This window comes from Zeugodacus cucurbitae, chromosome 3 (genome assembly GCF_028554725.1).
Source record: "Zeugodacus cucurbitae isolate PBARC_wt_2022May chromosome 3, idZeuCucr1.2, whole genome shotgun sequence".
Classification (NCBI taxonomy): Eukaryota; Metazoa; Arthropoda; class Insecta; order Diptera; family Tephritidae; genus Zeugodacus; species Zeugodacus cucurbitae.
In genome coordinates this window covers 34,254,537-34,370,791 of record NC_071668.1, presented here as the reverse complement: position 1 = coordinate 34,370,791, position 116,255 = coordinate 34,254,537, and the positions used below count along the sequence as shown (strand labels likewise).

At 36.5% G+C, this 116,255-nt stretch overlaps 1 protein-coding gene and 1 long non-coding RNA gene across 4 annotated transcripts; one reads left to right on the top strand and one right to left on the bottom strand.

The window, feature by feature from the left end:
* Positions 1–18,481: 18,481 nt before the first annotated feature.
* Gmps_0 (GMP synthase [glutamine-hydrolyzing]) lies at positions 18,482–104,384 on the bottom strand. 2 transcript variants are annotated; one of them, XM_054227896.1, is made up of 12 exons: positions 104,234–104,384; positions 55,928–56,032; positions 55,568–55,872; positions 45,849–46,005; positions 45,642–45,785; positions 27,220–27,316; positions 26,795–27,164; positions 26,538–26,730; positions 26,315–26,486; positions 24,855–25,084; positions 24,605–24,796; positions 18,482–18,706 (listed from the first exon to the last, which is right to left on the bottom strand). In XM_054227896.1, exons 2-12 carry the CDS (start codon positions 56,015–56,017, stop codon positions 18,605–18,607), a joined length of 2,052 nt encoding a protein of 683 aa, XP_054083871.1. In that variant the 5' UTR covers positions 56,018–56,032; positions 104,234–104,384; the 3' UTR covers positions 18,482–18,604. The 2 variants fall into 2 exon arrangements, with proteins under 2 accessions (XP_054083871.1, XP_054083872.1); XM_054227897.1 differs by lacking the exon at positions 104,234–104,384 and adding an exon at positions 104,079–104,223.
* Positions 25,643–28,745, top strand: LOC128920510 (uncharacterized). 2 transcript variants are annotated; one of them, XR_008470576.1, is made up of 4 exons: positions 25,643–26,019; positions 27,628–27,958; positions 28,027–28,398; positions 28,451–28,745. It is a non-coding gene; the product is annotated as an uncharacterized LOC128920510 (long non-coding RNA). The 2 variants fall into 2 exon arrangements; XR_008470575.1 differs by having other exon boundaries at positions 27,628–28,398.
* Positions 104,385–116,255: the final 11,871 nt, after the last annotated feature.

Sequence of the window (116,255 nt, the reverse complement as noted above, 5' to 3'; positions counted from 1 at the left end):
TATTAAAAAAATAAAACATGGAGGGAAGCGTTAAGTTCGGTCACAGCTTATCGTTTTATACTCCGGCAGTTTGTTGAATAAAAAAACATTTGGAAGTATTGGCAAATCGTTATACCTAATATTGTTTGCTTAAGAATCAACGTACGGCATTTCACGAAATTGATTGAAAATATTCTTTAAGGTTAATCACTCAAGTACCGAACATTTTATACTCTTGTAATTTATTTATTGGATGGAGTCATATGTAGAAGTTCACGTAAGTGAGGAAAGTTTCTGACTGTCATTCACTTGGGAGTGGCCAGGAACGATTCTTTTACATGTGGCTCAAGCAGTTCACGACTTCCGGTCTTAGACCAAGTATCCTCTGGGTAGCCAACAGACATCGAAAGACTAAAGCCCACCGTCAACAAACTGATTGGACCTTATCAGTGTGGCTTTAGACCTGGAAAATCGACAACTGACCAGATATTCACCATGCGCCAAATCTTGGAGAAGACCCGTGAAAAGACGATCGACACACACCACCTTTTTGTCGATTTTAAAGCTGGTTTCGACAGCACGAAAAGGAGCTGCCTTTACGCCGCGATGTCTGAATTTGGTATCCCCGCAAAACTAATACGGCTGAGTAAGTTGACGTTGAGCAACACCAAAAGCTCCGTCATGATTGGGAAGGACCTCTCCGAGCCGTTCGATACCAAACGAGTTTTCAGATAAGGTGACTCACTATAGTGTGACTTCTTTAACTTGATGCTGGAAAAAATTATAAGAGCTGCAGAGCTAATTAGAGAAGGTACAATCTTCTACGAGAGTGTAGAGCTCCTGGCGTACGACGATGATATTGATGTCATCGGAAGCAACAACCGCGCCGTTAGTTCTGCTTTTTCCCGCCTGGATAAGGAAGCGAAGCGAATGGATCTGGAGGTGAATGAGGACAAGACGAAATATCTCCTGTCACCAATCAAACAGTCAGCGTACTCGCGTCTTGGCTCACACGCCACAGTTGACAGCCATAACTTTAAAGTAGTAGATAGTTTCGTATATCTGGGAACCAGCATCAACAACACGAACAATGTCAGCCTCGAAATCCAGCGCAGAATCACTCTTGCCAACAGGTGCTACTTTGGACTGAGTAGGCAATTGAACAGTAAAGTCCTCTCTCGACGAACCAAAATCAAACTCTACAAGGCGCTTATCATTCCCGTCCTGCTTTATAGTGCAGAAGCTTGGACGATGTCAACATCAGATGAGACGACACTAGGAGTTTTCGAGAGGAAAATTATGCGCAAGATTTAATGTCCTCAGAACATTGGCAACGGCGAATACCGCAGACGATGGAACGATGAGCTGTAAGAGTTATATGACGACATTGACATAGTACAGCGAATAAAAAGACAGTGGCTACGCTGGCTAGGTCATGTTGTCCGAATGGACGAAAACACTCCAGCCCTGAAAGTGTTCGATGCAGTACCCACCGGAGGAAGCCGAGGAAGGGGAAGGCCTCCACTCCGTTGGAGGGACCAGGTGGAGAGCGACCTGGTTACATTTGGGATCTCCAACGGGCGCCGGACTGCGAAGGAGAGAGAGAAATGGCGCACTATCGTCGATTCGGCTATAACCGGCTAAACGGTTGCAACGCCAATCACACACACATATATAATCAAGTACTAAAGCCAATTTGGGCCTATGGAGCTCAACTAGTCTTTCAGCCCTTCCAAAATAAAGTACTAAGAAGTATAGTTAATGCTCCTTGGTATATTAGATCTGCTGACCTTCACCGTGATCTTGGTGTGAATTCAGTTGTAAACGAAATAACCAATATTTGAAAGACTCACGAAATGAGGCTTAGACAGCATGTAAATGAAGAGGCATCCAGACTCATCGGAACTGCTGAACGAGAAAACCGACTTAAACAAAAAAATACGGATTTTGCATACTGTACATATGTAAAGAGGCTGAAAGCCAAAGTGATGCAACCGTACAAGAAATACTAAATCAAGTATTACATAACCAAAAAATTAAAAACAAATAAAGAAGGGATAAGTACGAATATGAGAGAGCGCAAACATTGCGTGGCTAATGCGCAAAAAGCGCAAATTCTGCAGCGAAGAAAATGTAGTTGAAGAGGCGAAATTCAATTAATCGCTCCATTGTCATTAAAGTTATAATTTGTATATATTTTTATGATTCTTATTTAATACAAATTGAATTTTTTTTTGTAAAATTTAATAAAATACCCGATTTTTATTTTCACTCATCTCTAAGTTCATAAAAGAAAAGTATTGATGAGCCGGTATAACAGCAGCTGTGCAAGCTGTGCAAAGTTGCCAGATAATTCTGCATTACAGAAAAAACCCTTAGATATTCATATTATCTTAAAACATCCACTAACACACTGGACAAAAAATTCAGAAGGGGGAGGGGAAGGGGAGAGGGGGAGGGGGGAACACAACTAAAACTTTAACTAAATATAATAAAGACCAGTACAAAATCGACGAAAAAAGGCAAAGAAAATCATTAATTAAGAACAAAAAAACATTGAATCCGCAGCGAATTCGATTCCAATACGATAAAGATTTTCGATATAAATGTTCATGCAGTAATTGATTCCGTCGATAAACTGCTTTACCACAAAGTGAGAATGTAAAACTGTTTATTCGACCTTTGTCGACAAATGTGACCTTTAACTATTGTGTTCCAAACAAATATTTAATTCGCCTGAGGCTCTTTGAGAAAATTCTTTCGCTATTTCGAGAGGGCAACTTTATATCGTTTTTAAGCATTTTTAATTTATTTTTGTTAGTCTGATTTTGTCTCTTGTTTTTAAAATACCCATTTAATACATAATTTAGTCCGTCATCAGTAATTATTTATTATACATAAGAACTTCCAAATGAGATTTCGATTCAATAATTTCACAATTATCGACATCTATTAGCCGCGAAATGTATTTTTTCGAGTCGGTGAGTTCAGTGTGATCGTCAATTTTATTTTTGATACGGTTTCAATGATTCCCACGTAAAATTTTTCGATCGAATGGAACCATTTTTCAATCGAAAAGGATTCAATGATTAGGCCCATTATTTAGTGATAAATTATTTGATTTTTTGCCTATGAACGCAGCCACTGTCAATCGATGCAAGAGAATAAATGCTGGAAAGAAAACGCTGAGATTGAGTAATGGAAAAATGCCTTATTCAATATGGAAATTGTATCGAAAAGATAGAAAAATATCGCCGTCAGTTCCACCTAAACTGAATATTTTATTTAAAATGATACGAACTTTACGTACTATCTTTTTTATGTACAACACCATCTCTGAACTCGATTAGATATGACTTTACAACGACAAATAATTAATCATTACTTACATATTAATTTAGGGACATAAGTCTCCCAAATAACCAACATTTAATATAAAAAACTATTCATTGTGCTGAATTTATTTAGATTTAGAATACATTTATTTAATAAAAATATAAACTTAATTCGGTAAATATATATATAATTAGCATTTCCATCTATTTTATAGGAATCGGGCGATTTAAATAAATTTACTCCCATTCGGTTGTACCTGGTGGCTTGGATGTTAAGTCGTATAGAACTCGGGATATACCATCTAATTTTGATATTTCGTGAACAATATTATTTAGAACCTTTAAGGAAAAAAAAAATATTAGTAACATATTAACATAATTGTAGGGGATACTTTTTAGATAAATAGTTTAATTATTACATCTTTAACATTAAATATATTTTACGATTGCTTTGTACAACACATAACAACATAAACTTTTTTTTCCTGGTTTTGTCTTTTTATTCAAAATATGCATTTTCCTCATGTAGAGACCAAGGTGGTAATCTGGTAACCGATGTCCAGGGCATACTAGGATTATGAAGGGAACACTTCTCCGACCTGCTGAATGGCAGTGAGAGTACAACGCCAGGAGATTGCGAACCCGATCCCCCAATCGATGACGATGGAACAGATGTTCCATTACCCGACCATGAAGAAATTCGAATAGCAATTACCCGCTTGAAGAACAACAAAGCAGCGGGGCCGATAGATTATAGGCAGAACTATTCAAATACGGCGGCGAAGAACTGATAAGGTGCATGCATCAGCTTCTTTGCAGAATATGGTCGGAAGAAAGCATGCCTGACGATTGGAATCTCAGTGTGCTCTGCCCAATCCATAAAAAGGGAGATCCCACAATCTGCGCCAATTACCGTGGGATCAGCCTCCTAAATATCGCATACAAGGTTCTATCGAGCGTACTGTGTGAAAGACTAGAGCCCACCGTCAACAAACTGAACTGGTCAGGAGGTGAATGAGGACAAGACGAAATATCTCCTGTCACCAAACAAACAATCAGCGTACTCGCGTCTTGGCTCACACGCCACAGTTGACAGCCATAACTTTGAAGTAGTAGATAGTTTCGTATATCTGGGAACCAGCATCAACAACACGAACAATGTCAGCCTCGAAATCCAGCGCAGAATCACTCTTGCCAACAGGTGCTACTTTGGACTGAGTAGGCAATTGAACAGTAAAGTCCTCTCTCGACGAACCAAAATCAAACTCTACAAGGCGCTTATCATTCCCGTCCTGCTTTATAGTGCAGAAGCTTGGACGATGTCAACATCAGATTAGACGACACTAGGAGTTTTCGAGAGGAAAATTATGCGCAAGATTTATGGTCCTCAGAACATTGGCAACGGCGAATACCGCAGACGATGGAACGATGAGCTGTAGTACAGCGAATAAAAAGACAGCGGCTACGCTGGCTAGGTCATTTTGTCCGAATGGACGAAAACACTCCAGCCCTGAAAGTGTTCGATGCAGTACCCACCGGAGGAAGCCGAGGAAGGGGAAGGCCTCCACTCCGTTGGAGGGACCAGGTGGAGAGCGACCTGGTTACATTTGGGATCTCCAACGGGCGCCGAACTGCGAAGGAGAGAGAGAAATGGCGCACTATCGTCGATTCGGCTATAACCGGCTAAACGGTTGCAACGCCAATCACATACATACATACATGCATTTTCAGGATTCAATAACAAGCGTATATGCAATACATAAATTAAGTGAAGATAAATGTCCATCTAATTAATAAGTTCTCCGTTTGTATTAAAAAAATAAAACATGGAGGGATGTGTTAAGTTTGGTCACAGCTTATCGTTTTATACTCCGGCAGTTTGTTGAATAAAAAAACATTTGGAAGTATTGGCAAATCGTTATACCTAATATTGTTTGCTTAAGAATCAACGTACGGCATTTCACGAAATTGATTGAAAATATTCTTTAAGGTTAATCACTCAAGTACCGAACATTTTATACTCTTGTAATTTATTTATTGGATGGAGTCATATGTAGAAGTTCACGTAAGTGAGGAAAGTTTCTGACCGTCATTCACTTGGGAGTGGCCAGGAACGATTCTTTTACATGTGGCTCAAGCAGTTCACGACTTCCGGTCTTAGACCAAGTATCCTCTGGGTAGCCAACAGACATCGAAAGACTAAAGCCCACCATCAACAAACTGATTGGACCTTATCAGTGTGGCTTTAGACCTGGAAAATCGACAACTGACCAGATATTCACCATGCGCCAAATCTTGGAGAAGACCCGTGAAAAGACGAAAAAAATTATAAGAGCTGCAGAGCTAATTAGAGAAGGTACAATCTTCTACGAGAGTGTAGAGCTCCTGGCGTACGCCGATGATATTGATGTCATCGGAAGCAACAACCGCGCCGTTATTTCTGCTTTTTCCCGCCTGGATAAGGAAGCGAAGCGAATGGATCTGGAGGTGAATGAGGACAAGACGAAATATCTCCTGTCACCAATCAAACAGTCAGCGTACTCGCGTCTTGGCTCACACGCCACAGTTGACAGCCATATCTTTGAAGTAGTAGATAGTTTCGTATATCTGGGAACCAGCATCAACAACACGAACAATGTCAGCCTCGAAATCCAGCGCAGAATCACTCTTGCCAACAGGTGCTACTTTGGACTGAGTAGGCAATTGAACAGTAAAGTCCTCTCTCGACGAACCAAAATCAAACTCTACAAGGCGCTTATCATTCCCGTCCTGCTTTATAGTGCAGAAGCTTGGACGATGTCAACATCAGATGAGACGACACTAGGAGTTTTCGAGAGGAAAATTATGCGCAAGATTTAATGTCCTCAGAACATTGGCAACGGCGAATACCGCAGACGATGGAACGATGAGCTGTAAGAGTTATATGACGACATTGACATAGTACAGCGAATAAAAAGACAGTGGCTACGCTGGCTAGGTCATGTTGTCCGAATGGACGAAAACACTCCAGCCCTGAAAGTGTTCGATGCAGTACCCACCGGAGGAAGCCGAGGAAGGGGAAGGCCTCCACTCCGTTGGAGGGACCAGGTGGAGAGCGACCTGGTTACATTTGGGATCTCCAACGGGCGCCGAACTGCGAAGGAGAGAGAGAAATGGCGCACTATCGTCGATTCGGCTATAACCGGCTAAACGGTTGCAACGCCAATCACACACACATATATAATCAAGTACTAAAGCCAATTTGGGCCTATGGAGCTCAACTAGTCTTTCAGCCCTTCCAAAATAAAGTACTAAGAAGTATAGTTAATGCTCCTTGGTATATTAGATCTGCTGACCTTCACCGTGATCTTGGTGTGAATTCAGTTGTAAACGAAATAACCAATATTTGAAAGACTCACGAAATGAGGCTTAGACAGCATGTAAATGAAGAGGCATCCAGACTCATCGGAACTGCTGAACGAGAAAACCGACTTAAACAAAAAAATACGGATTTTGCATACTGTACATATGTAAAGAGGCTGAAAGCCAAAGTGATGCAACCGTACAAGAAATACTAAATCAAGTATTACATAACCAAAAAATTAAAAACAAATAAAGAAGGGATAAGTACGAATATGAGAGAGCGCAAACATTGCGTGGCTAATGCGCAAAAAGCGCAAATTCTGCAGCGAAGAAAATGTAGTTGAAGAGGCGAAATTCAATTAATCGCTCCATTGTCATTAAAGTTATAATTTGTATATATTTTTATGATTCTTATTTAATACAAATTGATTTTTTTTGTAACATTTAATAAAATACCCGATTTTTATTTTCACTCATCTCTAAGTTCATAAAAGAAAAGTGTTGATGAGCCGGTATAACAGCAGCTGTGCAAGCTGTGCAAAGTTGCCAGATAATTCTGCATTACAGAAAAAACCCTTAGATATTCATATTATCTTAAAACATCCACTAACACACTGGACAAAAAATTCAGAAGGGGGAGGGGAAGGGGAGAGGGGGAGGGGGGAACACAACTAAAACTTTAACTAAATATAATAAAGACCAGTACAAAATCGACGAAAAAAGGCAAAGAAAATCATTAATTAAGAACAAAAAAACATTGAATCCGCAGCGAATTCGATTCCAATACGATAAAGATTTTCGATATAAATGTTCATGCAGTAATTGATTCCGTCGATAAACTGCTTTACCACAAAGTGAGAATGTAAAACTGTTTATTCGACCTTTGTCGACAAATGTGACCTTTAACTATTGTGTTCCAAACAAATATTTAATTCGCCTGAGGCTCTTTGAGAAAATTCTTTCGCTATTTCGAGAGGGCAACTTTATATCGTTTTTAAGCATTTTTAATTTATTTTTGTTAGTCTGATTTTGTCTCTTGTTTTTAAAATACCCATTTAATACATAATTTAGTCCGTCATCAGTAATTATTTATTATACATAAGAACTTCCAAATGAGATTTCGATTCAATAATTTCACAATTATCGACATCTATTAGCCGCGAAATGTATTTTTTCGAGTCGGTGAGTTCAGTGTGATCGTCAATTTTATTTTTGATACGGTTTCAATGATTCCCACGTAAAATTTTTCGATCGAATGGAACCATTTTTCAATCGAAAAGGATTCAATGATTAGGCCCATTATTTAGTGATAAATTATTTGATTTTTTGCCTATGAACGCAGCCACTGTCAATCGATGCAAGAGAATAAATGCTGGAAAGAAAACGCTGAGATTGAGTAATGGAAAAATGCCTTATTCAATATGGAAATTGTATCGAAAAGATAGAAAAATATCGCCGTCAGTTCCACCTAAACTGAATATTTTATTTAAAATGATACGAACTTTACGTACTATCTTTTTTATGTACAACACCATCTCTGAACTCGATTAGATATGACTTTACAACGACAAATAATTAATCATTACTTACATATTAATTTAGGGACATAAGTCTCCCAAATAACCAACATTTAATATAAAAAACTATTCATTGTGCTGAATTTATTTAGATTTAGAATACATTTATTTAATAAAAATATAAACTTAATTCGGTAAATATATATATAATTAGCATTTCCATCTATTTTATAGGAATCGGGCGATTTAAATAAATTTACTCCCATTCGGTTGTACCTGGTGGCTTGGATGTTAAGTCGTATAGAACTCGGGATATACCATCTAATTTTGATATTTCGTGAACAATATTATTTAGAACCTTTAAGGAAAAAAAAAATATTAGTAACATATTAACATAATTGTAGGGGATACTTTTTAGATAAATAGTTTAATTATTACATCTTTAACATTAAATATATTTTACGATTGCTTTGTACAACACATAACAACATAAACTTTTTTTTCCTGGTTTTGTCTTTTTATTCAAAATATGCATTTTCCTCATGTAGAGACCAAGGTGGTAATCTGGTAACCGATGTCCAGGGCATACTAGGATTATGAAGGGAACACTTCTCCGACCTGCTGAATGGCAGTGAGAGTACAACGCCAGGAGATTGCGAACCCGATCCCCCAATCGATGACGATGGAACAGATGTTCCATTACCCGACCATGAAGAAATTCGAATAGCAATTACCCGCTTGAAGAACAACAAAGCAGCGGGGCCGATAGATTATAGGCAGAACTATTCAAATACGGCGGCGAAGAACTGATAAGGTGCATGCATCAGCTTCTTTGCAGAATATGGTCGGAAGAAAGCATGCCTGACGATTGGAATCTCAGTGTGCTCTGCCCAATCCATAAAAAGGGAGATCCCACAATCTGCGCCAATTACCGTGGGATCAGCCTCCTAAATATCGCATACAAGGTTCTATCGAGCGTACTGTGTGAAAGACTAGAGCCCACCGTCAACAAACTGAACTGGTCAGGAGGTGAATGAGGACAAGACGAAATATCTCCTGTCACCAAACAAACAATCAGCGTACTCGCGTCTTGGCTCCCACGTCACTGTTGACAGTCATAACTTCGAGGTCGTAGATAATTTCGTATACCTGGGAACCAGCATCAACAACACGAACAATGTCAGCCTCGAAATCCAGCGCAGAATAGCTCTTGCCAACAGGTGCTACTTTGGACTGAGTAGGCAATTGAACAGTAAAGTCCTCTCTCGACGAACCAAAATCAAACTCTACAAGTCGCTTATCATTCCCGTCCTGCTTTACGGTGCAGAAGCTTGGACGATGTCAACATCAGATGAGACGATACTAGGAGTTTTCGAGAGGAAAATTTTGCGCAAGATTTATGGTCTACACATGATCCCATCCTCCTCAGAAGAATGGCAACGGCAAATACCGCAGACGATGGAACGATGAGCTGTACGAGTTATACGACGACATTGACATAGTTCAGCGAATAAAAAGACAGCGGCTACGCTGGCTAGGTCATGTTGTCCGAATGGACGAAAACACTCCAGCCCTGAAAGTGTTCGATGCAGTACCCACCGGAGGAAGCCGAGGAAGGGGAAGGCCTCCACTCCGTTGGAGGGACCAGGTGGAGAGCGACCTGGTTACACTTGGGATCTCCAACTGGCGCCGAACTGCGAAGGAGAGAGAGAGGTGGCACACTATCGTCGATTCGGCTATAACCGGCTAAACGGTTGCAACGCCAATCACATACATACATACATGCATTTTCAGGATTCAATAACAAGCGTATATGCAATACATAAATTAAGTGAAGATAAATGTCCATCTAATTAATAAGTTCTCCGTTTGTATTAAAAAAATAAAACATGGAGGGATGTGTTAAGTTTGGTCACAGCTTATCGTTTTATACTCCGGCAGTTTGTTGAATAAAAAAACATTTGGCAGTATTGGCAAATCGTTATACCTAATATTGTTTGCTTAAGAATCAACGTACGGCATTTCACGAAATTGATTGAAAATATTCTTTAAGGTTAATCACTCAAGTTCCGAACATTTTATACTCTTGTAATTTATTTATTGGATGGAGTCATATGTAGAAGTTCACGTAAGTGAGGAAAGTTTCTGACTGTCATTCACTTGGGAGTGGCCAGGAACGATTCTTTTACATGTGGCTCAAGCAGTTCACGACTTCCGGTCTTAGACCAAGTATCCTCTGGGTAGCCAACAGACATCGAAAGACTAAAGCCCACCGTCAACAAACTGATTGGACCTTAACAGTGTGGCTTTAGACCTGGAAAATCGACAACTGACCAGAAATTCACCATGCGCCAAATCTGGTTTCGACAGCACGAAAAGGAGCTGCCTTTTCGCCGCGATGTCTGAATTTGGTATCCCCGCAAAACTAATACGACTGTGTAAGTTAACGTTGAGCAACACCAAAAGCTCCGTCATGATTGGGAAGGACCTCTCCGAGCCGTTCGATACCAAACGAGTTTTCAGATAAGGTGACTCACTATAGTGCGACTTCTTTAACTTGATGCTGGAAAAAAATTATAAGAGCTGCAGAGCTAATTAGAGAAGGTACAGTCTTCTACAAGAGTGTTGAGCTCCTGGCGTACGCCGATGATATTGATGTCAACCGCGCCGTTAGTTCTGCTTTTTCCCGCCTGGATAAGGAAGCGAAGCGAATGGATCTGGAGGTGAATGAGGACAAGACGAAATATCTCCTGTCACCAAACAAACAATCAGCGTACTCGCGTCTTGGCTCACACGCCACAGTTGACAGCCATAACTTTGAAGTAGTAGATAGTTTCGTATATCTGGGAACCAGCATCAACAACACGAACAATGTCAGCCTCGAAATCCAGCGCAGAATCACTCTTGCCAACAGGTGCTACTTTGGACTGAGTAGGCAATTGAACAGTAAAGTCCTCTCTCGACGAACCAAAATCAAACTCTACAAGGCGCTTATCATTCCCGTCCTGCTTTATAGTGCAGAAGCTTGGACGATGTCAACATCAGATGAGACGACACTAGGAGTTTTCGAGAGGAAAATTATGCGCAAGATTTAATGTCCTCAGAACATTGGCAACGGCGAATACCGCAGACGATGGAACGATGAGTTGTACGAGCTATATTACGACATTGACATAGTACAGCGAATAAAAAGACAGCGGCTACGCTGGCTAGGTCATGTTGTCCGAATGGACGAAAACACTCCAGCCCTGAAAGTGTTCGATGCAGTACCCACCGGAGGAAGCCGAGGAAGGGGAAGGCCTCCACTCCGTTGGAGGGACCAGGTGGAGAGCGACCTGGTTACATTTGGGATCTCCAACGGGCGCCGAACTGCGAAGGAGAGAGAGAAATGGCGCACTATCGTCGATTCGGCTATAACCGGCTAAACGGTTGCAACGCCAATCACTCACACATATATAATCAAGTACTAAAGCCAATTTGGGCCTATGGAGCTCAACTAGTCTTTCAGCCCTTCCAAAATAAAGTACTAAGAAGTATAGTTAATGCTCCTTGGTATATTAGATCTGCTGACCTTCACCGTGATCTTGGTGTGAATTCAGTTGTAAACGAAATAACCAATATTTGAAAGACTCACGAAATGAGGCTTAGACAGCATGTAAATGAAGAGGCATCCAGACTCATCGGAACTGCTGAACGAGAAAACCGACTTAAACAAAAAAATACGGATTTTGCATACTGTACATATGTAAAGAGGCTGAAAGCCAAAGTGATGCAACCGTACAAGAAATACTAAATCAAGTATTACATAACCAAAAAATTAAAAACAAATAAAGAAGGGATAAGTACGAATATGAGAGAGCGCAAACATTGCGTGGCTAATGCGCAAAAAGCGCAAATTCTGCAGCGAAGAAAATGTAGTTGCAGAGGCGAAATTCAATTAATCGCTCCATTGTCATTAAAGTTATAATTTGTATATATTTTTATGATTCTTATTTAATACAAATTGAATTTTTTTTTTGTAAAATTTAATAAAATACCCGATTTTTATTTTCACTCATCTCTAAGTTCATAAAAGAAAAGTGTTGATGAGCCGGTATAACAGCAGCTGTGCAAAGTTGCCAGAAAATTCTGCATTACAGAAAAAACCCTTAGCTATTCATATTATCTTAAAACATCCACAAACACACTGGACAAAAAATTCAGAAGGGGAGAGGGGGAGGGGGGAACACAACTAAAACTTTAACTAAATATAATAAAGACCAGTACAAAATCGACGAAAAAAGGCAAAGAAAATCATTAATTAAAAACAAAAAAACATTGAATCCGCAGCGAATTCGATTCCAATACGATAAAGATTTTCGATATAAATGTTCATGCAGTAATTGATTCCGTCGATAAACTGCTTTACCACAAAGTGAGAATGTAAAACTGTTTATTCGACCTTTGTCGACAAATGTGACCTTTAACTATTGTGTTCCAAACAAATATTTAATTCGCCTGAGGCTCTTTGAGAAAATTCTTTCGCTATTTCGAGAGGGCAACTTTATATCGTTTTTAAGCATTTTTAATTTATTTTTGTTAGTCTGATTTTGTCTCTTGTTTTTAAAATACCCATTTAATACATAATTTAGTCCGTCATCAGTAATTATTTATTATACATAAGAACTTCCAAATGAGATTTCGATTCAATAATTTCATAATTATCGACATCTATTAGCCGCGAAATGTATTTTTTCGAGTCGGTGAGTTCAGTGTGATCGTCAATTTTATTTTTGATACGGTTTCAATGATTCCCACGTAAAATTTTTCGATCGAATGGAACCATTTTTCAGTCGAAAAGGATTCAATGATTAGGCCCATTATTTAGTGATAAATTATTTGATTTTTTGCCTATGAACGCAGCCACTGTCAATCGATGCAAGAGAATAAATGCTGGAAAGAAAACGCTGAGATTGAGTAATGGAAAAATGCCTTATTCAATATGGAAATTGTATCGAAAAGATAGAAAAATATCGCCGTCAGTTCCACCTAAACTGAATATTTTATTTAAAATGATACGAACTTTACGTACTATCTTTTTTATGTACAACACCATCTCTGAACTCGATTAGATATGACTTTACAACGACAAATAATTAATCATTACTTACATATTAATTTAGGGACATAAGTCTCCCAAATAACCAACATTTAATATAAAAAACTATTCATTGTGCTGAATTTATTTAGATTTAGAATACATTTATTTAATAAAAATATAAACTAAATTCGGTAAATATATATATAATTAGCATTTCCACCTATTTTATAGGAATCGGGCGATTTAAATAAATTTACTCCCATTCGGTTGTACCTGGTGGCTTGGATGTTAAGTCGTATAGAACTCGGGATATACCATCTAATTTTGATATTTCGTGAACAATATTATTTAGAACCTTTAAGGAATAAAAAATTATTAGTAACATATTAACATAATTGTAGGGGATACTTCTTAGATAAATTGTTTAATTATTACATCTTTAACATTAAATATATTTTACGATTGCTTTGTACAACATTTACGATTGCTTTGTACAACACATAACAACATAAACTTTTTTTCCTGGTTTTGTTTTTTTATTCAAAATATGCATTTTCCTCATGTAGAGACCAAGGTGGTAATCTGGTAACCGATGTCCAGGGCATACTAGGATTATGGAGGGAACACTTCTCCGACCTGCTGAATGGCAGTGAGAGTACAACACCAGGAGATTGCGAACCCGATCCCCCAATCGATGACGATGGAACAGATGTTCCATTACCCGACCATGAAGAAATTCGAATAGCAATTACCCGCTTGAAGAACAACAAAGCAGCGGGGCCGATAGATTATAGGCAGAACTATTCAAATACGGCGGCGAAGAACTGATAAGGTGCATGCATCAGCTTCTTTGCAGAATATGGTCGGAAGAAAGCATGCCTGACGATTGGAATCTCAGTGTGCTCTGCCCAATCCATAAAAAGGGAGATCCCACAATCTGCGCCAATTACCGTGGGATCAGCCTCCTAAATATCGCATACAAGGTTCTATCGAGCGTACTGTGTGAAAGACTAGAGCCCACCGTCAACAAACTGAACTGGTCAGGAGGTGAATGAGGACAAGACGAAATATCTCCTGTCATCAAACAAACAGTCGGCGCATTCGCGTCTTGGCTCCCACGTCACTGTTGACAGTCATAACTTCGAGGTCGTAGATAATTTCGTATACCTGGGAACCAGCATCAACAACACGAACAATGTCAGCCTCGAAATCCAGCGCAGAATAGCTCTTGCCAACAGGTGCTACTTTGGACTGAGTAGGCAATTGAACAGTAAAGTCCTCTCTCGACGAACCAAAATCAAACTCTACAAGTCGCTTATCATTCCCGTCCTGCTTTACGGTGCAGAAGCTTGGACGATGTCAACATCAGATGAGACGATACTAGGAGTTTTCGAGAGGAAAATTTTGCGCAAGATTTATGGTCTACACATGATCCCATCCTCCTCAGAAGAATGGCAACGGCAAATACCGCAGACGATGGAACGATGAGCTGTACGAGTTATACGACGACATTGACATAGTTCAGCGAATAAAAAGACAGCGGCTACGCTGGCTAGGTCATGTTGTCCGAATGGACGAAAACACTCCAGCCCTGAAAGTGTTCGATGCAGTACCCACCGGAGGAAGCCGAGGAAGGGGAAGGCCTCCACTCCGTTGGAGGGACCAGGTGGAGAGCGACCTGGTTACACTTGGGATCTCCAACTGGCGCCGAACTGCGAAGGAGAGAGAGAGGTGGCACACTATCGTCGATTCGGCTATAACCGGCTAAACGGTTGCAACGCCAATCACATACATACATACATGCATTTTCAGGATTCAATAACAAGCGTATATGCAATACATAAATTAAGTGAAGATAAATGTCCATCTAATTAATAAGTTCTCCGTTTGTATTAAAAAAATAAAACATGGAGGGATGTGTTAAGTTTGGTCACAGCTTATCGTTTTATACTCCGGCAGTTTGTTGAATAAAAAAACATTTGGCAGTATTGGCAAATCGTTATACCTAATATTGTTTGCTTAAGAATCAACGTACGGCATTTCACGAAATTGATTGAAAATATTCTTTAAGGTTAATCACTCAAGTTCCGAACATTTTATACTCTTGTAATTTATTTATTGGATGGAGTCATATGTAGAAGTTCACGTAAGTGAGGAAAGTTTCTGACTGTCATTCACTTGGGAGTGGCCAGGAACGATTCTTTTACATGTGGCTCAAGCAGTTCACGACTTCCGGTCTTAGACCAAGTATCCTCTGGGTAGCCAACAGACATCGAAAGACTAAAGCCCACCGTCAACAAACTGATTGGACCTTAACAGTGTGGCTTTAGACCTGGAAAATCGACAACTGACCAGATATTCACCATGCGCCAAATCTGGTTTCGACAGCACGAAAAGGAGCTGCCTTTTCGCCGCGATGTCTGAATTTGGTATCCCCGCAAAACTAATACGACTGTGTAAGTTAACGTTGAGCAACACCAAAAGCTCCGTCATGATTGGGAAGGACCTCTCCGAGCCGTTCGATACCAAACGAGTTTTCAGATAAGGTGACTCACTATAGTGCGACTTCTTTAACTTGATGCTGGAAAAAAATTATAAGAGCTGCAGAGCTAATTAGAGAAGGTACAGTCTTCTACAAGAGTGTTGAGCTCCTGGCGTACGCCGATGATATTGATGTCAACCGCGCCGTTAGTTCTGCTTTTTCCCGCCTGGATAAGGAAGCGAAGCGAATGGATCTGGAGGTGAATGAGGACAAGACGAAATATCTCCTGTCACCAAACAAACAATCAGCGTACTCGCGTCTTGGCTCACACGCCACAGTTGACAGCCATAACTTTGAAGTAGTAGATAGTTTCGTATATCTGGGAACCAGCATCAACAACACGAACAATGTCAGCCTCGAAATCCAGCGCAGAATCACTCTTGCCAACAGGTGCTACTTTGGACTGAGTAGGCAATTGAACAGTAAAGTCCTCTCTCGACGAACCAAAATCAAACTCTACAAGGCGCTTATCATTCCCGTCCTGCTTTATAGTGCAGAAGCTTGGACGATGTCAACATCAGATGAGACGACACTAGGAGTTTTCGAGAGGAAAATTATGCGCAAGATTTAATGTCCTCAGAACATTGGCAACGGCGAATACCGCAGACGATGGAACGATGAGTTGTACGAGCTATATTACGACATTGACATAGTACAGCGAATAAAAAGACAGCGGCTACGCTGGCTAGGTCATGTTGTCCGAATGGACGAAAACACTCCAGCCCTGAAAGTGTTCGATGCAGTACCCACCGGAGGAAGCCGAGGAAGGGGAAGGCCTCCACTCCGTTGGAGGGACCAGGTGGAGAGCGACCTGGTTACATTTGGGATCTCCAACGGGCGCCGAACTGCGAAGGAGAGAGAGAAATGGCGCACTATCGTCGATTCGGCTATAACCGGCTAAACGGTTGCAACGCCAATCACTCACACATATATAATCAAGTACTAAAGCCAATTTGGGCCTATGGAGCTCAACTAGTCTTTCAGCCCTTCCAAAATAAAGTACTAAGAAGTATAGTTAATGCTCCTTGGTATATTAGATCTGCTGACCTTCACCGTGATCTTGGTGTGAATTCAGTTGTAAACGAAATAACCAATATTTGAAAGACTCACGAAATGAGGCTTAGACAGCATGTAAATGAAGAGGCATCCAGACTCATCGGAACTGCTGAACGAGAAAACCGACTTAAACAAAAAAATACGGATTTTGCATACTGTACATATGTAAAGAGGCTGAAAGCCAAAGTGATGCAACCGTACAAGAAATACTAAATCAAGTATTACATAACCAAAAAATTAAAAACAAATAAAGAAGGGATAAGTACGAATATGAGAGAGCGCAAACATTGCGTGGCTAATGCGCAAAAAGCGCAAATTCTGCAGCGAAGAAAATGTAGTTGCAGAGGCGAAATTCAATTAATCGCTCCATTGTCATTAAAGTTATAATTTGTATATATTTTTATGATTCTTATTTAATACAAATTGAATTTTTTTTTTGTAAAATTTAATAAAATACCCGATTTTTATTTTCACTCATCTCTAAGTTCATAAAAGAAAAGTGTTGATGAGCCGGTATAACAGCAGCTGTGCAAAGTTGCCAGAAAATTCTGCATTACAGAAAAAACCCTTAGCTATTCATATTATCTTAAAACATCCACAAACACACTGGACAAAAAATTCAGAAGGGGAGAGGGGGAGGGGGGAACACAACTAAAACTTTAACTAAATATAATAAAGACCAGTACAAAATCGACGAAAAAAGGCAAAGAAAATCATTAATTAAAAACAAAAAAACATTGAATCCGCAGCGAATTCGATTCCAATACGATAAAGATTTTCGATATAAATGTTCATGCAGTAATTGATTCCGTCGATAAACTGCTTTACCACAAAGTGAGAATGTAAAACTGTTTATTCGACCTTTGTCGACAAATGTGACCTTTAACTATTGTGTTCCAAACAAATATTTAATTCGCCTGAGGCTCTTTGAGAAAATTCTTTCGCTATTTCGAGAGGGCAACTTTATATCGTTTTTAAGCATTTTTAATTTATTTTTGTTAGTCTGATTTTGTCTCTTGTTTTTAAAATACCCATTTAATACATAATTTAGTCCGTCATCAGTAATTATTTATTATACATAAGAACTTCCAAATGAGATTTCGATTCAATAATTTCATAATTATCGACATCTATTAGCCGCGAAATGTATTTTTTCGAGTCGGTGAGTTCAGTGTGATCGTCAATTTTATTTTTGATACGGTTTCAATGATTCCCACGTAAAATTTTTCGATCGAATGGAACCATTTTTCAGTCGAAAAGGATTCAATGATTAGGCCCATTATTTAGTGATAAATTATTTGATTTTTTGCCTATGAACGCAGCCACTGTCAATCGATGCAAGAGAATAAATGCTGGAAAGAAAACGCTGAGATTGAGTAATGGAAAAATGCCTTATTCAATATGGAAATTGTATCGAAAAGATAGAAAAATATCGCCGTCAGTTCCACCTAAACTGAATATTTTATTTAAAATGATACGAACTTTACGTACTATCTTTTTTATGTACAACACCATCTCTGAACTCGATTAGATATGACTTTACAACGACAAATAATTAATCATTACTTACATATTAATTTAGGGACATAAGTCTCCCAAATAACCAACATTTAATATAAAAAACTATTCATTGTGCTGAATTTATTTAGATTTAGAATACATTTATTTAATAAAAATATAAACTAAATTCGGTAAATATATATATAATTAGCATTTCCACCTATTTTATAGGAATCGGGCGATTTAAATAAATTTACTCCCATTCGGTTGTACCTGGTGGCTTGGATGTTAAGTCGTATAGAACTCGGGATATACCATCTAATTTTGATATTTCGTGAACAATATTATTTAGAACCTTTAAGGAATAAAAAATTATTAGTAACATATTAACATAATTGTAGGGGATACTTCTTAGATAAATTGTTTAATTATTACATCTTTAACATTAAATATATTTTACGATTGCTTTGTACAACATTTACGATTGCTTTGTACAACACATAACAACATAAACTTTTTTTCCTGGTTTTGTTTTTTTATTCAAAATATGCATTTTCCTCATGTAGAGACCAAGGTGGTAATCTGGTAACCGATGTCCAGGGCATACTAGGATTATGGAGGGAACACTTCTCCGACCTGCTGAATGGCAGTGAGAGTACAACACCAGGAGATTGCGAACCCGATCCCCCAATCGATGACGATGGAACAGATGTTCCATTACCCGACCATGAAGAAATTCGAATAGCAATTACCCGCTTGAAGAACAACAAAGCAGCGGGGCCGATAGATTATAGGCAGAACTATTCAAATACGGCGGCGAAGAACTGATAAGGTGCATGCATCAGCTTCTTTGCAGAATATGGTCGGAAGAAAGCATGCCTGACGATTGGAATCTCAGTGTGCTCTGCCCAATCCATAAAAAGGGAGATCCCACAATCTGCGCCAATTACCGTGGGATCAGCCTCCTAAATATCGCATACAAGGTTCTATCGAGCGTACTGTGTGAAAGACTAGAGCCCACCGTCAACAAACTGATTGGACCTTATCAGTGTGGCTTTAGACCTGGAAAATCGACAACTGACCAGATATTCACCATGCGCCAAATTTTGGAGAAGACCCGTGAAAAGAGGATCGACGCACACCACCTTTTTGTCGATTTTAAAGCTGCTTTCGGCAGCACGAAAAGGAGTTGCCTTTACGCCGCGATGTCTGAATTTGGTATCCCCGCAAAACTAATACGGCTGTGTAAATTGACGTTGAGCAACACCAAAAGCTCCGTCATGATTGGGAAGGACCTCTCCGAGCCGTTCGATACCAAACGAGGTTTCAGACAAGGTGACTCACTATCGTGCGACTTCTTTAACCTGATGCTGGAAAAAATTATAAGAGCTGCAGAGTTAAACCGAGAAGGTACAATCTTCTACAAGAGTGTACAGCTCCTGGCGTACGCCGATGATATTGATATCATCGGAAGCAACAACCGCGCCGTTTGTTCTGCTTTTTCCTGCATGGATAAGGAGGCGAAGCGAATGGGTCAGGAGGTGAATGAGGACAAGACGAAATATCTCCTGTCATCAAACAAACAGTCGGCGCATTCGCGTCTTGGCTCCCACGTCACTGTTGACAGTCATAACTACGAGGTCGTAGATAATTTCGTATACCTGGGAACCAGCATCAACAACACGAACAATGTCAGCCTCGAAATCCAGCGCAGAATAGCTCTTGCCAACAGGTGCTACTTTGGACTGAGTAGGCAATTGAACAGTAAAGTCCTCTCTCGACGAACCAAAATCAAACTCTACAAGTCGCTTATCATTCCCGTCCTGCTTTACTGTGCAGAAGCTTGGACGATGTCAACATCAGATGAGACGATACTAGGAGTTTTCGAGAGGAAAATTTTGCGCAAGATTTATGGTCCTCAGAAGAATGGCAACGGCAAATACCGCAGACGATGGAACGATGAGCTGTACGAGTTATACGACGACATTGACATAGTTCAGCGAATAAAAAGACAGCGGCTACGCTGGCTAGGTCATGTTGTCCGAATGGACGAAAACACTCCAGCCCTGAAAGTGTTCGATGCAGTACCCGCCGGAGGAAGCCGAGGAAGGGGAAGGCCTCCACTCCGTTGGAGAGACCAGGTGGAGAGCGACCTGGTTACACTTGGGTTACACCTGGTTACACTGGCGCCGAACTGCGAAGGAGAGAGAGAGGTGGCACACTATCGTCGATTCGGCTATAACCGGCTAAACGGTTGCAACGCCAATCACATACATACATACATGCATTTTCAGGATTCAATAACAAGCGTATATGCAATACATAAATTAAGTGAAGATAAATGTCCATCTAATTAATAAGTTCTCCGTTTGTATTAAAAAAATAAAACATGGAGGGATGCGTTAAGTTTGGTCACAGCTTATCGTTTTATACTCCGGCAGTTTGTTGAATAAAAAAACATTTGGAAGTATTGGCAAATCGTTATACCTAATATTGTTTGCTTAAGAATCAACGTACGGCATTTCACGAAATTGATTGAAAATATTGTTTAAGGTTAATCATTCAAGTGCCGAACATTTTATACTCTTGTAATTTATTTATTGGATGGAGTCATATGTAGAAGTTCACGTAAGTGAGGAAAGTTTCTGACTGTCATTCACTTGGGAGTGGCCAGGAACGATTCTTTTACATGTGGCTCAAGCAGTTCACGACTTCCGGTCTTAGACCTCGAAAGACTAAAGCCCACCGTCAACAAACTGATTGGACCTTATCAGTGTGGCTTTAGACCTGGAAAATCGACAACTGACCAGATATTCACCATGCGCCAAATCTTGGAGAAGGCCCGTGAAAAGAGGATCGACACACACCACCTTTTTGTCGATTTTAAAGCTGCTTTCGACATGACGAAAAGGAGTTGCCTTAATGCTGCGTTGTCTGAATTTGGTATCCCTGCAAATCTAATACGGCTGTGTAAACTGACGTTGAGCAACACCAAAAGCCCCATCAGGAACGGGAAAATCTCTCCGAGTCGTTCGATACAAAACGAGCCGTTTGATACAAACAGGGTGACTCAATATCGTGTGAACTCCTAAATTTTTTGCTAGAAAAAAATAACACGAGCTGCAGAGCTAAATAGGGAAGGTACATTCTTTTATAAGAGTGTGCAGCTGATGGCCGAATGGGTCTGGTGGTGAATGAGGACAAGTGGAAATATCTCCTGTCATCAAACGAACAGTCATAAGTTTGGAATTGTAGATAATTTCGTCTACTTGAAGTCCAGCATTAACAATACCAACTATGTCAGCCTCAAAACCCAACTCTTTTATAAGAGTGTGCAGCTGATGGCGTACGCTGAATGGGTCTGGTGGTGAATGAGGACAAGTGGAAATATCTCCTGTCATCAAACGAACAGTCATAAGTTTGGAATTGTAGATAATTTCGTCTACTTGAACTCCATCATTAACAATACCAACTATGTCAGCATCGAAAATCAACGCAGAATCACTCTTGCCAACAGGTGCAACTTTGGAGGAGTATACTTTTCAATTGCCTACTCACTCATTCGACGAACCAAAATCAAACTCTACAAGTCGCTCATTATTCCCGTCCTGATGTATGGCGCAGAAGCGTCCATATGAGATACGGCTTCACTTGGTATTTCCAGTTGGCGCCATAGAGCAAGAATAAGGAATGATTGACGCGCTCTGGTGACTTCTTCGGCTATAATCGTTTAAGCGGTTCCTGGTTCCAAATATTAGGTTGTCAAATATCGGCTTTTTGTCTTTTGAATTTCTATGTAGAAAACGCTACAGAGCTCGTATCTGGCACTACTATACATCTTTGAAAGGTCTTGACTTAACCTACAAAACGACGCTAAGTATGATTAGTTTGGATATTGCGTTCAACAGGTGAAAACGAGTAAATATGGAGTTCACTAACGCCGAAATTCGCGCTACTTTAAAGGTTTTCTTCGTTTAAGGCAAATCAGCTAGAGAAACGTTCCGTGAGATTAATGGTGTTTTGGGGGATAGATACTCTATCACTTCGAACTACGGAGGAATGGTTTCAATGATTCAGAGCGGGTGAAGAAGACACCATGGAGAAGCCAACCGGCGGAAGACCTATGACGACGAATACCGTTCAAATCATGGAAAACATCGAGTTAGACCGGCATATGTCATCTCGTGACATCGCCCAGGAGATAGGAGTTAGTCACCAAACCATTTTAAACGATCTGCAGAAGGCTGGATACACTGAAAAGCTTTATGTTTTGGTGTGCATGATTCGACGTAAACAAACCTTCTCGACCGAATCAACGCCTGCGATATGCTGCTGAAACGGAACGAACTCGAACCATTTTTGAAGCGGATGGTGACTGGCGTCGAACAATGGATCACATACAACAATATCAAGCGTGGTCGTGGTCGAAGGTCGGTGAATCGTCCCAAACAGTGGCCAAGCCGGGATTTACGGACAGGAAGGTTTTTCTGTGTGTTTGGTGGGATTGGAAGGGGATCATCTACTATGAGCTGCTCAGGCGATCAGAATTGGCCAACAAGAAGGGTGTAGCTTTCCACACCCTTCTTGTTGGTGTCACACTTCGTTGATGACTCGTCAGAAGCTACGGGAGCTCGGATGGGAGGTTTTATCCCATCCCCCATATGGGGGGACTTCTACGAGGTGGTATTATGAAGTTGCCGTCAAGATGGAAACAGATTATCGAACGAAACGGCGCATATTTGAATAAAGAGCAAAAAAACTGTCTACTTCGTGCTAATGGTTGGTTTTCTAATTCACGTCTAACATATAACGAACGCCATCTTATAATCATACAGGGGAAGTCTTCATTTGCCACCTTATTCATCAAAAATATACACATAACAATGCTACGCACCCAGCATCGCCTCTTACCACATATGGTTCGGACCCGGACCCCCAAATAAAGAAGTTCATTTTAATGTTCAAGATCTGCACTAAAGCTATAAATGCCAACGCAGATTATGGCAGCACTTCCATCTTATCTTTGCAACAAAAGTACGCTCCCCAAGGTATCAAAGCAAACTTAAGGAAAATAGCTGGCAACAACAAATATAATTATGAAGAATTCGCGATATTATTAACTAGAATAGAGTCCGGCCTCTCACTGTACTCTCGAAAAATCCCACCGACTTCACAGCCCTAACTCCAACGCTTTTTTTTTAAAGGAGGGCCCATTCTGGTCACACCTGACCCAGGATTGGAGTCGCTGTCCTTATTAAACAGATGAGAAAGAATCAAAATTCTCCATCATAAATTCAGTCACCGATGTAAACTATAGCATTTGAAGGATCCCCACAAGAGGTACATTTGGAAAAACCAGAAAACAAAAAAAAAAAAACATATTAGTCATTATTTTTTGGTGGGAATGTCATTCACATGAAGTGTACTATACAAATAAATCTTATAAATACAAGTCACTTTATTAACAATATTATTACAGTGTTTAGGGATAATAGCAATAATGTGCATGCGTATTAATTATATTTTGGCATTTTAAAATATAGCAATGAATATAATGTAAAGAGTGATTTTTGTAGCTTTTTTCTTTTTGACAACACCAGTGCTATAATCGTCATAAATCGTCTCATAACGCTGTTTGGTGTGAATTAAAGGCTGGCGGCATCATCGGACCGTATTTCTTCAGAGATGATGCAAATCGCAACGTTACTGTGAATGGTAGCACTCCCGGGCAATGATGCCAAAATTTTTTGTTCAAAATGGAAGAACTTGACTTGCATGACATATGCTTTCAAGAAGACAGTGCCACACAAGACACGAAATACATGGTTCTATTGAGAGGCGAGTTTCGTGAACAGTTTATTTCATGTTTGGCGACTTTCAATTGGCAATTGATCTATGATCAAGCGATTTAACGTCTCGTATGCTAAAATTTTCATATTACCGCAGCCGCGGTCAACATTTATATGAAATAATATTCACAATTTAATTAATTTACCATACTATCGATTCAAATATACATATATTGTCTTGCAATTTTGTGTTATTTTTTATTTAAAATTTCAGATAAACTTAAAAATCACTATTTATTTCATATTTATTAAAATTTTATATGTAAAAATATGCAAACCATTTGGAAAATTTTTTTAATATAAAGTTTTCTCCACATATACTTTAAAGTCGTTTAAATTGCGAGGGTCTTCGGTTACATAAATCTCATAATATTAAACCGAGACTATAAATATTTATTTCTTACCTGGGTTGGCAATTGTACCGATCCTGGTATTACTGGTACTCCGGTCATAAAATCATTTGTTAAAAAGGGTCTTAAGACTATTGACCTGCAACAAGACGGAGTTCGATTGGTTGGATCTCTATCAAAATGCACGGGAATCAGAACAATTGGCATTTGTGAAATTATACGATGAAGTCCTGCCTGGATAATTATCTAAATTTAAAAAAACATATAATCCATGCTAAAGTTACTTATATAAATTATCAAATACTTCGTTTCCTATAGCATCAGCTTCCCTTAGTTGCTCCAAAACGTATTTATTAAGAGTAGTATGAGTAATATCGGTAATTTGATATTGCACGGGACCTCCGAACACATAGCAAACACGATTGACATTATGAAGAATACGTGGAATTAATTTTGCCAAAAATATCAAATCATTCCAATTGGGTTCTGAACTACTAGAAAGTCCTACTACGTAGCTATAAGTTCTTTTATCACCTGAAAAATAATATAATTGTAAAATGCATTTAAGATAAACTTTTTAATTTCCTTTTTGATATCACTGAAGAAACATTTGAGCACCTTTTCCATTTGAACATCGAATATATGTTATACAAGGTATATAAGTTGTAGTTTGAACAACAACTCACAGACAAAGAACGTATATATAATTACAAAAACGGTCTTTGTCGCAGAGTTGCATTTCTTTTTAAAGTGATGAAAATCCAATTAAAAATCAATGATTTTTATTTTGTATGGTAAATCGATCTTAATCAGTGTTTTAATCGAGTAGAGGAAAGGCTGAAAAGGCTATAACCGTTTACATATAGGCAAATTTGTATTTGTTGATGTATTACACATGTTTCTCTCGCTGTCGGCCATTTTCGTTTACATTTTCATTTGACATTTCTCCTCTCCTTGGCAAAATTATCAATAAAACTAGGTATAGCACCGAAAATCTAGTTGTATAAAACGATAAAACGAGATAATTTTATAATCTCGGATTATCAGGAGAGGAATTTTGTATAATAAATGTCGTTTCTTAATTACAGATTATCGAGTTAAGCTCGTAAATGGTGATAATATAATCTCGTTATATGTAAACATACTGTGACGAACATGTATGCTAGAATAAACTAGAATCAACAACGAAATCGATAACCAGATTTATCCAGACATCGATATTCGTCGTTGCCAGAATGTTCGAGTGACGATAACTTGCTAACAATCGGGTATATAAGGGCTGCCGGACTGGCAGCAAGACACAGTTCTAATTAGAGAGTTGCCGAGTAAAGTGCAAGATATTAGAAGTAAGAAGTTGTAAACTTGTACAACGAGTAATAAAGTGTTAAGTTTGTTAAATTAGAAATAAAGATAAGTGTATAACCATTAAACAGTGACTTTTATTTGACAATCCAGTGATCGAACTCAAGGTAGAGTTTAGAGTAAACGATAGATTTTGGAAATCCGTTACAATACTATTAGGATACTTTATTTTATTTTGGGGGCTATAGTTGTAGTTATACATATGTAGGGATTGTCACATAAATGTTTAAGACTAAATTCCTTTAGTTTCAAAATAATAGACTTTTTTAAAACTAATGTGTAATGCCTTTTGACCGACGACTTTTGCTTCAATAATTTCCAATGATTTCGTACCATTTCGAACAATATTTTATCAGTATATGTACGTTTCTTTAAAACTTTAATCTTAATATAAATACATACCCTGAACACCGACGGACCGCAAAGGTAAAACCGTAGCCTGAATTTTATCTATGGAGGAAATATGCTTAAGTTCCTTTTGCTCTGCTTCTGTAGTTGACCCAATTACTCGATTTATTAATGCATGATTTTTCAGCAGTTTGTTATGAAAATCTACTATAACTTTTGCTATAACCTACAAATAACAATATTGAATCGAATATTACTTTGAAAAACAAAAAAATACCTGTGTTTCTGAGAAATCTTTTTCTATATAAGGTTCTTCAGCACAAAGGATCCGGATAGCTAAGCCTGGTCCTGGAAATGGTTGTCGTTCAATTAAATCAACTGGAAGACCTAGATCTCTTCCTATGTCTCTTACTTCATCCTTGTGAAAATCGCATAAAGGCTCAACGACCCGACCAACATTGCGCAGTTGTCTTGGAATATAATTTGAAATCAGTTAAGCATCAGTTTTAATAAGAAAATATTGGACTTATTTACCTTATTAGCTCGGTATCATTATGATGAGTTTTAATGGTTTCTGCATTTTGGCTAATTGAATTTGATGCAGATTCAATCAAATCTGGTCGAAGAGTACCTTGAGCTAGTAACACTTCATCAGGCTTCAACTTCATTTCAGCTATAATATCATTGGTTATCTTCACAAATATGTCACCAATTATCTTGCGTTTTTCCTCTGGGTTAATAGTCTGAAACAACATAGGCGTTTCTACAATTGAAAACTGCCCAGGTCTTTTAATCTGTGTAGTGCCTTTTAAAAATCGATAAGCTTCTTTTTTTACTATTAGGTCAATTCCGATCTCCCTCAAAGATTTTTCAACCTTTTCACTTTCTCCTTTACGCATAAACCCTAAAAATTTAATTTTTTAGTTTTTTTGTCAATTAGTTTTTAATAAGTCTGTTACCATTGTCAATATGAACTGCAATAATTTGATTTGGATGTAAAGCCCGGCGTAACAAGGCAGCACAAACAGTCGAATCAACTCCGCCGCTAACGAGCAACTACAAAAAAAAATAATTAAAATGAATTTTATACAATAAATAAGTAAGGACTAAATTCGAATGTAACCGAATCTCGTATACTCTCGTAATTTGCATTTGTTCGTATATAAGCGATCAGATCAGCGAAAATCATTATAATAGAGGGCACTGGACCAAGGTCTACACCAATTTTGTCAATATAATAACTTCTACTTAAAAATATAGACCGATTTCACTTATTAAATTTTTGCCACAAAGTAACATTATAACCAATATTATACTTTCATTTAATTTAGCAAAAATATTTTACATATTAACCGATATATACTTAGGCTGTTCACGATAAGGTGGTTATCGGGTTATGTGGTTATGTGATTAAGTAAACAACAACAAAATGCGGTATGACAAAATAACCAACTTTGACCAACCTAGGCCCTTGATTACAGATTATGCGGTTGTTTGCTCATTTCCAGTGTTAGAAAGTCGTTGGAATTTTACTAAATGGCAGCACAAAAAATAAATAAAACTAAGCGAATGTCATTTCCACTTTGATTTTCTTATTAGAAAATCTGCTATTAACAGCTGTTTTTTGTTTACAATCGGCAAATTAAAACCGAAATAAAAAGCTTCGAAAAGCATCACAAAGCATCAAAAATCATCAAAGTAAGTAAGAATCATAAAATACAAAATAAATATACATTTTTTGTCATTTATTTATACTCCAATTTTAGTGTATACAGAAAAACGAAAGCGCCGGCGAGAAAAGGAGGTGAAAAAATGGACGGAAGCCGAAATCAAAACAGTGCTGTGCTATATGCAGGAACACCGAAACATCGAGGCGAGTTTTGACACATTAGTTATTTATTTTGATTTACTTACATCTCCTTTAATTTCAGAAACCAACAGCGAAAATCTATTATAGCAAATTGCTTGCAGTAAAAAAAATTGAATTGTAGTTTATTCAAAATTGCCGAAAAAACTCTTTTGGTGATATAGGTAAATGTACCTCCATCTCCCACACCTAAAGTTGTAGCGATTTTACGTACAGAAGCACTTTCACCCGATGAACCGGAGCAATACGATTGCGATTTGCAAATCTACAGGTATTTGTAAACTTGAATTAGTAAAATTCATATCATTAGAAAATATTTCTAGGAGATGAGCGAATTGGCATTTTCTGACGCGCAGCAGTTGTAAAAATCTTCCATCGTCAAAGCAACACAGAACATTTTCTCGCCAATGAATAGATTTCGGAACATGTAGTTCATCCCCCCGTCTACTACAGTTGATTAAAGTTATATCATCTAGCAGTTCATCTAATACTTCATCCATTGCATTGTGACACTGTTCAGGGCGCAAGATGTCTGTAAATTTTATACAAAGCATTTTTTTAACCCTTAAAATTCGGATTATATAATAATATACCTTCAATAAAGACCATTTCCTGAATAGAAGAACTTATTTTAAATTCGATTATTTTGCTTTTTAAACTTTGTTTAAACATTTTATAAGTAGGAATTTCATTGAACTAAAATTTTAAACAATGAACAGCTGTTTGTGTAAAAATAAGCAAATAACCATACATAGGATGTTCACGGAGCATAGAGGTTATTTTTAATCTAATAACCACATAACCCGATAACCACCTTACCGTGAACAGCCTAACTGTATTAAGCCCATTGGAAATTTGATTATTACTATTACACATTCAGTTAACTTTTATCTATGGTAAATTGTATGAATGATTTCAATATTTATTTAGAATTGTAAAACATTATTCAACTTGTTATACAGCCACCGAGATATAATGAAAATTTAAATCTAATTAAGATAAATATAAAGTTTCCTGTAAATGGCATTTTTCGAATTAACAAGATTGTTGCATTTTGATAAGAACCACTATCAGAAGCTACTATTTATGTCTGTATGCAATGAACTGTCCTAGAGTCATAAAATGATGACTTCGTTTTTCAAAACAAAAAGTAAACAAGGGTTAAAAAAAAAGTATATGATGCTTTTCCCTAACTGAATTAAAGCACTTTTAATATTTTTCAAAATAACCTACGTATAGGATATTGCATATTGAAATACCGAAAGGAAATTACTCCAGAAAGTTTAGTTGATAACGCTTTGATAGTTTACGAGATACAGTCACACAGATAATAGAACTTACTCCTCTTGTTGTTGTTTTTACATTTAAAAGAGTATTGTTACGTTTATTTAAAATAACAACAAAAAGTTCCATTAACCCCGCCCTTATTATGTACATATAGTACATAAAAGGTGCTTTGACGTTAAAAAATACATTTCTTAAATTTTACAAAGTTCACTAAAAAGTTTTAGGTTAAGCAACTTTCAGTATCATTTGTACATAAAATTGCGATGTTTACCGCCGATTTAAGTGATTTTTTTTGGTATTTTATTAGGGACTTTTTTTCATTCAATTGTTAAAACCATTGTGTGCGGGCCAAGTTAACAGTTTATATGGTAATAAAAAATGTTTCCGTGTTACAACCAATAGCACGAAATAATTAATTGATATGTTAATAGTCCTGTAGAAAAAATCCTGAAATTACTGCCGTAGAAATTCGAAATACTTTCGAATGTGATCACAATATTAATGTGCATTCTGAAAAAGTTCGAAAAGTTATGAAAAAGCGGGGTCGACAAAAATTCATCTTGGCTATATCCTCCGCGCGGGTGTCGCAGGGCAATGGGTGGCGCTGCCTGCACTGCTGGGGTCTCAAGCTGTCTATGGCAAGCTAAGTCACGGCAGTTCAGGCAGTCGCCATCTAGCTAAGGCTGATGTACTCCACATCCATCATCATATGTTGGAATGCTTTATATGTATCCTCATAAGGCGGTGGAGGCGTGAGTACATCAGCCATTGCCAGTGAGGTACCTGGCGGTAGGTATAAAACGCTAGGGGTAGAGATCCCCGAATACAAAAACTCAATATGGAGGACAAAAAGGAAGAACAGCGGGGTGGGATATCAGCCCAAATGTCGGTGGGAGACGAGGCTGGTACCACCGGCGGGCACAGCGACTTTTCAAGCTGTGTCGCCAGCGGCCACACCTCCACTGCAACGGGAGCAGGTTGCGGTGGTTGCAATGCTACTGCCAGACCAGCTCTGCAGCGCGCGCGTTCCGCAATCCATGAAGATTCGGACCCAGAAAGCGCTGTGGGCATAAATACTGACAAAGAAGAAGAGCTTCTTCGCTCTCCGTAGGATTCGACCGAGGGTTCCAACTCTGGCAACAAGAGAGGGCCCCCGAAGAAACCCAGCAAGGAGGGGTTAAAAGCCTAATCGAGATACAATGCGGCGGTCGGCATTTGTAACCAACTCGAAGGCAAGTCCAACCTGAGTGAAGAAGAGATGAAACGGTTGGCTTGGGCCAGAGAGGAGGTGAAAAGCGGCCGAGAGCACTTTGCCTCACGTAGTTGGTGAAGTGCCTCGAACTCAGCATTTGCTAACCGTATCGAGGAGCATATCGCTGAGAAGAGGCAACGGTCGACAGAGAGCGAACCGAAAGCGCCAACAAAGAAAAGGAAGATGAAGGACGAGGCCGAGAAGCCAAAAGTCAAGCGCGCGGACGACAATATGCAAGAGGTGAGTCCCTATTAAACTTTATATTAATAAGCAATGTAGTGATAGCAAACCGAGGGGAAGAACCTACGTATATAGGACCAACCTCGAAAAACGTCCTAGACATTACACTTTACACCAGTGTGGTACAACGGTAGAGAACTGGAGGGTGCTAAGTACACCGTCATTCTCTGACCATAGGTATATACGAGGAATGTTGGAATGAATATAAGGATCTGTTAAGAGACTACAAAAAGTTAGTGCGCAGGAGCAAACGACAGTCCTGGAAAAACTGTTGTAGCAGCTTTGAAAAAACAAACGAGGTGGCAAGACTTAGGAAACTGTTATCTAAAAGCCTTCCTTCGCCAGGCCTAATTCGCAAAAACAACGGAGAGTGGACGGAGAATTGCAGGGACTCTTTAGAGGTTCTAGTTAGCGTATACTTTCCGGGATGCAAGAACCCGGTTAACTCTACACACGATGGAAATACTGCTGTTATCCTGCCGAGTGCATAATTACGGAGGATAAAATAGAATGGGCAATCCGCTCCTTCGACTCATACAAATCGCCCGCTACGGATGGCATCTTTCCAGCCATGCTACAGAACGCACTGCAGCTGGTCGTGCCGTGGTTGCGAGTAATATTCAGAGGATGTCTAAGGTTTGGTTATGTACTGCACTCATGGAGATAGGCTAGGGTGGTTTTCATACCGAAGGCAGGTATCGAATCGAACCTACTCGAAAGTATTCAGGCCCATAAGTCTAACCCCTCTCCTTCAGAAAGCGCTGGAGAAAATACTAGATTCGCATATAAGGGACACAGCGCCTCCTGGCAGCTTGTCCAAATCACAACAGGCGTACACAAAAGGCAGATCCGTGGAGACTGCACTCCATTCATTGGTATACAACATTGAAAAAGCTCTAGAATACAAGGACTATGCTCTGGAAGCATTCCTGGACATTTCGGGAGCATTCAATAATGTGTCTACGGAATCCATCCTGCGAAGTATCGAGCCAATTGGTGTTGAGCCTGTCTTACAAAGGTGGTTGAAAAACCTCTTGATTTCTAAGAAGATAAAAGCAGAATGGAATGATGCCAGTGTGACCAATGAAGTCTGTAGAGGCAAGGCGGAGTGCTATCTCCACTCTTATGGACATTAGTGGTAAACAACTTGCTAAAACATTTTGAAAACAAAGCTCCCAAGATAATAGCGAATGCGGATGACATCGCCATCTTAATAACGGGAAAGTGTCTGCACACTGTCAGCTGTATAATGACCAGCACTCTCAGCACGCATGCGGAAAAGACAGACCTTCTGGTGTTTACTAGAAGGTACAAAATACCTGCATGGAGGCCCGCTCAAGGGCTGTACCAAATACCTAGGGGTAGTCTTGGACACCAAACTTCTGTGGAAGTACAATGTGGAGGAGAGAGTGAGGAAAGCCAGTAATGCTCTGTATGCATGCAGGAAGATGCTTGGCACTACCTGGGGGCTTTCTCCCACTCTCATGCACTGGTGCTACACAGCGATAGTGAGACCAATTCTGCTCTACGGTGTTCTGGTGTGGTGGACGGGTACTAGAAAATCTACGTATCGGAAGCCGATGGAAAAGGTTCAGCGGCTTGCAGCGCTATGTATAACGGGGGCCCTAAGAACTACGCCAACGGCTGCTCTAGAACGAATATTAAACCTGCCACCTATAGATCTCTTTTCCGAAAATTGCGCGGCGAAATCGGCGGGTCGACTGATGGCAACAGGTAAATTCACATAGATCCTTCGGACACAGCTCGGTTGCTAAGGGCAGTCTGACAGGTACCGACTATCTGGTCCCATTCTCCAACTGGGAAAGAGGGTTCATGGTAAACATGGAAAAGGATGGTCGGCGCAAGGATACCGTAATTACAAGCAACACCATAAATATCTATACGGATGGCTCTAAAATTGATGAGGGAGTAGGTTCAGGAATATACTGTCCGGAATTAGACATAAGACAACCGTTCAAACTGCAGAACCACTGCAGTATATTTCAAGCAGAGGTCTTTGCTATTGGGAAGGCAGCAGAGCTAGCCTTCAGCGCACAAGCCCAATACTCTAAAATTAACATATACGTAGACAGCCAAGCGGCAATCAAGGCAATAACCTCGTGTCGAATATCGGCCAAAAGTGTCCTGAGCAGCAGGGCAGCAGTGGTGAGGGTCGCCAGAAATATGAGGCTACACTTCTACTGGGTGCCAGGCCATAAAGGCATCGAGGGCAACGAAATAGTAGACGGGATTGCCAAGAGTGGTGTACAGCTTGGTAAACCCATGCACATTCTGTACGATGACATAGACAGGTGCATGGCAAGAAAAATCATATCTCGCTGGAAGGATCTACCGGGGTGTAAAACTGCAAAGGTCATGTGCAAAACGGTAGACCAAAAATATACAAGGTCCCTATGGAGCTCGATAGAAAGGGCTGTAGGACTATGGTTGGCATTCTTACCGGTCACAGCCTTGTAGCGGCACATGCCTATAAAATAGGGCTGTCAGATCGGGAGGAATGCAGAAAATGTTAAGAACGGGGCACCAAGGAAACAGTGGAGCATCTATTGTGCGTTTGTCCTGCGTTAGCGAGACAGCATTTTAGGTACTTAGGGGCCCCACAGTACGAAAAGTTAGAGGAAATATCGTTAGTGAAGCCTCATAAACTATTAAAATACACGACAGGCGCAGACATCCTGAACGATGACTACTACTCAGGGAACACGTAAAGGCACTCCATTCTAGTATCGCAAAGGTCCATAACTGGTCTATGCGTGGCCTGCAGGCCTACCAGACCAGCCTAACCTAACCTATGAAAAAGCGGGTTTTGCAGCCATGGGAAATTAAAAAAAAAAACCGACTGGTACTCCAGACAGTATGCCGATAAATCAAGAAAGTTTCCGACAAATGTATAGTTTAATGACGAAAGAAAGTTTAACTTATTCGGTTGAGATAGCAAACAAACAATACGGCTAAAAGCCGTTTTCTACCGAAAAACCTTATTCTAACTATCAAGCAAGGCGGTGGTTCAAACATGATTCATGGAACTCGACAAAAGATTTGTGAGATAAATTACAGTACCACATGCAATAAATAAACATGCAGAAACTAACGGATAGTTTGGTAAAGGAGTGGAACCTAATAACGGCTGAAATAACAAAAAAAAAAAATCATATTTTCGATGAACAATCGGGTGATATCGGTAGCACCGTCCTAAGCATTCCCAAATAAATACTAACTAATTAATATATGTTTTTTGTTTTTGGCACAATAAAGAAATATGCGGTGCGGGTTCGGGTGCAACCGAACATTTTATACTCTCGCAATTTATTGCTATATTTTTATTAAGATGACACACAATTTGACTCATATATTCGGTATAAAGACCAATAGAAAAACGAAAATCATCATTCCTGAGCCGATTAAACTCATTTTCATCACCAACAAACATTATATTTAACATTGTATGCTCATTTAATTTGGCTAATAAATATCATACATTTCGTATTTTTGAAAATCCTATAATTAGCTATATTTGGGAAGTTATGACCCGATTCTAACCATTTCTGATACAGAGACACACTATTAGAAGAAAATAATTTCCTCTGACAACTTTTTTTTTTTAATTTTTTTCTGAAAACTACTGCATCGATCGTTTTGAAATTTTGAACAAATATTCTACATATATATAGCTCTCGAATTATGTTTTCCAAAAATTTTAATTACTAACAATTTTACAATAACAAATAGGTCGAGTTTTTCGTCCAAAATCGTCATTTTGAAAATGGTACCAAAAAGTGGAAAAGTGAAGAATTAAAAAAATTCGACGTCAATTGAAAGATAAATTAATAAACTAAAGAAAGCATTTTTATTTTTTGGTTTCGGATGATCCAGTGATGCTGTAGGCTGGTCACCGCACAAAAACTTTTTGTGGGTGGTCGAGGAGCCATATCGACGATAGATCCGTTATTCTTCGCTATTTTTCGATAAAACTTTTTTTAAGTATCCTTCACATGTTGTATGTATGTGATTGGCGTTGCAACCGTTTAGCCGGCTATAGCCGAATCGACGATAGTGCGCCACCTCTCTCTCTCCTTCGCAGTTCGGCGCCAGTTGGAGATCCCAAGTTTAACCAGGTCGCTCTCCACCTGGTCCCTCCAACGGAGTGGAGGCCTTCCCCTTCCTCGGCTTCCTCCGGTGGGTACTGCATCGAACACTTTCAGGGCTGGAGTGTTTTCGTCCATTCGGACAACATGACCTAGACAGCGTAGCCGCTGTCTTTTTATTCGCTGAACTATGTCAATGTCGTCGTATAACTCGTACAGCTCATCGTTCCATCGTCTGCGGTATTCGCCGTTGCCAATGTTCTGAGGACCATAAATCTTGCGCAAAATTTTAATCTCGAAGACTCCTAGTGTCGTCTCATCTGACGTTGACATCGTCCAAGCTTCTGCATTATAAAGCAGGACGGGAATGATAAGCGCCTTGTAGAGTTTGATTTTGGTTCGTCGAGAGAGGACTTTACTGTTCAATTGCCTACTCAGTCCAAAGTAGCACCTGTTGACAGGATATATTTCGTTTTGTCCTCATTCACCTCCAGACCCATTCGCTTCGCCTCCTTATCCATGCGGGAAAAAGCAGAACAAACGGGCGGTTGTTGCTTCCGATGATATCAATATCATCGGCGTACGCCAGGAGCTGTACACTCTTGTAGAAGATTGTACCTTCTCGGTTTAGCTCTGCAGCTCTTATAATTTTTTCCAGCACCAGGTTAAAGTCGCACGATAGTGAGTCACCTTGTCTGAAACCTCGTTTGGTATCGAACGGCTCGGAGAGGTCCTGCCCAATCATGACGGAGCTTTTGGTGTTGCTCAACGTCAACTTACACAGCCGTTGGGGACATTTGTGAGCATTCAAAGAGTACGGACGTGTTTTAATGCGCTCCGTGATTTAATTGAATTATTAAAAGCAAATAAAATTAAATAACAAAACAACTACAAGTTCTGTGGAAAATCAAAAGCTAAACATAAAAACAAAACAAAAATAATACTAAAACAAAAAAGTTTACAAACAATAAAAATAAATAATAATAAAATTCAAGTGAGCAAAACAAACAAAGAAAAACAAACATGAGCGCTGCGCAGCCTCAACAGCAAGGTCGTAGGCATTCTCTGAATGCTTACTTCAGCTTTGTTGAGCCTACACAATCTGCTCCAACAAAAAAACAATCCAATGGTGAAAAAGATGAGTCATCGAAGCGCTCTGCCGATCAGCAGAAGGGATCAACAGAAGCAGAACAAAACAGCAAGTGCACAACAACAAAACAGCAGACAATAGCAAGCAAGCAGGTACCAGCAAACGAGCGGACACCTAAGGGAAAAACAATGCAAGGTGAGCATGTACCAAAGAGAAAAACACCATCTGTACAGATTGGTATTGACCGCTACGTCAATATTAAAAGGAAATCAAGTCCTTTAAAGTCAGCGGTCAATTCCAAAAAATTCCAACCAGCCACGCTTGATACAAATAAGCCAGGAACTTTAAATGGCAACAGATTTGCCATACTAAGCAATGGATCGAACGACGATGCGAAGGGTACCACCACAGTCGTGAATGCCAAGCCGCCGCCAATATATTTGCGAGAGCGTAGCTCTAATGTACTTGTTGCGAAACTAAGTGAAATTGTAGGTACTAACAATTTTCATATAGTGCCTTTGAAAAAAGGCAATATAGATGAAACTAAAATACAGTCCTACACTGAGAAAAGTTTTATGGATATAGTGAAATTTTTGTCAAATAACAATAAAAACTATTATTCTTATCAACTGAAGAGCTCGAAAGGCCTAGTTGTTGTTGTAAAAGGCATAGAGTCTTCGGTAGAGTCTAATGATGTCAAAGAAGCCCTTGAAGAATGCGGCTTTGAAATTAAAAATGTAGTAAATATTTTCAATAGAAATAAGGTACCACAACCAATGTTTAAAGTCGAATTGCTGCCAAACTCTAACCCAATTAAAAGGAATGAAACCCATCCAATATACAACTTAAAATATTTGTTACATCGTAGAATTACCGTAGAAGAACCTCATAAAAGAAATGGTCCGGTACAATGCACCAACTCCCAAGAGTATGGGCATACCAAGTCCTATTGCACTCTACGCAGTGTTTGTGTGGTATGTGGTGATTTACACCCAACATCAAAATGTACTCTTAAAAAAGAGGATACAAATAAAAAATGCAGTAATTGTGGAGGAAATCACACTGCTAACTACAGAGGCTGCCCTGTATATAAAGACTTAAAATCAAAATTATCGCTGGGAATTCAAGCTCGTCGTAACCAAATGATGAATATCCCTCGTAACGAAAATATAGTAGTTACAGACCAGAGTTCGAAACCTGGTAATTCTAAGAATAGTCTTATCCAAGGAAGCTATGCAAATGTGCTAAAAGGCAGCGTTGTGCAAATGCAACAACCCCAAAATCCACCTAATGGAGGTATTGAAAATATGATCCTAAACCTTACTCAATGTATGACACAATTTATGTCTAGCATGCAAAACATGATCCAAGATTTAATCAAATCACAAAATCAAATGCTACAGACCTTATTATCTAAAAAATGAGTATACTAAATATTTGTTTATGGAATGCCAATGTTATAAACCAACACAAACTGGAGATAATACAATTTCTGACTGAAAAAAGCATAGATGTTATGCTGCTATCAGAAACTCATTTAACAAATAAGAACAATTTCTTTATACCGGGATATAGACTTCATGCTACAAATCATCCAGATGGAAAGGCGCACGGTGGAACAGCAGTATTGGTTAGAAATCGGTTAAGCCACCACGCTTTAGAACCGCATGCTACAGCCCAGTTACAAGCTACAACAATATCTTTGAAAAATCGGGGTGCTGACCTTAATCTAACTGCTATATATTGTCCACCTCGCTTTAAAATTACAGATTGCGAATTTAAAGACTTTTTTGGAACGCTAGGTCCAAGATTTCTAGCAGGTGGAGATTACAATGCAAAACACATGTACTGGGGCTCACGTCTTATTAATCCGAAAGGACGGCAGCTGTACTACACTATTATAAATAAGCACAATAACCTTGACATAATATCTCCTGGTAAGCCGACATACTGGCCCAGTGATAGAAACAAAATACCAGACTTAATAGATTTTGCTGTAGTCAAAAACATAGATAGATCGCTAATAACAGTAGATACATGTACTGACTTATCTTCTGATCATTCTCCTGTACTAATAAAGTTATGCGAACAGCCCATGATAGTTGAGCCGAAAGTTTCTCTAACAACTCATAAAACAAACTGGTTGAAATATAGAAAATATATCAGTAGCCACATTAACATAGATTTAAAAATAAATAGAGGAGGAGATATTGATAACAGTATAGAAGAATTTAATGATGTAGTAACTAATGCAGCTGTCTTGGCAACACCAAAAAGAAAAATTAAGGTTTTAAGAAACATGACTAATAATGAAATAGAAAAGCTTGTGAACGAAAAAAGGCGAGCTAGACGCGAATGGCAGATACATCGCTCTCCTTCTACTCAGCTTCAACTGAAATCTGCTGTACGTAAGTTAAAAAAAGCGCTTAAACGCGAGGAAGAATACAGCACTGAAAATTATATAAAGAAACTGTGTCCAAATTCTACCAAGCAAAACTCTCTTTGGAAAGCCCAAAAGTCTTTTAAGCCACCGGTAGATTCCAACATGCCTATAAGACAGTCAAATGGTAATTGGGCACGAAGTGACGAAGATAAGGCAAATTGTTTTGCAAATCACCTAGAAAAGGTATTTCAATCAAATTGCCCAAAGAACAATTTTAAGTTGCCAATCATCCACAATACCACAAACGAATCACTTGGGTCTATTAAGACTTCAACTACTAAAATTGTTAGTATCATAAAAGAGCTTAATCCAAAAAAATCGTCAGGCCACGATAATATTACTCCAAAAATGCTAATTGAGTTACCAAATATTGCTTCAACAGTGCTCTTGATTGCTCTTGCTCTTTAATGCAATTTTTAGTTTCGGATACTATCCTATTTCATGGAAAAAGTCGCAGATAATCATGATAGATAAACCGGGAAAAGACCTGACACAGCCGTCTTCATACAGACCAATCAGTCTTCTACCCTGTCTTTCTAAAATATTTGAAAAAGTGTTACTATCAAAGATGTCTCCTTTCCTTCATGAAAATAGGGTAATACCAACGCACCAATTCGGTTTTCGTGCACAACATGGCACTGTAGAGCAAGTAAATAGAATAACTAACGAAATTAGGAAGGCATTCGAACATAGAGAGTACTGTTCTGCTATATTTCTAGATGTGGCTCAGGCGTTTGATAAAGTGTGGCATGAAGGACTTTTGTATAAGATTAAAAAAATTTTACCTTTCCAATTGCATAAAACCTTGGAGTCCTATTTAAAAAATAGAAAATTTGCTGTAAAAGTAGGTGATTTTATATCTAATGAACGTTCAATAAGGGCTGGAGTACCACAGGGCAGTGTTTTAGGCCCAACTCTATACATCATATATACAGCTGATCTTCCAACTGCTAATAATGTTTTGACATCAACTTTTGCGGATGACACAGCTTTAGTGAGTCGTAACAAATGCCCCATTATAGCATCAAGAATATTGGCGAACCACTTAAGTTCTGTCGAAGAATGGCTAGCAAACTGGCGTATAAATGTGAATGAACAAAAGTGCAAGCACGTTACATTTTCTCTAAGACCAAAAATGTGTCCGGCAGTAAAAATGAATAATATTTTGGTGCCCCAAGCGAATGAAGTTACCTATCTTGGTATTCACCTAGATAGAAGGCTTACGTGGAGAAAACATATATCTAGTAAAATAACGTGCATGAAGATAAGAGCTGCAAATTTAAATTGGCTTTTAAATAAAAACTCTAAACTTAGCTTAGACAACAAAGTGCTTTTATACAATGCGGTTATAAAGCCGATTTGGATGTATGGCATTCAACTGTGGGGTACGACCTGTGCAACTAATATTGATATAATACAAAGGTTCCAATCGAAAATGCTTAGATCAATCACGTGCTCACCATGGTACATGCGCAATGAAAATATCCATAAAGATCTTGGTATCCCTATGGTAAAGAAAGAAGTAGAGGACAGCAGATTGAAATATATATCTAAACTCCGAGATCACCCAAACCCATTGGCTAATGCTTTAGTACATTCCTGCGATCAAACACGCCTAAAAAGAAGGGATATGCCTGCGTACTAAAGAGCAACGTTTCACCAATACAGCTCAATCACTTGGTTGAGCTTGTCTAGCTTTTAAATAGATTTAAGATTTTATAACTTGTTGTTAGGCTTAAAAACAAGCAGATTCAATAAATAAGGAAATATTGAAAAAAAAAAAAGCCGTATTAGTTTTGCGGGGATACCAAATTCAGACATCGCGGCGTAAAGGTAGCTCCTTTTCGTGCTGTCGAAGCAGCTTTAAAATCGACAAAAAGGTGGTGTGTGTAGATCCTCTTTTCACGGGTCTTCTCCAAAATTTGGCGCATGGTGAATATCTGGTCAGTTGTCGATTTTCCAGGTCTAAAGCCACACTGATAAGGTCCAATCAGTTTGTTGACGGTGGGCTTTAGTCTTTCACACAGTACGCTCGATAGAACCTTGTATGCGATATTTAGGAGGCTGATCCCACGGTAATTGGCGCAGATTGTGGGATCTCCCTTTTTATGGATTGGGCGGAGCACACTGAGATTCCAATCGTCAGGCATGCTTTCTTCCGACCATATTCTGCAAAGAAGCTGATGCATGCACCTTATCAGTTCTTCGCCGCCGTATTTGAATAGTTCTGCCGGTAATCTATCGGCCTCCGCTGCTTTGTTGTTCTTCAAGCGGGTAATTGCTATTCGAATTTCTTCATGGTCGGGTAATGGAACATCTGCTCCATCGTCATCGATTGGGGGATCGGGTTCGCCATCTCCTGGTGTTGTACTCTCACTGCCATTCAGCAGGTCGGAGAAGTGTTCCCTCCATAATCCCAGTATGCCCTGGACATCGGTTACCAGATTACCACCTTGGTCTCTACATGAGGATGCTCCGGTCTTGAAACCTTCGTTAAGTCGCTTCATTTTTTCATAAAATTTTCGAGCATTCCCTCTATCTGCCAGCTTCTCAAGCTCTTCGCGCTCACGCATTTCGGCCTCTTTCTTTTTTTGTCTGCAGATGCGTCTCGCTTCCCTCTTCAGCTCTCGGTATCTATCCCATCCCGCACGTGTTGTGGTCGTTTGCAACGTTGCGAGGTAGGCAGTCTGTTTTCTCTCCGCTGCGAGACGGCACTCCTCATCGTACCAGCTTGTTTTTTGTCGTTGCCGAAAACAAATTGTTTCGGCTGCAGCGGTACGCAGTGAGTTCGAGATGCCGTTCCACAGTTCCCTTATACCGAGATGCTGATGAGTGCTCTCAGAGAGCAGGAGTGCAAGTCGAGTAAAGTATTTCGTGGCTGTCTGTTGCGATTGCAGCTTTTCGACGTCGAACCTTCCTTGTGTTTGTTGACGGGCATTCTTTGCTGCACAGAGGCGGGTGCGTATCTTCGCTGCGACCAGATAATGGTCCGAGTCTATATTTGGTCCTCGGAGCGTACGCACGTCTAAAACACAGGAGACATGTCTTCCGTCTATCACAACGTGATCGATTTGGTTCCGCGTATTTCGATCAGGAGACAGCCAAGCACATTGATGTATTTTCTTATGCTGGAATCTGGTACTACAGACGACCATATTTCGGGCCCCAGCGAAGTCGATCAGCCTCAGGCCGTTTGGCGATGTTTCGTCATGGAGGCTGAATTTTCCGACTGTTGTGCCAAAGACACCTTCTTTACCCACCCTGGCGTTAAAATCGCCAAGCACGACTTTTACATCGTGGCGGGAGCAGCGCTCATAGGTGCGTTCTAGGCGCTCATAGAAAGCATCTTTGGTCACATCGTCCTTCTCTTCCGTTGGGGCGTGGGCGCAAATCAGCGATATGTTGAAGAACCTCGCTTTGATGCGGATTGGCTAGACGTTCATCCACCGGGGTTTATGCCAGGACTCTGCGACGGAGTCTCTCTCCCACCACAAATCCAACACCAAATTTGCGTTCCTTTATATGGCCGCTGTAGTAGATGTCACAAGGACCCACCTTCTTCCGTCCTTGTCCCGTCCATCGCACTTTTTGGATGGCGGTGATGTCAGCCTTGAGTCGTATGAGGACATCAACCAGCTGGGCAGAGGCACCTTCCCAATTAAGGGTACGGACATTCCAGGTGCATGCCCTTATATCATTATCCTTAAAACGTTTGCAGGGGTCGTCATCAAAAGGGGGGTGTCTCATCCGAGGCTTTCGTAGATTTTTCATTGGTACTTCGTTTTTATGTGGTGGGTCCCAAGCCCTACGCACAACCGCATAAGCGGGCTTCGCCTTCTCACTTTAGCTCGCCTTCAAACGGATGTCTGTTGGCTACCCAGAGGATACTTGGTCTAAAACCGGAAGTCGTGAGCTGCTTGAATCATGTGGAGAAGAATCGTTTCTGGCCACTCCCAAGTGAATGACAATCAAAAACTTTCCTCACTTGCGTGAACTTCTACACATGATCCCATCCACATGTTGTACTTTCATATAATAATAAGTAATAAATAATAATAATAATAATTTTTTCTAAAAAAATTCATGAAAAGAGGTATTTTTCACGACGGCGTGGGCCGATTTTGCCAATTTTCGAAAGCAACCTTCCTATGGTGCTAAGAAATAAGTGTGCCAAGTTTCGGACAGACAGACATTCGGATTTTGACTCGCCTCGTCGCCCTGATCACTTTGGTATATATTATATTACACTATATCTAACTCGTTTAGTTTTGGGTGTTACAAACAACCGTTATGTGAACAAAACTATAATACTCTCTTAGCAACTTTGTTGCGAGAGTATAAAAACTTAGAAGGGGGTCATGATATCTACATTTTTTCTCAAGCTACAGCTCGCACTGACGGAAGGACGGATAGATAGGCATCCTTATTTCAAATCTACTCGTCATCCTTATTTCTTTGTTATATACAAATTTAACTCTATATCTAACTTATTCAGTTTTATATGTTACAAAAATCGTTTTGTGAACAAAACCATTATACTCTTTGCATCATGTTGCGAGAATATAAAAAGTAATGAAAGGCTAAGTTCGGGTGCAACCGAACATTTTATACTCTCGCAATTTATTGAAGAAACTTACAAACATACAAAATTCACCCATAAATTCGGCATAAAGTTTAATAGAATAACGAAAATCGTAATACATATATACTATATGAGAGCTGATGTAATTCTTTAATTTTCCCCAGCAAGGTGCACTATATCCAAGACTATAAGCTCACTTAATTTTGCTAAGATATCTCACATATTAACCAATACATATATGCGGAATAAAGCCCACCGTATTTTTGAAAAACTATAATTAGGTATATGGTATGTAATGACCCAATTTTAATAATTTTTTAACATAACACTATTAGAAGAAAACAATTTCCTCTGAATTACATTAAATTATCTGAGAGATTTAACCAAATTTTCGGTTAAAATTTACCCTTAGGAGCTGAGTTCAACATGTTCGATATCTGATAAAGTGAAGGAATCAGATGGAATTCAAATTTGAGTTATAAGGAAAGTTGTCGTGGTTGTTAACCGATTTCATCCATTTTCCAAACGTGTCAGCAAGGTGTCAAGAAAATACTATATATACCGAATTTCATTGAAATCGGTTGAGTAGTTCCTGAGATATGATTTTTGACCCATAAGTGGATGATACTACGCCCATTTTCCATTTTGTAAAAAAATCTGAGTGCAGCTTCCTTCTGCTATTTCTTCTGTAAAATTTTGTGTTTCTGACATTTTTCGTTAGTTAGTTAACCCACTTTTAGTAATTTTCAACCTAACCTTTGTATGGGAGGTGGGCGTGGTTATTATCCGATTTCAACTATTTTCATGGTGTGTGGTGGGGTATGTAAGAGAACCGACTGCAGAAAGTTTGGTTTATATATCTTTATTAGTTTACGAGTTAAATACAAATAACGGATTTGTGGGCGGGGCCACGTCCACTTCCCCAAAAAAATTACATCCAAATAGGCCCCTTCCTAGTGCGATCCCTTATTCCAAATTTTACTTTTATAACTTTATTTATGGCTTAGTTATGACACTTTATGTGTTTTTTTCGTCATTTTGTGGGCGTGGTAATGGTCCGATTTAGCCCATTTTCGAAAGCAACCCTATCACTGCTCCAAGGAACATGTGTTCCAAGTTTCATTAATATTAATTTTTACTCAAGTTACAGCTTGCACAGACGGACAGACATCCGGATTTCAAATCTACTCGTCACCCTGATTACTTTGGTATATATGACTCTATTACTACGTTTATGCTTCTTTTCTACTCGGTTATATTATACACGGGAAAGTTCAACCGACATGCATAAACACTTTTTCACCACGAGTTAAATGATCTACTCGGATAGAATATACACATTTTCTTGACGTATGTAGACGAGTTAACTCGGATGCATAAACGGATTTAGAGTTAAGTTGAACGTCAAATCAGCTGATTGTTTGTGCCGGTGTATATTGTTTTGACAAATTGCATATATAGGGTTCCCGTATTGCCAATTTTTCGCTAAAATCCCCTACCCCACTTACTACCGAATTTTTGCGGCAAACTACTGGTACTGTATAGTACTACAGAAACCGGTTATTGGTTACTTTTTGGCACTTTGTGGTCCACCCGTGGCATTGTGGGTTGTCGGATGGTGTAGCGAAAACGGGTTTTTTGGAAAAAAATTCGACGAGTGGGTAGTCGGTTTTCGTAGAAAAAATCGTTTTTTTTGGGTCAGTTAGTGGTCGGTTTTGCTTGTGCATTTCTGCCCGAACACTTCTCAACCGATTTATGCCGCACACCCCTTATATCTGGAAAATAAGGACATATTTATAATACGTGGCAGCCCTCAATTTAAGTCAATTCAGAATTTACCTCGAGTATAGTATTTGCCGTTTACGCTTATAGGCTTTACCCATGTAGAATATAACCGAGTAGAAATGAAGCATAAACGTTGTATATATCTAACTCGTCTAGTTTTAGGTGTTACAAACAACCGTTATGTGAACAAAACTATTATACTCTCGCAGCAACTTTGTTGCTAGAATCTGGAATCATCATCTGGAACATTTTTAGTGCTCGCCAACCAAACGAGTATTTTTAGGTTTTTGTAACAAGATAGGATTAACACTTTATTAAACATTGTTAAATTTTTTTAAAAATACAGTAAACTATAAAAAGATGAAAGCAAAAAATATGCAAATGATCTTAAACGTTTACTTTTTTATATTATATATTGGACTTATTCAGATGACTGAAAACAAAATCATTAATTGTGTTACCTTTCAGAAAAATGTGTAAATATTATGTTTATGAAAATCATACTTTGGCATCTTCTTTATACAACTTTAGATGATTATACAAACTTTCCTCCATGAAATTTATTGTTTTGGTTTACAAACAGACAAATTCTTACCTCTGTGATTATGAATCTATTAAGTTGAGTGGCAGAATATGTTAAGCAAATTTGTATACTACTTAAGCAGGAATATAATTCTCGACTAAGTCGAAAAATAAACGTTTTATATTTTTTCGTTTTTTTAAACTTACCAAAACTCGATTATTTCCGACTTTCTCCTTGATATATTTTATACAGTCGTCTTTCCGGTTTCCAAGGGTAAAGTTAGGTGTTGCTCCACAAATATCAAATAAAAAATTTGAAAAAATTTGTTTCCCATTAGTTGTAAGATCCACCTTTTAATTGCATAATATATAGATCAACAGCCAAACCAAATACTTTCATAAACGACTACTTACCTCTGGATGGAATTGTACGCCATATACTCGCAAGGTGTCGTTATAAATTACGGTCACAATGCGATTCGATGACCATCCACCCACTTTTAATTTGTCTCCAACACGTTCCACACTATCACCATGTGTTAGTAACACAGATTGTGTTCGGCTAAGGCGACTAAAATGTAAAAAAATATGTAAATAAAAATAAACTTTTAATATAATAAAATTAATAAACTGTAATATAAGTTTTAAAATACCCCAATATCTAATTAACGATACATAGTCCTTATTTACAATTCAAATATAAATTATAGCGATAGATGCATACTCGTTAAATGGTCACCACGTCCTAATGGAACTGCTAAAATTTTGGATTTAAAAAAATAAAATGCATTTCTATTATGCTGGTCAAATCTCATTCACAATTTGAAATCCCGAGTACAGGGCAGAACAAATGTTACATTTTTTTTGAGAAAAGAAAACGCTATTAGCCAACATAATTATGTTAGCTTGTCATAAGCTATCATAGCTTGTATGTTGAACTAGAGGCATTGCCAGTTCGTTGCTTCTTTTCATTCAGAATAGTTAGGTTTTTTTTTCAAAAAAGAAGTAGTTGGCGATAGCGGGAAACCCAATTTTGACAGATAAAAATGTAAACGAACCAAAATTTGTAAATTCTATTAGAGGGGCAAAATGGCAAATAAATACTTTATTCAGATATATTTTGACCATCCCTGATCTAATAATGATTGTATAATAGAATATTATAGAAAAACAGTAAACAAAACGGAAAATTGATTTCTAAATTCAGCCGTTTTTTTTTACAAATTAAATCTCAGCTGAGAGTTCTCGCCCGCCTTGCCAACACATTTCATTTTTAGGCGAATAAATGAAATAAACTAAGTGCGTTTTATTTGTCCGTGATTTTGCTATTAGCTTGTAATGGTAATTTGTATTGTGCAATCGTGCGGCATAGACCTGCTTTCTATTCCACCACTTCCAATAATAATATTTGTGCTGAGGAATAAATTTGAAGTAGTATGTGATTAAAGTGTTTCAACATTTCGCCATAAAATGTTTTGTACATGCGTTATTCTCATTGTGAAAAGTACATAAGGATGTCAAAATAATATGCATTCAATTTGGATCACAGCGGTCAAAGAGTAGTGTTACGACCATTGTCTATTTTTTAGTGAAGCTTTTACCTACAATCTGAAGAAGACTCTACAACTTTCCAACTTTTACGTCAGCTTTATTATGTTGCGATAAATATACCTAAACTCTCTCTTTGCTTTTTTCTCGCCAATTTGTCAAACAATTAACCACATATGCCCTTCCGTACCTAGATCATGTGTTACGAATTTAACAGCTTAAATTGTAGCTATGTTCCCTTTTTGTTGAACTACTATTTTTTAGTCATTGCAGAAGTCCGATTTTGGCCATCAAGAATACCAACCTTCTCATAGTATCAAGGTTTAAGTGTGAGCTTAGTTATATTAAGATATCCAGATCAAATTATAGCTTGACCAAATGGCCGACCGGACAGACGGATGGGTGCCCACGTCCGCTTACCTAAATATGTGTAAATCCTATTGTCCTTCCGAGCTGTGAATATCTGTTGCAAAATACTTATTTTGTTCTTAACTTCTTCTTAAACTATCCTATCGTTTAAGTTGGACCAAACTGCAGACGTGTGCAATGTTTCATTAATCGGTCCAGTAATTTAGGCACCAATCCCAGACAAACAACGTGAAATGGAATTTTTATATATGTAAGATATAGAATATAGATAGATTAGTAAACAGCCTTCTCACTCTTTTTTGACAACGTTAACGCAACATTTTGCCAGAAAATTGTTCAAAATGTTTCAAATAGTAGAAGATATTTACTAATACAAGGGGTAGACAATATTGTTTCATTTTTTATATGTATTTTTCGAATTTATTTTGTTGACATTTTAATTTTATATTGCATAAATTCAAATAAATTGTTCGATTGAATTACATTTTTAATACATAAACCATCAAAACCGTTTCGTTTAAAAACATATTCGGTTATTTATAATAAGACGATGATTTATTAGCTATATTTATTAGATCTCAGTCTTGTGCGATTGAAAAAACCATAAAACAGTCGATGGCCAAAAAAACCCCTACCCCACATACTGCCGAATTTTTGCGGCACACGCCTAGTACTACAGTAACGGGTTACTTTCCGGCACTTTTTTGTGACCCACCCATGGCACTGCGGGTAGTCGGATGGTGTATCCAAAACCGGTTTTTTGCAAAAACTTCGACGAGTGGGTAGTCGGTTTTCGTAGCAGAACCGGTTTTTTGGGCCACTCAGTGGTCGGTTTTGCGGCACACGCCTAGTACTACAGTAACCGGTTACTTTTTGGCACCGGTTTTTTGTGGCCCACCCGTGGCACTGCGGGTAGTGGGATGGTGTATTCAAAACCGGTTTTTTGCAAAAACTTCGACGAGTGGGTAGTCGGTTTTCGTAGCAGAACCGGGTTTTTTAGGCCATCAGTGGTCGGTTTTGCCCACTACCCCACTTACTGACGAATTTTTGACAAATTTTTGCGGCACACGACTAGCCAAAATCGGAGACAGTCTATAGTAATATAATTAGTAGCGTAATATAATAGTAGCAGATAGGGAAATGCGGTTAAACCATGACAACATTATAGAACCGATCGAAAATTATAATACATGAGATCATATTACTAAAAAAATGCCGAATAAATTCTTCCCATTTTTCTTCCCGAAGTACAACCTTTTTTAACACAGTGTCAAAACCTTGCTGTCGCTACTTACCAAACCTTTTGTAATTGAATCATGGTTGTGATTTATAATTCTTTGGCTCTTCAGTTTTGTTTTCATTTCAATCGGTTCTGCAATTTTGACATAATTTACTTACGTGGAACTATTATAGCTAATGAATTATCAGTGGAAAGTACATTCCAAAATATCAATTTTGTTTGAAATTAAATAAGGAATTTTTACATATAATGTAACTAAAGAAATGTTACTTAAAATTTTCATTTAGTAAGTATATATTTTTATTTTATACAGTGGTAGACATTCGTTTAAGCGCAGCCTTATTTTTCATTTTACTTCATTCTCTCTCTTTTATCAATGACTTGCTTAAAACAAATTCTATGTTATATTGATTGCTGGGCTAACGGGAGTTTGTTTGTAGTGCAAAAACCTAAGTTCCTTGTTGTTGTTATTTTTAAGGCAATTTTTTTTTAATAATATGTAAAAAAGAGGTAGACATTCGTTTAAGCGCACCTTGGCAAAGAAGGCGAAAAAAATTTTTTGATTTGAAAAAACAATTGAATTGTTTCGTAAAATAAATAATTGGAGTCTTTAGGTTAATTAAAAAGTAAAATTGTTTTATCATCATACATGTTTAAGATCATATCACGAATCCAGGGTAATAATACCTCGGTGATACAAAATAAAAAAAAATAAAGGTGTCCTTTGACTTTTTGCTCATAGATATTGTGCGATATGTTCCTCCAAATGCTCGCCACTGAATTCCAACTTTATAAGTGCAATATTGCGCTCTTCAAACCATTTTAAAGACTCCTTAAAAACGTGAATGGCAGCGTTATCCTGTTGAAAAATGGTATCTGCATCCATTTTGTTATTTGTAACTAAATAAAGTTAGTATTTAAATGTAATAAAAGTGTTAGCAAGTAATCTAACAATCATAATTTGGGACTCTAGATTCATTGTGACACTGCTTGGAAACACTCAGAAAAATCTAAAAACCACAACATGTATCATCCTGTTATTTTATTATTTATGTATATTTATTTTTTATATATTTATCAAATAGTTTTTTCTATTAATCGAATATTTAGTTGTCCTAGACATGGCAGTGTTAATTTCGGCAATGCGTATGGAACCAATGAAATAAATCGTCAGACGCCAGTAAACAGATAAATTCTCACATACTACATAAGTATGTCTAAATATTACGGTTTCGCTTCAATTAAAGAAGAAGGAACATTAAGGAAAATTACATATAAGGAAAATAAAAAAAAAAACACTGGAAGAACTAGATTTCGGCATATATTTATAATTTCCTTGTGCTATATAAGTAAAAGAAAAAAACTGCCAAATACAATTAAAACTATTTATTTAATATCAGGTTTACACGGTAGTTACCTGATTAAAAGAACCAAAGAAAGTTCTTGCAATAAAAATATCTGCACATTCGTTCTTCAAACCGTGGCAGAAAATAAATTTTATTATAACTTCATTTCTCGCCTTGGTTCTTTTTGTTATGAGTTCTAACCTTTTGAGATGCAATATCGGACCCTAATCCTGTAAACTTTGGTATAACTTGAAATATATAACTGTTTTGACCATCGAGGATTAGTGTTTGTTCAAACACACAATAACTGAGATCCAATAAATGAAGCGATCATCGCTTCGATATAAATAACCGAATATGTATGTATATAAACTAAGCGGTTTTCGCATTAAAAATGTAATGAACATTTTACATACAGTTTTGCAACATAAAATCAAAATGTCAACAAATAAATATTCGAAAAAACATATAACAATGATACAGTATTAACAGTATTACCTACCCATTGTATTGGTAAATATCTACTACTATTTACAATTTTTTGAACAATTTGCTGGATAGATTTCCAAAAAACAACATTGTTTTGCTAACACAGAAGGGGTGTCAAAAAAGAGTGAGAAAGGTGCTTACTTACCAAACCAAATGAGTTAAAGTCCAGCTATCTTCAATTTTTTTTAAACCTATTTTTAAATAAAAAGTGTTCATTGTACTTCGCTGGTTGTTCTGTTTTGCTTGTTTATCGCATAAGGAAATCAGGAATATATTTCAATAAAATGTTGTGTAATCCATCACCCTTATACTATTTTACTGACCTCAATGTTCCTTCTCCTTGAAGCGAAACCGTAATATTCAGACATATATACATGTAAGTATGTATGTGAGGACCAAGCGATTTTCAGGTGTCTGAGGATTTATTTCATAGGTTTCATATATATTACCGAAATTAACACTGTAAAGTCTAGTAGAAATATACTAAATATTTGATCAAAGGTAAAAGTATTGGACAATTATATAACATTTACATTTTAAGATTTTTCTTATAATTCTCCAGAGCAGTCGCACAATGAATCTATAGTACTTTTTGTAACTTTCTCGATGAAAGCTTATGTAATCAATCAACGTTATTTATCCATTGCTTGAATCTTTCTATCACTTTTCTTTAAGCGAAAGCATAATGTGTAGGTCAAATTCTGCCAGACTAATCTGCTAGTAGGTGTCTGATGATTTATTATATAATTTTAATTAAAAATGTTTGTTTCATGGAGAAAAATTTTAAATATGACTATTAATATTAAATAGATATTAACTCTCTGCACTGGACGAGTCGTGAAATCATTATTAGAAGAAAACCGGACACATTTTCAAGCTAATTATTAGTTTTGGTTCGAGAATAGTAGTATATTTTATACTACTTAGAATATATTTTTAACTACGTTCACAAGAAAAGTGAATACATTTTTCCCTTTTTTCTTTCCTTCGCAAATACAACCTTTTGTAACGCAGTGTCAAAACTTTGCTGTCACTACTTACCAAACCTTTTATAATTGAATCATGGTATATCATGATAAAAATGAAAAAAGAGCAAATGACAAAAAACTTTATGTTGTCTGTGATTGTATATCATGATTCAATTATACAAGGTACAGGTACAGATTTCTCAATCTTTTTGTGTGTTAATTTTTTTCCTCAAAGTAGTATATTCAGAAAACTGTTCAAAAAGTTTTATACAGTAGAAAATATTTACCAATAACAGGGGTAGCAATACTGCTTCATATATATCTTGTTTGTTTTGTAATTTTTAATTAATAATTGCGTGTATGGAAAAATAGTTCGGTTAAATCAAATGTTTAAACCTCGCAACCGTTTCCTTAATTATCTTATTTAGTTGCATATAAGCTCCAAAAGAAATCACGAGAACGTGCTTAAAAATAATTGGTTCAAGGATATATATTTTGAACTCTGGCTTATGGATTATGTAGTCAATCTATATTATTTATCCATTGACCAAACATTCCTTGCCCTTTAATTGAAGCGAAAGTATAATGTTTAGGCCTACTTCTGCCAGATTAATCAGTTTGTTGATATCTGAATAAAAAAATGAGATAAAATGTTTCATTAATGGATTCGTTATGATTACACTTTACGGCAGAATCTACTTTTTTTCTGGGTATTGGACCAAACTATATTTCCAGAAGAGTGAGTCATAAGTAAAAAAATTATATTCTCCGATTTTCGAAGTAAGCCTCAAATCAACGAATTTATGGCATTATGTGAAGAAACTTAAGCTAACAACAAAAATGAGAGTTGTATTACTAAACATTAGAGCCGTTGAATATTTCTCTGAGCAATTACTGAGTATGGGCAATGGTCGAGTACCTGTCGACGAATCAAGAATTTGTGTAACTTTGTGTCATCGAAAAACGAACTCACCCACAAAGTATTACCAATCATAAGTAATACAAAAGTGATACATGGTTGAGTGAGCGATCAATTTTGGCGGGCAAAAATAAAGATGTAGATGACTTTAACTACTTAATTCAGAATGACATCATTGGTACACATCATTCACTAAAGCTATTGACTGTGTAAAAAACGAACATGAAGCTACCAATTGAACTTTTAAACTTCTTGGATGTCCCTGGCTTGCCACAGCACAATTTACGACTAAAGGTTGGCTCCGTAGTAATCTTGCTTCGAAACTTAAACCAAAAAAAAAACCATACAACGGAACGCGTTTGGTGGAAGGAAAATTGTTGAACAATGTGATCTACGCGATTATGTTGAGGACTACTGGCTCCGTAGTAATCTTGCTTCGAAACTTAAACTAACTATAACCATACAACGGAACGCGTTTGGTGGTAAGAAAATTGTTGAACAATGTGATCTACGCGATTATACTGAAGAGGTTCTCATTCCGATAAGCCCAACCGATATGCCGTTTTTGTTTAAACGATATCAATTCCCGATTCGTTTTGCATTCGCTATAAATATTAACAAATCACAAGGCCATCCAAATAAAAAAATTATCTTAATAACATCCAAAATCAGCTCATTTATTGCCTCTAAGGCGGAACAAAGTTCGCTGGTGGGCCAGCTAGTATTTAATATATTGAACCAGAAACTAGTTGAGCTGTTTATAACTAACACAATTACATATCATATAGTTGTCCCTGGTCGGCAAAAATCCCCCGCTGAACCCTCCGCGAGGGTGCCGACTGGTAATAGTTACCACAGTGTCGCAACTGTGGAGGGAACTGTTCACAGTCGCGAGGTATCTAGCTAAGGTGCGACTCCGTTGTTGAGTGTTTGTTGCTCTTCAATAGCACAGCATTCGGTGACGCAGTCGTATCATGGTAGGGGGTACAACAAATGGCCTGCCCTTAGGGTGGAAGAGCCATCGAAGGCGAAGTATGCAGAGATGAAACGCGCTCAATACATTCTAAGAAGAGCTCACCTGCATCCACCAACCAAGGAGGAGCTCAAAGAAACCTTAGAGTGTGCTAAAGCGGTTCTTCAAAATTTTAGCATAGAACAGCCAGCAGGAGCAACAAAAAGACAGAGGTCAGCTGAAGAGGCTAAGCCGTCGGCTAAACGACCGAAGATAAAGGAGACGCCCAATAGATCGTTTGCGGATGTGGCCCGGAACCGCATTATCATTGGTGTTCTGGATGAGGGAGATCCCGAAGGCAGAATTCCCAGAACCCAATGGAAATAACACTTTATCCCGTAATTCAAACGAACAGACAGCACTATGGTGCAACCCTGCGCTATAATGTCCTCTTAAGCATGCACAATAGTGTGGTCTCCATACAGTCAAATTTTTATATACAAATAATTTATTGAATTCAAATCGTATTATTCTTAGATTCGCCAATAAAGCGAGAAAACGATACTTTTATTTTTCAACGTAAGAATTGAAACGATCAAAAGTCTACAAGCACTATTTATATGAAGGGTTTTCTTTGTAGTAGTTCAAAATGTTATGCATATCAGTAACGAGTAGGATATCCGCGACGATTAAGAACCGCAACCAAATGGTTTTTCATTGATCCTATAAACTTGCTTGTCTCCTGAGTTGTCATTTCAGACTGCCTGTATGTAAAACAAAATTTAAAAAATAGCTTTATAACTTTTTTGCTTTCACATGTAATACATGATCGATATACTAGTTATTCCCAAAAAAGATGTACGGGTCGTCAACACTTGGAAAAGGTGTTAAATATGGCGGGTATGTGAGGATTACGCATAAATTGGGAAAAAAGTAAAATTTTGAGAACAAAAATTAGTTTTTTTGGATTCGGGATCAAGAACGATGGAATTTTATGTCAGAAGAGAAGACAAAAGCAGAGAACGCCTACTGAATAAACACGTGCACAGCTCATATCAAAACAAGTAAGGAAAGGCTAAGTTCGGGTGCAACCAAACATTTTATACTCTCGTAATTTAATGCTATATTTTTATTAAGATAGCACACAATTTGACCCAATTTGAAAATCCTATTTGTGTAAAGTTTTATTCCGCTATCTTATTGGTTCTTTATGTATACATATATTATAAAGTGAAGGAATAAGATGTAGTTCAAAATTGAGTTACATGGCAAGTTGTCGTGGATGTGAACCGATTTTATCCATTTTCCACACGTGCCATCAGGGTGTCAAGAAAATATTATATACCGAATTTCATTCAAATCGGTCGAGTAGTTTCTGAGATATGGTTTTTGACCCATAAGTGGGCGATGCCACGCCCATTTTCCATTTTGTAAAAAAATCTGAGTGCAGCTTCCTTCTATTTAAAATTTAGTGTTTCTGACGTTTTTCGTTAGTGGGTTAACTCACTTTTAGTAATTTTCAACCGAACCTTTGTATGGGAGGTGGGCGTGGATATTATCCGATTTCAACTATTTTTATGGTGTGTGGTGGGGTACGTTAGAGAACCGACTGCAGTTTTGGTTTATATGGCTTTATTGGTTTGCGAGATATATACAAATAGCCGATTTGTGGGCGGGGCCACGCACACTTCCCCAAAAAGATTACATCCAAATATGCTCCTTCCTAGTGCGATCCTTTGTTCCAAATTTTACTTTTATAACTTTATTTATGGCTTAGTTATGACACTTTATGTGTTTTCAGTATTCGCCATTTTGTGGGCGTGGCAGTGGTCCGATTTTGTCCATTTTCGACGGTCCCAAGGAACATGTGTTCCAAGTTTCATTAAGATATCTCAATTTTTACTCAAGCAACTTTTGTTGCGAGAGTATAAAAAATAACTGTAAGCATGCACAAAACATAAGTCTACATAACTGAAAAAATCGATGGTCAAAAATATTTAAATAACGAGAATTAGAAGCCGGGAAGTACAATGTTGCCTATGGGCAGCATTGGGCATGAAAGTGTTAAATTAAGGATAAAAAAATTAGATGATTAGAGTATTTTACCACAAAATAAGGTAACGCAACACTATTACAACAAGCAAGCGTACAGGTACTGCCAGTTTATTAGAATATCTGGAATACTCTGCGCGTTGGCTACTCTCATAAGTGCGAATCGAATACAACTTATATTTGTAGTAGTTTATATGTATATACTTCAACTGAAATTAATATATTACTCCATTAATAAATATTAACTTACTTAAATAAAGGACACTCTGTTTCAATTTCAATGTTTTCTTGTCCATCTTCACGTACTGTTTTCTTGTGCACAGTACCACCGAATTCTTTGTTTATAAGCTGCATTCCATAACAAATTCCAAGAATTGGTATCTTAATTTTAAATATGTCTGGATCATAATTCGGGGCATCTTCAGCATACACCGAGTTCGGTCCACCAGAGATTATAATACCCCTATAACCGTTAGCTTGTAACACAGCTGCTGATGTATCTAACGGTAAAATTTCTGATTCCACAAGTAATTCCCTTACTTTGCGATCTATCACCTATAACAAATACATATTTTTCTCAAATTCTATAGAATTAAAGCTATTAACTTACTTTTCCGTATTGTGCACCAGCATCCAATATTACTACTTTGTCATGCGGTGTTCCATTCTCTGATGATAAAAATTTGTTTGTTACATTCATACCGATCTTCTTTTGCTGAAAATATACATTAAAAGCATTAGCAAAGCATAGCACTGCGTTTAATTACCTCGATTTACGTATAATCAATATACTGAATGTAAGTACATAATTACATATTAAACTGCTGCACAAGTGCACTTGAATGTGCGCCTTATTGCATGTGATTTGTTTGATGACATTTGAAACAGTATAAGCAGTGAACCTAAATAGCAACGAACACACAAGACATAAGCAAGCAACACTTGTTCGTATTCACGAAAATGTAATGCTTAAGTGCTGAACACAAACAAAGACGACGACACGACACGACGTAGCGACGACTGATCCCAAATGTCGCTATGAAGTCAGCGTCTTGAACATTTTGAAGACGGCAGCGACATATCAAACAGCAATTTTATTGTTGCCGTACTAACATCTTTCACTTCAATAAAATTTACATATTTAGTTTAAAGTGAAATTATTTACGCAAAAAATGTAAAAATTGGCGATTTATTTGTTTTAAATAATCGATTGTTATTATAAATGATATATCAAAGCTATTTTACGTGTCTGCTGGCAAAATAACGTCATACTTGTGAGAACTTTGAATAATTTTACATTTCACATGCCACTAAGCTCTACAGCGGCCATTGTCGTCGGCAAAATTAGAAACATTTCTAATTTGGCGACAACGACAACTACAAGCCTGTTGCCGCGTAGTCGTGCTGTTGTCAAAAAATCTGTGGAAATAAGAATGCGTGTATTTTAATATTTGGCAGATGTCGCTCGTCGCTTGCCGTCTTCTATGTGTTCAGCACATTACTCGTTTTTTAGGTTTGAAAGGCAATGGAAACAAATCATTGCCTTTCTTGCTTACCGAAAAAGCAACGAGTGCAGCATGCACTTGCTGTAAAATGCTCGTTCTCTATGTAGAGAAAACATGTTTATGCATGCAATAATACATTTAAATTCAATAATACTAAAAGAAATAGTATTTTTATGTGTAAAAATATTATTAAAATTACTGTTTTAATAAAATAATTTATATTTTAGCATAAACAACAATGTGTTTCGTGCCTTCTCCGCACACAGTAATGTTTTGAAGCTACAATGCTTGGTGAGAAAAATGTCATGCAAGCATTTGCTTCTGTCTGTCTGAGTGTGTTGTTAATTTGAATTTTTCGCTGAGAGCAAAACATTGCACATATTATAAAATGATTGGCCACATCGTGTGACTATATCCTATAGCTCCTATATATTGAAGAAAGAACAATGTCAACTGAGAACCAATCATCTGATGATGAGATTAACATTCCAAAAAAGAAGAAAAGAGGGGTACGAAATTTTCACCTTTATAAAAAGAAATTAAAAAAAACACAGCGTCTATTGGGTCAATCGTACACAAGTACAAGCTCAGTACAACAACTTGATTTCAGAAGCTAAAAGTAAGGGATTTTTGGTTGAAGCCATTAATAACGAGAACATATTGAATTTTAAAACAACATGGCAGCCGTTCTACAAGAAAACTTGCAAATCAATAGATAAAAGTACAACTTTTAAATTATCAAAATATAAACATTTTGAGTACAATAGTGGTAATAAAGGCTACTTAACTTGATCCAAATTTATTGACGGATTTGTAAAGACATCTTTTTTGCTTCGAAAATCAAGAACTACTCCTAAAATACCTGATGAAAAAGCATACCGGTCAAAACTACCCATAAACGAAAAAAAGATGAATGATGGGCGAAAAATCACACCATATATTCCTGAAGAGTTTTATGATTTGATTTTGACTTGGCCCACAACCACATTGGATGGATGAGGATTAATACAATATCTTTTCTATGTTATTAATATAATAAATTCTAATATTCTTTAATATTTGTGTCTTTATTTTCATAAACTGGAAAAAGGGAATAATTCCAAAAATATCAAACTACCCTAACTTTGGTTTTTCTTTACATAAAATATTTTTTTTTACAGCATATTATCGGCAACAATGTTTACTACATTTCATTTTAAGATATCATGGGTATTTGATCTATACGTTGCAGAGAACTGCAATTATTCCCTTTTTTGAGTCATTGGTTGAGTAACACAAAAAGTAGTATTAGTGCATATAAGTCAAAAATCATCAAACACAAAGATCCACTAAAACACATTTACGCACAGCACACAAAGCGAGAGCATAAAAAATGAGTAAGTTTCTCTTCATACGTATCGTTGAAGTGCTCAATTGTCTCATGAGCCAATAATTCAGTCAAGTTAAACAAAAATGAGCCATACCACCAAAATAACACCAATAGTATAGCTAAATAAATAAAGTGATACGAATAGGATCAAAGTAAAACTGACGAAGGCTGTGCCGCCGCTAGGCAAAAGTGCCCTGCGGGAAATGACTAACGATGTGTTTTGTTCTTTGATGTCGTGAATTACATTTAATGTTTTAAGTTAATTAATGACAGTAAAGTTAATACTTTTAGGTTCTAATATATTTCTTTTAATAGTAATGTATTGAAAATAAATAAAGACGCACGAAAATGCATGTTCAATCAAATAATGAAAAATGTAATGTGACAAAGTTCCTACTGGGTATCTTTACTTTCGTGCTCAGCTACGAAGTCACAATTCCACTCATGCCGATCAGTGTAGCGAGCTCATTCAAGTTTATTTTCATCGTGACCAATGAGCAAGTGAGTAAAATGAAATTTTTAATATACGCTCGTTTGAGTCATAAATTGACGGCACATATAAGTGTAGAAATACTATGAGTTTTTTTTGATTTGGTGGAAATGAGTCTTTGTCATTTTTGATATTTGTATTAGTACTCATTTACACCAATTTGTTTGGCTCATGAGTTTGTGCACTAATTTCATTATTACTCAATGCAGATCTCTGATACGTTGAGAGTAAATCAGTTTTTTCTAATTATCTCAGTTCGAACTTTTTGTAATTATTCCCTTCTTCCAATTTTCCATGGTTCAATCAATAATTCAGATGCGTATCATCAAAACGATAGGTGTTTAAAATATGTACCTATTCAAGTGAATCGGAGTATATATGTTACACATATGTGTGGGTAAGTTGTTTTTGTGATTGGTTGTTTTCTGAATTGATGTTTTCAAAATACGACTCATTAATCTGTTACTAAATCTATTAACTACATCCACAGTTTATATACAGATATTTAATTAGTTACATAAATATACAGTACAGTTATATACGATTCAAGTTATTCCAATTTTGATTTAACTGAATATAACCAACAAAATTGACGAATTGTCAATATGCCAATAGACCAAAAGAGATACACACGACTTGTAATTCTGTAGTAATAGACAGCACACGTTTAGCCTATCAAACTCACCTGTGTGTTTTTATGTACAGTTTGTCAAGAAAGTTTACACATTGAAACTAAATACACTTTTTCACTTTCCGCAGCACAATTTATTACTTTTTAATTCAGTTCGACATTTTTTTAATGAGGTATGGTTACATACAGTTTTTAAAGAGAATTGATGTAAAAAAAGCTGCGAAAGCAATGCAAAAACAAACCAAAAACAACAAAAAACAAAAAATCATTCAATTTTGTTAGTGTCAAGAAACACTTTACACACTTCGAACTGAAGTTAAAAGTAATACATTTTGCTGCAGAAAGTGAAAAAGTGTATTTACTTTCAATGTGTAAACTGTTTCTTGACAAACTGTATGTATATTAAAATTTAATACCTCATATAAATAATTATATGTGCATGAACTTTTTGCAAAAAAAAAAACAAAAGATTAGAAAATTGCAAAATATTTCTGGGTATGCAGATTTGCTATAATTAATATATACGATATAAAAAAACAAAAAATTAATAAATTTAAATTTTTTTTTAACTTTAAAACAGGATGTAAGTTTAGGCTAATAGTATATATTTATATGTGCATTTTAGTGTTTTTACCACTAATCCTACAGATTTGAGTTTAATTGAAAGAAATGTTTATGTTAATAGTCAGTAGTCATCATCGTTATCATTTGGCTCTACAGCTCTCTCTACAGCCTGTTGAACAATACGCCTCCAAGCTACTCTGTCTTTTGCGATCTCTCTCCAGTTTTCCAATCGGAGCTTCTTCAGATCTTCGTTTAATTCGTCCTTCCATATTTTTCTTGGCCTTCCTCTTGCTCTGCCGATGTATGCTTTCGTGTTCAATATGTCCTAGCCATCTTATCGTTGCGTTTTGATAAATTGCACTACGTTTTCGCCTTGAATTAGCTGGTCAAGTTCGTTATTCCATCCTATCCTCCATTCGTCAGGTTCGATTTTAACCTCGCCGAAAATTTCTCAGAGAATTTTTCTTTCAAAGGACATCAATGTTTCAGCTCATTAAATTTTTTATTAGTGTTTGGTTGTTTTTTGCTCTGGGCATAAGCATATATAGTATTTTGTTTTCTCTTCATTGATTTTCAATCCAATTTTTGATGCTGCCGCTTCAATTTCAGAAAAAGTGGTTTATGGCTTGCAAAAGCAATGTCGTCAGCGTATGCATATATTTGAGTGGTTCTGTTCAAAATATGACCAGTACGCTTGGCGTCGCACAATTCATCTTTTGCTCAGCATAATAACAAATTGAAAATTGTTGAAGAGAGTCTATCACCCCTGCGAACACCGGATTGAATTGCAAAATCTTTCGATGTTTGGTCTTGTATCATTACTTTGAATTGAGTATTATGCAGCGTCGTTGCTGTTATTCTGATTAATTTTTCTGGAATTCCACTGCAGGAATAGTCAATCTGTCTATTGTATCGAATGCTTTTTTGAAATCACTAAACAGCAAGTGTAAATCGATGTTATGCTCGTATCATTCAGGTCGGAAGCCGCATTGTTATTCGGGGAATATTTTTTTCGGCATACGAATATTTTGTACGTTGTGTTGAGAAGCGATGTACCACGATAGTTGCTACCGAAGGTTTTTTCTCTCTTTTTATGGATTGGTATTATAATGGCTGCATTCGAATCTTTAGGCAAGACATCTTGCTCCCATATTAGAGTGAGTAGGTCAGGTAATTTAACGCATTGTGAATTTCACCTGTCGTCGGAGGTTGTCCATCTAGTGAAGATTCAGCTGGATTTACTTTTTATTGGCAAATTTTATTCCTTTTTTTTGGTCAGAATTCCGGGCATTCAGTAGTTCGAAAAATGCTCGGCCCAACACTCTACAATATTTTGTTGGTCAGTGAGTATTTCTCCGCTTTATATTTGCAAATACTTGTACGAGGTTGGAATCCTCTTTTTACTGTTTTTATTTGACTGTAGAACTACTCGATTCATGCTTCTTTCTCTGGCACATTTTTGTGGCAAATCTTCTTTTTTTCAATATAAATGTTTTCTGCTCCTCTAGTTTTATTTCCGAGCCATTTTCTTCTTGTTTGGTTATAATCTGTTATTGCGTTTCGAAAGTCTTTGTCGTACCATTCGGTGTTTTTGCTTTTTACTACTCTACCGACTGTATTTTACGCAGCCGTTGTAGTAGTGTTTTTCAAAATTGTCCATTCATGATCTACATTTTTTGTTCTTTCAGCCATTGATATTCTTTCATCGATTATGTTTTGGAAATCTCTTTTCACTTTCGGATACGTCAGTTTGTCGGTGATCCACTCCTTCCGTTTCATTCCTTAGTCAGTAGGGCACGATTTTAGTCACTGAGGCGCCAAGATTTGAGGCCATTTTTATGTTAATTAGCCCAAAATAAACACTTTTTAATAAATAAACGTTATGTAAATATTGGCCAATTCTTGCTTTATGACTAATTTAATGTGACGTACTGTCTCAAACTGCTTTCTTGGTTTTGGAAAACAGGAGCAGAGAGGATCCCCCAGAGATCCTCAATAGGATTTAGGTTCGAACTCAATTCTGCACATTGTAATACGGGAATTTTTCGGTCGTTAAAGATGTCGGTTGTGTGGATTGGAGCGTTATCCCGCTGATATGTCCATATTAAATTTTTTTTCGTCACTAAAGACTATATTCTACCACTCATCGGTCCAGAATTGGCATTTATTTGCAAACCTCAAATGTGCTTTATTGTGCATTTCTTTAGCGTTACTTTAGGTACCATAAAGGAGTATTTGAGAAACTGATTTTTATGTATAATTGGAAAAATTGTATTTCTTGTTATTTGCAATAATGTTTTTCGTTCCCTGCGTCGCACTGTACCATTATTAGTGGGGGTTTTACGACATTTTGATATACAGTTTCGATGTCGCTTTGGTCTAGGCGCATTTTGGAACCGCTTTCAAGCACACCTATGATTATTCCTTGTTCCTCGGCTGATAAACTAGTACCTCATTTTAGGCTTAAAGTTAAATAAATGTAATCAAATTTTTAATAATTCATTAAGTTAATACACCTACAATAATTTTGCAAACAAATTTTAACGAAAAAAGATGTTGCTGCGACACTATCAGTGAGAAAGATCAGCTAGACTGATTTTGCACATATAAATATTTACTATACAATACCCATTTCACAACCAATTCTTAATGAAACGGTACAACGAACGAGGAAATTATGAAAGAACTTCCGTTGCTTAGTAACAGCACCGTATCAACCCTTTATTTAACATTTACCGAAATTCAAAAAATAACAGTTTATAAGAAATATAAACAAAAGCAGAAATTAGGTATTAAACAATGCGTTTTCAAGATAGGCGAATTCAAAAACTTTCATATTAAATACTATACTTAAAGCAATGGAAATGGATAAAAACACCCATATCAAGTTTCTGTACTCAAGGATCAATTAAGTGTACAAGAATAATATCGCACTTGGCTAATCTACCGTCACCTTAGTATCTTTTTATTTAAATTTCTAGCTTCGCAATTTCTAACGACTATTTGTAAAATTATTGTCAATAGATGAGCGATTGAAAATCATTCACAATCAATGATTTAGCGAGTGATCAACACTTAAAATAGTTACTTATCTATTACTAGTCGACACTCGCAATAAGGGTGTAGATAAAGATAAGATAAAAATTACAAGAACCAGAACATATCTCATCAAGAAATCTCAAACAGTTTATAAATGTATTCCCTATAAAAATCCAATAGTCCAAAACTCGAAGAGTTTTGCACCCAATGGACAAAAGACAAAGTGAAGAATCCAATGAAGCAGACGGCAGTATCTGATAATCCGAATCTTATAATTAGATTAAAGGCCACTAAAAATTGTATGAGGTAATATTTGCGACGTTCAAATAGGATGGTAGGATGGTCACATTTGCCCAATTTTGAAACATTTATAAGAAATTTTCTTTGAATTTCTTTAGAATATTTGAAAGAATTTGCCAATGGAAAATATGTATAACTTTATAAATTATATAATTTATAATTCTCATAGAGCTCACATGGAATTGGTTAGAAAAAAAATAATTCAAAAACACAATATTTCGTTCAAGGGCAAATTAAAAGCAGCTGCAAATTCAAACTTAAAATCTATATATACTATCAGCCCTATTCTGTGCACTTTGCAAATTCAACAAATTTCTAATTTGTAAAAAATTGAAATTTATCAAGCATTTCGTATTCTGTGTTTAAAACAAAAAGCTCTTTTCTTTATAAGTTGTTAAGAAGTAAAATGCTCTTGACAAATAAAATATCTCGCTGTGGATAGTTGTGAAAGTGAATTTGTTGCAGTGGAGATATTTTACTTTTGTCGTTAGTTTTATACAAAGAGGAAAAATATGAACATGTGGATGGCTCGCGTTATTGAGCCGTTTTTATAATATATTAAGAAGTTTATTTTTCCGTTTTTTGTATAAAAAATGAGGATAATGAGGGTAACATTGACGAAATTGTTTTCTATATATTGCATGCGATTACAGCTTAGCAAATTTTTGCCAACAAAGAACAAAGTTTAGATTTCGTAGTCCCCAAGGAACTTTTCTGAAGCTAAACATAACAACCAACTAAATCAAAATTGCATTCCAAACAGTTTTAAATATATTATAAAGGACATATGTATATGCATTATATTATGAAGTATTCTACGGCTTTGCGGGGGAGCAAAAGACTATGGAGGATCAACTTTATTTACGCGCGGCACTCCCTGTTTGGTTAGGTATAACCCTGTCATCTATATAGACGTGGAGAAAACATATATCTAGTAAAATAACGTGCATGAAGATAAGAGCTGCAAATTTAAATTGGCTTTTAAATAAAAACTCTAAACTTAGCTTAGACAACAAAGTGCTTTTATACAATGCGGTTTTAAAGCCGATTTGGATGTATGGCATTCAACTGTGGGGTACGACCTGTGCAACTAATATTGATATAATACAAAGGTTCCAATCGAAAATGCTTAGATCAATCACGTGCTCACCATGGTACATGCGCAATGAAAATATTCATAAAGATCTTGGTATCCCTATGGTAAAGAAAGAAGTAGAGGACAGCAGATTGAAATATATATCTAAACTCCGAGATCACCCAAACCCATTGGCTAATGCTTTAGTACAATGGAGCTTCTTCAGATCTTCGTTTAATTCGTCCTTCCATATTTTTCTTGGCCTTCCTCTTGCTCTGCCGATGTATGCTTTCGTGTTCAATATGTCCTAGCCATCTTATCGTTTCGTTTTGATAAATTGCACTACGTTTTCGCCTTGAATTAGCTGGTCAAGTTCGTTATTCCATCCTATCCTCCATTCGTCAGGTTCGATTTTAACCTCGCCGAAAATTTGTCAGAGAATTTTTCTTTCAAAGGACATCAATGTTTCAGCTCATTAAATTTTTTATTAGTGTTTGGTTGTTTTTTGCTCTGGGCATAAGCATATATAGTATTTTGTTTTCTCTTCATTGATTTTCAATCCAATTTTTGATGCTGCCGCTTCAATTTCAGAAAAAGTGGTTTATGGCTTGCAAAAGCAATGTCGTCAGCGTATGCATATATTTGAGTGGTTCTGTTCAAAATATGACCAGTACGCTTGGCGTCGCACAATTCATCTTTTGCTCAGCATAATAACAAATTGAAAATTGTTGAAGAGAGTCTATCACCCCTGCGAACACCGGATTGAATTGCAAAATCTTTCGATGTTTGGTCTTGTATCATTACTTTGAATTGAGTATTATGCAGCGTCGTTGCTGTTATTCTGATTAATTTTTCTGGAATTCCACTGCAGGAATAGTCAATCTGTCTATTGTATCGAATGCTTTTTTGAAATCACTAAACAGCAAGTGTAAATCGATGTTATGCTCGTATCATTCAGGTCGGAAGCCGCATTGTTATTCGGGGAATATTTTTTTCGGCATACGAATATTTTGTACGTTGTGTTGAGAAGCGATGTACCACGATAGTTGCTACCGAAGGTTTTTTCTCTCTTTTTATGGATTGGTATTATAATGGCTGCATTCGAATCTTTAGGCAAGACATCTTGCTCCCATATTAGAGTGAGTAGGTCAGGTAATTTAACGCATTGTGAATTTCACCTGTCGTCGGAGGTTGTCCATCTAGTGAAGATTCAGCTGGATTTACTTTTTATTGGCAAATTTTATTCCTTTTTTTTGGTCAGAATTCCGGGCATTCAGTAGTTCGAAAAATGCTCGGCCCAACACTCTACAATATTTTGTTGGTCAGTGAGTATTTCTCCGCTTTATATTTGCAAATACTTGTACGAGGTTGGAATCCTCTTTTTACTGTTTTTATTTGACTGTAGAACTACTCGATTCATGCTTCTTTCTCTGGCACATTTTTGTGGCAAATCTTCTTTTTTTCAATATAAATGTTTTCTGCTCCTCTAGTTTTATTTCCGAGCCATTTTCTTCTTGTTTGGTTATAATCTGTTATTGCGTTTCGAAAGTCTTTGTCGTACCATTCGGTGTTTTTGCTTTTTACTACTCTACCGACTGTATTTTACGCAGCCGTTGTAGTAGTGTTTTTCAAAATTGTCCATTCATGATCTACATTTTTTGTTCTTTCAGCCATTGATATTCTTTCATCGATTATGTTTTGGAAATCTCTTTTCACTTTCGGATACGTCAGTTTGTCGGTGATCCACTCCTTCCGTTTCATTCCTTAGTCAGTAGGGCACGATTTTAGTCACTGAGGCGCCAAGATTTGAGGCCATTTTTATGTTAATTAGCCCAAAATAAACACTTTTTAATAAATAAACGTTATGTAAATATTGGCCAATTCTTGCTTTATGACTAATTTAATGTGACGTACTGTCTCAAACTGCTTTCTTGGTTTTGGAAAACAGGAGCAGAGAGGATCCCCCAGAGATCCTCAATAGGATTTAGGTTCGAACTCAATTCTGCACATTGTAATACGGGAATTTTTCGGTCGTTAAAGATGTCGGTTGTGTGGATTGGAGCGTTATCCCGCTGATATGTCCATATTAAATTTTTTTTCGTCACTAAAGACTATATTCTACCACTCATCGGCCCAGAATTGGCATTTATTTGCAAACCTCAAATGTGCTTTATTGTGCATTTCTTTAGCGTTACTTTAGGTACCATAAAGGAGTATTTGAGAAACTGATTTTTATGTATAATTGGAAAAATTGTATTTCTTGTTATTTGCAATAATGTTTTTCGTTCCCTGCGTCGCACTGTACCATTATTAGTGGGGGTTTTACGACATTTTGATATACAGTTTCGATGTCGCTTTGGTCTAGGCGCATTTTGGAACCGCTTTCAAGCACACCTATGATTATTCCTTGTTCCTCGGCTGATAAACTAGTACCTCATTTTAGGCTTAAAGTTAAATAAATGTAATCAAATTTTTAATAATTCATTAAGTTAATACACCTACAATAATTTTGCAAACAAATTTTAACGAAAAAAGATGTTGCTGCGACACTATCAGTGAGAAAGATCAGCTAGACTGATTTTGCACATATAAATATTTACTATACAATACCCATTTCACAACCAATTCTTAATGAAACGGTACAACGAACGAGGAAATTATGAAAGAATTTCCGTTGCTTAGTAACAGCACCGTATCAACCCTTTATTTAACATTTACCGAAATTCAAAAAATAACAGTTTATAAGAAATATAAACAAAAGCAGAAATTAGGTATTAAACAATGCGTTTTCAAGATAGGCGAATTCAAAAACTTTCATATTAAATACTATACTTAAAGCAATGGAAATGGATAAAAACACCGATATCAAGTTTCTGTACTCAAGGATCAATTAAGTGTACAAGAATAATATCGCACTTGGCTAATCTACCGTCACCTTAGTATCTTTTTATTTAAATTTCTAGCTTCGCAATTTCTAACGACTATTTGTAAAATTATTGTCAATAGATGAGCGATTGAAAATCATTCACAATCAATGATTTAGCGAGTGATCAACACTTAAAATAGTTACTTATCTATTACTAGTCGACACTCGCAATAAGGGTGTAGATAAGGATAAGATAAAAATTACAAGAACCAGAACATATCTCATCAAGAAATCTCAAACAGTTTATAAATGTATTCCCTATAAAAATCCAATAGTCCAAAACTCGAAAAGAGTTTTGCACCCAATGGACAAAAGACAAAGTGAAGAATCCAATGAAGCAGACGGCAGTATCTGATAATCCGAATCTTATAATTAGATTAATAATTTAATTTTTATAAGTTGTCTCACATATTAACCGATATACATATACGGTATAAGAGAGCTAGAGGTAGGATGGTCACATTTGCCCAATTTTGAAACATTTATAAGAAATTTTCTTTGAATTTCTTTAGAATATTTGAAAGAATTTGCCAATGGAAAATATGTATAACTTTATAAATTATATAATTTATAATTCTCATAGAGCTCACATGGAATTGGTTAGAAAAAAAATAATTCAAAAACACAATATTTCGTTCAAGGGCAAATTAAAAGCAGCTGCAAATTCAAACTTAAAATCTATATATACTATCAGCCCTATTCTGTGCACTTTGCAAATTCAACAAATTTCTAATTTGTAAAAAATTGAAATTTATCAAGCATTTCGTATTCTGTGTTTAAAACAAAAAGCTCTTTTCTTTATAAGTTGTTAAGAAGTAAAATGCTCTTGACAAATAAAATATCTCGCTGTGGATAGTTGTGAAAGTGAATTTGTTGCAGTGGAGATATTTTACTTTTGTCGTTAGTTTTATACAAAGAGGAAAAATATGAACATGTGGATGGCTCGCGTTATTGAGCCGTTTTTATAATACATTAAGAAGTTTATTTTTCCGTTTTTTGTATAAAAAATGAGGATAATGAGGGTAACATTGACGAAATTGTTTTCTATATATTGCATGCGATTACAGCTTAGCAAATTTTTGCCAACAAAGAACAAAGTTTAGATTTCGTAGTCCCCAAGGAACTTTTCTGAAGCTAAACATAACAACCAACTAAATCAAAATTGCATTCCAAACAGTTTTAAATATATTATAAAGGACATATGTATATGCATTATATTATGAAGTATTCTACGGCTTTGCGGGGGAGCAAAAGACTATGGAGGATCTGGGATGGAATAGTGAATATATAGGCTCTACCATTTGATTATCAATCAACTTTATTTACGCGCGGCACTCCCTGTTTGGTTAGGTATAACCCTGTCATCTATATAGACGTGGAGAAAACATATATCTAGTAAAATAACGTGCATGAAGATAAGAGCTGCAAATTTAAATTGGCTTTTAAATAAAAACTCTAAACTTAGCTTAGACAACAAAGTGCTTTTATACAATGCGGTTTTAAAGCCGATTTGGATGTATGGCATTCAACTGTGGGGTACGACCTGTGCAACTAATATTGATATAATACAAAGGTTCCAATCGAAAATGCTTAGATCAATCACGTGCTCACCATGGTACATGCGCAATGAAAATATCCATAAAGATCTTGGTATCCCTATGGTAAAGAAAGAAGTAGAGGACAGCAGATTGAAATATATATCTAAACTCCGAGATCACCCAAACCCATTGGCTAATGCTTTAGTACAATGGAGCTTCTTCAGATCTTCGTTTAATTCGTCCTTCCATATTTTTCTTGGCCTTCCTCTTGCTCTGCCGATGTATGCTTTCGTGTTCAATATGTCCTAGCCATCTTATCGTTTCGTTTTGATAAATTGCACTACGTTTTCGCCTTGAATTAGCTGGTCAAGTTCGTTATTCCATCCTATCCTCCATTCGTCAGGTTCGATTTTAACCTCGCCGAAAATTTGTCAGAGAATTTTTCTTTCAAAGGACATCAATGTTTCAGCTCATTAAATTTTTTATTAGTGTTTGGTTGTTTTTTGCTCTGGGCATAAGCATATATAGTATTTTGTTTTCTCTTCATTGATTTTCAATCCAATTTTTGATGCTGCCGCTTCAATTTCAGAAAAAGTGGTTTATGGCTTGCAAAAGCAATGTCGTCAGCGTATGCATATATTTGAGTGGTTCTGTTCAAAATATGACCAGTACGCTTGGCGTCGCACAATTCATCTTTTGCTCAGCATAATAACAAATTGAAAATTGTTGAAGAGAGTCTATCACCCCTGCGAACACCGGATTGAATTGTAAAATCTTTCGATCTTTGGTCTTGTATCATTACTTTGAATTGAGTATTATGCAGCGTCGTTGCTGTTATTCTGATTAATTTTTCTGGAATTCCACTGCAGGAATAGTCAATCTGTCTATTGTATCGAATGCTTTTTTGAAATCACTAAACAGCAAGTGTAAATCGATGTTATGCTCGTATCATTCAGGTCGGAAGCCGCATTGTTATTCGGGGAATATTTTTTTCGGCATACGAATATTTTGTACGTTGTGTTGAGAAGCGATGTACCACGATAGTTGCTACCGAAGGTTTTTTCTCTCTTTTTATGGATTGGTATTATAATGGCTGCATTCGAATCTTTAGGCAAGACATCTTGCTCCCATATTAGAGTGAGTAGGTCAGGTAATTTAACGCATTGTGAATTTCACCTGTCGTCGGAGGTTGTCCATCTAGTGAAGATTCAGCTGGATTTACTTTTTATTGGCAAATTTTATTCCTTTTTTTTGGTCAGAATTCCGGGCATTCAGTAGTTCGAAAAATGCTCGGCCCAACACTCACAATATTTTGTTGGTCAGTGAGTATTTCTCCGCTTTATATTTGCAAATACTTGTACGAGGTTGGAATCCTCTTTTTACTGTTTTTATTTGACTGTAGAACTACTCGATTCATGCTTCTTTCTCTGGCACATTTTTGTGGCAAATCTTCTTTTTTTCAATATAAATGTTTTCTGCTCCTCTAGTTTTATTTCCGAGCCATTTTCTTCTTGTTTGGTTATAATCTGTTATTGCGTTTCGAAAGTCTTTGTCGTACCATTCGGTGTTTTTGATTTTTACTACTCTACCGACTGTATTTTACGCAGCCGTTGTAGTAGTGTTTTTCAAAATTGTCCATTCATGATCTACATTTTTTGTGCTTTCAGCCATTGATATTCTTTCATCGATTATGTTTTGGAAATCTCTTTTCACTTTCGGATACGTCAGTTTGTCGGTGATCCACTCCTTCCGTTTCATTCTTTAGTCAGTAGGGCACGATTTTAGTCACTGAGGCGCCAAGATTTGAGGCCAATTTTATGTTAATTAGCCCAAAATAAACACTTTTTAATAAATAAACGTTATGTAAATATTGGCCAATTCTTGCTTTATGACTAATTTAATGTGACGTACTGTCTCAAACTGCTTTCTTGGTTTTGGAAAACAGGAGCAGAGAGGATCCCCCAGAGATCCTCAATAGGATTTAGGTTCGAACTCAATTCTGCACATTGTAATACGGGAATTTTTCGGTCGTTAAAGATGTCGGTTGTGTGGATTGGAGCGTTATCCCGCTGATATGTCCATATTAAATTTTTTTTCGTCACTAAAGACTATATTCTACCACTCATCGGTCCAGAATTGGCATTTATTTGCAAACCTCAAATGTGCTTTATTGTGCATTTCTTTAGCGTTACTTTAGGTACCATAAAGGAGTATTTGAGAAACTGATTTTTATGTATAATTGGAAAAATTGTATTTCTTGTTATTTGCAATAATGTTTTTCGTTCCCTGCGTCGCACTGTACCATTATTAGTGGGGGTTTTACGACATTTTGATATACAGTTTCGATGTCGCTTTGGTCTAGGCGCATTTTGGAACCGCTTTCAAGCACACCTATGATTATTCCTTGTTCCTCGGCTGATAAACTAGTACCTCATTTTAGGCTTAAAGTTAAATAAATGTAATCAAATTTTTAATAATTCATTAAGTTAATACACCTACAATAATTTTGCAAACAAATTTTAACGAAAAAAGATGTTGCTGCGACACCATCAGTGAGAAAGATCAGCTAGACTGATTTTGCACATATAAATATTTACTATACAATACCCATTTCACAACCAATTCTTAATGAAACGGTACAACGAACGAGGAAATTATGAAAGAATTTCCGTTGCTTAGTAACAGCACCGTATCAACCCTTTATTTAACATTTACCGAAATTCAAAAAATAACAGTTTATAAGAAATATAAACAAAAGCAGAAATTAGGTATTAAACAATGCGTTTTCAAGATAGGCGAATTCAAAAACTTTCATATTAAATACTATACTTAAAGCAATGGAAATGGATAAAAACACCCATATCAAGTTTCTGTACTCAAGGATCAATTAAGTGTACAAGAATAATATCGCACTTGGCTAATCTACCGTCACCTTAGTATCTTTTTATTTAAATATTCGCAATAAGGGTGTAGATAAAGATAAGATAAAAATTACAAGAACCAGAACATATCTCATCAAGAAATCTCAAACAGTTTATAAATGTATTCCCTATAAAAATCCAATAGTCCAAAACTCGAAAAGAGTTTTGCACCCAATGGACAAAAGACAAAGTGAAGAATCCAATGAAGCAGACGGCAGTATCTGATAATCCGAATCTTATAATTAGATTAAAGGCCACTAAAAATTGTATGAGGTAATATTTGCGACGTTCACTTAATTTTTATAAGTTGTCTCACATATTAACCGATATACATATACGGTATAAGAGAGCTAGAGGTAGGATGGTCACATTTGCCCAATTTTGAAACATTTATAAGAAATTTTCTTTGAATTTCTTTAGAATATTTGAAAGAATTTGCCAATGGAAAATATGTATAACTTTATAAATTATATAATTTATAATTCTCATAGAGCTCACATGGAATTGGTTAGAAAAAAAATAATTCAAAAACACAATATTTCGTTCAAGGGCAAATTAAAAGCAGCTGCAAATTCAAACTTAAAATCTATATATACTATCAGCCCTATTCTGTGCACTTTGCAAATTCAACAAATTTCTAATTTGTAAAAAATTGAAATTTATCAAGCATTTCGTATTCTGTGTTTAAAACAAAAAGCTCTTTTCTTTATAAGTTGTTAAGAAGTAAAATGCTCTTGACAAATAAAATATCTCGCTGTGGATAGTTGTGAAAGTGAATTTGTTGCAGTGGAGATATTTTACTTTTGTCGTTAGTTTTATACAAAGAGGAAAAATATGAACATGTGGATGGCTCGCGTTATTGAGCCGTTTTTATAATATATTAAGAAGTTTATTTTTCCGTTTTTTGTATAAAAAATGAGGATAATGAGGGTAACATTGACGAAATTGTTTTCTATATATTGCATGCGATTACAGCTTAGCAAATTTTTGCCAACAAAGAACAAAGTTTAGATTTCGTAGTCCCCAAGGAACTTTTCTGAAGCTAAACATAACAACCAACTAAATCAAAATTGCATTCCAAACAGTTTTAAATATATTATAAAGGACATATGTATATGCATTATATTATGAAGTATTCTACGGCTTTGCGGGGGAGCAAAAGACTATGGAGGATCTGGGATGGAATAGTGAATATATAGGCTCTACCATTTGATTATCAATCAACTTTATTTACGCGCGGCACTCCCTGTTTGGTTAGGTATAACCCTGTCATCTATATAGACGTGGAGAAAACATATATCTAGTAAAATAACGTGCATGAAGATAAGAGCTGCAAATTTAAATTGGCTTTTAAATAAAAACTCTAAACTTAGCTTAGACAACAAAGTGCTTTTATACAATGCGGTTTTAAAGCCGATTTGGATGTATGGCATTCAACTGTGGGGTACGACCTGTGCAACTAATATTGATATAATACAAAGGTTCCAATCGAAAATGCTTAGATCAATCACGTGCTCACCATGGTACATGCGCAATGAAAATATCCATATCCATGTTTCTGTTTACATTATTTCGTTTCCCACACGTGTGGGAAAAGCCATGATTCAATTATAAAAGGTTTGGTAAGTAGTGACAGCATAGTTTTGACACTGCGATACAAAAGGTTGTATTTCCGAAGGAAAGAAAAAAGGGAAAAATTAATTCGCTTTTTTTGGGAACGTAGTTAAAAATATATTCCAAGTAGTATAAAATATACTACTATTCTCGAACCAAAATTAATAATTGACATGAAAATATGTCCTGTTTTCTTCGAATAATAGTTTGAATTTTTATGTAGGTGAGTGACGTCCAGTGCAGAGAGTTAATATCTATTAGTCATAAAGAATAGAATATTTAACATTTTTCACATGAAACAAACATTTAATTTTATTTTCGGAAATTAGCATTAAAATTATATAATAATTGATCAGACACCTACTATACCAATTAGTCTGGCAGAATTTGACCCACACATTATGGTTTCGTTTGAAGTGAAGCTCTAGAAAGATTCTATCATTGGATAAATAACGTTGATTGATTACTTGATCTTTCAAAGAGTGAGTTACAAAAAGAGACAGAGTTAAAGATATAGACTCAATTTCCTTCTGTGGAAAATAAAACAATTTTAACAAGTAAGGAAGGGCTAAGTTCGGGTGTAACCGAACATTTTATACTCTCGCAATTTATTGATGTAATTTTATAAAGATAACACAATTCGACTTATATATTGGGTATAAAGTTCAATAGAATAACGAAAATCATCATAAATAGTATATGGGGACTGAGGTAATTCCTAAACCGATTTCACTCGTTTTCAATGTATCGAAGACTATCCGTTCTCTTAATTTAATATTACTTATAATTAGGTATATGGGATCTGGGGGAAGTTATGACCCGATTTTTACCATTTCAGGTACAGAGAGAAACTGTTATAAGAAAAAAAATCAGAGGGAATGAATTACATTAAGATATCTGAGGGATTTACCTAAGTATATTTTCGGGGAAAAATTACCCTTAGGCACTGAGTTCTTCATGTTCGATATCAGGGGCCTTGAAAAGTCATTGTTCGATTTTGACAATTTTTTCACAAGTGATGCAACAGATCATATACAGTGTTTGTGTAAAGTTTTATTTCGCTATCTTCATTGGTTCCTAATCTATATATTATAAGTGAAGGAATAAGATGAAATTCAAAAGTGAGTTATATGGGAAGTTGTCGTGGTTGTGAACCAATTTCGTCCATTTTTCACACGTGTCATCAGGGTGTCAAGAAAATATTATATACCGAATTTCATTGAAATCTGTCTAGTAGTTCCTGAGGTATGGTTTTTGACCCATAAGTGGGCGACGCCACGCCCATTTTCCAATTTGTAAAAAAATTTCAGTGCAGCTTCCTTCTGCCATTTCTTATGTAAAATTTGGTGTTTCTGATGTTTTTCGTTAGTGAGTTAACGCACTTTTAGTAATTTTCAACCTAACCTTTGTATGGGAGGTGGGCGTGGTTATTATCCGATTTCTTTCATTTTTGGACTGTATAAGGAAATGGCTAAAATAAACGACTGCAGAAAGTTTGGTTTATATAGCTTTATTGGTTTGCGAGTTATATACAAATAACCTATTTGGGGGTGGGGTCACGCCCACTTTTCCATAAAAATTACATCCAAATGTGCCCCTCCCTAATGGGATCATATGTTCCAAATTTCATTTTCATAACTTTATTTATGGCTTAGTTATGACACGGTATAGGTTTTCGGTTTCCGCCATTTTGTGGGCGTGGCAGTGGACCGATTTTGCCCATTTTCGAAAGCAACCTTCTCAGGGTGCCAAGGAACATATATTCCAAGTTTCATTAAGATATCTTAATTTTTACTCAAGTTATCGCTTGCACGGACAGACGGACGGACAGACATCCGGATTTCAAATCCACTCGTCATCCTGATCATTTATGTATATATAACCCCATATCTAACTCTTATATTTCTTGGTGACACAAACAACCGTTAGGTGAACAAAACTATTATACTCTGTGCAACAGGTTGCGAGAGTATAAAAACACAAAAGTACTCTAGATTCATTGTGCGACTGCTCTGAAGAACAAAGTGCGACTGCTCTGAAGAACAAAGAACAAAGTTTAGATTTCGTAGTCCCCAAGGAACTTTTCTGAAGCTAAACATAACAACCAACTAAATCAAAATTGCATTCCAAACAGTTTTAAATATATTATAAAGGACATATGTATATGCATTATATTATGAAGTATTCTACGGCTTTGCGGGGGAGCAAAAGACTATGGAGGATCTGGGATGGAATAGTGAATATATAGGCTCTACCATTTGATTATCAATCAACTTTATTTACGCGCGGCACTCCCTGTTTGGTTAGGTATAACCCTGTCATCTATATAGACGTGGAGAAAACATATATCTAGTAAAATAACGTGCATGAAGATAAGAGCTGCAAATTTAAATTGGCTTTTAAATAAAAACTCTAAACTTAGCTTAGACAACAAAGTGCTTTTATACAATGCGGTTTTAAAGCCGATTTGGATGTATGGCATTCAACTGTGGGGTACGACCTGTGCAACTAATATTGATATAATACAAAGGTTCCAATCGAAAATGCTTAGATCAATCACGTGCTCACCATGGTACATGCGCAATGAAAATATCCATAAAGATCTTGGTATCCCTATGGTAAAGAAAGAAGTAGAGGACAGCAGATTGAAATTTATATCTAAACTCCGAGATCACCCAAACCCATTGGCTAATGCTTTAGTACAATGGAGCTTCTTCAGATCTTCGTTTAATTCGTCCTTCCATATTTTTCTTGGCCTTCCTCTTGCTCTGCCGATGTATGCTTTCGTGTTCAATATGTCCTAGCCATCTTATCGTTTCGTTTTGATAAATTGCACTACGTTTTCGCCTTGAATTAGCTGGTCAAGTTCGTTATTCCATCCTATCCTCCATTCGTCAGGTTCGATTTTAACCTCGCCGAAAATTTGTCAGAGAATTTTTCTTTCAAAGGACATCAATGTTTCAGCTCATTAAATTTTTTATTAGTGTTTGGTTGTTTTTTGCTCTGGGCATAAGCATATATAGTATTTTGTTTTCTCTTCATTGATTTTCAATCCAATTTTTGATGCTGCCGCTTCAATTTCAGAAAAAGTGGTTTATGGCTTGCAAAAGCAATGTCGTCAGCGTATGCATATATTTGAGTGGTTCTGTTCAAAATATGACCAGTACGCTTGGCGTCGCACAATTCATCTTTTGCTCAGCATAATAACAAATTGAAAATTGTTGAAGAGAGTCTATCACCCCTGCGAACACCGGATTGAATTGTAAAATCTTTCGATCTTTGGTCTTGTATCATTACTTTGAATTGAGTATTATGCAGCGTCGTTGCTGTTATTCTGATTAATTTTTCTGGAATTCCACTGCAGGAATAGTCAATCTGTCTATTGTATCGAATGCTTTTTTGAAATCACTAAACAGCAAGTGTAAATCGATGTTATGCTCGTATCATTCAGGTCGGAAGCCGCATTGTTATTCGGGGAATATTTTTTTCGGCATACGAATATTTTGTACGTTGTGTTGAGAAGCGATGTACCACGATAGTTGCTACCGAAGGTTTTTTCTCTCTTTTTATGGATTGGTATTATAATGGCTGCATTCGAATCTTTAGGCAAGACATCTTGCTCCCATATTAGAGTGAGTAGGTCAGGTAATTTAACGCATTGTGAATTTCACCTGTCGTCGGAGGTTGTCCATCTAGTGAAGATTCAGCTGGATTTACTTTTTATTGGCAAATTTTATTCCTTTTTTTTGGTCAGAATTCCGGGCATTCAGTAGTTCGAAAAATGCTCGGCCCAACACTCACAATATTTTGTTGGTCAGTGAGTATTTCTCCGCTTTATATTTGCAAATACTTGTACGAGGTTGGAATCCTCTTTTTACTGTTTTTATTTGACTGTAGAACTACTCGATTCATGCTTCTTTCTCTGGCACATTTTTGTGGCAAATCTTCTTTTTTTCAATATAAATGTTTTCTGCTCCTCTAGTTTTATTTCCGAGCCATTTTCTTCTTGTTTGGTTATAATCTGTTATTGCGTTTCGAAAGTCTTTGTCGTACCATTCGGTGTTTTTGATTTTTACTACTCTACCGACTGTATTTTACGCAGCCGTTGTAGTAGTGTTTTCCAAAATTGTCCATTCATGATCTACATTTTTTGTGCTTTCAGCCATTGATATTCTTTCATCGATTATGTTTTGGAAATCTCTTTTCACTTTCGGATACGTCAGTTTGTCGGTGATCCACTCCTTCCGTTTCATTCTTTAGTCAGTAGGGCACGATTTTAGTCACTGAGGCGCCAAGATTTGAGGCCAATTTTATGTTAATTAGCCCAAAATAAACACTTTTTAATAAATAAACGTTATGTAAATATTGGCCAATTCTTGCTTTATGACTAATTTAATGTGACGTACTGTCTCAAACTGCTTTCTTGGTTTTGGAAAACAGGAGCAGAGAGGATCCCCCAGAGATCCTCAATAGGATTTAGGTTCGAACTCAATTCTGCACATTGTAATACGGGAATTTTTCGGTCGTTAAAGATGTCGGTTGTGTGGATTGGAGCGTTATCCCGCTGATATGTCCATATTAAATTTTTTTTCGTCACTAAAGACTATATTCTACCACTCATCGGTCCAGAATTGGCATTTATTTGCAAACCTCAAATGTGCTTTATTGTGCATTTCTTTAGCGTTACTTTAGGTACCATAAAGGAGTATTTGAGAAACTGATTTTTATGTATAATTGGAAAAATTGTATTTCTTGTTATTTGCAATAATGTTTTTCGTTCCCTGCGTCGCACTGTACCATTATTAGTGGGGGTTTTACGACATTTTGATATACAGTTTCGATGTCGCTTTGGTCTAGGCGCATTTTGGAACCGCTTTCAAGCACACCTATGATTATTCCTTGTTCCTCGGCTGATAAACTAGTACCTCATTTTAGGCTTAAAGTTAAATAAATGTAATCAAATTTTTAATAATTCATTAAGTTAATACACCTACAATAATTTTGCAAACAAATTTTAACGAAAAAAGATGTTGCTGCGACACTATCAGTGAGAAAGATCAGCTAGACTGATTTTGCACATATAAATATTTACTATACAATACCCATTTCACAACCAATTCTTAATGAAACGGTACAACGAACGAGGAAATTATGAAAGAATTTCCGTTGCTTAGTAACAGCACCGTATCAACCCTTTATTTAACATTTACCGAAATTCAAAAAATAACAGTTTATAAGAAATATAAACAAAAGCAGAAATTAGGTATTAAACAATGCGTTTTCAAGATAGGCGAATTCAAAAACTTTCATATTAAATACTATACTTAAAGCAATGGAAATGGATAAAAACACCCATATCAAGTTTCTGTACTCAAGGATCAATTAAGTGTACAAGAATAATATCGCACTTGGCTAATCTACCGTCACCTTAGTATCTTTTTATTTAAATATTCGCAATAAGGGTGTAGATAAAGATAAGATAAAAATTACAAGAACCAGAACATATCTCATCAAGAAATCTCAAACAGTTTATAAATGTATTCCCTATAAAAATCCAATAGTCCAAAACTCGAAAAGAGTTTTGCACCCAATGGACAAAAGACAAAGTGAAGAATCCAATGAAGCAGACGGCAGTATCTGATAATCCGAATCTTATAATTAGATTAAAGGCCACTAAAAATTGTATGAGGTAATATTTGCGACGTTCACTTAATTTTTATAAGTTGTCTCACATATTAACCGATATACATATACGGTATAAGAGAGCTAGAGGTAGGATGGTCACATTTGCCCAATTTTGAAACATTTATAAGAAATTTTCTTTGAATTTCTTTAGAATATTTGAAAGAATTTGCCAATGGAAAATATGTATAACTTTATAAATTATATAATTTATAATTCTCATAGAGCTCACATGGAATTGGTTAGAAAAAAAATAATTCAAAAACACAATATTTCGTTCAAGGGCAAATTAAAAGCAGCTGCAAATTCAAACTTAAAATCTATATATACTATCAGCCCTATTCTGTGCACTTTGCAAATTCAACAAATTTCTAATTTGTAAAAAATTGAAATTTATCAAGCATTTCGTATTCTGTGTTTAAAACAAAAAGCTCTTTTCTTTATAAGTTGTTAAGAAGTAAAATGCTCTTGACAAATAAAATATCTCGCTGTGGATAGTTGTGAAAGTGAATTTGTTGCAGTGGAGATATTTTACTTTTGTCGTTAGTTTTATACAAAGAGGAAAAATATGAACATGTGGATGGCTCGCGTTATTGAGCCGTTTTTATAATATATTAAGAAGTTTATTTTTCCGTTTTTTGTATAAAAAATGAGGATAATGAGGGTAACATTGACGAAATTGTTTTCTATATATTGCATGCGATTACAGCTTAGCAAATTTTTGCCAACAAAGAACAAAGTTTAGATTTCGTAGTCCCCAAGGAACTTTTCTGAAGCTAAACATAACAACCAACTAAATCAAAATTGCATTCCAAACAGTTTTAAATATATTATAAAGGACATATGTATATGCATTATATTATGAAGTATTCTACGGCTTTGCGGGGGAGCAAAAGACTATGGAGGATCTGGGATGGAATAGTGAATATATAGGCTCTACCATTTGATTATCAATCAACTTTATTTACGCGCGGCACTCCCTGTTTGGTTAGGTATAACCCTGTCATCTATATAGACGTGGAGAAAACATATATCTAGTAAAATAACGTGCATGAAGATAAGAGCTGCAAATTTAAATTGGCTTTTAAATAAAAACTCTAAACTTAGCTTAGACAACAAAGTGCTTTTATACAATGCGGTTTTAAAGCCGATTTGGATGTATGGCATTCAACTGTGGGGTACGACCTGTGCAACTAATATTGATATAATACAAAGGTTCCAATCGAAAATGCTTAGATCAATCACGTGCTCACCATGGTACATGCGCAATGAAAATATCCATATCCATGTTTCTGTTTACATTATTTCGTTTCCCACACGTGTGGGAAAAGCCATGATTCAATTATAAAAGGTTTGGTAAGTAGTGACAGCATAGTTTTGACACTGCGATACAAAAGGTTGTATTTCCGAAGGAAAGAAAAAAGGGAAAAATTAATTCGCTTTTTTTGGGAACGTAGTTAAAAATATATTCCAAGTAGTATAAAATATACTACTATTCTCGAACCAAAATTAATAATTGACATGAAAATATGTCCTGTTTTCTTCGAATAATAGTTTGAATTTTTATGTAGGTGAGTGACGTCCAGTGCAGAGAGTTAATATCTATTAGTCATAAAGAATAGAATATTTAACATTTTTCACATGAAACAAACATTTAATTTTATTTTCGGAAATTAGCATTAAAATTATATAATAATTGATCAGACACCTACTATACCAATTAGTCTGGCAGAATTTGACCCACACATTATGGTTTCGTTTGAAGTGAAGCTCTAGAAAGATTCTATCATTGGATAAATAACGTTGATTGATTACTTGATCTTTCAAAGAGTGAGTTACAAAAAGAGACAGAGTTAAAGATATAGACTCAATTTCCTTCTGTGGAAAATAAAACAATTTTAACAAGTAAGGAAGGGCTAAGTTCGGGTGTAACCGAACATTTTATACTCTCGCAATTTATTGATGTAATTTTATAAAGATAACACAATTCGACTTATATATTGGGTATAAAGTTCAATAGAATAACGAAAATCATCATAAATAGTATATGGGGACTGAGGTAATTCCTAAACCGATTTCACTCGTTTTCAATGTATCGAAGACTATCCGTTCTCTTAATTTAATATTACTTATAATTAGGTATATGGGATCTGGGGGAAGTTATGACCCGATTTTTACCATTTCAGGTACAGAGAGAAACTGTTATAAGAAAAAAAATCAGAGGGAATGAATTACATTAAGATATCTGAGGGATTTACCTAAGTATATTTTCGGGGAAAAATTACCCTTAGGCACTGAGTTCTTCATGTTCGATATCAGGGGCCTTGAAAAGTCATTGTTCGATTTTGACAATTTTTTCACAAGTGATGCAACAGATCATATACAGTGTTTGTGTAAAGTTTTATTTCGCTATCTTCATTGGTTCCTAATCTATATATTATAAGTGAAGGAATAAGATGAAATTCAAAAGTGAGTTATATGGGAAGTTGTCGTGGTTGTGAACCAATTTCGTCCATTTTTCACACGTGTAATCAGGGTGTCAAGAAAATATTATATACCGAATTTCATTGAAATCTGTCTAGTAGTTCCTGAGGTATGGTTTTTGACCCATAAGTGGGCGACGCCACGCCCATTTTCCAATTTGTAAAAAAATTTCAGTGCAGCTTCCTTCTGCCATTTCTTATGTAAAATTTGGTGTTTCTGATGTTTTTCGTTAGTGAGTTAACGCACTTTTAGTAATTTTCAACCTAACCTTTGTATGGGAGGTGGGCGTGGTTATTATCCGATTTCTTTCATTTTTGGACTGTATAAGGAAATGGCTAAAATAAACGACTGCAGAAAGTTTGGTTTATATAGCTTTATTGGTTTGCGAGTTATATACAAATAACCTATTTGGGGGTGGGGTCACGCCCACTTTTCCATAAAAATTACATCCAAATGTGCCCCTCCCTAATGGGATCATATGTTCCAAATTTCATTTTCATAACTTTATTTATGGCTTAGTTATGACACTGTATAGGTTTTCGGTTTCCGCCATTTTGTGGGCGTGGCAGTGGACCGATTTTGCCCATTTTCGAAAGCAACCTTCTCAGGGTGCCAAGGAACATATATTCCAAGTTTCATTAAGATATCTTAATTTTTACTCAAGTTATCGCTTGCACGGACAGACGGACGGACAGACATCCGGATTTCAAATCCACTCGTCATCCTGATCATTTATGTATATATAACCCCATATCTAACTCTTATATTTCTTGGTGACACAAACAACCGTTAGGTGAACAAAACTATTATACTCTGTGCAACAGGTTGCGAGAGTATAAAAACACAAAAGTACTCTAGATTCATTGTGCGACTGCTCTGAAGAACAAAGTGCGACTGCTCTGAAGAACAAAGAACAAAGTTTAGATTTCGTAGTCCCCAAGGAACTTTTCTGAAGCTAAACATAACAACCAACTAAATCAAAATTGCATTCCAAACAGTTTTAAATATATTATAAAGGACATATGTATATGCATTATATTATGAAGTATTCTACGGCTTTGCGGGGGAGCAAAAGACTATGGAGGATCTGGGATGGAATAGTGAATATATAGGCTCTACCATTTGATTATCAATCAACTTTATTTACGCGCGGCACTCCCTGTTTGGTTAGGTATAACCCTGTCATCTATATAGACGTGGAGAAAACATATATCTAGTAAAATAACGTGCATGAAGATAAGAGCTGCAAATTTAAATTGGCTTTTAAATAAAAACTCTAAACTTAGCTTAGACAACAAAGTGCTTTTATACAATGCGGTTTTAAAGCCGATTTGGATGTATGGCATTCAACTGTGGGGTACGACCTGTGCAACTAATATTGATATAATACAAAGGTTCCAATCGAAAATGCTTAGATCAATCACGTGCTCACCATGGTACATGCGCAATGAAAATATCCATAAAGATCTTGGTATCCCTATGGTAAAGAAAGAAGTAGAGGACAGCAGATTGAAATATATATCTAAACTCCGAGATCACCCAAACCCATTGGCTAATGCTTTAGTACAATGGAGCTTCTTCAGATCTTCGTTTAATTCGTCCTTCCATATTTTTCTTGGCCTTCCTCTTGCTCTGCCGATGTATGCTTTCGTGTTCAATATGTCCTAGCCATCTTATCGTTTCGTTTTGATAAATTGCACTACGTTTTCGCCTTGAATTAGCTGGTCAAGTTCGTTATTCCATCCTATCCTCCATTCGTCAGGTTCGATTTTAACCTCGCCGAAAATTTGTCAGAGAATTTTTCTTTCAAAGGACATCAATGTTTCAGCTCATTAAATTTTTTATTAGTGTTTGGTTGTTTTTTGCTCTGGGCATAAGCATATATAGTATTTTGTTTTCTCTTCATTGATTTTCAATCCAATTTTTGATGCTGCCGCTTCAATTTCAGAAAAAGTGGTTTATGGCTTGCAAAAGCAATGTCGTCAGCGTATGCATATATTTGAGTGGTTCTGTTCAAAATATGACCAGTACGCTTGGCGTCGCACAATTCATCTTTTGCTCAGCATAATAACAAATTGAAAATTGTTGAAGAGAGTCTATCACCCCTGCGAACACCGGATTGAATTGTAAAATCTTTCGATCTTTGGTCTTGTATCATTACTTTGAATTGAGTATTATGCAGCGTCGTTGCTGTTATTCTGATTAATTTTTCTGGAATTCCACTGCAGGAATAGTCAATCTGTCTATTGTATCGAATGCTTTTTTGAAATCACTAAACAGCAAGTGTAAATCGATGTTATGCTCGTATCATTCAGGTCGGAAGCCGCATTGTTATTCGGGGAATATTTTTTTCGGCATACGAATATTTTGTACGTTGTGTTGAGAAGCGATGTACCACGATAGTTGCTACCGAAGGTTTTTTCTCTCTTTTTATGGATTGGTATTATAATGGCTGCATTCGAATCTTTAGGCAAGACATCTTGCTCCCATATTAGAGTGAGTAGGTCAGGTAATTTAACGCATTGTGAATTTCACCTGTCGTCGGAGGTTGTCCATCTAGTGAAGATTCAGCTGGATTTACTTTTTATTGGCAAATTTTATTCCTTTTTTTTGGTCAGAATTCCGGGCATTCAGTAGTTCGAAAAATGCTCGGCCCAACACTCACAATATTTTGTTGGTCAGTGAGTATTTCTCCGCTTTATATTTGCAAATACTTGTACGAGGTTGGAATCCTCTTTTTACTGTTTTTATTTGACTGTAGAACTACTCGATTCATGCTTCTTTCTCTGGAACATTTTTGTGGCAAATCTTCTTTTTTTCAATATAAATGTTTTCTGCTCCTCTAGTTTTATTTCCGAGCCATTTTCTTCTTGTTTGGTTATAATCTGTTATTGCGTTTCGAAAGTCTTTGTCGTACCATTCGGTGTTTTTGATTTTTACTACTCTACCGACTGTATTTTACGCAGCCGTTGTAGTAGTGTTTTCCAAAATTGTCCATTCATGATCTACATTTTTTGTGCTTTCAGCCATTGATATTCTTTCATCGATTATGTTTTGGAAATCTCTTTTCACTTTCGGATACGTCAGTTTGTCGGTGATCCACTCCTTCCGTTTCATTCTTTAGTCAGTAGGGCACGATTTTAGTCACTGAGGCGCCAAGATTTGAGGCCAATTTTATGTTAATTAGCCCAAAATAAACACTTTTTAATAAATAAACGTTATGTAAATATTGGCCAATTCTTGCTTTATGACTAATTTAATGTGACGTACTGTCTCAAACTGCTTTCTTGGTTTTGGAAAACAGGAGCAGAGAGGATCCCCCAGAGATCCTCAATAGGATTTAGGTTCGAACTCAATTCTGCACATTGTAATACGGGAATTTTTCGGTCGTTAAAGATGTCGGTTGTGTGGATTGGAGCGTTATCCCGCTGATATGTCCATATTAAATTTTTTTTCGTCACTAAAGACTATATTCTACCACTCATCGGTCCAGAATTGGCATTTATTTGCAAACCTCAAATGTGCTTTATTGTGCATTTCTTTAGCGTTACTTTAGGTACCATAAAGGAGTATTTGAGAAACTGATTTTTATGTATAATTGGAAAAATTGTATTTCTTGTTATTTGCAATAATGTTTTTCGTTCCCTGCGTCGCACTGTACCATTATTAGTGGGGGTTTTACGACATTTTGATATACAGTTTCGATGTCGCTTTGGTCTAGGCGCATTTTGGAACCGCTTTCAAGCACACCTATGATTATTCCTTGTTCCTCGGCTGATAAACTAGTACCTCATTTTAGGCTTAAAGTTAAATAAATGTAATCAAATTTTTAATAATTCATTAAGTTAATACACCTACAATAATTTTGCAAACAAATTTTAACGAAAAAAGATGTTGCTGCGACACTATCAGTGAGAAAGATCAGCTAGACTGATTTTGCACATATAAATATTTACTATACAATACCCATTTCACAACCAATTCTTAATGAAACGGTACAACGAACGAGGAAATTATGAAAGAATTTCCGTTGCTTAGTAACAGCACCGTATCAACCCTTTATTTAACATTTACCGAAATTCAAAAAATAACAGTTTATAAGAAATATAAACAAAAGCAGAAATTAGGTATTAAACAATGCGTTTTCAAGATAGGCGAATTCAAAAACTTTCATATTAAATACTATACTTAAAGCAATGGAAATGGATAAAAACACCCATATCAAGTTTCTGTACTCAAGGATCAATTAAGTGTACAAGAATAATATCGCACTTGGCTAATCTACCGTCACCTTAGTATCTTTTTATTTAAATATTCGCAATAAGGGTGTAGATAAAGATAAGATAAAAATTACAAGAACCAGAACATATCTCATCAAGAAATCTCAAACAGTTTATAAATGTATTCCCTATAAAAATCCAATAGTCCAAAACTCGAAAAGAGTTTTGCACCCAATGGACAAAAGACAAAGTGAAGAATCCAATGAAGCAGACGGCAGTATCTGATAATCCGAATCTTATAATTAGATTAAAGGCCACTAAAAATTGTATGAGGTAATATTTGCGACGTTCACTTAATTTTTATAAGTTGTCTCACATATTAACCGATATACATATACGGTATAAGAGAGCTAGAGGTAGGATGGTCACATTTGCCCAATTTTGAAACATTTATAAGAAATTTTCTTTGAATTTCTTTAGAATATTTGAAAGAATTTGCCAATGGAAAATATGTATAACTTTATAAATTATATAATTTATAATTCTCATAGAGCTCACATGGAATTGGTTAGAAAAAAAATAATTCAAAAACACAATATTTCGTTCAAGGGCAAATTAAAAGCAGCTGCAAATTCAAACTTAAAATCTATATATACTATCAGCCCTATTCTGTGCACTTTGCAAATTCAACAAATTTCTAATTTGTAAAAAATTGAAATTTATCAAGCATTTCGTATTCTGTGTTTAAAACAAAAAGCTCTTTTCTTTATAAGTTGTTAAGAAGTAAAATGCTCTTGACAAATAAAATATCTCGCTGTGGATAGTTGTGAAAGTGAATTTGTTGCAGTGGAGATATTTTACTTTTGTCGTTAGTTTTATACAAAGAGGAAAAATATGAACATGTGGATGGCTCGCGTTATTGAGCCGTTTTTATAATATATTAAGAAGTTTATTTTTCCGTTTTTTGTATAAAAAATGAGGATAATGAGGGTAACATTGACGAAATTGTTTTCTATATATTGCATGCGATTACAGCTTAGCAAATTTTTGCCAACAAAGAACAAAGTTTAGATTTCGTAGTCCCCAAGGAACTTTTCTGAAGCTAAACATAACAACCAACTAAATCAAAATTGCATTCCAAACAGTTTTAAATATATTATAAAGGACATATGTATATGCATTATATTATGAAGTATTCTACGGCTTTGCGGGGGAGCAAAAGACTATGGAGGATCTGGGATGGAATAGTGAATATATAGGCTCTACCATTTGATTATCAATCAACTTTATTTACGCGCGGCACTCCCTGTTTGGTTAGGTATAACCCTGTCATCTATATAGACGTGGAGAAAACATATATCTAGTAAAATAACGTGCATGAAGATAAGAGCTGCAAATTTAAATTGGCTTTTAAATAAAAACTCTAAACTTAGCTTAGACAACAAAGTGCTTTTATACAATGCGGTTTTAAAGCCGATTTGGATGTATGGCATTCAACTGTGGGGTACGACCTGTGCAACTAATATTGATATAATACAAAGGTTCCAATCAAAAATGCTTAGATCAATCACGTGCTCACCATGGTACATGCGCAATGAAAATATCCATATCCATGTTTCTGTTTACATTATTTCGTTTCCCACACGTGTGGGAAAAGCCATGATTCAATTATAAAAGGTTTGGTAAGTAGTGACAGCATAGTTTTGACAATGCGATACAAAAGGTTGTATTTCCGAAGGAAAGAAAAAAGGGAAAAATTAATTCGCTTTTTTTGGGAACGTAGTTAAAAATATATTCCAAGTAGTATAAAATATACTACTATTCTCGAACCAAAATTAATAATTGACATGAAAATATGTCCTGTTTTCTTCGAATAATAGTTTGAATTTTTATGTAGGTGAGTGACGTCCAGTGCAGAGAGTTAATATCTATTAGTCATAAAGAATAGAATATTTAACATTTTTCACATGAAACAAACATTTAATTTTATTTTCGGAAATTAGCATTAAAATTATATAATAATTGATCAGACACCTACTATACCAATTAGTCTGGCAGAATTTGACCCACACATTATGGTTTCGTTTGAAGTGAAGCTCTAGAAAGATTCTATCATTGGATAAATAACGTTGATTGATTACTTGATCTTTCAAAGAGTGAGTTACAAAAAGAGACAGAGTTAAAGATATAGACTCAATTTCCTTCTGTGGAAAATAAAACAATTTTAACAAGTAAGGAAGGGCTAAGTTCGGGTGTAACCGAACATTTTATACTCTCGCAATTTATTGATGTAATTTTATAAAGATAACACAATTCGACTTATATATTGGGTATAAAGTTCAATAGAATAACGAAAATCATCATAAATAGTATATGGGGACTGAGGTAATTCCTAAACCGATTTCACTCGTTTTCAATGTATCGAAGACTATCCGTTCTCTTAATTTAATATTACTTATAATTAGGTATATGGGATCTGGGGGAAGTTATGACCCGATTTTTACCATTTCAGGTACAGAGAGAAACTGTTATAAGAAAAAAAATCAGAGGGAATGAATTACATTAAGATATCTGAGGGATTTACCTAAGTATATTTTCGGGGAAAAATTACCCTTAGGCACTGAGTTCTTCATGTTCGATATCAGGGGCCTTGAAAAGTCATTGTTCGATTTTGACAATTTTTTCACAAGTGATGCAACAGATCATATACAGTGTTTGTGTAAAGTTTTATTTCGCTATCTTCATTGGTTCCTAATCTATATATTATAAGTGAAGGAATAAGATGAAATTCAAAAGTGAGTTATATGGGAAGTTGTCGTGGTTGTGAACCAATTTCGTCCATTTTTCACACGTGTAATCAGGGTGTCAAGAAAATATTATATACCGAATTTCATTGAAATCTGTCTAGTAGTTCCTGAGGTATGGTTTTTGACCCATAAGTGGGCGACGCCACGCCCATTTTCCAATTTGTAAAAAAATTTCAGTGCAGCTTCCTTCTGCCATTTCTTATGTAAAATTTGGTGTTTCTGATGTTTTTCGTTAGTGAGTTAACGCACTTTTAGTAATTTTCAACCTAACCTTTGTATGGGAGGTGGGCGTGGTTATTATCCGATTTCTTTCATTTTTGGACTGTATAAGGAAATGGCTAAAATAAACGACTGCAGAAAGTTTGGTTTATATAGCTTTATTGGTTTGCGAGTTATATACAAATAACCTATTTGGGGGTGGGGTCACGCCCACTTTTCCATAAAAATTACATCCAAATGTGCCCCTCCCTAATGGGATCATATGTTCCAAATTTCATTTTCATAACTTTATTTATGGCTTAGTTATGACACTGTATAGGTTTTCGGTTTCCGCCATTTTGTGGGCGTGGCAGTGGACCGATTTTGCCCATTTTCGAAAGCAACCTTCTCAGGGTGCCAAGGAACATATATTCCAAGTTTCATTAAGATATCTTAATTTTTACTCAAGTTATCGCTTGCACGGACAGACGGACGGACAGACATCCGGATTTCAAATCCACTCGTCATCCTGATCATTTATGTATATATAACCCCATATCTAACTCTTATATTTCTTGGTGACACAAACAACCGTTAGGTGAACAAAACTATTATACTCTGTGCAACAGGTTGCGAGAGTATAAAAACACAAAAGTACTCTAGATTCATTGTGCGACTGCTCTGAAGAACAAAGTGCGACTGCTCTGAAGAACAAAGAACAAAGTTTAGATTTCGTAGTCCCCAAGGAACTTTTCTGAAGCTAAACATAACAACCAACTAAATCAAAATTGCATTCCAAACAGTTTTAAATATATTATAAAGGACATATGTATATGCATTATATTATGAAGTATTCTACGGCTTTGCGGGGGAGCAAAAGACTATGGAGGATCTGGGATGGAATAGTGAATATATAGGCTCTACCATTTGATTATCAATCAACTTTATTTACGCGCGGCACTCCCTGTTTGGTTAGGTATAACCCTGTCATCTATATAGACGTGGAGAAAACATATATCTAGTAAAATAACGTGCATGAAGATAAGAGCTGCAAATTTAAATTGGCTTTTAAATAAAAACTCTAAACTTAGCTTAGACAACAAAGTGCTTTTATACAATGCGGTTTTAAAGCCGATTTGGATGTATGGCATTCAACTGTGGGGTACGACCTGTGCAACTAATATTGATATAATACAAAGGTTCCAATCGAAAATGCTTAGATCAATCACGTGCTCACCATGGTACATGCGCAATGAAAATATCCATAAAGATCTTGGTATCCCTATGGTAAAGAAAGAAGTAGAGGACAGCAGATTGAAATATATATCTAAACTCCGAGATCACCCAAACCCATTGGCTAATGCTTTAGTACAATGGAGCTTCTTCAGATCTTCGTTTAATTCGTCCTTCCATATTTTTCTTGGCCTTCCTCTTGCTCTGCCGATGTATGCTTTCGTGTTCAATATGTCCTAGCCATCTTATCGTTTCGTTTTGATAAATTGCACTACGTTTTCGCCTTGAATTAGCTGGTCAAGTTCGTTATTCCATCCTATCCTCCATTCGTCAGGTTCGATTTTAACCTCGCCGAAAATTTGTCAGAGAATTTTTCTTTCAAAGGACATCAATGTTTCAGCTCATTAAATTTTTTATTAGTGTTTGGTTGTTTTTTGCTCTGGGCATAAGCATATATAGTATTTTGTTTTCTCTTCATTGATTTTCAATCCAATTTTTGATGCTGCCGCTTCAATTTCAGAAAAAGTGGTTTATGGCTTGCAAAAGCAATGTCGTCAGCGTATGCATATATTTGAGTGGTTCTGTTCAAAATATGACCAGTACGCTTGGCGTCGCACAATTCATCTTTTGCTCAGCATAATAACAAATTGAAAATTGTTGAAGAGAGTCTATCACCCCTGCGAACACCGGATTGAATTGTAAAATCTTTCGATCTTTGGTCTTGTATCATTACTTTGAATTGAGTATTATGCAGCGTCGTTGCTGTTATTCTGATTAATTTTTCTGGAATTCCACTGCAGGAATAGTCAATCTGTCTATTGTATCGAATGCTTTTTTGAAATCACTAAACAGCAAGTGTAAATCGATGTTATGCTCGTATCATTCAGGTCGGAAGCCGCATTGTTATTCGGGGAATATTTTTTTCGGCATACGAATATTTTGTACGTTGTGTTGAGAAGCGATGTACCACGATAGTTGCTACCGAAGGTTTTTTCTCTCTTTTTATGGATTGGTATTATAATGGCTGCATTCGAATCTTTAGGCAAGACATCTTGCTCCCATATTAGAGTGAGTAGGTCAGGTAATTTAACGCATTGTGAATTTCACCTGTCGTCGGAGGTTGTCCATCTAGTGAAGATTCAGCTGGATTTACTTTTTATTGGCAAATTTTATTCCTTTTTTTTGGTCAGAATTCCGGGCATTCAGTAGTTCGAAAAATGCTCGGCCCAACACTCACAATATTTTGTTGGTCAGTGAGTATTTCTCCGCTTTATATTTGCAAATACTTGTACGAGGTTGGAATCCTCTTTTTACTGTTTTTATTTGACTGTAGAACTACTCGATTCATGCTTCTTTCTCTGGCACATTTTTGTGGCAAATCTTCTTTTTTTCAATATAAATGTTTTCTGCTCCTCTAGTTTTATTTCCGAGCCATTTTCTTCTTGTTTGGTTATAATCTGTTATTGCGTTTCGAAAGTCTTTGTCGTACCATTCGGTGTTTTTGATTTTTACTACTCTACCGACTGTATTTTACGCAGCCGTTGTAGTAGTGTTTTCCAAAATTGTCCATTCATGATCTACATTTTTTGTGCTTTCAGCCATTGATATTCTTTCATCGATTATGTTTTGGAAATCTCTTTTCACTTTCGGATACGTCAGTTTGTCGGTGATCCACTCCTTCCGTTTCATTCTTTAGTCAGTAGGGCACGATTTTAGTCACTGAGGCGCCAAGATTTGAGGCCAATTTTATGTTAATTAGCCCAAAATAAACACTTTTTAATAAATAAACGTTATGTAAATATTGGCCAATTCTTGCTTTATGACTAATTTAATGTGACGTACTGTCTCAAACTGCTTTCTTGGTTTTGGAAAACAGGAGCAGAGAGGATCCCCCAGAGATCCTCAATAGGATTTAGGTTCGAACTCAATTCTGCACATTGTAATACGGGAATTTTTCGGTCGTTAAAGATGTCGGTTGTGTGGATTGGAGCGTTATCCCGCTGATATGTCCATATTAAATTTTTTTTCGTCACTAAAGACTATATTCTACCACTCATCGGTCCAGAATTGGCATTTATTTGCAAACCTCAAATGTGCTTTATTGTGCATTTCTTTAGCGTTACTTTAGGTACCATAAAGGAGTATTTGAGAAACTGATTTTTATGTATAATTGGAAAAATTGTATTTCTTGTTATTTGCAATAATGTTTTTCGTTCCCTGCGTCGCACTGTACCATTATTAGTGGGGGTTTTACGACATTTTGATATACAGTTTCGATGTCGCTTTGGTCTAGGCGCATTTTGGAACCGCTTTCAAGCACACCTATGATTATTCCTTGTTCCTCGGCTGATAAACTAGTACCTCATTTTAGGCTTAAAGTTAAATAAATGTAATCAAATTTTTAATAATTCATTAAGTTAATACACCTACAATAATTTTGCAAACAAATTTTAACGAAAAAAGATGTTGCTGCGACACTATCAGTGAGAAAGATCAGCTAGACTGATTTTGCACATATAAATATTTACTATACAATACCCATTTCACAACCAATTCTTAATGAAACGGTACAACGAACGAGGAAATTATGAAAGAATTTCCGTTGCTTAGTAACAGCACCGTATCAACCCTTTATTTAACATTTACCGAAATTCAAAAAATAACAGTTTATAAGAAATATAAACAAAAGCAGAAATTAGGTATTAAACAATGCGTTTTCAAGATAGGCGAATTCAAAAACTTTCATATTAAATACTATACTTAAAGCAATGGAAATGGATAAAAACACCCATATCAAGTTTCTGTACTCAAGGATCAATTAAGTGTACAAGAATAATATCGCACTTGGCTAATCTACCGTCACCTTAGTATCTTTTTATTTAAATATTCGCAATAAGGGTGTAGATAAAGATAAGATAAAAATTACAAGAACCAGAACATATCTCATCAAGAAATCTCAAACAGTTTATAAATGTATTCCCTATAAAAATCCAATAGTCCAAAACTCGAAAAGAGTTTTGCACCCAATGGACAAAAGACAAAGTGAAGAATCCAATGAAGCAGACGGCAGTATCTGATAATCCGAATCTTATAATTAGATTAAAGGCCACTAAAAATTGTATGAGGTAATATTTGCGACGTTCACTTAATTTTTATAAGTTGTCTCACATATTAACCGATATACATATACGGTATAAGAGAGCTAGAGGTAGGATGGTCACATTTGCCCAATTTTGAAACATTTATAAGAAATTTTCTTTGAATTTCTTTAGAATATTTGAAAGAATTTGCCAATGGAAAATATGTATAACTTTATAAATTATATAATTTATAATTCTCATAGAGCTCACATGGAATTGGTTAGAAAAAAAATAATTCAAAAACACAATATTTCGTTCAAGGGCAAATTAAAAGCAGCTGCAAATTCAAACTTAAAATCTATATATACTATCAGCCCTATAGTTGTGAAAGTGAATTTGTTGCAGTGGAGATATTTTACTTTTGTCGTTAGTTTTATACAAAGAGGAAAAATATGAACATGTGGATGGCTCGCGTTATTGAGCCGTTTTTATAATATATTAAGAAGTTTATTTTTCCGTTTTTTGTATAAAAAATGAGGATAATGAGGGTAACATTGACGAAATTGTTTTCTATATATTGCATGCGATTACAGCTTAGCAAATTTTTGCCAACAAAGAACAAAGTTTAGATTTCGTAGTCCCCAAGGAACTTTTCTGAAGCTAAACATAACAACCAACTAAATCAAAATTGCATTCCAAACAGTTTTAAATATATTATAAAGGACATATGTATATGCATTATATTATGAAGTATTCTACGGCTTTGCGGGGGAGCAAAAGACTATGGAGGATCTGGGATGGAATAGTGAATATATAGGCTCTACCATTTGATTATCAATCAACTTTATTTACGCGCGGCACTCCCTGTTTGGTTAGGTATAACCCTGTCATCTATATAGACGTGGAGAAAACATATATCTAGTAAAATAACGTGCATGAAGATAAGAGCTGCAAATTTAAATTGGCTTTTAAATAAAAACTCTAAACTTAGCTTAGACAACAAAGTGCTTTTATACAATGCGGTTTTAAAGCCGATTTGGATGTATGGCATTCAACTGTGGGGTACGACCTGTGCAACTAATATTGATATAATACAAAGGTTCCAATCAAAAATGCTTAGATCAATCACGTGCTCACCATGGTACATGCGCAATGAAAATATCCATATCCATGTTTCTGTTTACATTATTTCGTTTCCCACACGTGTGGGAAAAGCCATGATTCAATTATAAAAGGTTTGGTAAGTAGTGACAGCATAGTTTTGACAATGCGATACAAAAGGTTGTATTTCCGAAGGAAAGAAAAAAGGGAAAAATTAATTCGCTTTTTTTGGGAACGTAGTTAAAAATATATTCCAAGTAGTATAAAATATACTACTATTCTCGAACCAAAATTAATAATTGACATGAAAATATGTCCTGTTTTCTTCGAATAATAGTTTGAATTTTTATGTAGGTGAGTGACGTCCAGTGCAGAGAGTTAATATCTATTAGTCATAAAGAATAGAATATTTAACATTTTTCACATGAAACAAACATTTAATTTTATTTTCGGAAATTAGCATTAAAATTATATAATAATTGATCAGACACCTACTATACCAATTAGTCTGGCAGAATTTGACCCACACATTATGGTTTCGTTTGAAGTGAAGCTCTAGAAAGATTCTATCATTGGATAAATAACGTTGATTGATTACTTGATCTTTCAAAGAGTGAGTTACAAAAAGAGACAGAGTTAAAGATATAGACTCAATTTCCTTCTGTGGAAAATAAAACAATTTTAACAAGTAAGGAAGGGCTAAGTTCGGGTGTAACCGAACATTTTATACTCTCGCAATTTATTGATGTAATTTTATAAAGATAACACAATTCGACTTATATATTGGGTATAAAGTTCAATAGAATAACGAAAATCATCATAAATAGTATATGGGGACTGAGGTAATTCCTAAACCGATTTCACTCGTTTTCAATGTATCGAAGACTATCCGTTCTCTTAATTTAATATTACTTATAATTAGGTATATGGGATCTGGGGGAAGTTATGACCCGATTTTTACCATTTCAGGTACAGAGAGAAACTGTTATAAGAAAAAAAATCAGAGGGAATGAATTACATTAAGATATCTGAGGGATTTACCTAAGTATATTTTCGGGGAAAAATTACCCTTAGGCACTGAGTTCTTCATGTTCGATATCAGGGGCCTTGAAAAGTCATTGTTCGATTTTGACAATTTTTTCACAAGTGATGCAACAGATCATATACAGTGTTTGTGTAAAGTTTTATTTCGCTATCTTCATTGGTTCCTAATCTATATATTATAAGTGAAGGAATAAGATGAAATTCAAAAGTGAGTTATATGGGAAGTTGTCGTGGTTGTGAACCAATTTCGTCCATTTTTCACACGTGTCATCAGGGTGTCAAGAAAATATTATATACCGAATTTCATTGAAATCTGTCTAGTAGTTCCTGAGGTATGGTTTTTGACCCATAAGTGGGCGACGCCACGCCCATTTTGTAAAAAAATTTCAGTGCAGCTTCCTTCTGCCATTTCTTATGTAAAATTTGGTGTTTCTGATGTTTTTCGTTAGTGAGTTAACGCACTTTTAGTAATTTTCAACCTAACCTTTGTATGGGAGGTGGGCGTGGTTATTATCCGATTTCTTTCATTTTTGGACTGTATAAGGAAATGGCTAAAATAAACGACTGCAGAAAGTTTGGTTTATATAGCTTTATTGGTTTGCGAGTTATATACAAATAACCTATTTGGGGGTGGGGTCACGCCCACTTTTCCATAAAAATTACATCCAAATGTGCCCCTCCCTAATGGGATCATATGTTCCAAATTTCATTTTCATAACTTTATTTATGGCTTAGTTATGACACTGTATAGGTTTTCGGTTTCCGCCATTTTGTGGGCGTGGCAGTGGACCGATTTTGCCCATTTTCGAAAGCAACCTTCTCAGGGTGCCAAGGAACATATATTCCAAGTTTCATTAAGATATCTTAATTTTTACTCAAGTTATCGCTTGCACGGACAGACGGACGGACAGACATCCGGATTTCAAATCCACTCGTCATCCTGATCATTTATGTATATATAACCCCATATCTAACTCTTATATTTCTTGGTGACACAAACAACCGTTAGGTGAACAAAACTATTATACTCTGTGCAACAGGTTGCGAGAGTATAAAAACACAAAAGTACTCTAGATTCATTGTGCGACTGCTCTGAAGATTCTAAGAAAAATCTCAAAATGTATTATTCAGATGTTATAATAGTTAGTATGTATATTTCTACTAGACTTGACAGTGTTAATTTCGGGAATGTATATGAAACCTATGAAATAAATCCTTAGACACCTGAAAATCACCTGTTCTCACATACATGCATGTACATGTCACTAAATATTACGGTTCCGCTTCAAGGAGAAGGAACATTTCTTCTTCTTAACTGGCGTAGAATTCGCTTACGCGGTTATAGCCGAGTCCACAACAGTGCGCCACGCATCTCTCCTTTTGGCGGTTTGGCGCCAATTGGTAATACCAAGTGAAGACAGGTCCATCTCCACCTGGTCCTTCCACCGGAGTGGAGGTCTCCCTCTTCCTCGGCTTCCACCAGCGGGTACTGCATCGAAAACTTTCAGAGCTGGGGCACTTTCATCCATTCGAACAACATGACCCAGCCAGCGTAGCCGCTGTCTTTTTATTCGCTGGACTATGTCTATGTTGTCGAACAACACATACAGCTCATCATTCCATCTTCTGCGGTATTCGCCGTTGCCAATGTTTAAGGGACCGTAAATCTTCCGCAAAACCTTTCTCTCGAAAACTCCTAGTGCCGTCTCATCGGATGTTGACATCGTCCAAGCTTCTGCACCGTAAAGCAGGACGGGAATGATAAGCGACTTGTAGAGTTTGATTTTGGTTCGTCGAGAGAGGACTTTACTGTTCAATTGCCTACTCAGTCCAAAGTAGCACCTGTTGGCAAGAGCTATTCTGCGCTGGATTTCGAGGCTGACATTGTTCGTGTTGTTGATGCTGGTACCCAGGTATACGAAATTATCTACGACCTCGAAGTTATGACTGTCAACAGTGACGTGGGAGCCTAGACGCGAATGCGCCGACTGTTTGTTTGATGACAGGAGATATTTCGTCTTGTCCTCATTCACCTCCTGACCCATTCGCTTCGCCTCCTTATCCATGCAGGAAAAAGCAGAACAAACGGCGCGGTTGTTGCTTCCGATGATATCAATATCATCGGCGTACGCCAGGAGCTGTACACTCTTGTAGAAGATTGTACCTTCTCTATTTAGCTCTGCAGCTCTTATAATTTTCTCCAGCATCAAGTTAAAGAAGTCGCACGATAGCGAGTCACCTTGTCTGAAACCTCGTTTGGTATCGAACGGCTCGGAGAGGTCCTTCCCGATCCTGACGGAGCTTTTGGTGTTGCTCAACGTCAACTTACACAGCCGTATTAGTTTTGCGGGGATACCAAATTCAGACATCGCGGCATAAAGGCAGCTCCTTTTCGTGCTGTCGAAAGCAGCTTTAAAGTCGACAAATAGATGGTGTGTGTCGATCCTTTTTTCACGGGTCTTCTCCAAGATTTGGCGCATGGTGAATATCTGGTCAGTTGTTGATTTTCCAGGTCTAAAGCCACACTGATAAGGTCCAATCAGTTTGTTGACGGTGGGCTTTAGTCTTTCACACAGTACTCTCGATAGAAGCTTATAAGCGATGTTAAGGAGGCTTATCCCACGATAGTTGGCGCAGATTGTGGGGTCTCCCTTTTTGTGGATTGGGCAGAGTACACTGAGATTCCAATCGTCGGGCATGCTTTCTTCCGACCATATTTCGCAAAGAAGCTGATGCATGCACCTTATCAGCTCTTCGCCGCCGTATTTGAATAGCTCGGCCGGTAATCCATCGGCCCCCGCCGCCTTGTTGTTCTTCAAGCGGGTAATTGCTATTCTAATTTCTTCACGGTCGGGCAATGGAACATCTGTTCCATCGTCGTCGATTGGGGAATCGGGTTCGCCATCTCCTGGTGTTGTACTTTCACTGCCATTCAGCAGGCTGGAGAAGTGTTCCCTCCACAAACCCAGTATACTCTGGTCATCAACCACTAGATCACCGCTGGGGGTCCTACAGGAGTGTGCTCCGGTCTTGAAACCTTCAGTTAGTCGCCGGATCTTTTCGTAAAATTTTCGAGCATTACCCCTGTCGGCCAGCTTGTCAAGCTCTTCATACTCACGCATTTCTGCCTCTTTCTTTCTTTTTCTGCAAATGCGTCTCGCTTCCCTCTTCACAGGAACATTTAGATCAGTAAAACAATATATGGGCGGTTGATTACATAACCTTTTATTAGGAGAATTGCAAAAGACAATGGAACAACTAGAGTCCGAAAAATATTCCTGATTTCCTTATGCGAGAAACTAGTAAAACAGAAAAAATAGCGAAGTACAATGAACACTTTTTATTTAAAATTAGGTTTAAACAGTAGTTACGTAAAAAAATTTGAAGATAACTGGACTTCTTTTAACTCCTTTGTTCTTCCAACCGGGACAGCTAAAATAATCTTCTCATATCTTTAGTTGTTACTTTCTGTTTTGAACTCTTTTGAGACGAAATATCGGTATCTAATCTGCAATCCTTGTAACTGCGCCTTTTTGCCAATCGCCTGTTTTGGTTTTTCTTTAATCGCTTTATTCGCAATAGAGAGAGTCTAGTTATCTTCTCGATATACATAACCGTATATGTATATAAATGAAACAGTTATGATAGTTTTTATATTAAAAATATAATTGAATCGAACAATTTATTTGAATTTTGGTAATATAAAATTCGAATGTCAATAAAAAAATCGAGAAAAACATATAAAAATGAAACAATATTGTCTACCTCTTGCGTTGATAAATATCTGCTACTATTTACAACTTTTTGAACAATTTTCTGGATAAATTTCGAAAAAAAACATTATTGTTTTGCTAACGCAGAAGAGTTGTCAAAAAAGAGTGAGAAAGCTGTTTACTTATCAAACATTTTATAATTGAATCATGGGGAAAAGCTATGCGTACTGAAGCTTTTTATTTTATCAAAATTGTCACAAAATACCAAAAAAGTTCTTACTTGATAAAAATCTGAAAAAATTTTAAACTTTTTTTTATTTTGTCAAGTGCACAGAATAGGGCTGTATATATATCTATACTACTATTATAAAAAGGAAATATTTGTATGTATGTGTGTATTGAATAAACTCGAAAACTACTGTGCCGATTTCAAAAATTCTTTCACCATTGAAAATCTACATTCACCCTGAGTAACATAGTCTATATTTATTGCTAGAATCTCAACTTTCTGGAAATAGTTCCCAGGTGAGGGTATCAAAAAGACTCCGTGATGGAGAATCTTAATCTCAAACTGAAAATTGCTCTGCAAGTCATTCTCTTCGCATCGCAATCACGTGCCAGCGATCAAAATATTAGAAATATACAAGCTAGCACTAGGCCGTCGAACAAAAACGAATAATTAATGACATAAAGGATAAATTGCACCTCAATACAATAGACCGGGATATGGCACGATTGCGATTACTTTGGCGGTCGAGTAATGAGTAAAACAAAACTTGGTAGCACTCAGCAAGCGACTATTGAAATTTTAATGCGGTATTCGCATACTCTCCAGCACGAATTCAACTAGATATCTTTGTTGCTGCTTTCACATGTAAAATTTTTGACAGGTAAGCAGCGCTTAAAGATAGCGAGCAGAGAAGTGACCAATCGATGGCAGCTTTTATTTGCCACTTCTCAGCTCTGTACTTAATGCTCCTACACAGCTACACAAAATGCTTTTGGCCAATATGCAAAACCAGGATAGGTATATGTTGACTTTACACCAACCTGGGAAAAAATTTAAGAATACCTCAAGGGCTTTTCCAAATTCCAAAAACCCCTATATGAAGTATACAGCAGTGATCCGGCGATGTGCTCCCGTTATGCAAAGCGTAGTAATCCGCCGAACCCTTTATATTAGCTTTCGTGTTTCTAGCACCAGTGCATAAGAGAGGAAGTAAAAAATTGTTTTGCAAGTCATTCTCTTCGCATCGCAATCACTTGCCAGCGATCAAAATATTAGAAATATACAAGCTAGCACTAGGCCGTCAAACACTGAGCATTCGCAACAAAATCGAATAATTAATGACATAAAGGAAAAATTGCACCTCAATACAATAGACCGGGATATGGCACGATTGCGATTACTTTGGCGGTCGAGTAATAAGTAAAACAAAACTTGGTAGCACTCAGCAAGCGACTATTGAAATTTTAATGCGGTATTCGCATACTCTCCAGCACGAATTCAACTAGATATCTTTGTTGCTGCTTTCACATGTAAAATTTTTGACAGGTAAGCAGTGCCCAAAGATAGCGAGCAGAGAAGTGACCAATCGATGGCAGCTTTTATTTGCCACTCCGATAAATGAGGTATCGGGTGAAAGAGAAGGCTCTCCAAAGCAGTAATATATATAAATATTCTTCATTGGGTATCGGGTAAAAGAGGAGGATCTCCAGAGCAGGAATATACATAAATATTCTTTATTGGTCTTATAGTTTTTGAAATATTCATGTTTAAAAGTCCAATTTTTTCTATAAATAACACATGCATTTCACACACTGTAACACTTCACTTCACATATTGAAAATTACACTATTAACATTCAATTTAATTCAAAATATAGATTTATTTAAGGTCTTTTATGCCAAAATTAGTTATTTTAAAAATCACTTAGCACACTAATATCTGAAAAGGTTTCTGTGTTTACAATTACAATTTTACAATTATGCAAATAAATAAAACACAGTCATTAAAAAATCTATCATCTATGGTTTCTAACATTTGGCAACGCTCGTTTTCCGCATAATTGTAAACACATAAATCTTAGAGTGAAAAGTGATTTTTAAAATAAGTAATTTTTGTTTAAAAAACTTTAAATAAATGGAAAATTTGAATTTTATTGAATGTTAGTAATGTAATTTCAAATATTTGAAGTGAAAAAAGAGCGTAAGTGTGTGAAATTGCTTGTTGATTTTTGATTTGAATTTTGATTTTTTGATCTTTAAAGCGGAATATATCGAATCTAGGCGTCTGCGGTACCTATAACGCTGTATACTTTTTAACCGGGAGGACGACCTCTTTCCAACGGTGCTCTCAGATCGCGACGCCATAGTAATCGGAATTGTGCCCTGCTACTAAACGCAATGAATTGTTTCCAAAACGGGGTCGGCTTTAGTATACCGTCCCACGATTTCGGGGTTAAAATGGATATGGGCGGATAGAGGAGGATCTCCAGATCACGAATATATATAATTATTGCCGCCGCAAACTTATAGTTTCTGAGTTATTTGCAATTTAAGATTTAAAATTAATAATTTTTAACTCGTTATTTCTCACTGTATATTGAATTTTCCACATATATTTTGCACTTTAAATATATTTACACTTCACACATTTGTTTATAAATATTTATTTTTAACCAATTATATTAAAATATGCTGTAAATAAGCATTTTACTTTTTGCACAATTTTGTTTATTTTTACAATAAAAAAGGGTTGCATTCTGATACAAAATAGGTGTTACCATATCACATATTTTGTAAACGAATTATAAGAATCACAATAATGAAAAAGAAAGATTATATCCCAAATACAATAAACATAATGCATGTAATGTGTAATGTAAATTATTTTATTATTTCCCATATTTTGATAATATCCGGTGTTGGTTCGACCAGGGTTATTTTTTTGAAGCGCGGCCGAAGGCCGCCTCTGCAGAAAGTAGTTCTACGCGGAAGAACTTGTTATTCCACCTCTTTGATAACTCCCGGTGTTGGCTTGACCAGGGTTATTTTTTTGAAGCGCGGCCGAAGGCCGCCTCTGCAGAAAGTAGTTCTACGCGGAAGAACTTGTTATTCCACCTCTTTGATAACTCCCGGTATTGGCTCGACCAGGGTTATTTTTTTGAAGCGCGGCCGAAGGCCGCCTCTGCAGAAAGTAGTTCTACGCGGAAGAACTTGTTATTCCACCTCTTTGATAACTCCCGGTATTGGCTCGACCAGGGTTATTTTTTTGAAGCGCGGCCGAAGGCCGCCTCTGCAGAAAGTAGTTCTACGCGGAAGAACTTGTTATTCCACCTCTTTGATAACTCCCGGTATTGGCTCGACCAGGGTTATTTTTTTGAAGCGCGGCCGAAGGCCGCCTCTGCAGAAAGTAGTTCTACGCGGAAGAACTTGTTATTCCACCTCTTTGATAACTCCCGGTGTTGGCTCGACCAGGGTTATTTTTTTGAAGCGCGGCCGAAGGCCGCCTCTGCAGAAAGTAGTTCTACGCAGAAGAACTTGTTATTCCACCTCTTTGATAATCCCCGGTGTTGGCTCGACCATGGTTATTTTTTTGAAGCACTTATAAATTTTGAAACCTTGGTATTTTTTTGTAGTTAGAATGTTTACTTAATAACTATTTATTGGGTATTTGTTTTCTTCATTTTGGGAATTTTATTCATTTTGATTATTTTTAATCGATGCATGTGGCAACACTTATGTTCTGTCATCTTGCAACCGTTTTGTTATTTTACAAATAAACAGAATTCTGCATAAAATTAAATGTTTATTTACAGCAAATTTTGATATAATTTGTTAAAAATAAATATGTAGAAACAAATTAATGAAGTGTAAATATATTTAAAGTGCAAAATATATGTGAACAATTCAATATACAGTGAGAAATAACGTGTTGAAAATTGTTAATTTTAAATCTTAAATTGCAAATAACTCAGAAACTATAAGTTTGCGGCGGCAATAATTATATATATTCGTGATCTGGAGATCCCCCTCTATCCGCCCATATCTATTTTAACCCCGAAATCGTGGGACGGTATACTAAAGTTTTCCCCCAAAACGATGGTTTTTAATACTTTCAAATATTTTTGAGTTTAAAACAAAAAATATTTAACCCTGGACGGTCATCCTTTTTTTTGTACATTAACGTCATCCTTCGTCAATATGACGACTTATTTCAAATCCATTTTCATCAAAAATTAAAAGGAAAACTTATATTCTTTTCACTTAAACTTAATAATTCACAGTCTTCTAAAAACATATTTACAGTGAAAATAAAATAGTTCGTAGTCATTTTGACGAAGGATGACCATCTGGGGTTAAAGAAAGTAAAAAGATGGAAAAACTTCTAACCAGTTTAATCTGAAGATCATTAGGTTGGGGGAGGATCAAAGATTCACGGAGCAATTTCGGATTTGGAAGGTTAATTGGAGGGCCCAATAATGGAGTGGAGCTTCTATTCAGGGTACGTCGTAACAGAGTAATATGAATTCAACAAAGTACGTTTTGATCCTCCTAAATGTAATTCTGCTGAAAAGAATTACATTTAGGAAAAGAACATTAATTTTGGAGATTTTAGCAAAACAATCATCCGAAGCATACTTCAGGAATTGCTTAAAAGAATTGTGAAACGTGTGTCTTAAAGTGATAGTCATATAAAAAAAAATATGTGAAATCACACACACGTGTTTGAGAAAAATGTGGTTTAATGATAATGAGTGTGTGAATTCGAAATATAGTTTCATTTTGTTGAAAATAAACTTTTTGCTTAAAAACGGCCGTCTAATTACAAACATTATAATATTTCAATATATTAATTGATAAATGGAACATAGTGAAGCAAGTATTAGTTTAACAATAATTGAACTTTTAAATGAAAATATCTCAAAGGCTATAAGCCTGCGTTGCTTTACATTTATATATTTATACATATATCTTATCTTTATTAACACATACTCATACCGCCAAACCCAATATCAGACTGTGGCCCCAAAGAATTGGGAATCTTGCTGATTCCGTTCTACAATTTATACAAGAAGGAACTAGGTAATTACTCGTTACCGCCATATATTTAAGTAAACACATTAATCATGCATTTATAAATATTCCGATTCCACATATAAAATTTTAACTAATCTTTGTATAAAACATTTTGCAGCAACATTTTTGAAACTTTTATGCCAACCTTAAATCATACATATCTTACAAGACATGTTAATGTTGTTTGTTTCTATGCGCCAGTTAATAGCAATTTAAGGTTTTTCACACACATTTAGTAAAATTCATTTAAAATTCTAAATAACAAAGCCATGAATTTCAATCAAAACTTAAAATTCTTACCTTCAACACATTAAGTAGAAACTTATTTAGTATTCTTGAATTTTAATCGATATGAAAAACATACGGTTCACAATTACTGGGCAATTCGGCAGGCAATTTACCTTGTCTTGATAATTAAATTATTTGTAGCGAAATATTAGGATTATATTAGCTGTCATCGATTGGCTAACTGCTATAGACAACCCAGTCAAACAAACTTTCCAAATTTCCATACAAACTGGCAGCACTGAAATCGAATTGTAGGTTCTTGGTCGCACTGAACTCTTCAACCACCGTCTATGTCTAACGTTTTCTGCAACAAATTTAATTTTTATTCAAGTTTTTTATTCAATAAATTCAACACAAAAATACTAACGATTTATCTTCGCCTGCCCTTTTCAATTTCAAATTTGTGGATAACAATTTTTAATATTTTGACAGTAATTTGTTCTTTGAGCCGTTCACAATAGTAAAATGGTTCTAAAATGAGTAAAACAAAACTTGGTAGCACTCAGCAAGCGACTATTGAAATTTTAATGAGGTATTCGCATACTCTCCAGCACGAATTCAACTAGATATCTTTGTTGTTGCTTTCACATGTAAAATTTTTGTCAGGCAAGCAGCGCCCAAAGATAGCGAGCAGAAAAGTGACCAATCGATGACAGCTTTGATTTGCCACTTCTCAGCTCTGTACTCACTGCTCCTACACAGCTACACAAAATGCTTTTGGCCAATATGCAAAATCAGGATAGGTATATGTTGACTTTACACCAACCTGGGAAAGAATTTAAGAATACCTCAAGGGCTTTTCCAAATTCCAAAAACCCCTATATGAAGTATACAGCAGTTATCCGGCGATGTGCTCCCGTTATGCAAAGCGTGGTAATAAGCCGAACCCTTTATATTGGCTTTCGTGTTTCTAGCACCAGTGCATAAGAGAGGAAGTTAGGCCTTCCTTACTCTCTCTTCTACAATGTACATCTATTGCAACCTACTAAGTATTTCGATATTTTTAATAAAAAATTACAAACATTAGCTTAGCATGCCAAAAAAATGTTACGAACCGAATTACGTTGAAATTGGGCGAGTAGTTTCTGAGATATGGTTTTTGGCCCCCAGTGTGCGGAGTCACGCACCTTTAATATTTTTAAACTCTTGGGTTACTTGCGAAAATGGCCATAATAGGACCACTGTCACGGCCAGTGTCATTACTAAGCCATAAATAAAGTTATAAAAGTAAAATTTGGAATAAGTATCGCACTAGTAAGGGGCATATTTGGATGTATTTTTTTTTTGGATAAATGGACGTAACCCCGCCCCCAAATTGGTTATTTGTATATATCTCGCAAGCCAATACATTAAAAGTAAATATAAACAAAACTTTCTGCAGTCATTTCTTTTAGACACTTCTTAATACAGTCCAAAAATGAAAGAAATCGGATAATAACCACGCCCACCTCCCATACAAAGGTTGGGTTGAAAATTACTAAAAGTGCGTTAACTCACTAACGAAACACGTCAGAAACACTAAATTTTACAGCAGAAAGAAGCTGCACTCAGAATTTTTTTCAAAATGGAAATGGGCGTAAAACCATATCTCAGCAACTACTCAACCGATTTCAATGAAATTCGGTATATAATATTTTCTTGACACCTTGATGACACGTTTGGAAAATGGATGAAATCGGTTAACAACCACGACAACTTCCCATAAAACTCAATTTTGAATTCCATCTTATTCCTTCACTTTTTAAGATATACATGAGGTACCAATGAGGCAAGCGAAATAAAACAAAAGTACTGTATATGACCCGTGGCTTCACTTGTGAAAATATTGTCGAAAACGGACTATAACTTTTCAAGGCCCCAGATAGCGCACATATTGAACTCAGCGCTCTTACTTGTTATACAGATTTCAGTGCAGTACTTCTGTAAAAAAACATTAAAATTTTACTTGTCTGATATTTCCTTACTGAATTAATTAGTGTTGTTTATTAGTTTTCAACATAACCTTTGTATGAGAGGTAACCCTGATTATAATTCGATTTTGGCACTACAAAATGATGAAGCTAAATTAAATGACTTTAGAAAGTGGTTGATATAGCTTTAGCTGCTTACGGGAAAGATACAAAATACTAGGTAACGAGGTCTTCGCCACATTCCCAAGAAATGTATATCCCAATATACTACTGCCTAGTGTGATCCTCCGTACCAAATCTAATTTTCATAGCTTTATTTATAGCTAAGGTATAACACTTTATTGATTTTCGGTTACCGCTATTTAGGGGGCGTCCGCCACGTCCGATTCCTCTTATTTACCATACCAATAATCTAATGGCGCCAAAGCACAGGTGTGCCATTCTGCCCGATGGATATTTAAATACCCACGCAACACTGTTCACCTGAAGAATCATACCTCTGAAGTTATTGGAGATAGTGGTTTTGTGTTTTTCTATATCAAATTTGAAGCAATATTCACTCCTTATAAGACAGAAAAAATTTCGATTAATACCCAGCAAGTCATAGGTAAGAATGACAGAATACAAGATTACGCCATTCGATTACAGTTAGCTTTTTGGGGTTTTAATTTCCTGTTGCGTGACGCAATAAAGACCGCCAAACACGCGACCAGTACAAACAACGCAAGAAAAACTGACAAATTTCGCAGTAGTACAAAACAATAAAACCAAAACGAAGAGTTAAAGTCAAGATTAGTGCTTAATTAATGTTAATGTACAATAAAAGCAATAATCATTTTCGCAATAAAAGAAACTTTTGATGAAAACATCGCATACACACATTTTTTTAATCATTCACTCAATTTGTTTTTATTTCAGATAGACGAAAATTTTAAACTGTTTATTTAAATATGATACAAATGTGTTTTCATAAGACATGAATGCAACCACGCTAGGAGAAACTGCCAGAGAAGACGTAGATCGCCTGAGTACGCAAATTTGCACGAATGCTTTAAAAAGAAAAGACACGAGCTTAAGAAAGAAATAAAAACGAGCAAACTCTCATGTTTCAAAGAGCTCTGCGAAAATATTGACGAAAATCCCTGGGGCGATGCATACAGAGTTGTAATGAAAAAAGTTAAAGGTGACAAGGGGAAAGCACCAACTTGTCCCACACTTTTAAAAACCGTTGTTGAAACTCTTTTCCCTAAACAAACGAACGAGCGACCACTACTAGCAAACACGTCGGCGAAAATGGACGCACCATTGGTCACCGATGAGGAAGTGATACAAGCAGCAGAAAGGTTTGGAAACAACAAAACACGAGGTTTGGATGGAATCCCCAACAAGGCCTTAAAAATTGCTATAAAACATGACCCAGGTCCCTTCTCAGAATTTTTTACCCGCTGTCTTCGAGAAGGTGTGTTTCCAAAAATATGGAAGAAGCAGAGATTGGTTCTTTTACAGAAACCAAATAAACCAGCTGGAGAACCAAGTTCGTACCGTCCTGTTTGCATCTTGGACACTCTCGGTAAGAGAGAATGCATTTACTGCCAGAATGCATTTACTGTTTCTTCCACTGGACCTTGCGAGACAATGTAAGCATTTGGTTTTAAAAGGCTATCAACATAAGACGCATTAATGTAATCTGAATCCGGAACCGCTGATTTCTTTTTTAGGATATCTCGCAAACTAATTAAGCTATATAAAGGAAACTTTCTAGAGTCGTTTCTTTTAGGTACTACCTTATACCGTCCAAAAATGAAGGAAATCGGGTCATAACCACGCCCACCTCCCATACAAAGGTTATATTGAAAATTACTAAAAATGCAGTAAGTTCAGCAAAGAACATCACCAGAAACCTTAAATTTCATTGTGAAGATGGTACAGAAGAGCTGCTCTCAAAATGGTATACAAAATTTTAAATGGGCGTGGTTCCGCCCACTTATGGGTCTAAAACCATATCTTCCTTACTTGTTTTATAATTCTTTTGCTTTTTAACTTTGGACTGTAAATACGCAATTTCATTTGCTTCATTTGTTTACAAATTTTACATCAATTTGTATTTATTTTGAATTTATTTCTTTTGAAACAACTGTTTGACAGCAAAATGCTTTTCACTTCAATTGGTGACTTTTTTAAGCTTTTTTCTTATGAGGTTCGAGCCAGAATAGACTCACAAAATATACGTCACAAGAAACCTCACAAATTTTTCCTCACAACTCAGTTATGAGGTTTTTTCAGAATAGGGCTGTTAAATTCTATCGAAAATTTTAATAATTTGAATCGTCAATACGATGATTTCAAATGATTTCAATGTAATATTTGTCGATCGTTTCGACACATTTTTTCATAGAAACGGGTTCAATAATGAGACTTATGTCGGAATTATATGTGCAGATATTCTGCACAATTTTCTTCAGCTAAAATGACAAGTTACTTCTACAAAAAATGAATAACAAATAGTAGCAATTAGAAAGGATTCATCTGAGTGATATTATGGGACACTACATCCTATTGCACATTAAAAATTAATCAATATAGTATTGAGTTAAAAAAGTCGAAATTTGCCTAACTGTCACTAGCTAGCAGTAGCGGAATTTCGAAATCATTGAATCCGCAAAATCAAAAAATTTCGGTCGAAATGTATACGTTGATGAATGAGTTGCAGAAATGTAAAAGATATAAACCATTTGGAAGTTTTTACGCAAATAGCTACTGATGACGGACTAAATTATGTTTTAATAGGTATTTTAGAGACCAGAGACTAAACATACTAACAAAAATAAATTACAGATGTTTAAAGTTACCCCTCAAAATAGCGAAAGAATTGTCTCAAAGAGCCCCAGGCAAATTAAATATTTGTTTGGAAGAAATTTCACAAAAGTTAAAGGTTAGATTTAATTTTTCTGAACAAAGCAAAAAGCACAGACTCTTTATCAAAACTGTCGCATTTGCCGATAAAGGTCGATAAAACAGTTTTACGTTCTCACTTTGTGGTAAAACAGTTTATCGACGGAATCAATGATTGCATGAACATTTTCGATCAAAAATCTTTATCGTATAGAAATCGAATTCTCTGCAGGTTCACTGATTAGGCCCATTAAATTTAAAGCAGCGAACTGTTACGGATAAGATTACCGAACACTGGAGACTCGGCGCGATTCTCCTCTCCTCGGCGGCCCTCTCCTATAACCCGAGAATTCCCGAAATCAACTCCTGTTTCGCGTGTGTAAGCGCTCAAATTTGATTGTTTATTGGAAACTTTATAAGGAAATAAACTATAAATTAATTAATATCAACTTAAAAGAAAGAACAGTTCAGGCACAGCCATTAAAATTAATAACTATGTATTACGATAGGTATAAATTTTTATACTATAAATTTATACTTCAACTAGCAGACCGCTCCGGCCTCGCACGGGATGAAATAAACATTTCAAAAGTAATAAGTTTTTACACACTCTCCCATACATATGTATGTATGTTGCCGTTTCTTGCGTCGGTTTATTTCAAAAAAGTAAAATGAGAATCATTCGAACATGAAATTATATTTTATTTGTAATGAGCTGAAACTTGATTACGACCTCTAGTTTTTTGGTGTCCGTTGTCTTTCTCTCTGATTATGAAGGCGTTGGGAACGCTTAGAGTTCGACGCCCTAGTGCGAGCTAGTATATTACAAATAGTTTGTTCTTCAAGCCGCTGCACACTCGTTACTCGACTCTCATGCGCGTACTTGGATGTTTTGAAATTTTGTTCAGCAAGCCGCTACGAGCGCTCTTTACACGATTTTCTGGCACGCGATTGCGATGCGATGAGAAAGACTTGCAAGCGATTTTCAGTTTCAGATTAAGATTCTCCATCACGGAGTTTTTTTGATACCCTCACCTGGGAACTATTTCCAAAAAGTTAATATTCTAACAAAAAATATAGCCTTTGTTACTCGGGGTGAATGTAGCTTTCCAATGGTGAAAGAATTTTTGAAATCTGCACAGCAGTTTTTGAGTTTTTTTAATACAAACATACATACAAATCTACAAACAATAATTCGCCGATAAACAGCTTAACCACTTACTACGTTTGTAAAACGTTTTTTTCTACAAGTTTTGTTTGAAAACTTAAATTGTTTGGTCTTTTTCCTTCTTTAATGCAAATATTTGAAATAGGTTTTTTCTGTGTCAAATGCGTGTTTAGAAATTTTGATGATATGTCCTCCATCTTGCTTTTTATTGTTATTTGGTCTTTAAGTGTACAAAATATAAACTATGTAACTGAACTTAAAGATACTTTGATCAAGGGCTCACTCCCTGTTCCACAAATGTATTTTAATATTATTTTCCTAGTTGAGAACTTGAAATCAGCACAAATCTATGGAGCCTGTTCATATTTACCGTGATATTAGGATCGCGATCTATAGGGAGTATTGATATATAGAGTACTAGTATACGACACTAGTTGTGTTTTCACAATACAAAATATTTTAAAAATGTTTATGTTTATTTTTCCTTAATTTTTTTAGAAAATGTCGGCAGAAAACCGAAGAAACTCATGCTCTTGTTTTTGCTTCCACATCAATTCCTTATAAGCATCCAATATTTGGACGTTATCAAAAAAACCGTTGGCAGATGAGTTGAATAGCTCTGGCAAAGATTCTTCTTGTAAACATTATAGGAGGATGGAGTCATATGTAGAAGTTCACGTAAGTGAGGAAAGTTTCTGACTGCCATTCACTTGGGAGTGGCCTGGAACGATTCTTTTGCATGTGGCTCAAGCAGCTCACGACTGCCAGTCTTAGACCAAGTATACTCTGGGTAGCCAACAGACATCCGTCTGGAAGCGAGCTAAATTGAGAAGGCGAATCCCGCTTATGAGGTTGTGCGCAGGGTTCGGGACTCACCACATAAAAACGAATAACCAATGAATAAGAGACAACAGCCTCGGATGAGACACCCCCCTTTTGATGACGACCACGGCAAACGTATAAAGGACTATGATTTAAGGGCATTCTCCTGGAATGTCCTGCACCTTAATTGGGAAGGTCAGAGGCACCTTCTGCACCCATCTGGTTGATGTCCTCGTAAGAGTAAAGGCTGACGTCACCGCAATCCAAGAAATGAGATGGACGGGACAAGGACGGAAGAAGGTGACATCTTCTACAGCGGCCATATAAAGGCCAAATTCGGTGTGGGATTCGTGGTGGGAGAGAGACTCCGTTGTCGAGTCCTGGCATTCACTCCAGTGGATGAACGTCTAGCCACAATCCGCATCAAAGCGATGTTCTTCAACATATCGCTTATTTGCGCCCACGCCCGACGGTGGGTCATGTTGTTCGAATGGACGAAAGTGCCCCAGTTCTGAAAGTTTTCCATGCAGTACCCGCTGGTGGAAGCCGAGGAAGAGGGAGACCTCCATTCCGATGGAAGGACCAGGTGGAGAAGGACCTGTCTTCACTTGGTATTACCGATTGACGCCAAACTGCCACAAGGAGAGATGCGTGGCGCGCTGTTGTGGACTCGGCTATAACCGCGTAAGCAGTTTCTACGCCAGTCAAGAAGAAGAAGAAGAAACATTATAATTAATGTTAATTTTATTAGAATATAGTTGATTTTAAAATTTTGGTACTATTGTCCTTCACCAATTCGACATGTAAATCATAAAATATGCTAGACGTTCAATATTTATCACGCGATCCGTTATCTGGATTTCGAAATATTTAAATATTTTTGGGATCGAAATACATCAATATTGCATGCTAAACGTTAAATTCACGTGATGTCATACAGTTTTGTCCATAATTGGAAGGCCTACAGCGTTTAACTTTTTGAAAGTTATTCCCAAAAATGTATATTTATGTTGTTGCCTTTGTGAAAATTCAAATTTCCGCCACTCACTTATCAACGGATTGATTGCGATGAAAATGTTCGTTTTTACGGTTTCAATGATTTCGAAATAGCGGACATCTAAATGCCGCGTAGAGTTTTTATTCGAGTTGAAAGAAACTTACAGCCCTATTCTCATGCCCTCACAAAAATCACCACACTCACTATTGTGAGGGTTTTGGATTTTGTGATGATTACCTTATTCTGGAGAAAAATCAAAAGCTCAAATGCTCACAATTTTCTCAAATATCTGTCACGTGTGAAAGCAGCCATCACATTACAAAAACATCTGTGTTTGTTTTGGTTTTTAGCAATATTTGTAAACAAATGTGAAAATATTTGCGTGCTATAACGAGCATGGAGGAATTGTTCTTTGAAAAAAATGGCCTCTATAAATGTTCAGTTATCGAATAATTGTGTTCAACCGAATCTGGAGCAATATGGACGTACCTTGCATTTTCATTTGTTGAGCGATTTGCTGCCAACCACATCTACGATCCGATAAGGACGCATTATTTTTGTAAAGCAAAGGACACATGCATGCACCTGGAATGTCCGGACCCTTAATTGGGAAAGTGCCTCTGCCCAGCTGGTTGATGTCCTCGTAAGAGTAAAGGCTGACATCACCGCAATCCAAGAAATGCGATGGACGGGACAAGGACGGAAGAAGGTGGGTCCTTGTGACATCTACTACAGCGGCCATATAAAGGAGCGCAAATTCGGTGTGGGATTCGTGGTGGGAGAGAGACTCCATCGTCGAGTCCTGGCATTCACTCCGGTGGATGAACGTCTAGCCACAATCCGCATTAAAGCGAGGTTCTTCAACATATCGCTGATTTGCGCCCACGCCCCGACGGAAGAGAAGGACGAAGTGATCAAAGATACCTTCTATGAGCGCCTAGAACGTACCTATGAGCGCTGCCCCCGCCAGGATGTCAAAATCGTGCTTGGCGATTTCAACGCTAGGGTGGGTAAAGAAGGTGTCTTTGGCACAACAGTCGGAAAATTCAGCCTCCATGACGAAACATCGCCAAACGGTCTGAGGCTGATCGACTTCGCAATCCACAAAAAGGGAGACCCCACAATCTGCGCCAACTATCGTGGGATAAGCCTCCTTAACATCGCTTATAAGGTTCTATCGAGCGTACTGTGTGAAAGACTAAAGCCCACCGTCAACAAACTGATTGGACCTTATCAGTGTGGCTTTAGACCTGGAAAATCAACAACTGACCAGATATTCACCATGCGCCAAATCTTGGAGAAGACCCGTGAAAAGAGGATCGACACACACCATCTCTTTGTCGACTTTAAAGCTGCTTTCGACAGCACGAAAAGGAGCTGCCTTTATGCCGCGATGTCTGAATTTGGTATCCCCGCAAAACTAATACGGCTGTGTAAGCTGACGTTGAGCAACACCAAAAGCTCCGTCAGGATCGGGAAGGACCTCTCCGAGCCGTTCGATACCAGACGAGGTTTCAGACAAGGTGACTCACTCTCGTGTGATTTCTTTAACCTGATGCTGGAGAAAATAATACGAGCTGCAGAGCTAAACAGAGAAGGTACAATCTTCTATAAGAGTGTACAGCTACTGGCGTACGCCGATGATATCGATATCATTGGAAACAACAACCGCGCCGTTAGTTCTGCTTTCTCCAGACTGGATAAGGAAGCGAAACGTATGGGTCTGGTGGTGAACGAGGACAAGACGAAATATCTCCTGTCATCAAACAAACAGTCAGCGCATTCGCGTCTTGGCTCCCACGTCACTGTTGACAGTCATAACTTTGAAGTTGTAGATAATTTCGTATACCTAGGAACCAACATTAACACCGATAATAATGTCAGCCTTGAAATCCAACGCAGAATCACTCTTACCAACAGGTGCTACTATGGACTGAGTAGGCAATTGAAAAGTAAAGTCCTCTCTCGACGAACAAAAACTAAACTCGACAAGTCCCTCATCATTCCCGTCCTACTTTATGGTGCAGAAGCGTGGACGGTATCAACATCCGATGAGACGGCACTAGGAATTTTCGAGAGAAAGGTTTTGCGGAAGATCGGTCCCTTAAACATTGGCAACGGCGAATACCGCAGAAGATGGAATGATGAGCTGTATGTGTTGTTCGACGACATAGACATAGTCCAGCGAATAAAAAGACAGCGGCTACGCTGGCTGGGTCATGTTGTTCGAATGGATGAAAGTGCCCCAGCTCTGAAAGTTTTCGATGCAGTACCCGCTGGTGGAAGCCGAGGAAGAGGGAGACCTCCACTCCGGTGGAAGGACCAGGTGGAGAAGAACCTGTCTTCACTTGGTATTACCAATTGGCGCCAAACTGCCAAAAGGAGAGATGCGTGGCGCACTGTTGTGGACTCGGCTATAACCGCGTAAGCGGTTTCTACGCCAGTTAAGAAGAAGAAAGGACACTGACACACAGCCTCTATAGACGATGATTTACACCCAGGTTATTTTTATACTCTCGCAACAAAGTTGCTACGAGTTGCACCATAAGAAGGTTAAGTTCGAAAATGTGCGTAATCGGACCACTGCCACGACCACAAAATGACGATAACCGAAAATTTAGTACAAAGGATTGTTCTAGGAAGGGGCATATTTGGATGTAATTTTTTTGGGGAATTGGGCGTGGCCCCGCCCACTACTAAGTTTTTTGTACATATCTCGCAAACTAATTAAGCTATATAAAGGAAACTTTCTAGAGTCGTTTCTTTTAGGTACTACCTTATACCGTCCAAAAATGAAGGAAATCGGGTCATATCCACGCCCACCTCCCATACAAAGGTTATATTGAAAATTACTAAAAATGCAGTAAGTTCAGTAAAGAACATCACCAGAAACCTTAAATTTCATTGTGAAGATGGTACAGAAGAGCTGCTCTCAAAATGGTATACAAAATTTTAAATGGGCGTGGTTCCGCCCACTTATGGGTCTAAAACCATATCTTCCTTACTTGTTTTATAATTCTTTTGTTTTTTAACTTTGGACTGTAAATACGCAATTTCATTTGCTTCATTTGTTTACAAATTTTACATCAATTTGTATTTATTTTGAATTTATTTCTTTTGAAACAACTGTTTGACAGCAAAATGCTTTTCACCTCAATTGGTGACTTTTTTAAGCTTTTTTCTTATGAGGTTCGAGCCAGAATAGACTCACAAAATATACGTCACAAGAAACCTCACAAATTTTTTCTCACAACTCAGTTATGAGGTTTTTTCAGAATAGGGCTGTTAAATTCTATCGAAAATTTTAATAATTTGAATCGTCAATACGATGATTTCAAATGATTTCAACGTAATATTTGTCGATCGTTTCGACACATTTTTTCATAGAAACGGTTTCAATAATGAGACTTATGTCGGAATTATATGTGCAGATATTCTGCACAATTTTCTTCAGCTAAAATGACAAGTTACTTCTACAAAAAATGAATAACAAATAGTAGCAATTAGAAAGGATTCATCTGAGTGATATTATGGGACACTATATCCTATTGCACATTAAAAATTAATCAATATAGTATTGAGTTAAAAAAGTCGAAATTTGCCTAACTGTCACTAGCTAGCAGTAGCGGAATTTCGAAATCATTGAATCCGCAAAATCAAAAAATTTCGGTCGAAATGTATACGTTGGGGAATGAGTTGCAGAAATGTAAAAGATATAAACCATTTGGAAGTTTTTACGCAAATAGCTACTGATGACGGACTAAATTATGTTTTAATAGGTATTTTAGAGACCAGAGACTAAACATACTAACAAAAATAAATTACAGATGTTTAAAGTTACTCCTCAAAATAGCGAAAGAATTGTCTCAAAGAGCCCCAGGCAAATTAAATATTTGTTTGGAAGAAATTTCACAAAAGTTAAAGGTTAGATTTAATTTTTCTGAACAAAGCAAAAAGCACAGACTCTTTATCAAAACTGTCGCATTTGCCGATAAAGGTCGATAAAACAGTTTTACGTTCTCACTTTGTGGTAAAACAGTTTATCGACGGAATCAATGTTTGCATGAACAATTTCGATCAAAAATCTTAATCGTATCGAAATCGAATTCTCTGCAGGTTCACTGATTAGGCCCATTAAATTTAAAGCAGCGAACTGTTACGGATAAGATTACCGAACACTGGAGACTCGGCGCGATTCTCCTCTCCTCGACGCCCCTCTCCTATAACCCAAGAATTCCCGAAATC

Bases quoted from the DNA above. Each gene is read 5' to 3' on its own strand.
- Gmps_0 (XM_054227896.1), bottom strand. From the start codon at position 56,017: ATGAATGTAACAAACAAATTTTTATCATCAGAGAATGGAACACCGCAT. The intron at 27,165-27,219 runs GTAACAGACTTA...TTAAATTTTTAG, and splicing joins TGCAGTTCATATTGACAATG to GGTTTATGCGTAAAGGAGAA. The intron at 25,085-26,314 runs GTATGTATTTAT...ATTATTTTTCAG, and splicing joins GCGGTCCGTCGGTGTTCAGG to GTGATAAAAGAACTTATAGC.